Genomic DNA, 144,179 nt, shown 5'->3' on the forward strand with positions numbered 1-144,179 from the left:
AAGAGATTCAATTTAGTTTTCACAGAAACAGTTCTCTGCAGGGTACAAGCAAAGAGGACAACTTGCCACACTGAGCGCTCAGCGTGCAGTGCAGTGGCTACCAGCCAGAACACTCTGCACATGGAGGGGAGAGTGCAGGTTAACCCACTGATATGGCTACGTGAAGACCAGGGAAGAGCCCTTCTACATTATAACCTCTGAGACTTTGGTCAGGTCACCTCATTCTCAGGCCTCACCTACTTCACCTGTAAAATGAAAGTTACATTGACATCTACCTGAATGGGTTCTTCTGACAATTAAGTGAGTGATGCACAGACAATGCTTAAAAACATGTATGGCACATAATAAGCATTTGAAACTTAAAAGGAATAAAAGTAAAAACTAAAATGAAATAAAAATTAAATGCTATTAGTTACAAAAGTTTGAAATCATGTTATGTCACAATGTATCATTACTATTATTGCTGTCATTATGTGAGTATAGCTAACATTTATTGAACATTAATAAATGCCTCTCATATACTTCCATGAAAAATACTTTATTTGCATTATTTCAGTTCATAACTTGTCCAAGATCACCCAGCTATTAGGAAGTAGAGTCTAGAGAGAAATCCAATCATTTGATTCCATAATTTCTGCTACTTATTAGTTGGTTTGGTTATATGATTTCTTTCCAGAAAGGAATTTTTTTCCAAAAAGAACCTTAAATTTGACTTGCAAGGATACATTAAACACAGTTAGATTATATAAATTAGAAGCAAATTTGTACTACCAATAAGAACTGAGCCCTTTTTAATACCTCTAAATATGAAGTTTCCTGCTTAATGACAATTCCCAAGTCTCATGGCCACTAAAGTAAGTTTGTATTAAACATAATATTTTGCAAAACACAAAATTGTTTGAAATTCATAGGTGTCACATTTTTTTATCAGGCATCTAAACTTACTACTGACATATGCCATCACCTATGATAATAGCAAAAGATTCTATTAATATAAATATCTGTAAGAATGAGGTATAGACTAAGTAAAAAATCTAGTGTATCATTGTGCTTATTTTTTCTACCATAGAGATTGAGAGGAAGTTCTTTAGCTATGACTCATACATGGTCTATCTGATGCATCAATGACGCTTCTGTTTTATGCCTCTTGTAGATACTACCAGTCTGAGCACTAAATCAATATAGAAATTAAACTGGCAATCCAGAACACATTGATTTATGAGGTTGCATTTCTGTTTTAAATTTCATAATATTTTTGAGCATTCATAAATTAAACATAAAAATCAATTTAAATTAGAAGCTAAGGGGCAGTAGCCCTCAGGTAGATGTTCAATAGCTTATTAGTTTTATGAAATACACAAAAATACCAAACTTTATACTGGTGGTATTATTATTTAATATTTTTTACACACTTACAGGGTACCATTAATTTCTGTTTACTCAAGACCCAATTACCCTGTTTTTGAATTATGTAGGCTACCCAATTCTACAATTAAACCTTTGGCCATTTATTTCATTCTAAATTTTGGCTCTTCAAGAGAAAAAATGTTAGAAGAAAAATCATGTTGTTATGTTTTGGAAGCTCTATTAAAACTTAGAAACAACTCCCTCATTGGGAAATTATTCATTTGCAATTATTCAAGTTTTAGAAACAACACTGAATAAGAGAATGTGTACAAGACAATGTGAGAAAGACTGTATAATTATTTTATTTACCTTATATACTCACTCATTCATTCAATATATAGTCACTGTATTTCCAAAATGTACATAGCATTGAGAATAAAGTAGAGAAAAGGAAAAAGGAAAACAGACTTGGGTGAGCCTGCTTTCATGGAGCCTGTGTTTTAGTGAGACAAACAATAAACAGTGACTCATTTAACTGAAATTTAAAAAAAATACTTCATAGTGCATATTGTATGGTAGCCACTATTCTAAATGTTCTCTGCATATGAATTCATGTCATCTTCCTGCCAACTTTATAAAGTGAATACAGCTATTATCTGCATGTTGTGGAAACTGAGGCACAGGAAAGTTAAATAACTTGTCCAACACCAGGCTGTGATGATACCAAGACTTGCACCCAGAAAGCCAGGAGTCACAGTACAGTGCTGAGCCCTCAGTTATTCTGCCTCTCTGGTGGGATAAATGTTTGATAGCATGAACTTGCTGCTGTGACAGGATCCACATGGTTACAGGACATCAGTAAGGTTTTTCTCAAGGAAATTACAATGGAAGGCGATCTAAAGGCTGCGTGGGAATGAAGTAGGCATGGATGTGGGCAGGAGAGGGTGTGCTGACTCAGGTAGAAGGACCAGACTGTGTAAAGCTGCAGCAACGAGAAGGGCAAGGGGCATCTAAGGAACCGTTAGGAATCCAGAGTAGCTGAAGTGTCAGTGGTCGGGGGCGTGGGTCAGTATAGCTGGAGAAAAGCCTAGAAAAATCTCTCTGGTTCTGGCTGCCTCTGATTTCATTATCCACATATTTAGACTCTCTTTACATCAGTAGATCTCAACCTTGGCTGCAATTAGAATCACCAAGGGAGCTTTTACAATACCTCACCCCAGACCAATTGCATCAGAACCTCTCGGGAAGGAACTCAGGCATCAATAGCCACCCACGTCCCCTAGGTGTTTCCATTGTACGAGCAAGGTTGAGAACGACTTTGCTGCATGGTCATCAGACCACTGTCTAAATTAGCTGAAGCCTCTAGAACCAAAAATATAAACAATGTTGTTATGATGATCACAGCATGCCTGTTGTCAATCCCCAGACTAGAGGAGGGAAGACAAACCAGAGCCTTAGGAGGAAGCAAGACTTTGGTCCAGGTGCCTGCCCTCCCAACAGTGCCCACCACACTGTGGGTCTGAGGGGCATAGGTATGGGGGAAGGGGTGCAGTCAGGGCAAGGCCCCCAAGTGTAGCCTGCGGGTATGTTCCTTTGGCACCACCGAAAAGAAAACAATTGGTCAAACAACCTGCCTTGAGGGACAGTCCTGTGGCAGTGGCCGGCTCCCTTGAGGATGTGGGTCTTCATCCTGAATTTTCAGGAAGCCTTTGACATGGCACCAAATTAAGTTAGTGAGCATCTGTAAGAAATAAACAGGTTATGATGGTTTCCCAAAAAAAGAAAATAGTCATGTTCCAACATAGCACAAATAAAAGGGTATGCTGAAAGTATCTGACTGCAAGTATCTGGATGCTTATTAAAGCTGAATTCTCTCTCTTGTCTACTCCCCTCCCCCTCCTCTTCCTCCTCTTCCTTCTCCTTCTTCTTCTCTCTTTCTTTCTCTCTACTTGTTTTTTTAATAGAAGAATAGTCTTAAGCTAAGGGCAGGATTACATATATTTTGTGTGTTTCCTTGAAGAATGATTTAAAGAAGGACAGAAATGGGGGCTATTGAAAAGGCAGTATGGAGGCTATGTCTATAGACTAGACAAGAGATGACAGTGGCTTGGAGTAGAGTCTAGTGGCCACGAAAGAGGAAGCAGTGGAGAGAGAACGAAGTTTGGCAATAAGCATTAGAGATAGCTAAAGCAAAAGAGGCCAGGACAGATACATGGTAAACGAACATAGACACATGAGAAATATATCATCTTGCAACTACAATTATTATTTCTACTTTGCCTCCAAATTATTACCTTTTGCATCCTATTATTACCTGTATTTTATAGTGGGTGATTAGTAATGGAATGATGGAATGCACATACGATGTACTCCTAATTATGTGCAGAGAATAGACTGGACAAAATACTTCCAAATATTGATATTGATTAACTCTGAGTGGGTGATATTGCTCGGTGATTCTAAGAAGAAAACGGTGAGCACTTTTTGAGTTATTCTCCAGGCAAATCCTGGCCTCTTTGCTTATATTATCCACTTAATCCTCAGTTTTCAGAGTATGGAAATGTTTCTTGGAGCTGGTAAATTGAAAATAATATTGGCAATTTAAACAAATTTATAGAAAAATCCAAAAATTAATATATTATTGAGGTGAACAAAAATCACAAACCAGTTTAAAAATTCAGACATGAACAGTACAATAGTGACGATAATAGTTGCTAGACATATACTGTATGCCAAACACCATGCTAGGTATTTTACCAATATTAATGCATTCAATTCTTGCAACAGCTAATTAAGTGTGTAATTATTTCTATTGTACAAGAAAAAGTCTGTCTCAGTTTATTTCCCCATTCTGACTGCAAAGATTCTGAAATTCAGGAGTGTAATGCAGAATTTAGTGCTTGAGGGCTAAATAGAGCCCTCCTCCCCATCGTGGAGACATCCAAGGAGTCTGGATTTTTTCAAAAACGTAAGGATACATAGCACCACTATCTCTCAACAGTTAGTGTCTTATTTTTATAGAGGAGGTTGAAATCCAGTGTTATCCAGGAGTGGTGGTTAGGTCTGTATAACTAGATTCCAAACATTTTATCCACTGCAATCCAAGGAAAAGCCAATAAACACATTCGATTGTGGAGATGCCTGGAATAACTTCACTGACAGCAGAATGTAGCTGAGTTAAAGTAGTAATTTCCATTACCCACCCTCCAGTTCTCCCACAGTCTCCCATGCATACTAATCGAATCTCCAGAGGCTAAAGCTCAATTTCAAAGGGCAAATATTGAGAGGAGGAAAAGTGGGTTGTTTATAAAAGGGATGTTTACTCAACGATACCTAACCTTAAACACTCAGAGATTAAATTTAAGGAACTCAAATGTTCACCCAGATTTTCAATGTTTTGAGAGCCCAATGTATGCAATCGGTGATACATGATTAGTACCTAAGAGTCTTATCATGAATATAAACCCACCTCAAGTATATTTTCACTGCAGTTCGTTGCCAAAGCCTGAGTGATTTGACCACAGTGATTTTGTTCATTATTTCACCTACAAAAACAGAATTTATATTCCCATAACAGATGAAGAATATACGCTCTTACCTCTTGCTCCTGTATATCCAAAATATAGCTTTATTTTTGTGAGACATTAAGAGCTTCAAAGGGATGAAATTGCAATGATCTATTTTTAAATTAACACTATAATTTCAAGTCATTCATCAGCAAGCAAAGGAGCACTTTCCAAACTTTTTAGCACTTTCATTTTTTCTTGACTTAATCACAGGGCCTACAAAGAAGAAAAGGAATTATGTTTTATTCTTTCTTATTGTCTTTGCTTTTTAAAAGTAAACACGTGTAAACACCCAATTAGACTATTCAGGCACACACCCTCCCTACAATATGGGAAGATTGTGTTGAGCAATGCTGAAGCAATGATTACTGCTCCAAAGCAGAAAGAATGGGCCTGGGTGAAATTTGATTTAAGAATCCAAAAGAATGTATATGTGTGTCTCAGATTTTAAAGTGGGATTGTGTGGTATTTGAAGTTAGACTTATTCCTTAGAAAGCCTGATGTATTAAAATGTGACTGCTTTACTAGGGCGTAAGCTAGGGTAAAGAGGAAGTGTCCTTAGCAGAATATTTGAACAGATGGATTTCTTTGGGAAAGTTTAATACATTTTGAAATATATCAGAAAAACTCTGGGAAAAGAACTTCATCAAAAATCCACGGGTGCCACCTTGTTAGAGCTCTATGCTCCTGATAGATCAAGGTGGAAAATAAAGTGGTCAAGCAACATTTTCTTTACCACTAGCCAATACTGAACTTTCATCTCTGAACTAGCACATAATTCATTTCATAATTGCCCTCCTTATATAAGTTTTTATTTCCTCTCTAGGGCTATTAAAATTAGAGACTATGTATCATTCTCTTTTAGTGCACCTAGAAACCCTGGCAATAGGAGTTATCCTATCACCATTTAATTTAAGCAAAAACCAGTTAGCTAACCAAATTTAAAACCGTCCCATTGGGTATATAGCAATTAACTGGTGGTTGGTGTCTGTGAGTCATGTGTTTGTAATTAGTTGGCCCTAGAAATTTGGAGATAAGGGGAAAGGAGCTAGAGATTATCTAGTCCAACCTCCTCACTTTGTGTTAGGGAAGTGAGGCCAAAGGAAGCTAAGTGACTTGCTGTGGCAGGCAGAAAGCCAAGACATCTCAGCCGCCTGGTGTGCACATCCTGCCTAATTTCCAGGACTGTGGGTATGATGCAGCTTACTTTCATGAGCGGGCTATATCAGGCGGCTCCGTTGGCTTTAAAACAGATTATCTGGATGGATGTGACCTAATCGCATAAACCCTTTAAAAGCAGAGTCTTCTTTGACTGATTGCAAAAAGAGAAGTCAGGGATTTGAAGGAGAAGGAGCATTCAAGGAGCTGTTCCAAGCTTGAAAGGGGAAGGAGCCATGGGGTAAGGGATGGGGCCGCCTGTAGGAGCCTGGCATCTGCAAACAGACAGGAACCTCAATCTGACAGCTAAAAGGAAAGGGATTCTGCCTACACCCTGTGAGCTTGGAAGAGACCCCCAAGCCCCAGAGGAGAACTGTCATCCTGGCTGAAACCTTGATTTCAGCCCAGTGAGACCTTGAGTGGAGAATCCATTCCCACCATGCCCAGACTTCTGCCTTACAAAACTGGGAGCTAATAAAGAGGTGGTGTTTTCAACTGCTAGGCTTGTGATATTTTGTTACCCCGCAATAGAAAACCAACGCATTTGTCTAAGATCCTATTGTTAATGAGGGACAGCCCTGGGCCTCCTGAGGCTCAGGACAAAGTCTTTCAGCTCCTGCTAGACACAGAGATGATCACTAGAGACAGTGATTTAAAAATAAATTTGATCAAACAGTGCCAAGGTATATATAATCAAGGTATAACTGCCCCTTGGGTCAGAAATGACCAAATTACTGTCTCCTAATCACTAGAAGGATGTGAAATTGAGATCTGTAGTTGACCAAACATTAATTCTGAATAAAAGATAACTGCTTCGGAGGAAAAAGGGTGTCTCTTCCATCAATTACATGGCTAGATGGCAAAAAGAAAGCTAGTCCAACATTTCAGCCCTCTCAAATCTGGTGGTATTAGCTAGAAGGGAAGAAAGGGTGTCTAGTCATCAGCATACAAATTTTGAGCAGAATCTTTTAAAAGCATCATCACCCTATTAAGACTAAGGGAAGTGCAACATTTCCCATTCCATTGTATAAAATTACTCTGGATGAAAAAGTTTTGATATTTCAAATTCAAAAAAACCCAAGGCCATTAGCCCTTCAGTCACTTGCAGAAAGTCCTCTCACTTTCCCTTCTTCCTAAAACAAACTGGAAATTACTTGCTCAAAGGAAAAAGGACTCACCCAGTACTTGTATCTTCCTCAGTGTATATGAGGCCTGGAGTCATGTATGCATTGATTTCCAGTATTAATTAGTAACAATCTCCATACATCAGGCAGTGTGAAAAATCATGTAATTTCTAACCACACGCATTCTAACCACTGTGACTGCCGATGAGGGAAATAGTGGCTTTTTCTTTCCTGTGATGTGCCAGCTCTATTAGACTTTGTAAACTGCAGCAGTTGAAATCTTTAACCAGCCATTACTAATAAGCATATGTTAATTGTAGCAGAGATCATAAGCAGGTCAATTAGGAGGCAAAGACTGGAACCGAAGGAAACATTCAGCTGGAGGGAAAATCCAGGGCAGGTGTCGGCCAGCCTGGTCTGCCCTGGCGGGAGCTCTAAGCATCCTGGGTAGGAGCTCATTTAATGTTTTGATTTGCTGAATTTGCATTTCAAATTTTCATTCCTAACAGACAATATAGTCAGTCTTTGTTAATGAGGACTCTGATTACATGTGCCATTATAATTGGGAATTAGCAGACCAGCCTCGTTTTGGAGATTAAACCCAAAGCAAATTGGATTAAGTACAGTGTGACTGAAACCTCCTCTGTCTCTCTTTTTGTATTTTTGTCCTGAGTCAAAGGTGAGAAAAAAATCCATTTGTTCCAGGCATATGGCTCGTAACTTTATTATCATTTTTAGAGCCCTGATTATACTTTAAAAGAGAGCCTTTTTGGTGGGGCTAATCTATAGTTTTTAAAGCACGTGTTTATTAAATTTTCCTCCATAAACTGAACAGATTTGTGAGCAGATCATTAAATATTCAGAATTAATTATAGAATACATACACATAGAGTGCTAGATTTGTTATATTTTTATACATGTTATAACTAAAAAAGCAAGGGAGGAGCAATGCTTCAGAGTGAACTTCAGGTAAAATTACACTGTCTTCACAACAATATTATCTAAGATCATTGCATTGTAATCTAACAAGTCTGTGAAATTTGTTCCACTAGATTTTGGCATACTACCTTAAAAGCAAAAATAAAATAAGAAATTTTATATTAATGTTGTCAATTCACTACAATGCATTTTATTCTGACAATTACAAAGCAATTTTTATATTTTACACTGTAGGTATCATAACCCTTAAAAGATATATAGCCCAGGGATATGTGGTCGTTCTTTATTCTCTGGGGTCATTTAATATTGTAATCCAGTTACACTCCAACATTTTCATTATTAAGCTTAAGACCAATTCTTCAAAAACTACCACTAATCCCAAGTTATTGGAAAATCATGCTTATTAATTCCCATGAGATTCAGTTAGATGTTTGTTTGGCTATAGGCCACCTTAATTACACAACAAAAGAAGATCTTCACAAGATGAAGATGAACTCATATTTTTTTAGTGAATATTGGTCTTTGAAGCCACACAAATCAGGGCAGACCTGGACATGACCACCAGGTATGCTCTTTCTGCCATAAAAGGTTAACATGTGTGGAAATTGAAGAAAAGGAACCTTTTACACAGGGATATGGTGTTTCCTCCATCGTACTGTATTTACAGAAGGAAGTAATCTTGGTGGAAAGTAGCTAATGTTAAGGTGCCATTAACATGTTCTTACTCATCCAGAGATTTTTTACAATGGGAACAAGAGAATGTGGCAGTTTTCTAGGAATGTGAATTTGATGGAAGGGGAATTAGTTATGGCTTTTTCGGGAAGGCTTGATGATTCTTTGATCACTCAGTTTGATGCGTGCCACCTAGGCCAGTGTCTGATTTGATGAGATGGGGAAAGTAGCCGACGTTGCTGAGGTACAGGTGTGCCTTGAGTGTAGACGGGCTCCTTTGCTTGTGAACACAATATTCTGGGTGGAAAATGACTTGTGTCAGTTAAACTAATAGAGGACTGCAATTTGAAACCACATATGAGTTTCCTTTTTGTACAGAGACTATAATGTACTCAGTACTAGATTATGCCAAATATGATATTATAATTTGAATTTTTTAATTGAAGTATTATTGATATACAATCTTATATTGACTTCAAGTATACAACACAGTTGTTCAATAGCAATATTATTAAATCCTCACCCTGACTAGTGCGGTTACTCTCTGTCAACATAGGAAGACGTTACAGAATCATTGGCTATATTCTCCAAGCTGTACTACCATCCCTGTGACCAACATATTATGATTGAGAATTTTTGTGCCTCTTTATCCCCCTCACCCTCCCCACTCATCCGCCTCAACTCCTCCCCCATGGTAACCATCAGTCACTTCTCAGTGTCTATGTGGACTACATTCTTTTTTAACACCAATCCCTGACACTTGAATGAATGAAGACTCTTACAGTGTTTTGGAGTTATCATAATAGAAATAAATTATCACTGTCAGAGTTTATTGTTATTGATGAATACAGAGTTCCTTTTGTCAGGTAACAAAGATTTTGGTAATGTATTTATTTTAAAATTACCTGTTTTATATATATTCATTTAATCATATTCTGAAGTATTTTGGTTAGGTTTTAATTGTAGTTAACACTCGTAAGAATAGCAACTTATTAGAATCTAAGAGAGTCAATTTTTTTAAGGTTTGATGGTAACAAAACAGGACAATTTCCTTCTCACTTGTCCTCAATAAATTCTCTGAAGTAATGATATGAGATATTTGGATAATGATACTGATTTTAGATCTTGGTAATTCTGTCCGGTCAATCTAGTAAATGTAAGTTTAGCATGCATGAGGATTATTAGTTACCTTTTTATATTTGATATTCTGAGATTTATTTTATTTTTAAAAATATTTTTCTAGTGTTTATAAAGAAAAAAAATGCTCATGCCAAAAAGTAAATTCAAAACCTGAAAATATCAACTTTAATACTCAAAATTCCACATCCTTGAGTTACTTCCAAAGTAACTAAAGGTTATTTTCATAGTGTTGATTTACATTGGGGTTAACAAATTTTTAGGCACTCCTCTCTATACACATATACATGTAGATATATATTTATAATATTTTACATAGAGAGAATCATAATAGGATATATGTTTCTTTCTCACTTGCTTTTTTATCATAATATTTCACTTATGTCAAAAGTGAATGTCTATAATTTAAAAGTAGGTGGGCAATACTTCTCAAACTGAAGGCTATGACCTATTAGTGAATCATGAAATGCATTTGGTGAAATTCATCTAGCATTTTATGAATGACATAGAATAGACTGGGTTGGAATGGCATGGGAAATATGAGAGTCTGTTGCATAGGTAAGGGAAAGAGGTTTTTTTCCACGAGCTTTGCCTCAATTGGGTGCTCACTTAGTGCAAGTATGCACTATCACAAAGTCAAGTATTTTCTGAGTTCGGTGGGTCCTAGTAAGTCATTGAATTCCTGAGGGTGGTCTTGAGGACTACCAATAGAACAAAAAAGTGCTTAGTCTAACCATTTTTAATCACCACAAATTATCACATTGTATAAATGCACTGTAATTTACTTTACCAACCCATAATCGATAAGCATTTGCTTTCCAGGTTTTGTTTGGTATTATAAATAATCCTGTATGTGCAACATTTTCAATATATTGAAGTTACTATTCTTACCCTATCCTTGCACATGTGAAAGACAAAAACATATTTCATTTTTACTTGCTTTTCCTTGATTATAATGGAGCTGAACACTCAGTCATATTTAATAGATATTTGTTATTTCTTCATTTGAGAAGTGCCTGTTCTATGTGTGTTGCCCATTTTTCTATTAGAGTGCATAGCTTTTTTATACTGATTAGTACTGTGTATTTTGGATGACTTGAGCATATTGGTATATTCAAATATACAACACAGTAGCTCAACAGTTTCCCATATTATTAAATCCCAACCCCTACAAGTGCAGTTACTCTCTGTCAACATAGGAAAATGTTTTGAAATCATTGGCTATAGTCTCCATGTTGTACTACCCATCCCCATGACCAACTTATATTATGGTTGAGAATTTTTGTGCCCCTTAACCCCCTCATCCTCCCTACTTACCAAGTAAAAAATGTATTTACAAATTGGAATTATAAAACATACTAAAATAAATGGAATTATATTGCTCCTAGTGCTTAACAAAACTTGACCTAAATATTACAGAAGTGTTGTAAGTAGGGCACTTGCCAAGACTATCTTAGAAAATGGAAGATTCATACACTTATTTGTATGTAATTATTTGCTCTGGAAGTGACTAACACTGTGTCTAGTCATTTTGTTTAAACTATTTGGTTAACAAAATTTTTGTTCTTAATATAAGGTACTGCCAAAGAAAATTCATCCCAAATTTGGTTGTTGAAGTCTTAAGAATAATGGAGTTTAACCATACAGTGGTAAAGAAAAGGTTATACAATTATAGACTGTTATACAATTATTACATGCAACTTGATTAAAACAAAATAACCAGGTTGCATGTATCAACCCATTATGCTTAACAATGAAGCACAGTTCTTCATCCCCAATTAAAAAGCACTCTCTTAGTCAAACACATTATTTACCAGATGTGCCTAATATATTGTACAGTCAATTTAATTTTTTATGTATCCATAACGATTGGGTAGTCATCAGAAATAGCAGAGAGAGAGAGAGAAAAGAGAGAGAGAAGTCTGCTAGTAGTGAATTGGGTATGGGGGAGGCACAAAAATCTTAAAAGACCCTAGGTCACCATAATGCTAGAGAAACAGAGTAATAAATGAAGTGTTTTCCATCATTTTTTGAGAGATACTTCTTTTCTCCTTCAAAAAAGTGGTATGTTACTCTTCAGGGACTCAACTATGCCTCCTATTATTTCTCAAACTGGGAGATTATTTTATAGGGTATAACATACTGCTGCTAATATTAAGTATTGTTACTGTTACTACTATTTAGAATATTAGTAGGAGATTATTTTTACATTTGAAGTACTTTCATGTAAACTTTCTCATTGTTAAATGGTCAATGGCTTAAGCTTTTATGTCTCTTTGAAGCATTTAGAGGCACTTGGGAAAAGAACTTAATCAGTAAATACACTGGCATATTTTGTAGTAATTTACAGTTTATAAGGGGCCTTCACCCACTTGATTTTGTTTCTTTCTTTATAAGGCCTCTCTGTTAGGCTCTGTACACCTGTATTTTTATGGAGAAATAAATGATGGCTTAGAAAGATTAGTTTCCTGTACAGAGCTGCAACTGGTACAATAAGTGATAGATTTGGTGCTCTTGATTCATTCATTCATTCATTCAGGACTCTTGAGGGCCTCTGATAGGTCCGTGACTCTGCTAAGTGGTAAGGCCCATATTAAAACAGAAAAACGTGGTCAGTTGACTTTAAGGAATTCATAGTTTAGCAGAAGCATTCAGATGACATTGTACAACTGTAATGCATTTTCTTCTGTGGTAACACGGAGACGAAAATGCTATGGTAATGCAAAGAAAGGAATGATTGCATACTTGGGGTAGGACAGAGACAACCGGTAGGGTTATAATGCTCAGAGTCTCCCTGATGCCCCCAAGAAGGGCCACAGGCTGTCTTGGAACAAGTTTCAGGAAGAGAAAGCCTGCGACTGTTCTGATGAAGCAGGCTGAAAGCAGTTGGTATTATTCCACGTTCCCTATCACCATCTTGAAACATACAAAAAAGGATATTATCATTCTGAGGAAAGGTCATTACCTAAACACTGAACCTAAAATATATCCTCACACTATGTAAGATAAACTCGTTGAATTTTTTTAATTGATATTTTAAACAGATTTTTTTCTAATCACATAACAATTAAGACTCACTGGAAAAAGTTTAGAATTTAAAGAAATTTTAAAGAGACAATCAAAGCATACAATCCTGCCATCGATATGCTATTGCTTTCTTCCTATATGTATTCTTTCATAAATAAGGCTATTCTATACATATAATTTGTATCCTGATTTTTTTATAGTGACATTGTAAATTAGAGGCTTTCATACTATTTAATCTAATGTGTCATGATTTGACTACTGTTGAACACTTCTCTGGTTTGTAGATTTTCCTGGTTATAAATGATGCTGTTTCTAAGATACTCTTGCATTATTCTTTTCATTATTTTGTCTTATTTAATTAGAATGTTATTTTCCTAAAATAGATTTCCAGAAACAGAATGGTTAGGTCAAAAGTATAACCAATTAAAAAATATCTGATAGCATGTTATCAAATTTATCCTGTAGAAAGATTGCACCAGCTCATAGTTTCACCAGCAAAAGAGGTTCTCATTAAATAAATGCTAATAGGGTAGTTATAAATTGTATCTATGAGATATTTTATTTTCCCTTATACACTTTAAAATGTTGTTATTTATATTCTTACTTGTGAATTTTATCTTCATGGTTTTTTTTCCATTGACTTGTTGGAGTCTGAGCATTTTTTAGCTATCTTGTGTATCATCACATATTAAGAGTATTAATCCTTTGTAGTATTTGCTATTAATACTTTTCTCATTTTATTTTTACTTCAATAGTTTAATCTGTACATATTTTTCATTGTGATTTTTTTTCCATTTTCTCCAGTTATTTTAACCATTTTTTTCCAGTTTGTTTCTTTAATCAGAGCTCAGAAAGTCATGAAGGATCTCTAAGCCATAGACCCAAATACTCTAAATGTCTCCCGTGTCAATAGCATGGGCTACAGAGGGGGCTGCTATACATTATATTGTTTCTAAACAGGAGAATACACTGGTCAGCAGTCAAAATTATATGCTGTGGATTAGAGCACATATGTCTTCAAGGAGGGCAGGTATTTTAAATGATTTTCAGTAAATTAACATACCTGACTTTTCCCATTTCTTTTGTAAGGTACAGAAAATATTGTGCTTTTTTAAAAATCCCCCCAAATAAGATCAGAGTCTTTAAAAAACTCCTTATAATAGATACTACTTTTTGATTGACTAGAGTTATATAAATTAAAATCATTGAGCAGCATACACTGTGGGCTAGACAGACTCTTCTTTGGACTAATAACATAACAGCGTGTTCATCTGAAACAGTGTTGAAAGAACCTATCTTAATATCACTTATCTTCCCTGACTAGAAACACCAGGCATTGCCTGTATTATAAGTTGTCCACCCACTTTACCTCATCCCTTGGGTTTTTCAAAAGAAGTTGTAACAGAAAATACCTTGTTGGCTTGTCAATGTCTTTGTTTTCTCTGATTGCCTTTTAGAGTGACATGTTGGCAGTTTCTCAGTTTTCAGCCCCCAGTAAGCCAGAATAGAAATGAAGCCAAACTTTCAACAGACTTCGGTTGACCTCTGTGATACTAGCTGCCATGAGAGGTCCTTTTCTTGGCTAAACAAACATTGGACACTAATTCATAGAACCATGATAAGAAAGATCTAAGCTTTAGAATTTGACAACTTTGCTCTTGTACCCCAGTGAGCAAAGTGGAGCACAATGACTGAATGCATCAAGTACCTTATATGAATTGGGTTAGTAATTGTACAATGAAACGGTGTTCTGCTTAAATAATTGATATCAATCTAGAGGGCTCAATTTTTTCAACATTTTTCTTCTGTAACTTAGGTATAGAAGGCTCACTCAACAAATTTATAGATGTAACAATGTCTCATGCATCTGATGACAGCTTCAGAATGTAAAAAGATCTCAACAGACTGCAGCAGTGGTCTAAAATCTAACAACATAAAAATTTAAAGGAATGAATATAAGAATCTGGACTGAGGATCCATAACACCTCAACTATAGATGTGGGATACAGGAAACAGCATGGCAGCTAAAGAGCCAACCGTGGCTGACAGCCACTCTCCTTTGCCTTATGTAAGGACACCTTATTCTGAGATAACGTGTCATACAACTCACTTGGAATTTTATAAAGTTTGGTCTCCACTTACAGGAGTCAAGCATTAGAAATGAATAAGATGACAATTTCACTTTGGATTTTTAAGATAACAATTACACTAAGGCTTTCCCTCCTAGAGCTCTCCTTTAAGAGAGGTTGGACAGACTGGAGCTGGAAGAGAGGAAATAGGAAGTAAGAGGGCTTAAAGCGAAGTCAGTAAAGAAATGAGTAAGGAGGCTCGGCCATTGTCTTCTCCAATGTGGGGCAGTTTCTCAGTTGTGCTTTGTTTTACAAAGCTTTGAAACTTTTCAGGTACCTGTTGGCCATTTATATGTCTTTTTTGGAAAAAAATGTCTATATAGGTCCTTTGCCCATTCAATTGGGTCCTTTGTTTTTTGGCTACTGAGTTATATGAGTTCCTTGTATATTTTTGAATATTTACCTCCTTATCTGATATGTGGCTTACAAATATTTCCTTCCATTCTGTAAGTTGCCTTTCCATGTGGTTGATGTTTCCTTTGCTGTGCAAAAGTTCTTAGTTTGATGTAGTTTCCTTTGTTTATTTTTATTTTGTTCTTTTTGCTTTTGGTGTCAAATTTTTCTTAAAAAATCACTGCCAAGACCAGTGTTAAGGAGCTTGACCCTGATGTTTTCTTCTGGGAGTTTGATGGTTTCAGGTCTTTCATTCAAGTCTTTAGTCCATTTTCAGCTGATTTGTGTTTATGGTGTAAGATAGGGAGTTGATTTAAGTGTATGGTGTAAGGGTTTTATCATTCTTTTGCATGTGGTTATCCAGTTTTCCCAACCATTTTGTTAAAAAGACTATTCTTTCCTCCATTGTATAGTTTAGAGCAGAACTTAAATGTTCTCACTAAATAAATCAATAAATAAAAGTGAGATGATGGACATGTTAATTAAGTCGATGGGAGAATCCTTTTACAGGGTATATGTATATTAAATCATTATGTTGTACACTTGAAATATCTCATGATTTTGTCACTTACACCTCAATTAAGCTGGAAAAAAGTAGAAACTTCTGAAGAATACTGGCCAGATATTTTGTAGAATGTCCCTCAATTTAAGCTTATCTGAAGTTTTTCCCTGATTAAACCTAGGTTATGCATTTTTAGCAAGAATCCTACAGAAGTGGCCTTCTCAGTGCATCCTATTAGGAGGTGCATGATATTAATATGCCTTATTGCTGGTGAGGTTAAGTTCAATCACCTGTTAAAGGTGGTATCTGCCAAATCTGTCCACTGTAAAGTTACTACTTTTCCACTTGCAATTAAAAAGTATCTTGTGTAGAGATATATTGAGAGTATGTAATACAGCTTTTCATCATACTTTCGCCAAATAATCTTAGCATCTATTAGTGCTTCCTACTTGCAACAATTATTATATGTCTATTAAATTTCTATAATGATCTACTTGCATCATTCTTTTCACATTTATTTTTTCTATCTGCATAATTTCTTCCACATTTATTAATTAAAATCCTACTGTAAGGAAGAGCTTGGCTTCTCCCCTACTTAATTATTAGTTCAATTGTTTTTGTATCAGGAGAGAATTCATGGATTCTTATTTTATTCTGAGTTATAGTGATTTTTCCCTGGATTTGACCATAGGAATTACTTCAGATTGGTTCCAGTGTCATTTCAACATCTTCTCAAAATATGCTCAACATTTTTTGAACACTTGCTTAATTTCTGGCACCACGAAACATTCCTGTCTTATCGTGTATTTTTCTTGTCCTAGTCATAGAATCAGCCTTTTCAATAAGGAATCCCAGTTCCTCTCACTAGAGAATGACATTTAAAAACCAAGGTCTGAGTGCTAGATGTGTCTCCTGCTACAGAGACATTATTTATTCTAGACCCTCCTAACAGAAAGAGTTAGGAAGTGTAAATATGTATATCCCCCCCCACACACATATCAATTTCTGTACCTATCTGCAAAATTTTTTTAAAAGCCTAGTTCCTACTGATACTTCTGTCTCTAGTCCAATTCCACAGGGCTGACTTAACCTTGTCCCTTTCCTTATTTGTAACTCCATCTCTGACAATAAGAAACCTAGCTTTCTAGCCACAATATATGTAAACATTTATTTAATTCCAGATTACACATAGTTTCATAATCACTACTCATACTCATGTAAAAAAACAAATTTAATAAGTGGTATATAATATTTGCATGCAGTCCTGTTTACTTTTGCCTTAGAGTATATGTGATCAAAATACTGTTTTCTAAACTGACTTGGGTCATTTCTTTTCCCTACCCCCTTTAGTGTGATTTTTTTATTTGTTTGTAATTAATACAGTGAGGTTAGTTTGCTACTGTGTAGGTTACATTTTGGGTTCCTCCTTATGCACAGTTGATCTTAATTATTTATTCTTTCTATATTTTTGCATGTAAAACATTAACATGGTTCTAAAACTCAGAATTACACCCAGAGCTTATATACTAACAGCAGTGTCATTCTCCCCTCCTTCATCCTTTCTACCCCATTCCCATTCTTCCATTTTTCCTCCTTCTTACTGCTCCGGTAAGTAACCAAAACAATCTCATTAGCTTCTGGTTTATTGTTCCTTGTTTGTTTTTTGTTTTTTTTTTAACAAATGAGCAGATACATGTATATTATCTTATTTTCCCTTCATGCTTACCAAAAAAAACCAGCTACTGTAGACACTCTTTTGCACTTCTCATTTTTTACTTATCAGTATATCCTGGAAAGCATATCATACAAGTTCATAGAGCTCTTCTTCACTCTTTTCTACAGCAGACTAGTATTCCATTGTGCAGATATACCATAGTTTATTCAACCAGTCTCCACTGCATGCATATTTAGGACATTTTGCACATTTTATAATTACAATGACTATAATTACAATTAAAAACCTTATGCAAAGACTGTGTTGTTGGAGGAGTAACTACAAAGTAAATTTCTGTAAGTGCTCTTGCTGGGTCCAAAAGAAAGTACATATGTAGATTGTTAAATGTTGCAAATATTAATATTTATTTAATATTAAAATATTAAAATTTTTGTTAAAAATTCCTATTTCAAATAATTTGTATCAGTTTTCATTCCCACTAGCAAAGCAGGAGAAACTTGCTTTCCTACAGCCTTACCAACAGGGCATTGTCATATTTTTATTTTTTTTAATCTGACAGGTGAAAAATAATATTTCAGTTTTGTTTTAATTGCAGTTACCCAATTATGCAAGAGTTTGAAAATCATTCCATGTTTTAAAGGCCACTTTAGGACTTTTTTATGAATTGTCTGTTTATATCTTCTTTCCATATTTCTGTTGGGTATTCGATCCTTTGTCCCTTAATTTTTAAGAGTTCTTAATGTATCAGGATATCAGCCCTTCCCGATACATATCTTCCAGTGTGTGTTAGTTGTCTTCTGGTTTTGCTTATGGTGTTTTTACCATGAAAAAACAAATGAATAGCTAAACTTATCAATCTTTTCTTTTTTGGCTTCTAGATTTTGATTATCAATTCAAAAACATTTTTCTCTACCTAAGTTACAGAGCAATTCAACCATGAATTTGCCTAGTGTTTATTTATATGGTTTATCTTTCATATTTTGATAGATTTGTTATTTATTCTTACATATGGTATGAAGAATGGGGACCTAATTTTACTCAGTGTCATTGTTAAAAAATTTGTCCTCTCATAATTCACTTGAGCTACTTTATCATACACTGAATTCACTTACATACTTGAGTCTACTTCTGGGTGTTGTTTTCTGTTTCACTGGTCTATTTGTCTTCTCCTGTGCCAGTACAATAATGTTTAATTACAGAGGCTTTATAATGTTTTAATGGCAGTTTTTCTTAGTGTTTTTATGATTTTTAATCTATGTTTTATATTCCATATTAACTTTAGTATCAACTTGTCTACGTCCATTTTAGAAAGCTCCAACATAGAATTTTAACCTAAGGATGAAGGTGATTGGGAGTCAAGATTTAGCTTAAACTTTTTAACAGTCAGATCTGTCCAAAGACAGAATGTTTGACGTTCCTATTGGCAGCGATGTTTAAGTAATGACACACTGGACTAGTGCTTCTCAAACCTTAATGTGCATATGAACACCCTGGGGATCTTGTTTTATTTAATCACCTGAGGATATTGTTTAATTTAATCACCATGGCAGAGATGGAAGAATTCACCAGTCCCTGCAACTCATGGGCACAGTTCATCCAAAACCCCACAATCAATACTGGGAGCAAAGTCAATAAAGCAAGAATCTTAACAAATATAAATATGCATATTTTTAAACCTTATTTGTTGCAATTATTTTTTTATTCAAGTTGATAATAGGGTTACATGAATTTTCTTGTGAGTATCTCTCCCCTTTATTTGAAATCTATCAGATCTTTAATCCTACAGAAAAGCAGAGGACTTGAAGAACACCATTTGACCTAAAGTATGATAATAAAATACACGCACTTCAGTAGCAGGGCACTGGTTTTAAATCCAAGTTTGGCCATTTCCTGGGCAAATCTGGGCAATTTTCTTAACCTACCTAAACTCTAGTGGTCACCTACCAAATGAGGATAGTCACAGAATCTATGGTGGGGATTAAATAAAATACGTACGGAAAGCACTTAGCAGAGTACTCCGTAAGTGGTTGCTTGTATTTTCCTGAAAGTTCATGTTCATTTGGGGATAGACCAATTTCCCAGAGCTTTCCTCTGCAGATTGCTCCTCATGCCTGTTTGATAAGGTCCTATTATCTGTGAAGGATTAAGCTTTATTGCCCTCCCAGGAAGTCCTGATTGACCAGCCGTGGGCTCTTTCAAAAATCACAGGAGCTGGTGGTTTACAGTAAGGATCCCCAGACACAGATATCTGATACAGTAGACCTTTCATAGGCAAAAGCTTTGAGTTTAGTGCATTGCGATCTTTATCATTCTTAGTTTAACATATGGCATGTGGAATACATCTTTTTCTCCCTAGACTTTTATTAGGCAGATTATGAAGCAAGAAGAAAATTCTTATCTTTTTAGAATGTTTAGCCATTATACCAAAATATCCATGACATAGTTAAGAACATCAACTAGTAACCTCTTTTTAAAAAGAGTTTTGCATATTATAGCTTCATATTGTTTCATTAAATTATGCTCGTTTCCACTCTCTGTTCTATTAAGTCTAATAAATGATGCATTAAAGCCTCAAAGAAAGTATCTCACATATACCTCCTCAACAAAACATGTAGCTTCGTATGGAGGGCACACAGAGAATGACACGAACACACGAACACCCCAAAGAGGCACTTGAGTTCTCCAGGACATAATGTCTTAGGTTTATATGCAGAGCAGCAAGTAATCAGGATATAGTGAACTTTCAATGAAGATTTATTAAAATAAAAAATGGAAGAAATTTGTTAATTACTTTATTAGGTGGATATATAAATAAGAGAATTAAAAACTCACACATATGTGAGTACACAGCCATATGCTCCATATTTTCTAACCTGATCTCCTTAATTATCACAGCTACATATATTTTTAGATCATTCAGTAAAGTATGCCTGTTTTATAATATAAATACCATTGCTGTTTTGAGCAGATAGGGGCTAATAAATGATCCTACCAGATATTTCCTCTTCCTCAGGGTAGCAGATGTACACAGGAATCAGGTACTTAATTCCCCTAATCACCCATTTCTTCCCTCTCTCTTCATTCTGTGCTTGGAAACTTCAACATTCCCCAGTGTGCCACTAGCTGACCCTGGAAACGGGAAGAAACCAAAACCTTCTCTTTAAAGCAGCAGGCTCCATATGGTTGCTTCAAGCATGGAGGGCGACCCTGCCAAGTGCCCTGCAAAGGGATTTTACAGAGCAGAGAGATACACGTGTCCCTGAAATGTTAGCCATCCAACCAGAGAGAAGAAACCACCTTCCAGATGAAAGGTAGTTAAGGTACTTTCCAGCTTCTGAGCTGCAACCTCTAGGAAGTTTTGTACAATGGCGGCTCAATGCCAAGCCTTACACATAAGTGTAATCATCAGATGATTTGCTCTAAAATTCCTCCCACACAAAATGATAGAGCTGTCAGTTACAGTCAAGCATACATATGCATATTTGAAAACAGGGAGACCAGGAATAACTTTGAGAGGATGAAACTAGCATTATTGTACATGTGTGTGAGGGTAACGGAGGCTATGACATAGCATACAAAGTCAATGGTGGAGCTGTTATTATTTATACATGAGTGAAGATTACAAATGCAAGCCCCAGCTCAGATCTCTCACCCCCTGGATCTGGGAAACCTGTCACTCAGTCTCCCGCAGTGTGTCTTCCTGTCTCCGAGCCATTGGGCCACCTGCTGCCAAGACTCTCATCTACTGCGTTGCCCGAAGGCCTCGATGACAACAGCATTGATTCCAGTGTACATCTAATTACTTCTCATAATCTATTCATTTCACAATAGTGTAGTGAAACATCTGTCACATCATAAACTCTTTAGTAGCCTTATCAAACCACCAAAACGCACTCTGCTGCCAGTTGGCAGCTTCCTCGGTTTCCAGTTTATTAATATGATGCAAACATTTCTGGTCCTTTTTTGCAGCTTTAGATGAATTTCCCCAATGGCCAGTGAAGCAGAACTGGGCAAGTGGTAGTTTAAATGTCTGTGAATTACCTGTGGAGGGACAAATCTGGATGGCACACAGAGATCAGTTAAAGGAGCATTGCTTCTTTGCAGGGACCATCTCTCAGTAAGTTCTTTCATTCATGGCAGTCAGAGTCAGGGCTCCTTCCTTGGCTTCAATGTGTCTGATGAATTTGCTAAAATAATCACAGAGGCATTATTGCCTTTGACTAGGATATTGCACAGGAAAGCCATTTACCTTCATATGTTTAACTTTACCTTTGGGGAAATTGTGCTCTTTCTTTTTTCTCTTCTTTTTAATTTTCTTTCTTCACAATTTCTCTTTTCTCTACCGGTTCTCTTTTCTCTCTACCCTTCTGTAGAAAATCTATTAAAGAGACCTATCATGTCATAATTGATGAGCAAATACTGCTGCTACTTGGTGATAAGTCTGCACAGTGGTCCCAGCACAATATTGATACAACTTCTTCCACAAAAACATCCATCACCAGGTACTGATCATTGGTGAACTTTCTTCTGCTCCTCCTTCGAGACCCAGTTACAGGTTTAAGCAGCTCTCCCAGGGAGAATTACTCAATCCTCTCTTTATATGCTCATAACAGCTTGACATCTATACTCATGCACTTAACATAATGAATGAGAATCATTGGTGTGCATATTTGCCTTTTTCTAGATGATAAATCCCTTAAGGGTAAAGACTATGACTTTTCATGTTTGTATCCCTGGCAATTCACTGGGTGCCTGGCCCCACAAACAATGTCCAGTGTAGAAGATTTTCTAGTTTACATAGAGAATTGAAAACTGCAGATTTGAGAACTACTTTACATTTGCTGTGAACGATACCAGTATTGTTCTCTATGTCCCACTTTAACAATAGTTGTCAGTGCTTATATGTGCCAGGTGCTGTGCTAAGAACTTCACATGTATCAGCTCACTGAATTCCCACAACAGCTCTATGAGGTAGGTACTGTTATGAGCCAAGGAACTGAGATGCAGAGAAACTGTACCTTGCCTAAGGTGGCACAGTTGGTCAGCAATAGGGTTCAGCAGTCTGGCTCCAAAGTCCCTGCTCTTATGGCCACTTTTACACTATCCTGCCTCTTGAGTAGCTAAACTGTCCTCTTATAAGCTGTATATGGTTCTCACTTCATTTGACCAGTTACTCTTTATTGAACATTTCTAGAAGGTCTGTAGAGAGAGAAGGCCTATTTCCCAAGCTGTCCGTGTGGGTGTAGAGCAGGTGTATATGACCTTCTTTGTTAACGTGGTGTTCTATCTAGGAATTCAGGACGGCCTTGGATATTACAGTAAGAGGGGCCATTTCCCAGGTCTGCATAGACAGTTCTTTCATATTTTTTCAATATAGACTTGAGGAAATCATTTCTGATGTAACTACCAACTCTTATTAACATAATTTAAAACACTCCCTCTAAAAAGTCATTAATGTTAGAATGATCTGTAGACATATTCCCGGAATCTACCAGAAAATAAATCTATAAAACATTAGATAGCCACAGAATAAATTACTTGGGGTCTTTATTATCCTGGATTGGATTTAATACTAATGACCTGGAGATAAAAGAGTCTATATCACATGACAAATCCCTTAAAAGAACAAGGGTCACCAAGGGTCAAAGGAAAAAAGGAAATCAACTGTTTGTCTCTATTGTCTGTCCACATATTTTATAGTTTATAGCTGCATGTTCCAAAAAAAATCAAGCAATTTACAGGCCAGGTCTCCATTTTAGCATATTCCAACATAGTACACAGCCCTGTGAACTATAACCTGGCCTATTCTAAAAATCATGAATGCTGGAAAAGGACCAGGTTTGGGTGTGGCAGCAAAACTGAAAGAAAGCTTTCCATCCCAGTGTATCAGAGGGGTACAGATACATGGTAAATGCCACTGTCCTTGACTTAGCATCCATTTGTATGCATAAAGGGGAGCAACCTGGTATCGCAAGAGGAATATATGCAAGAATTCAGATAGTGACAGAAGCCAGTCTCTCAAGATCAACGATAAGACTTGGAATCTGACCTCAGATAGAACTGAGTTTGAAACTCAGTCCTTCCACTTAGTAATTGGATGGGTGACCTTTGGTATTCAGTCTCCCTGATTCCCAGTTTCTTTATATATCTAATGAGCAGGTAGTAGTAGCCACCCCAAAGAACTAATGGGAAGAAAACAGACGTAAACTGCTTATCACAGTAGTGCTGCTGTAGAAGAAGGCTATCTAGCTCTGCTATTATCACTATGGTACAGAGCCACAGTGTTCACTCACCTTCCCCATGTCAAAAAGAAGAGGCAAATGAGGTTAAAGAGTTCAAAGTCAGTACAATGACCTATCTCATTTCCTTACTTCTAAAACTAAGATCAAATCTTGAGATGCTTTTAATATTTTGCTGGAATCTTTAAAATATCTTTAATCAAAAAGCACTACTTTTAAAAATACTGGCAGGAAAAAGAAAAGGCACCTCTGTGAGATATCCACAATGTGACAGAATTTGATTCAATTGGTTACTTGTTAACTGATTTTCAACTGTAAATTCCTGAATGTGGAAGACATGAAATCATGAGTCACAGATGTTGCTCTAGCTGAGGAAAAGGAATTTTCCCTTCTGAAACATCTAGAAAGCAGCACACTGTGGCCACATAATGACATGTAGACAGGATGTCAAAGGTTACTCATGAGGGCAGTGCAGGCTCAGAGAAGGGAGAGAGCACATGAGCAGTGGTCTTGGTGAAGAGAAGGCCCCTCAGAGCAAGTGAGGAGGTTGGATCTGAAGGATGGACAAGATGTAGCTAAAGAGTTGGGTAGTGGGAAGTCTTTCCAAACCAAGAGAACAACATCTCACTCTTACAGTTTCCTGACCAGTGGAGCTGGCTTCTTCAGAGCAGAGTATATCAGGACACACGAGGCTGTCCATTCTTGCCAATTCTTCATGTACAAAGTCAAGGTGAATTTGCATGGAGGAGTAGGAAAGAGTTATTACATACAGAAGATCTCAATCAGAAGATCAGGATTACAGCTAGCCCTCCTCAACCTTCAGTTAACATGTGGCCTAGAGGATAAAATTTGCTCGCTTGAGCCTCCTGCAGTCGTCCAGAGAAGGACCTCCTCCTGACAGCTCAGCATGGGCATGATGTCTTCCTGATTGCGTAGAATTGGGGGAAAATGCTTTTCTCTTCACAAATAGCCCTTGACTTATAGGTGTTTGGAGAACTGACAGAATAATGCAGTTCTCCTATTTTTGCAAAATAAGTCTTAATTTGGAAGTACAGAATAATTTAGGGTAGAGGCTCTCTGCAAACATAGTTGTATAAATTGACATGATTCACCCCTTAAACAGCTCCCATTTCCAGACCTTTGTACAGTATGGTTTTCCAGGCACACACACATTACATGAAAACACAAAAACTAACCAGCTGAGTTAAAGAATGAAAAATTAGGGAGCTCTTTTTGATTGGATTTTTAAGCTGTTAACTGGACTGCTCCCATGTCTGCCAGCGGCAGAAGCATCCTTGTGTTACCTCCGTTTCTAGGAGGGTTATTGAGAGAAGTATCCCAGCTCTTCAATGTGGCGTCAACATTTTTTTGATACTGTGGGCTCTTGGTCAGTCATAACAAAGCGTCCTCCCCTCCATCCTTTGCTTCAGCAAGCATACCGCTTCCCGCTTCCTCTCCTGGGGCTGATTTCTCTTTTTCCGTCTCTGTGGTTGCCTCCTCACTGCTGTAGCTGGTTTCTGGCAGGCAGCCTCAGGTCGCTAGCCTGCTCTGTCCAGGACTGGGGACCAAACACTGGGCAGTCCATTCCTGCGGCCGTCTTCCTTAAGGTAGTGCTAGAAGGTGGGGTAAGGGAGCTCTTTTCGATTTGGAAGTACAGAATAATTTAGGGTAGAGGCTCTCTGCAAACACAGTTGCATAAATTGACATGATTCACCCCTTAAACAGCCCCTATTTCCAGACTTTTGTCAACAGGGGAGGTTTGTGGCTGTTGGTGTCTCTGGGATCTTAACTTGCCGCTAACGACACAAATCCGCTTCAGAGATAACTAAGTCGAGAAAACTTGAGAAATGCAGGTCCTGACAGAAAAACATCCGAAAAGGTGACCAAGTTCTGATGAAAAGAAGAATATGCAATCAAGAGCTTAAGGCAAGGGAGAATTGTGGGCACAGTGAGGGGGAAGGAACGCTGAGCCGGCCAGGCTGGGCGCATGCACTGGGAGCGCCCGCAGCACGCGCAGCGGGAGGGAGCACAGCGCCCGGGCCGCAGTGACAGGAGGGCCCGAGCAGGGGCTTCCCGGGTGGGCGACCAGATAGGGCGAGGAGGCAGCAGGGCAGTGGGGGACCTCAGTAGGGGTACACTCTCTAAAACAGGAGATCAGGATTACGGAAAATGAAGAACGGTAGCAAGAAGTTGGGGGCATATGGAAGGTGCATGCTGAAAAGGGGGAGTCTGGCTAAATATAATTTACTTCGACCCCTCAATGCTCGAAGTATTAGGGATGATGTGAAGTCAGTAAAATACTTCTCCTGTCTCCCAGGATTCACATCTAGGAGACAAAAATGGATGCGTGCCCCAGAAACTGTAATCTAGGGCAGAATGAAGCAGCACCATAAAAACAATATTCATAAGGAAGATTCACAGAACAGGAGAGAGATGAATTCTAAGTCTCCCTGGGTGCCATAATTTGGTGTGGACCATGAACAGACAGGGCTATAATAAATGAAAATGAAATTGGAAATAATCAGGGAAGACTTCCTAGGTGAGGAGGGAACGTATGAACAATGGTAAGGGGCTGGTGGGAGAGACAAGGTCAGGGAACTGGCCTGCACCACCCCATTTCTCCATTCATTCAGTCAACACGCACTGGATGCCAACTTTGTGTCCCAGCCTGCACTTGGCATTAGAAAAATAAAGTGAATGAACTTGGTCTCTGTGCCAAGTGTTTCTAACATGGCTAAAATCAGGGTGTGTGGAGGGAATTAGAACCAGATTCCAAAGGGCCATGAATGCCAAGCAAGAAACCTGAGGTCTGTTCTGTACTTCCTGTAACCATGTCCCATTCCCTGACGTGAGGAATGGCATTGCCAGACGTGTGCGTTGAGAAAGTAACTGGCAAAAATACAAAGAGAACAAGTTTTCAAAAACTTTGGTAAATGTGTGAGTTTAGGGTGCAGGAGAAAGCCTAGCCTTATTAAATTTACAGAATCCCCACAGCCGGTAGCTAGTAGAGAGAAATTGACCTTTATTGAATGCCAGGATAGTCAGCTCGAGTCTTCATCTTCTTCACACAGCAGATGACTGGTGCCTTCCCATCTCGCATCACCACACTGTGACCTCAGTTCCCAATGGTGAGCACCTGGGAGACAAGAAGCAATTTCAGGGTTAGTGCTCCTTCAATCCGTGCTGAGCCTGGACTTCATGATGGCTGGCTAGTTTCTCCAACAGCCGGTGACTCTGCTGGGTGTGAGCCGTGAGAAGGATGGATTGAGGGGGCTTTCAGGACACCTTGGGCCCGTGAGGCTGCAACATCATGTCAGCTTCCAAACCGGCCTTCCAGGCTTCCCAGGGATGCGTTCTCCTCTCTAGCACCCTGGCCAGAATTGCTGCTTATTTAAATACATGTAGCCTTTGACTCTAGCTCTTTCATTCTAATTCTGTACCCAGCAAAGATGGGAACATCTTTTGTTTCCCTTTATGATCTAGCATACTGTTATAATAATCACAGATCATCCTTTAATACCACCATTAAGTATTCACCTCAGCCTTCACTTCTCCAGAGATAATACTTCGAGATTTATTGTGCTCTTCATCAGCACTATTTAAAAATCTTACCACCAGCATTTTTATTTTCCTCCCCAAATGTTGACTTTTCCAGACTATTTATCCTCTCTTTGAAACATATATGTTACCCTTAGGTGGCCCAACTTGATTAGAGTCAGGAAATCATGACTTTAATCTTGAGTCTGCCATACATTAGTGGTGGGAGAAGGCGTTATTCAAACACACTGTGTTGTAACTTTTCTAGCAATAAAATAAGAAAAAGAAAAACTCCTGCCTCACAAGGAGGCTGTGAAAATTACACTTAATGTGTACACAAATACTTCCAAAGGTAGAATATGCTTAGCAAGTGCAGTGCATTCAAGGAAAAAATAATAATAATTATGCTCTAATGGTACAGGACATGGATTTCAGGCATTCTTTTGCACTTCCTTCCAGAAGCAATCACTCCTTCTCTCCACCAGCCAAATTCTGCCAAAAAGGGGAAGCTCTTCATCCTTTTATGCCTTCAACAAATTACTTTATTAGTACCCACTATGTGCCAAGCATTGTTCCACACACTGTAGATAATTTGGCTCAAACAGTTTTTGGAAAAAGGTTGAATAATGTTAGATTATACATTATAATCATGATTGTTGTTTTTATCATAAGATCAATTTTCTGTTACAAAGTAAAAAGATATTAGCTTTGAGTATGCGCAAATGTATTCTCTCTATTTGAAAATTACTGCAAAGGAAATCTCCATTTTGTACATATCAATATCAAAATAAATCACTTTTATTTTATCTGTAGAGTAAAATACGTCCATTTTGTTGAATGCTTATTTTTCCTATACTCCATTCAGGGTTGAAAGAGAAAGAATGAAGGAGGGAAGGGGAGAAAAAACAGTGAATATTTATCGAGTGCCAAAATTGTCCTAAGTGCTTTTACACCCAGTATCTCATCTATGCCCCTCACATCTTATCTTAGAATGCACTGGATCCTACAGCTATTTCCTCTGCCATTAAAGCCCATAGTGGATCAGTGACAGTACATAGTCCTTTCTGATTCTATGATGTAAAAAACAGTGACTTGAGTTTCCCATTGAATCCAGTGGATGGAGGACTCCAGTGTATAAAGCTGACACCAGACATGTATTCCCCATTGGAACCAAGGGCTGCAGTTTCCCAGAAAGGCTGGGTGGTAAGTACATTACAAGAACTACCATTTAACTCTTTCATCGCTGAGACGTCTTCCTGGGCTCCGTTCCCTGTTCCCTCTAGCTTCTTTTCAGCCCTGAGTTCAGCAGGTCCTCCACTCCACTCTACCAGAGCTTCATTCTATTAAGTTAATTCTAGAATAGAATGGATTCCAATTTTCAACTATCTTAAACAGTACCCAAGAGAATTTCATTTCTGAAGTGCCCGAACGACTTCACTAGAAGCTATTTTCACTCCTAACCCATGGGATCTAGTGGCATAGCTATGAGAAGCCCTGGAATAAAATTTTTTCTTGGATATAATTGTCATTTATTGAAGAGTGTGTAGATATTTAAAACAAATATTTAATGATCCTGTCTTGGGGGAAATACAGGAAGTAGATTTCAGACATTCTTTTGCCCTTCGTTCTAGGAGGAATCACCAACACCGCACTCTTTCCACTGGCCAGAGTCTGCAGAGAACCGTGAGGAAGTCCTTCATTCTTTTATGCCTTCCGAAATAGCTAATCAGCACTTATTACATACCAGACACTGTTTTAGACACTGGGGATGGTGTGATATATAGAACAAGTAGTGGTAGTCCAGGCAAGAAAAGGGGGCAACTTGGTCTAGGGAGGCAGCAGTAGAGATAGAATGTACTGATCTAATTCGGGGTATATTTTGCCAAGGAGACTAGTAAGACTCCGTGATAGGTTGGATGGTGGGAATGAGAGGAAGGAAGAAGTGGAGGAAGGCAATGGCCCCAGTGAGCCCAAGACAAGAAATCACTCTGAAGCTGGAAAAATACCTTAGGAAGGCACATTCCTGGGAGAAGGCCTCTCTCCACTGGGCTTGTCTAGCATGCAGTTAGCTTTTCCAAGAAGGCCCTTATCTTGTGGTGTGGTGGGAATACTTATCCCTCCCACTTGGGTGAGACCTCCTGGGAAATGAGGACCATGTCTCACTCATCGTCATATAATAATTGAGTTAATAAATCAATAAGCAAACAAATTAATGTGAAAGATTTGCCCCTATCTCCCAGATAGTGTGTGATCTTTCTTCTCTTTCAGCAATTACAAAGGCAAATGACATATAATCCAATTTTTCCATCCTGTGGGATACAAGGCATTACATTCATCTTGCTCACCTGGGAGGTCTCAGATATGGATCGCTCAAAAATATATAGGGGAAGAAATCGGGACATAGTAAGCTGTGCTTTCTCACCACCTCTTTCCTCACAGTTCCCCAAACAGGAATGCTCAGCTCCACTTGTATTTTCAATAGTGTTGGTATTTTGTTGGAAATGAAGGCAGCAGAGAGCTGATGGCAGTTGTTACCAGACAGAAATAATGTGTGCAGAGCATTTAGCACAGACCTGGCTCATAGTAGGTATATAATAAATGGGAGCTATTATTATTCAAAAGATGATCACCACTCTCTCCAACTGATGCTCAAAGCTGCTTCCTGATTTTAATATTTTAAAGGTATTGGTCTCTTTTTCAAGAAAATTCTATTGAGAAGAAACTTTTATTGTATGACTTCAATATGACTGAAAAGGTAGAGAATACAGCACCAAAGGGTTGGTCACAAAGCTAGCAAATGATTCACTGTGCTGTCCTTTCTTGAGCAAGCACCATGTGTTAACCACTCTGCTCTGTGCTGAAAACAGAAGATGAATGTGACACCCTCCTTGCCCTCAAAGAGTTTCCCAGTCTAGGATGAGAAAGAGAAGTAATTAAATGTGTAATCAAGTAAGTACAATCAAAAATGACACTCATTGCATGTCCCAGAGTGCAATCCAGAGAAGAGTGTAATTGATAATGTCTTACGGTGGGTGGTGGGAGGAGACAGGATCAGAGAAGGCTGAACGAAAAAGGTGAAACTTGAGATGAATTTTGAAATATGACCAAGGGGACAGTTAGGGTAGAGCAGTCTAGCCAGAGGGAAGCAGCATATGCCATCCATTCGTTTGAGAGACACTAAGGCCAATGTTCCCCCATGGCCTGATAATAATGTTGGTGCTTTATTACCCAAATGGCAGTTTTTAAATCTGTTGTTCATTATTATTTTCTTCTTTCCTTTTTTAAATTGAGATATAACAGTGTATTAGTTTTAAGTGTACAACATAATGATTTTTATACTATGTAGAGTGAAATGATTACCACATTAAGGTTAGTTAATATTCATCACCATCTACAGTTAACAATTTTTTTTCCTTGTCATGTGAATTTTTAAGATCTACTCTCTCAACAACTTTCAAACTAACTGTAGTCACCGTGCTATTCCTTACATCCTCAGGACTTACTTATCTTATAACTGGAAGTTTGTACCTTTGATCAGCTTGGAGTTTGCTGCACACAGCAGTGCACATAGGAGTAGTTAGTCCCTGTCAGACTTAGTTCCTGTCCTCACAAAGCTTATAGTCTAGTATGACAGCAGTCAATTACCCATGGAAAATGTTCATGGAAAGTCAAATAGCTATGTGAAACCAAAGCAGAGTTAAATTGGTGGCTGGTGAATACTGAAGGGCTATTACATCATCTCGTCTAGGAAGTGATGTACCTAATGAGTGGGCAGGATCCCAGACACATATGATTGTTAGCATCCATCCTCGGTTTCGGGACCATACCTGACTTAGTTAATCCATTATTCCTCAGCAAGCCTACATTTTCAGACCTTAATGGAGCTTGGATATTTCCCAAATTTCACGTTAATATAAATCTTTTAAGGCAAGATACATCTACAGATATCCATTCAACACTTCCTTGGGGATTTTTTACCACTTTAATTCTTAGAAAGTGACCATTTGCAATAGTCACAATTTATAGACATATTTTATTATAGCCACCTACATACTGTCTGTAATATTTATTTGCCAAAAAAGATAATTCATGTGTTAGATGGTGTTAGGAGCAAAGCAGTAAAAGTCAAATTTGGCCAGTGCTATTGAACAAACCATCCTACGGTCAATCAGGATTTTGTTTTTCTTTTTCTCCTGTTGGAACCAAGTGAGAATTCCGAGATCACTTAGCATTTAGCTCTTATGAAAAGAGAGAAAAAATTGAACCAAAATGGTTATTTTTACAATAACAAATATACTTTGATCACATCCTATCCTTCATAGTAACAAAGCCCACCTCTGTTTGGATCCATCCATGTGCTTTGTAACCCTCCTGCGCATGTTCAGCATTAACCCTCTAAAACAGGGTTAAAGCTGGTAAAAGAAAGACACGCCTTGGTTCCTCTGGGATTGAGAATTCCCTGAGATGCGGGCCTTTCAGTGCTAAACACGAGAAAGTCCCGGGCAGCCTGGGAGGTGCTGGTCATCCCAGTAAATAGGCACAAGTAAATACACTGAACACAATCCCAAGGACTTTCAAGGAATTCTCTCAAAGTGAACCTCCAACCCCCCATGCTCTCTTCCTCTTTTTCTCTTCAGTTCCTGACAGAACTCAACTGTAACTTGTCCTGTTGGCCTCTTCCCCCAGTCACAGACTGACTTGCCGGTCTGAGGCCTCACAGTGCTTCTCCCCGCCTCCCATGGTGAATGTTCATTATCTTCCTCCTTGGTTCCGCTTCACCAGGCAAGATGCTCAGTGAAACTGATACTTCACTCAGAGTGCTAATCTCAGTACCCACTCTGGTTTTGACACTGAGTAATAATCATTTGCCTGAATAAATGGATAAATAAGAAAAGCATTTTCCTAAGCCTCTAAGTTTACTAAAAATCATAAAAACTGAGCATTAAAGAAAATCCTACAGCCAAACTGGTCCAACTACCCATTGTGATTTGGAGTCAGTAGACCTGGAGTCCCAAGATTTTCCCTTTTATCTGTACCTGTATGAGTAAGTAACTTAGCCACTTTTAAGTCCATTTGCTCATCTGTGAAATGCAGATTATAATAATTTCTCCTTGAGGTGTTGGTGGACTAAATATGATACCTGTAAGAAGTCTTTAAAGTTGAGGACACCCAACAAATATCAGGTATTATTATTATTATTTCCATTATTCCTACTACTATTCTTATTCTGTGAAGAGGAAACGATGCTACTGTAAAGCCTCTACAAAATCTCTAAGTGCCTACACATCTTCTGCTAGAGCACACTTGCTCTGAATGAAGAATTTCTCCCATTTTCTCCACTGTTTCTCATGCAACAAAATTTCATATTTTATTATCACCCCTTTCACTCTTCTCCAAACAGCAGCTATTTTGTTTGGGTCTCGCAGGCCCAGAATTGAACACAATAGTCTAGATGTGGTCCAAGCAGCAATTTCCTCTCCTAGATTTTAGACTCCCTGCCTCGGTTCATTGACCCTAAGCACCCTGTCACTGTTGGAGCGGCATCATATACTGTCCCACACTGAGCCTCAGTCAAAGAAAATAGTATCACTTTTTCTATTTTTCCTGACTTTGTTTTTTGTTTTGTTGTTACTTTGATGCTAAAGGATGATGCCCGTGAGCTGCCTTTTCCCTTCATGAGCGATGCTGGAATGAATGAGAGGAAAAATGTACAAAAAATAAAACAGCAGTGATTTGCCTTTTCCCAGGCCAAGAATACACAGAATAAATATGTGTTCTCTGCATTTTCCACTTATGATTGGCAGCACTAAGATTCACCTCCTCACGTGACTGCTTTGAATGTACAAGTTGATTTGGCGTTAGGTTTGGAACACTCGCTAATGCTTTGATGCACTAAGACACAGTTCGCAATGGAAGGGCTTTTATTAAGTGGACTGCTAGGGTGTCACAAGCAAGATATTTGCACAGTACATTAATTTAGAGAGGAAAAGGTTTTTGTGTAACTTAACCAGGCTGAACAGCTATTTGCACCTCACCTGAATAAAGTATTTTCATGTTTTATCACACTAGCTCGCAACTGCAACAGCTTCACCCTGTTTTTAAGAGTAGCCATGAACTGTCAGGATACATTATTTGGAATGAGGCCTGACAGCTCAAGGCTTGAAAGTAAAATACGTTTTATTGTTTGAAAGCATTTCTCTGCCACCTCACTTCCAACACCCCCCCCCCCCACCCACCGAGCCCTGCCCATCCCTGAGCCCCACACAAGCACCCCTCTCCTGCCTTGGAATGAGATTCCCTACAAACATTCTGAAGTGATTTAATCCTCATTAAATAACCCTGCATGAAGGAAAATCCTAAAGGGGGGTTTCTTTTCTTATTTGAAGATGAATAATGGGAATGAGGAGAGAGTAGGTTGTGTGTGCTTGAGGAATAGATCGCACAGTAGATGGTGTACACGCTATAGTGCTGGAAGAAAAAAAAAAGCTTGTTCAGTTATTATTTTGAGCAGGATTTTATTATCCACAAAACTGCATGAACCCTTCATGTCTGGAGTTTCCTTAAAGCCTCTCACCTGATGGCACATCAGAAGAAAGGCAGCATAGTGAAATCATTCTTTACACCACTTACTCACAGGCCCCTCCCTCCTAGTCTTTGAGATAATCCATCTCAGTTCTAAAATTCTGTTGGTTTTGGCCTTTGAAAGAATTTTGTTTGCCAGATTAAAGTTTTTGCAGAATCTCTAGAGCACCTTAAAGTTCAGACACACCCATCAGTTATCCCTTATATATTCTGAAGACCGATATTCTAGAAAACACCAGAAAAGGAGCCTTATTTTGGCCAATGGGCACTCCTCTCCTGCAGGAATTCACAGCTACTTTCTTCTTACCATGGTGTCACCATGATTGAAGAGAGGCAGGCTCCTACTCAGAGCACACACTGCTGAAAAGAATGGACTGGGAAAAAATTAACTCACAAAAATGAAAATATTTTTTGTTAATGATATTCTATAATAGAAGCCTAATCTCCTATGTATATTATCATCTGGCAAACTAGTTACACATTTAATAAGATTTTGCTGTATAAATTATAAATGAAATAAACAATTCTGTCACCATGGTGTGCAATGAATACACCACATGTTATATGTAAATATATTAGTCATTTGCCTTTTGTCTGTCACTGAAATCCATTTTCTTTATGGTGTATTTTCTATTCCCTATGGGCTCCAACCAAAGTCGTTTCAACCATACACATACCGGCCTTTAAAGTGGAATTATGTGGTTATTGTCCTTTTCCTGCCCAGTTTTAATAACACCTGCTTTGGTGCCAGTTTCATTTACTGCTGCAGATTGTAATTCAATAGAGAACAACGACGACAAAACCAGCAAAAGACCCAACCACCCTAACAGCAAATGTGACTCCAGAAAGGAGCTGTGTGATATATTGACACAATACAGAAAACATATTGAAACAATTTTTATTCTCATTATTTTTTCCCCCAAATTAAATATGCCCCATAAAGCAAGTTTACATATTCTGCATGTCTCCCCCCACTCCTAACTAAACCCAAACACTTGGCTTTTAATGAGATAATTTTTTAAAAAACAGAATCAATGGTTCAGCCTTTCTTTCAAGTGGTGGCATTTTTATTTTAAGCAGAGAAGCATAAATGCATAAAGGATGCAAATGTGGGCTCTTTCAATGGCTCACCACAGCGTGACAGCTGTGGACAGGATCAAAACAAAAGCAGTGATTGCTCCAAGAAAATGATGGCTTAGGCATCTCCAGGCCAATCAATAATCTGGCATGTTGAGGTCAATCACTCTATGGCCATATTCAGTTCGAGCCAATCAAAGATTATTAGTTGGAGACCCAGCGGCTATTTCTTTCTGTTGTGGATGGCAGAGAGAAAGCCTGTGTGTGTCTCTTCTGAACCAAATGGAGAAAGTCTAACTATTTATAACAATGGAAGGACAGAAACAGGATTTTCAGAGAAATTCTGTATTTTGGGGAGTGATACCCTGTAATATTCTCCTTCAGAAAGTGTCACTTAGAGAATTTTGTGTTTCATCCATTCAAACCAAATAGAAAATGTCTTTAAGCCTCTGCTCTGTTCCAGGCCGTGTACTAGGACCTGAGTGGACAAGAGGAGTAACTGTCTTTCCTTATCCTCACTGAGGGGAGGATCTGGATGATTCTCCAAAGGTGTCCCCAGCCTTCACATTCTCATTCTTCTAAATCCCCTCTCCCCAAATTCCCCACACCTGGGCTAGACAGAGATGTACCAGGACAAAGAGAAGAGTCATAGCAAGATCGTCATTGTTTTAAGATTATTTATCACTAATCGTATCCTGATCTGGGCAAAGAGAATGTCTGCAAGTATCTTACTGCATTATAAACTCTCAAGAGGTCCATAGAATTAACCAAAGGGAAGCCATTTCTAACTGCCCTACTGAGTGCATCTCTGAAGTCCACTGCCCATCTATGGATCTCATGTACGCTCCCCAACAGGAAAGAGTTTGAGGAAAGGAGAGCTCTGCGGGACCACATAGAACAGAGCTCTTGCTGGCTGATATTTCACTGGTCATGTTTTACTGTTTTTCCTGAATGGCATGCCATATAGTGTAATAAATCTCAGTTTGTTTATATTCTGTGTCTGTATTTGCACTTTGGTGATTATATTTGAATTCAGTCAGGATCCTTTTTTTTTTTGAAGAACTCAAGCATAATCTTCTCATTAATCCTGTCCTGTTTGTCTGTTATTAATAGGCCACTGTACAATGTATTCTGCTGCAAAACTCCACCAGGCATGACTAATTCAGATAATTAATTTGCTAGAACATTAACACCATCAAATGAGCCTGCTAAACCGGTAAATTTAAAGTAAATTAAACTTAATTTGCAGGTTATTGCAATTAAGTCTGCCTTGTCTTTCTGAGGGATTTCAACATCCTCAGTATTTAAGAGGCAATCATAATGCATGCAAGTGGGCGGGCTTTTGGGCTAATTAACACAAGAGTCTAATCTGCTTTTCAATTAGGGTGGATGTTTATAATGTGCTGGTGACAGTGTTGCGATTCAGTGCAGCATAACAGGAGTGCATGGCATAATTATAGCTGAAAAGAAAAGCTCATGCCGGGCCTTTTTAGGGGTTAATGAGACATTGGCAGCTTCCAGCTGAGGAGATCGAGCCAGTTTAGTGTGGCTTCAAGAGGAAACCACCCATAGGGGTTTCCTTTGAAGTGTCAAAAGGTCCCCTTGTTCTGGGTGGCTTATGTTTCATTTGTCTGAGTGGCATATCAAAAATTGATGAGCTGCCAGCAGCAATCCTTATGACATTAATTCACCAATTGTGTTTCTAATAGTTTCATCCTTAAATAAATTTGGATGATGAGGATGGTAAGGAGAGCCAAGGTTCTGGAAACAATGAGGGCCAGGCCATTGCAAGGAGTTTATACAGCGCAAACGTAGCCACAGCAAATGTGAAAGGCACGCCTGACTGACCACCCAGGGGATCATTAGCTGGGGGAAGACAAGATGTATTGTGCCTGTGCCTTCTGCTGAATGACAGTCACTCAAAACAGTGATGAAGACGTGGCCTTCCATGGCACTGGGATGAAACTCTACTGGAGAGGAATTTTAAGACTGGAGACTCAGAAGGGGGAGATGTTCTGAAGGCAGAAAGCTGCTCGGAAACAATCTTACTCAAGCCACCAGAGCTCCAGGGCAGTGGCTGGGGAGAAACAGCCCAGGAGTGATGCAATGAGACAGTGCCTCTATCTGGGCAAGGAAATAAATATTGTCTCCTTCCTGTCTGCCAGTAAATGCAAAACCAGGGTGGCTTCGGTCTCAGTTTGAGAGTGAGTTGTTGCAGAATGTTCTTGGATAAGCCCTCTTCCAATACCTTGATAGGTCCCGAAAGTCATGCACAGTAACTGTACTTTGTGGTTTCAGGTGCTTTGTAGTTATACAATGAGGAAAAGAGAATTTGCAAGTAGCTAGCTGTCACTAGGATGAAGACTGTACATTAGGTGCCAAAAGTTATCTGGGGTGGAATGACCAATGTCACACTCTCAAGTGTTTAGGTGAGCAAAAGGGGAGTAAAGACATTAAAACCACACACAAATAAGGGTTCTGACTACATATAACCCTCAATAAGGGGCTACATATTTTGTTTTAAGGATACCAAATCATGTGTGATGATTACAAAGAACATTCCAAAGATGGTTCCTTCTTTTGGCCATCATATAACGTGCATGAAGGGAGTTCCAGCTGGGTAACACACCACTGTTTCATAGATGTGAATGAAGTAGTCAAATAAATTATTCCAGTTATTTAAGGAAAGATTAATATGATTATCCAAATAAATTGAAAAATATCTCCTTAACTAGGTGTTATGTAGATATAGCTAAAGAAAGTCATGACATATTAAAGCAGATGTTGCTGAATAAATTTATATATTTGGTCATTTGTTTATTTGAGCACATATGTGTCAAGTGCTATGCACTAAGGCTAAGGTAATGAACAAAATGGACAATGTGCCTCTATTCATGGAGATTGCACATAGTAGCCATTGAGCAGGTAGCCATCAGTTATTGGTAAAAAAAGATGATGACAATAAAACAGGATAATGTGACAGTTTAAAGTGCTACTTTAAACTATGTGTTAGGAAAAGCCTTTGCCAGGCAATGATATTTAAGCTGAGATGGAAATGATATTGAAAAGTTTTAAGGAGGAGATGAGACCTAATTTACATTTACCTAATTTAATTTACTTTGTCGCCAGTCTGGAACTTAGAAGTGAAAGAGTATGACGCCACGAGTGGAAGCAATGAGACCAGTTAGAAAACTATTAATGTCTTCCAGAAGCTACCACCCAATTCAAGCTTCTAGATTCAAACTATGACTTAGAGGTAGAGTCAACAAGTCCTGCCACATAGGATATTTAAATTTTGACTAAATTATTAAACATTTAATTAGCAATGTCAAGTTGGGAGTTAGATATATGAGTCTGGAAATCAAGGGAGATACCAGAGCTAAAGATATAAAATACAGAGGCATGAGTCTGCAGTTCATGTTCAAAAATATGGGGTCGCTGATAACCCTTGGTACAGAGCATGCTTAGAGGAGAGCGTCAAGTCCCAGGATCAAGTTACTCAGGGAGGAAGAAACCAGCAAAGGAAAGAGAAGCTGAGTGGGCACTAACATAGGAAGGAGACAGATAAGCGTGGGTATGAAGGATGGTGACACTGGAACCAAAAGACAGTGTTTCAAGAAAAAGGGAGCAGTTAGCTGTGTGGATTTCTAATGAAAAGTTGGACGATATAAAGAGACAAACATCCACTAGGTTTAGCATCATAGAGGTCAATGTTGACCTTACTGCAGCCTTTTCAATGATGTATGGAGGCAGAAGAAGGCCTGCTTGGGGGTGTATTGAGGAGAGAATGGGAGATAAGGGAGGCAAGACAGTGTCCACAAACCCATACTAGGAAGTTTGGCTTGAAGGTAAGAAAGAAATGGCATTGTGGATGAAGAGGGAATTGAGATCCAAGACCATTTTAAATACAGGAGACAGCATGTGTGCATGTTGATAGCAAAGATCCAGGAAAGAGACGAACATTCATTACAGAAGAGAAGTGAAAAGGGCAGGCGAGCCAGTGCACATGGGGAAGGCTCGGCCTTTGGGGGGATCAGCAGCTCTTCAGCCTTGACAACAGAAGGACAACCACACTGGCTTCTTTCACTTCCCGGCCTCAAGGCTCAGCCTTGAGTCATGTGTTACAGGATTTCCTTCTATTTTAAGGCTGAATAATATCCTGTCGTATGTGTATACCATACTATCCATTCACCTGTAGATTATTTAAACTGTTTCAACATCTGGCTATTGTGAATAGTGCTATAATGAACATCCGAGAGCTAATATCTCTTCAAGATCCTCATTTCAATTATTTTGGATAAATACCCAGAAGTAGAATTACTGGATCGTTTGGCGGTTCTATTTTCAATTTTTTGAGGAACTTCTATATTGTTTTCCGTACACTTACAAATTAGTTAAGAGGGTAATTCTCATGTTAAATGCTTGAATGGCAAATTATTTTAAAAAATATGACTGGAGAAATAAAATAAAATAAAGACTAGAAGAGAACCCAAATGTGGGGAGAGATGCAGGCACGGGAGTGAGTATAAAATAGTCATTTGAGGGCCAAAAACATACAGCAATAGATTAGGGCCAGTTCACTGTTTAATTGCAAATGTGTTCATTATGAGTAATACACACTTGAAATAAAATGGAAAATTCAGAAAAGTGAAAGAAAGAAAGCAATTGCCCACAACTCGCAGAATAATACCATGGGCTACAGGAAAGGGAACAGGAAACAGGCAGTGGGTTTATTTCCCTAAGGAAATCCCAAGATGAGACTTTGAAAGGAGGAATCTCTCTGGCCTGTAGGGACCTATGTCTGGGACGCATTCAGAGGAAGTTCATCTGCACTAAGTCTTTGAAGGAAACTCACCCGCAGGCTTGTGATTTGTGCTGGGCTCTGTCACCGCCGCATTTCTTAGCAGGTCCTGCCCTTGTGGTCTATCATGGAATATGTCATTTTCTTAACTGTCTTGACTTCCAGCCTCTTACACTTGTATAAATATTGTGTGACACAAGTAGTAGCTTTAAGCTTTCTTAAGAAAGAAATTGTTATGTATATAATAGGATACTTTACGGCATTTTTTTCTGTTACTTTTTGGCAAGGCTGCAAAGGGAGCAAAATGGCCAGACCTAAGGTAAGGCAAGACAGGTGCCTGGGGAGGGACCTTTCAGCAGGCACCCAGGCTCAGGTGTGACAGCAAGGGTGAGCACTCCCTTAAAGGCTGCTCCCTGGCCAGGAACCCATCTTGCCTCCCCATGGCCCTGGCTAGTGATCAGTCTGCTCATCCACAAGCTCTCTTGGAACTACTCTTGAGATATGATGGTCTGGGTACACCAGGAATGTGGGCTAGCACACTGTTTTTTTATGTCATTTTAAGGATATAGGAACTGTGGATAATTAGATTGATGGAGAAAGTAAAAAAAAAGAAGCACATTAGAATCAGCCCTTTTTACTTTCCTAAAGGAAAGGTCTATTTTCTTCTCCTATAAAGCTAAATGACAGAGAATCATTATAGGTCATTATTATACTGCAATAAAAGTAGGCAAAACAGGTAGCACAGGCCTGGCCCGTAGTAAGTGCTCAATAAGTAGTCTTTCTAAAAAATGATTTATCACTAGCCCTAATTTTTGCTCAATACTGGGTCATCCTCACTTTAGTATTTTTAAAAATACAAGTCTTAATTTTAAAAATACGTAACTTGCTTTTAGGCTGATATTTGCATTGATAGCTACTCTTTTGTCCTTTGTTCTGCTCTTACACTAATAACTACATCTGATATTGCACATTCAAATTTACAAACTGCTTTCAGCCATAGCAGCTCACTGGCTCTTCATAACCATATAAGCTACACAGTAATAACCACCCAGATGGTATATCAATAAATTGAGGTCAGGCAAGCTAAGTGATTTTCCTTAGTTCACAACTACTGAAAAGCAGAGCCAAGGTTGTAACTAAGGATTTCTAACTCCAGACCCCAGATCTTTCTACTCTGTGCCATCAAAAATTAGATGAAAAGTCTTCTAGACCTGGGTGAGTGTGAAACCAGCAATGTCTCAGCTGCTGCTTTTATAAATCTGACTCACAGGGTGCTCATTCATGATGGAGAGAGAGAAAGAACTCAGGATAAATTAGAATAAAGTGTAAAATTAAGAACAGCGTTCTTATGTATCCATGAGTCCAATAGCCTAGAATAGAGATTATACTGTAGTTAGTAACAGTCCTAATGTCTCAGTGGCTAAAACAACTAAGTTTAATTCTCACTCAGGTGACCTATGATTCAGGAAGTCACTCAGAGACCAAGTTCCATCTTAACACAGGTACCACCGAAGATGAACATAGATGGACCTCTGAGGCAGGACCTCTCTCCTCCCACAAAGAGCCCAAGGTCACCCCAGCCCTAAGCTGTCTCTGTTGGATCAATGACACCATCTCACCGTGGAGCACCAGAGCTCCAAATTTGAGGCTTGTTTTTAACTCTGTCCTTGCCTCATTCCCTCCAGCACATTGCTAACCAGTTACTGAATCCTATAGATGTTTCCTTTCTTCTATCTTTGATTGCAATGTCTTCATTTGAGGAATATCTTAAGGTTAATGTATATTGTATATGAAGACTTCTACTGCAAACATCATTCAAGAAAAATTTCTTGACTTCATGTAAGACATCATTTTGCCTCAGAAAGACACCAGAAAGAGCACAAACTGTGGAATCAGAAGGCTTTAAGTCTTTGCCCCATGGTGTTGCCTGTAATATTTTGCAGGTCACTTAATTGCTGTAAGTATGAATTTCTGAATCTGTAAAATGGGGATAATAGAGTCCTCATGCCACAAGATTGTAGGATTAAACATTGTTATAGATGTTCAAATATTCTCTGAATTATAAAATCCTGTATACATGGTAGGAATTATCAGTATTAATATGAATGTGAGCCAGGCAGTAATAACCTTGAAGCAATTAGCAGCTGCTAACATACTAAACCAGACTTACTTGTCCTAATAAACTACAGAAAGGCTTTATTTAAAGGGCAAAGGCAATCGTTCATTTATTCAACCCTCCATTAAGCACATACTGTATGGTGGTTGTTGTGCTAGGTGCAATAGGCTATGCGAGCCAAAAAAGATCGTTTTTACCCTCATGGACCCCAGCAGTAATAATCCAAGATGAGACTGTGTTATATGGCAAAAACAGAACAAATCAACGTACTGTGAGATACTTGAACATGAAAAAGCTATGAGCAACAGGAGACATCAAGAAAGATTTAATTGAGGTGGTGGAACCTGAACTGGACAATTAAGAAGGCGTAAGGTTTCAACAAACATAGGGTATAACTATATAAAAACATGACCAATATAATCTGAGTGAAGAGAACTGTCCCACCCCTTACTAGCTTTGTGACCCTGCACATTGACTTAACTTCTTTGAACTTGCGGGGCTGTGGTTAGGAATTAGAAGTGAAATGTGAAAGCAATGCTTCTTGGACTGCAACGTGCAAACACACAGGGAGAGCCACTTACAACAATCTGAAGTTGTAAGATTCTGAAGCTGCAGGCTTGGGGTGGGGCCAGAGAGTTTGCCTTTCTGAAGAGCTTCCGGGTGATGCTGAGGCAGTTGATCTGTGGATCACATTTGAAAAACAGGATGTAAATCCCTTTGTACAGTGCCAAGAACACAGTAGTGCCTGCTCCATAAATGTTCCTATTTGTACAATTATTAACAAATTGATGAATGGTACAAAGAAAAATCCAATATAGTAAAGCATAGGGCCTGTTCACCAAAGTTTGCCTGGATTTCCCACAGATTTCTCATGGCATGATATATTTCCTAAACATGAACGGTCATAATTCTTAATAACTGTCAATGATAAAGGAAATCAATCATTAATATGGAGTGTAGCTCTTTCTGTAGAAAGCAGTCAACACTATTACTTAAACTGCCTACTTAAACAAATGGTTGGCTATTTAATTAGTAGGATAATCATTTGAAGCTCTGGTTCATCAGAATTTTTAAACAATTTGAGAACAGAAGTGTCAACAATAGCAAAAGGTATTTGTCAGGCTCTAATTGACATCAGTTTTAATCAGGCCACAAAAATGAGGATACTTTTAGCTTTATATAACATTTCTTATTATAGCAATTCTCATATAACATTTACTATGCCTCATACATTAAAAGTATCTGTGCTGTTTCTGAACTTTGTACATAAGGCCATTGTTGCAGTTGTTATATAATATTATATTGATATACATTTCCCCACTAAGTTCTCAAAATTTTAGGTACATGGCAGGTAGAAAGAGATACCTAACTGATGAGATTTCACTTTGCTATCCAGTTGGCATCCTAGATAAAGCTGGAAAATTTGGTTGGCTTTATTTGCACTCTTCAAGTTGAGATATAATCACTTGCTTAAAAATACCAAGGTATACCCAATATGTTTTATATTTTAAGAATGAGAAAGCAATTTAGAAGAATAGAAGATGTGTAAAAGATGAGATTCTATGGCCAGGGCTTGAGCAGCAGAATGACTCTCCAAATTCCTGAGACAATAGTGCTTGATCAATTAGCATGATGGGAGTTTTTCCACAGCAGTGCCATCCATTGCAACCCCGAAATAGCAGCCATGGCCCTCAGAGTGTCTGCACGCAGACTTTGTTGATCAATTTAATCCAGTGTGGCCGCTGGTACACAGAATTATCCTGTGAAGACAGGCTAAGATCCACACAACTCAGTAGGCTAATCAAATGGTTACCCTTCTCAAGTTTTAATTTTCATATGCACACAGCATCAGTCCTGCCACAGGCCCTACATTGGTTTAAGAAGCCTTGATAATTATTTGCAGAGGACCCGCTGTGTACAAATGATCATGATTGGTGTAGGTGATGGTGGTAACACTAATAATGATGTGCTGTGAACCTGGAACCTAGAGAGGTATATAAGGTTTTGTCTCCAGTAGTTCATAAAATAAATGATAAAGAAGATAAATATAAAAGTCTACATGAAATGAATTCTTATGCCATTCATGGTAACAATAACAAATATTCTGTTTGGGGGTAATAAGAATATTTATATTCCAATGTCTACATCTTCCTTTGTTTTTACAAGATAAACCTTTTAAAACCAAAAGAGAAATAAGAAAAATTTAAAAAGAAAAAGAAATCTGCAATCTTTGGTTCATGCTCTAGTAGTTTTCTTTATTTTTTTTCTAAAAAGCATGGCACCAGAGTTCTTCTGGAATACAAATCACCATAAATCCTGGCCTACAAGCACGTGACTAATCTAATTGTAGGCAGAGAGGATGGTTGGCTAATGCTCTCACTAGAGCTCTGTACTAAACGATTTGCTCAGAGAGCAAGTGATGCCCCTGGAAAACTTTGAAAAATGTTCTAGTTAGAAACAACTTTGTCCATGTCATATATTTTCTGTTTTTATCTCCATCATTTTTATTCTTTAGGACATTTGGATGAAAATTTCATCTCTTTTGCTTGAGGGTTCATGTGCTCCTGCTTATTCCTCATCTGAAATCATGAGCTCATCACAACAGTACAAGCTACGAAATTGGGTGTCATGAAAATCACTGTGCAGAACCCAACCCCCAGCCATGACTCATACAAGGAAAAAGAAAGGCCAGTAATTTGTCTTCAGAACATGAAACCCATTACTTATAAATTATTGTTAATTATATATTGAGATAAATATAGAATCATCATTTCTACAAGCCTTGGAAATAGACGAGCTCTTAAAAATTTATTGGTGTCCTTAAGATTTGGATGATAGAAAACAATAAATCACTGTGCATGCAGGCAGCCTTTGGAGGTCCTCAAAAAAATTACCGAAGAATTGCAAATATTGAACATCTGGCCATGGATATAACAGCAGCTCTGTTGAACTGTCCCTTATTTATTCCGTTATTATAAATGGTACAGATGCTCTGTGGACCTGTCACAGGGCACTTCCCCATTGCTGCCTACCCCTGTCTCACCCACACTGCTCGCCAGACAACTCAGCCTACCCAGAAACCCCAAGTTTAGTCTCCAACACTGTTAGATCTCAGAACGTCATAACCCAAACCCAGGCTAGAAGAGACAAAAATAACAAGTGCAGTGGAAGTGGGGAGAAATTTATATAAGGATAAACTAGAGGGAATGTACAGGTCAGGAAGGTGTAAAATTTGGGTTGATTTCAAGAGTACATTCAAAATGCCTGAACATGAATGTCATGATGACTGTCATTGACCAGTACATAAGCATCATAAAATACTTTCAAGAAGAATTAAATAATAGAAATTTAATACATTCTGCAGCCTTATTTTAGTATTCCCTAATGGTTGGGTTTTCTTAGGATCTCATCATATCAGAACATTTAAGCTATTTCAGTTGTTGGGCAACATCAGTTTCTAGACCTTTTTATTTTAAACAAAGAATGACACAGTACCCATCACCTGGGTGAATATAATTGAGGCTAGCAGGAGTTTTGAAGGCCAAAGAGAATCTTTGTTACAATTCAGCCTTAAAGACTGCCAGTAGTCAAGCATCCTACAGGGTATGTATCAAAGGCTCTCTACATGAAGAGCGATACACACGCATGCACATATGAGGGGTGGGGCACAGGCCTGCGCGTGAAGGCTGACCATCTACTAGGATGGATGGTAGCAGTGCACTTTTAAACAGTTGGAAAGTAACTAATGATGACAGTTAAATACCATAAATATTGTGCATCGGACTGATGGATGGATGAGAATTACTGTCACTGCTAAGTATGTAATGTATGTTAAGAATATTGGGAGAACCAGGGGCTCTGGAGACTGACAGGCCTAGGCTGGAATACCAACTCAGTTCATCACGAGCTGTGTGATGTTGGATAATTGACCTGAACTCTCTGAGACTAGGTTTCCTCATCTCTAAAATGGAGTGAATAATATATAATGGAAAATACATATGGAAAATCCAGCATAGTGCCTGGCATACATAAAGTAAATATGAGCTTCCCTTCCCCTTAATTTTGGGGGATTCTGGAATGTCAAAGATACAGACCCTAAAGTCCACGAACTTACAGTCTAATTAGGAAGATGAGACAATGTCTGTAGAGATGAAAAATACATAAGATAATAATGAAAGGTGGCAACTAAGTATGCACTAGGGCCCATACAGCTAAGAAGAGGATTTTAACAAGGATGACCAGGGGAGATTTTCCAGGGGGATAGAACCTGAGTGGTTCTGGGTGAGTGGGTCTGGAATAGTCAGAGAGAAGGCAAGAGGACAGGGAGCCTGCAGTGAGTCTGGCATTTGGGGACTAGATGGGTTGACAGGAACAGCCATGAGGAACAGGGTGAAGACAACAAGGTGGGGAGCAAGCAAGCCAGATCAAAGGGTTCAGGGGTAAAATCACTGGGAGGTGCTAGAAATTTCTGAACTGGAGAATGACATATCAAAGAAGTGACTTAGAAAATAATCCAACAATACAGACCTCATGCCTATTTCTTTACTTCCAAGTTCAACTGTATGTTCCTAAATAAAGGAACAATGGCTCGGCCCTCTGAGCCAGCATAAGTGATATCCTAGTAAGCCGACAGCAAAAGTTTTTTGTTTTTCTTCTGGTCCTATTGTATGTTAGAAAAGGTTCCACTTGTTTGTCTTTGATTATTATAAGGTACTTTTCATTAACTACATTAACATTTATGCAATTGATGTAGTTCAGACTCAGGCAATATTTGGATACAAAAGACCTGGTTTGCCAATGAATGTTGTCAGAAACTGTATCATATGCATAAGTTTCAGTGGTCTTCAACTGCTGCCTAATATCCTATTTCTTGTCTTTGAAATTCTCGTCTGAGTGGTGAGGTCAAGAGGGTTTCTAGTGTACTCAAATACCCCAGAACAACGCACTTGACTTTTCTGAATGCTCTTAAAATGCACAGTTGTTCAAAGATTTACTATGCACCTAATAGTCTCCACAGATATCAGAAGGGCCTCATAGATATCTAGAGAAAACAAAAATTAATCTTAAAATAATTTTGAATGGGATTTTTCCAGGTTCTATATTATTATCATATATATATATATATATATATATATATATATATATACACATATATATATATATTCATAAGATATAAGGCTTTGGTAGTCAAGAAAGACCTTGGAAAATTCTCCAATACCACCTTGGGGACAAAATCAATTGCAACTTTCTCAGTACGTTCTGTAGGAGGCTACTTTCCTCACACGGTTCTCTCTTCGTGACTGTACATCAACCTGAGCTACTACAGTACTCTAAAATGGAACAGGGATACTGACTTCATAGAGTCATTGCCAAGATTAGACAAGGTAAAGCACATGAAGAATTTAGTACCGTGCCTAGCACATAATAACCATTCATTAAATGCCAATAACCATTATTACTATCAAAACAGATTAGTCTTTACTATCTTAGCTATTACAAGAAGGGAAAAAGTCATCTGCTCTTGCTGAGCTAGTCCCACAGTGGAAAATAAAGCCACATTTTTCTTGGATAGAAAATTATATGATAGTTCAAATTTAATTCAACAAAGCTTTTGAGTAGTTCTTTTGTTGCCACTCACCAGAGTAGGCACAGGGTGCCCAATAAGAAATAAGACCAATCTGTCATCCTCTGAGTCTCATAATCCACTGGGAGACATATACAGAGATATAATTGAAAATCCAAAAGATTAACACTGGTAGAGCATTATAGCCAAAGTGCCAGGAGAATACAGAGGAGACAGGAATTAACTCAGTGAGGGGAGGGGGATGTGGTTAGAAAAGGGGGAGAAGGTGATTATTTAACTGGCCCTTATTAAGGGAATGAAATCATGTCAAACAGTAGGAAAGGGCACTTTAGGCTGGGTAAGTATCATAGGCAGAGAATCAAGAGTGTGAAAACTGTACTCTGCTAGAGGACACCTATACATCTCTTGTGTTTTTTTGGTTGTTGTTTGTTGCTTTGTGTTTGTTTTTTTTAGACCCTGAGTTATGACATTAGAAATGGAAGTGAAAGTTGTTAAGGGAATGGATAGATTATGACATGGTTTAAATGAATGATGTGCAAAGGGAAATTTAATTCATCTTAAACTTAAAAATTTTCTATGTGAGAACTATAGGATCAAATCTGTGTTTTCAAAAGAAAAATGGTGGGCAGCATGGAGATTAGGTTGGAGATAGGCAAGAAAGAAAGCAGAGTGACCATTCTGGATGTTACTGTAATAGACCAATCACAAAAAGATGATAGCCTGAACTAAAACAGTGATGGTAGAAATTAAGAGCAAGTCGTATTGACTGATGAGGACTAAGAGATGAGAGAAATACATATCAGACAGGCATGGCCAACTAATGTCATAATCAACCTCAAAATTTCAATAGCTTATCAAATAGAACTATGTCTTACTTGTTTCAGACCAATGATAGTGAAGCTATGTCTCTGTTGCACACAGTCAGTGGGAGATTCAGGCTTCTTTCATCTATGGCCCAGTCTGCCCTTAGGGCCACACAGTTCTCTGCTGGATCTTTAACATCCAGCAGGCAGACAGGGAGGTAGAAAATGGAAGGTAAATGTAGTTTTTATGGGCCAGGCTTAGAAACATGCACATAATTTCCATCAATAGTCTATTAACCAACTTCATTATGTGGCTACATCCTAATTACAAAAAAGTCTGGGAAATGTGGTCTGGAGATATACCCAGGAGAATGAAAGAAATGAAATGGCTTGGGGAAAAACTAATTGGTCTCTGCCACAGGCCATTTAAGTGAAGGTATCCAGAAAGCCAGGTAGATCTCTGGGATTTAAGAGAAGTCCTAGTGGGAGATACAGATTCAGAAATCATAACTCTGCAGAAGGAGTAGATAGTGTGGTCAAGGGACATATGTACCAAAAGAAAAAAAGATATTACTATGAAAGTATTTACTATACATAGATAGGATATGAAAGTTAGTTACAATTATATGTCAATTCTCTATCCTTGTTTTCTGAATCATAGTCTTTTGGAGAGTAGAGCACTATGATTACATAAGGACACGAACATGTAAGTGTGTGTGTCCCTGATTGATTATCTATCTATCTATCTATCTATCTATCTATCTATCTATCTATCTATCTATCATCTATCTATCTATCTACCTATGTAGCTATCATCTCTACACTTATTTATTGAATGTCTGGTAAGGACAACACACCGTTCTAGGGACTTGGGATCTGGCTATGAACATAAGCCTTTGTGGAGCTTACATTCCTTCAAGGGAGACAACATTAAAAACAAATTATTTTATCATTTATATGATTTTAATAGGGTAAAAAGAACAAATCAGAAGCACAGGATGGGATGGGAGTAAAGAGGAGCTACTGACTGGTCTACACGGGCAAAGGAGATGTATGAAAGAGTTTCACGCGGACCACAAAAATGAATAAATTATGAGCTTCAACCCTTAAAAGAATAGCTGATGAGGGGAAAGTGTAGGACCCTCATACAAAAACAGAAAGCTAAAAATGCCTCTAAGAAAGATACACATAAAATATCTGTGAATGTCTAAGAGGGAAAAATGCCTCTTAGGGGGGTGAAAGATGTCCAAGTGTAAAACACTGGTCTTTACAACATGCCTCTAAAGACACAGAGTGGAAATGTGAAGGGGCTGATCTTCCAGGGAGGAGGGAGGGGTCAGGGTAATTACTGACACAGGAGGGGGGCAGCCTGGAACATGGGAAGGAAATCATTTCACTGGTACCTGCAGAGGGTGAGGGAGGTAGGCAAACAGTCACAGAGATCGTTTGGGAACAGAAACTGGAGGGCTGAATTGGACTGAAGAGACTATAGCCTTAAAAAAAAGCAATTGGGAGGCTATTTCAATTACCCCTAAAACAGGTGATGTGTGAATTGGATTTTTGGCAGGAAGGAAAGGAGTGAGACAGATTTGAGTCAGAGCAGTGAGAAGCAAGAGGAGGATTTCATGCTTTCAACAAATATTTAGTGAGCGCCTAGTAGGAACCAAATATCATTAGATACTGGGGCCAATCCTGTCTTCCTTTTCTCACTAATCTTCAGGGAACAAAAGATGTCCAGTTACGCAGAGTTCATCCTGTTTCTTCTTCCCTTCATGGTCTTTCAGAGATTTGTGATGGTTGTTGCTCAATTCCTCTTACCCACACATCTCAGAATTATTGTCCTTTTACCTCTCTGTCTGCAAATAACATTCTGCTTTAGTGAGAAGGGGAAGAGGGCCCAGCACTTAGATACCCTGAGGGCGACACGTACACAGCTAGGTACTGCCATGCCACACTGTATACATGTTATTTTGGCCTAACAGACTTTATATTTGCACAGACTGTGAACTGGCAGTTGGTATTTATACACAGCCTATCCCCCAGGGACGACCCATGGGCATGCAAGCCTTCCAGAGCTGGCAGCCCTCTATGAATGCTGATTGGGTAATGTGTTTTTATAGAAACAGATCCTGATGTGTGTTTCCAACTTCGAGCTATCTGTCTATGTACTCCTTCATTTAAAATAAAACACAAAGATGTTTAGCTGTGCAAATAGGAAAGGTGCTTCCAGATAGGTTTCAATTTGGACCACTCTCCATAAATCTCTTCAGATATCTTTGCTTTCCGTTTTCAAAAGAAAAAAGCTATTGGAGTGTTCACATATTAGAGTTTTTCTTGGTTATTCACAGTGAGAAATGAGCACTAAATAAAGCAACTGCCAAATAAATACATTTTGGTTACAAAGAGAACCCATTGTGTGACTAAAATCTTAAATCTAATTAAGGAATTCCAAATGCCATATCTTTGAAATCTTCCAGCAACAAAAATAATACCTTTCAGCTGAGACCTGGGAATTGCTAGCTTTGTACATAAAAGAAACAGCTTGTTCTAAAGCTGAACTTCAGCGATTACAGAGGCAGTGTCTTTCATAAGCCCATTAGGAGGGGCATTTCTCTGCTAAAACCTTTGGATAGTAGCGTCTGTGAGCACTTCTCACTGCCAGTGGTTCTTCCATAAGAGGTTAAATAAATCTCAGGCACATTCTGTCATTGTGATGCTTCCATTAATCAAAATCTGAAATTAAAATGGTTACAGAAAGTGGTTTGTACATGTACAATTCCAAAATAGAGGTTCGAAGAGTGTATTTAGTAATCAGTACTCTCCCATGGCCATGCAAATAGCTATTTGCTGGGTATACACATTTTCCAAGTTGAAGATGGAAATCAGGATGAAACTAGAACAACAAAGGAGGCTTCTCTGTGCTAGAGGAGTAAAGAAGAATCTTAATGTTTCTGCCCACCCAAAGAGTAGATGTTTCTTTTCTCATTCTTCCTTTATCTATTTAAAAGGCTGCTTTAAAGATAGTTTAAAAGAGAAGAGAAAAATTTGGAGAATTTCCTAATAGCACAAAATGTTCATGGCCTGAAAAAAATAAGGAAAATAAATCTATTTCTTGTCACACTCAGGCTAGGTATCTACGCACTTGGATGACAAACACTGAAATATCTGGATAGGAAAAAATATCCATCTAATTACCCAATACTTGATCTACAAATGATATTTGACATTCATAAAGCAAAATATACAAATATTACTGTTTCTCTTTTTTTTCTATTTTACCACTTAGTCATAACTTTTTTTAAATGTGATAATTAGAACTCAGTGAGTTAAGATTGACTTTTACGATACTTGGTATATTTTGTGGGGAAAATGGATTCAGGCCTCTTTGATGCAGCTGATAATTCTAGTCTGCATTTTACTTTGTGTGGATGTACATAAAATGAAGCCTCTCTGCTGTTCAAGTTCATTAAGAACTGTGCTCTGAAGACTTAAAATATTTGAGCATGATCTCTTTTCATATACACAACTTTAAATTTACTTAGAAATATCACTCCAAATTATTTTTAACCATGTATTGTTATATTTTGCATTTTCAAACTGCTATACATATGCTACTCTTGCCAAATGAAGAATTAGAACATCTTTGTTAATCTCATTTAATGGAGCGGTTTCCACGGGCATATACTTGTGTGTGTGTGTTTTATATGCACATTTATGTGTGCATGTGTATATGCCCACGTATTTATATAATTTACATGCCCATCCATACTCCTACCAAGCACACATAGTTTTACAGATAAACCCACATTCATATGAGTGCTTTTTTGAGTTCATATGATCAGCAACCAATATGCTAGCTTAGCCTTTTTCCTCCTTTTAAACAAAGAGCCAGATTTGCCTCTGGCCACACTGTGCACTATGTAGAACATACATCCAACTTCAAAAGGACCGTGTAAGCAATGAGCTTTTGAAGCCAGGCAGAAGGCATATGTCTACATGCCTTAAGGCACAAGAAGGTCAACCAATGCCCTTATGGTCACACAGAAGGTATGTCTCTGTGATCAAACTAGTGTTGGAAAGTCTCAAAATACTGGGTTCTATGTGACTTCTATCCATACACGAATGTTAATTTTTAATAAAAAGAAGTGCAAGGTCCCTACAGGGCATTACCTCTTTCAATAACAGTTCATGGGCTAAGAAAGTGGTTTATGGGGCTCATTTCTAATAACAGTTCACAGTAATTACCCTTTATTGGGTGTTTACAATATGACAGACCCTCCTGATCTGACATCTATTAGTCCTTACAATTCGATTACGTGATATGGACTATTATACCCATTTTTTGATTGGCTATCTATTTAACCCTGTCATATCTCTATGACATATGTACTAATATTATTCCCATATTATAGATCATGAAAAATCAATGCTTAGAGAAGTAACTCACCAGGATCACTCAACCAGTAAATGGCAAAGCTGGGCTTGGAGTGGAAGTTTTATGTCTCCCAAGCTTATGCCTACAATTTTTAAAAATTTAAATGGTTATAATTTACTGAACACTTAAAATATACCAAGCATTGTGCTTAGCACTTGGCATACATTATCTCTCTAGTACTCATAACCCATTACAGGCAGAGGTGTCCTGCATCCCCATTTCCCCCATGAAGAAACTGATAACTGACCCATGGGGTGCTTTTAAACCTCACATATCCTGCCTCTCCCATAGAATTTGTGCGTACCTCCCTCATCTGAGCTGGAGACAAGAGCAGAAATGCATATTACAGGGCCAAATTAGAACCCTATTCATAAATTTCAGTTGAATCACTATTCCTCCAGGTCACTTTATTTTCTATGAGAGCCACTGGCAATCCATATCTAAATAATCTTAAACAAGAGACAAGCCCCTCAACACGAATTGATGGTGAGATATGAGCTGCAGATCATTTTTCATAATCAACACATGAGTGCACTCTGCAGTATAAATCTGTGTAGGTCACACCACTGCTTACACAAAGCCCGGGCTTCATGCTGTAATGAAAGCTGTGGACAGCCTGATCTACAGCGTGACTGAAAGCTCGCAGGCTGCTAGGCTCTCCATCCCAAGGTGGCCCCTTAAGGCTCCCTCTGCTCCTGTACCCACAAGCACTTCCCACCGTGCATCAACAGTCCTTGGCTTCTCTCATTGTCTTCTGAAACAGAGCTTCCACCCTGAACATGATAAGCACACCTGGCTTGTTGAGTACTGTGCATATGAAGGAGGCAACTTCCATATCTGTGATTATGCTGTCATCCCTCCAAACCCCGTTCACTGGCGGTCCCCCTTGTCAGCCCATCCTCCGTACAGCTTATGGCGCCCACGGCCTTCTTGGCACATTCTGCTCGGTGGTGCTCCAGTCACCTGCTGGCTTTCTCCAGACCCTGGAGCTGCATCGTCAGGTCTGGGGAGGCTGCTGCCCACACTGCAGTGGGCTGGGCTCCCACCCTCAGCCAAGGCCGAGGCCTGGGGTGCTCCCAGAGCTGAGGCCTAGAGTCAACACCACCACACGCCTCCCCAGGGCTCCGTAGCTGCAGCTGGAGGCCAGCACTCACATGGCCTCACTCGAGAGAGAGGACAGTCATACTCTGAGCAAGAGAGGAGTCCGCGCCAGGACACACTGGCTTGGCATCACCCACTCAACCCTGAAATACAAGTCTGTCAGTTAGCCACATGATGTATTAAAGGTGGACACCTGAAAACCTGCCACCTTCAGCAACTTCACCTACTTAGAGAAAGTTCTTCAGTTCTCTGTTGTCTTGTCGGCCAGCTTCCAAATTTAGTCAGTGGTTATTGAGGGCCAGGTCACAAGGGCATGCCCTTTCCCTCTTGTTTTCACACTCCCATCACACAAAGCAAATTATGTTTGACTATTCCCTTCATACAATGGTGACATGTTCACTATCCCTGAGACTATTTGTCCACTGAAAGACAAAGGATTAGATTCCTTACTCAAAAGAGAAAGAATTACTGCTGTGCATGCACATAAACGTGCATATAAAATACACACACACAAGTATATGCCCATGGAAACCGCTCCATTAAATGCAATTAACAAAGATGTTCTAATTCTTCATTTGGCAAGAGTAGCATATGTATAGCAGTTTGAAAATGCAAAATATAACAATACATGGTTAAAAATAATTTGGAGTGATATTTCTAAGCGTGTGTGTGTGTGTGTTACACTTTCCCTATGTGTCTATTTACACACAGCCACAGTGTCTATAGTAACATGCTATGGTAGACTCTTACATCCCCCAGCCTGGCTTCACCCCACTGAAATTGCCAGGAGATGATATGAAAAGGTGGTATTTTCTCCCATTATGTCTCCTTCCCCAAACCTAGAAGATGAAGTCTCCAAAAAGCCCATTTTGTTTTTCCTTTACAAGTTTGTGCACATGAAAAATAAGAGAAGACAAACCTTACAGCCTCATTCTGGGATGCACACATCATGTTGTTTAATGAGCTTGCAGTATCTGTGAAAACTCACATGCCTTCCTTCTCATTTTGAGGCTCATCAGAGAGCAGCAAGAGTCCAAGAGACATATTATGAGGGTCCACTTGCTCTTTTGGTAAAATCCCCAAAACAAACAAACAAACAGAAAAGACCGCCACACAGTGAGCATCAAAAGCTTGTCATCTTGTTGCTCTTAAGCCCATGACCTTTTGGCTGCAGATCATCTGGGTAACTAAGTCCATTCATTGAACAAACGTTTATTCGAAACCAATCCTGCTCCTGACATGCTGCACACATGGGAAAAACAGAAGGCACACATGATGCTCCCTGAGTTTAAGGACCTCAAAATCTAAGAAGATGGGCAACATGGAAAAATGATAGCTTCCATTTACTGAGCTCTGACAGTGTAACAGACATTAAACCTAACATAGATTGTCCACCTGGGGCCATGCCTAGGTCTGTCCAGCTCCAGGCTCACACTTGTCCTGCTGCACCAGAAGGGCAATCATGAAGATGAATATGTATTTCCTTGGGAATGTAGCCTGATGGCTAGGATGGTATCTTCGTGGAATTGCTCTGCTCCTCTCCCCTCCCATGACTCCACAGGCTCTGAGTGGACTAAGGCGTCCCTTCAACCTTGCCCAAGGGAAAATTCAAGTGAAAGTCCTTTTTGATGAATAAACTCAATGAATGAGCAATAGCTTGGCCAGCTACTGATGGTGAAGAGTAGGTGAAGTCAGCGGATCACAAAGTTAAGGGAACGTCCACTTAGCACTGACCACATGGCACATAGGAGGTGAAGAATAAAGAGTTGTTGGTTCTGAGAACCAGCATGGTGGGCTGGGTGGGGTGGGCGTAGCAAAGACACATGGAAAATGAGAACTATCCTTTCATTTCTGCTTTAGGCAGGACAGAGCCCAGCTACCCAGTGCATCAAATGCCTCTGACCCCCAGAGCAACACCAGTAAATGAGATTAAAGGTGGAAAAAGAAAAAGAATCAGGGGATGGCATGGGCATCCGAGGGCTGGTCCTGCGCAGGCAGACACACACGGGCCAGCCTACCTACTTCAGAGAACAGCTCTCTCCTCTGGCTCTGACAACTGTCAGGACATCGTGGTTGCTTTTTATGTTTTGTGTATTCATAGAAAATACCTCAATTCTATCCTGCTCTGCTACACTTACTTCCTGTGTAAATCCTTAGGACCTGCATATTCAGTTAATAAAACACAGAAGTCAGAGGTTCAAAAAAAGCAGGCTTGTCATCAAATCCTCATTAGGACACCCAGCACATTTCCTTTGATAGGGCCCAAACCATGTTTATTTACATATGAACTGGCATCCAGACATAGAAAATGTTAGCCCCTCCTCTTTAACACACGATGACAAGGATACACAGAATCTCAGTAACTTGGTCTCAGATTTTCTGCCTGTGATATGCAGAAAAGTGCTTTTAGAGAAAACTAATACGATCATGTTTAAAAAAAGTATTTAAATAGTTACTTGAAAATCAAAGGATAACAATTAGATGGAGCAAAGTGTCCTACAGCAATCTGATTTAAATAAAATGAAGAATAATAATACAAAGTGGGTTTTGGGTTCAATCTATGGCCTGGAATTAAAAATGGATCATGATCAAACTATCACTAGGTACCATTCTGTCTTTCTTTTCAGATCATTTGAAATGTAAAAACTTCAGTGTAATGTCTGTTCACATGTCATCTTTTCAAGAATGATAATTTGGGAAGGAGAGTGACTCTGCTGGAAAAGCTTTTGTATCATCACTTAATCCAATTAAGTAACTAATTACTAATAGGTGATAGTAAAGACATTGCATATACCAAAAGCTATATAAAATCTTAGTAACATGAAACTCTGGGGCCCCAAAATGTATTCCTGAGAGCTGGCACTTTCTCCCTGTTACAGAAACGAAGTATATAGAAAAAGAAGACAATGAAGGGAATGTTCTCCATAGTTCTACCCAAGCCTGAATTTTACCTCCCCTAAAATGTAAAGTCAGAACATTAGCCCTCACTAGTGATCAGTGTTGGGCAAACTAAACTAAGCCATTTCCAAATCTCTTAGTTGCAGATATTTAATACATACCAGTGAAAGACTATGATTTTGTGTACAGATAAGCTAAAAACATAGATTTTTTTTTTTTTTTTGGCAAAGGACGTTGTCTAAGGGCCATTCCTATTGAGATTTATATGAACCTGTAGAGGTCAGAGGTCACAACTTCCAAAGGGACAACTTTCTATTTATACTAATAAGTCATACCCAAGTTGCTTGGTACCTAATGCTAAAGGGAGAGGCAGTTAAAAGCTATGTATTGGGGATGGTGGGATGTTCTTTCTTTTATTTGTATTTTGGGAAGTCAGGGTTAAAATCAGTTAACAAAATCATTCAGTTAAGACTGTTTAGCTTTACTCTGGTGAGTATAACTACAATTCATGTGGTTTATACAATGAGTATGTGTGATTTATATGGATTTTTTTTCAACAGCACCAAGAATAATGAACTCTTCCTAGTGTCATGTGGACTTTCTTTTTTCTATTTATTTTACATAGCCCTTCAAATGTTCTGCTGTGTCTGGCAATGTGTGTGGACGGGTTGATTGATTAATCTTATTTTCCTGTTCATAATGAGAGCTTTTAAATCAAGATACAGTTTTATGGGTCAGGAAACTCCAGCGGACAGAAATAGTGTTTCTCAAGATCCCTGCATGGAAAGCATCCTTATATCCTCTCTTACCTGGGCTAACACATCCTTTATCCCATACTTGAGGTGATCTGAATATCCCCAATTGGCATCCATGAAAAATAAAACTCTCTATAGACCTTCAATGAAAACACATCTGATAATTAGGGAGAATACTTGCTAACAGAAAACCTACTCACCATTTTGCTAGAAGAAATTTTTTTTTCTTAATTTTTTCCCATATAGTTTCTCCCAAATATTTTATTTTATGGTGGAATCCTGAGAAATCATTTATGGAAAACACAGAAAAGAATGTAAAAATAATTAATTAATTGATAAAACAAAAATTATTTCTACAAAACCGAGGTGGAAAACTCTGGTTCCCTTCTCGTGTCATTTTGGTGGTGCTCAGACAAAAGCACTGGGATGCTTTGGTATTTTCTTCCTTTTACTTCTTTGAATAGCTCATCACCAATATTCCTAAAGCCCCTTTCATGGCTGACCCATGTTTTTGGCCATTTTGTCTCACCAGCACTGCACCTTCCCTCTCTATTCACCTTCCCCCTTTCCCCGTATATATTTCTCCATAATACAAATCAGTTTTTTGGTAGTTCTGCACTCAGAGTTCTCCCAGGGTAGCAGTGGCCTCCGGATTCTCCCCTCACCCTTTTCCTTGTTATTTAAATTTCTTGGAGAGTTATTTTTCATACCCCAGAGGATGATACACCACTTGTATTACTTCTGACATATGAGGATTTTAAATCTTTCCTTATTGTTTGTCTTATTTTTACTTGTAGTTGGTCCCCACAGCCCTAAGCCGATCTCCTGTGTTTTCAGTTATGCAGATGTCTGTAATGAAAGCGAACACTTGGGAGCACCACAGAGAAAACACAGCTATTCTACCATAACCAGAGCTACAGTGTTAAATGATTTGGAGGAAAAAAATAAGTGCTAGAAAGCAAATTGAAAGAAGTCAACAGCCTTGGCTTGTAATTCAAAAGAATTAAACACATGAGACATTTATAAAGCCATATGCACACAAGCATAAACACTGCAATCATCCCCGTAACACTTAGTCTGCAGAGATCAGTACAAGGTTCCTGTTTGTGAGTATACTTCAGTACACAACTTCTTAATACAAAAAAGGGATGAGAGTTCTAATGACCTTTTATCTTCACATGTTGGTAAGTATTACATTAAGCAAGGAAAATATCACATTTTAGATGAATAGATGAGAATAATACTACGGTGAAAACTTACGCAAAGTATCTATAGCATTTCAAAGCTCAATCGAAAGGGATTAATGCATGGAGCTATTATTGCAAATTATTATCATAAAAATTATCACAAATGATTAAGAAATTCATCATCTTCTCTTCTTTTGTAGGTTAGACAAAATGGTGGCAATTTACTGAGTCATTGTCGAAACCAAGATACTGTCCTTTTTATTTTGCAGTGTCTCCAAGTAAACTGGCCACCCACATATTGTATCTAAAAATTTCTCACCTAACATATAATTTTCTTTTTATAGATACAATTTTCAAAGTATTAAAAAACATAAGTTCCATTTTTCAGAAGTCACACATTTGGACAATTTAGGTAAAGTTACTCTTCTACAGGATAACCTTTAAAATTACTCTTTAAGGTGGTCTACGATCACAAGAGTTAGTTTTCTTGAGCTTTTTGAGTTAAAAAACATATTTGTGTTTCTCTTTGGGTTCCTTTTATTCATTATCATGACAGCATTGCAAATTATTTGAGAATCAAATAGTGGTTAGATAGAATGGTGTGTCTGGATAAAACCGGCTATTGCTCCTAATCAGACGTACTGATCTGTCAAGTAACAATCACCTCATCACATCTATTAAAAGTAATGATAATGCTTAGACCATTAACAAAGTCTGCACTATTTATTTTGAAACCCACAAATAACCATCTAAAGGAAATCTGGGGAAAATTGGAATTTAAAAGGAATGCTTGAAAATCTAAAATTAAAATGAAATATGGCTCCATATATTCTGTAATGGCAATTGAAATTATTTTAACTAATTAATATTAATCATTTTATATTCAGAAATACTTAAGTGGTGATTTTTGCTAATAATACATTAACATTACTGCTGTGTATTAAACAGGTTTATCAAAATCATAAAAATCAGCACCAAAGTTGCTTTTGAGGGATATAAATATACTTCTAGGCTTGCTGATATACTATAGTCTCAGGAAGAACTTTCCTATTCAACTAAAAATCAATTAGGTCCCTAACCCTTAGAGAAAGTGCATAAATCCTGCCTACAAAAGGAAGAGTGTTTGCCAGTCCAGCTAGTGGAGAGGTCAGTGGGTAATTTGAGCTACATGGATGTGAGCCGTTAACAAATGATGCAACGCAAAAAAGGACTTTCTCCATTAATAGTTGGTTTATTATGTGAAGAGGCAAAAATAACTTTTGGTTAAAAAGATATGGAAAGTGAACTGTATGGAACTGGCCCCATACCCAAGCTTGAGTTTAAGGAACTTTGTAAGTGAATGCATATATTTCCATTTGCCAGTGGTGATTCTTCGAAGATTTATGAATAAATGCCTTTCTTTCACTAACAAATTTGAAGCAAGGGAGATAGAGGAAACATATTTGTCTCCACTAAGAAAACAACTTTCTAACTAGTATTTTTTTTAAATCCCATTTAAATGAGTAGTATTCTACTCATTTAGGTGGTTTATTCTTTCTTTCCCCCATCTTTATTGAGGTATTATTGACAAAAATTGAATATATCTGAGGTATACCTCAGTGTATATACTTAAGTGTAACTTGATGTTTTGATATCCATATATATTGTGAGATAATTGTGAGAAAATTGTCACAAACTAATTCACATTTCCATCACTTTACATGTTACCTTGTGACTGTGTGTGTGTCTGTAGTGAGATCATCCCAGGAAATTTCAAGTATATAATACAGTACTGTTAACTATAGTCACCATGCTGTACATTAGAGCCCAGAACATATTCATCTTGCATAACTGAAAATTTGTACCCCTTGACCAACATCTCATTTCTCTTTCTGTCCATCCCCTGGTAACCATCATTCTGCTTCTATGAGTTTGACTATTACAGAGAACTCCCAATTCTACATGCCCAATTTTGTAAGAAATATATAAGGTATTTTCTATGTATCTGGTACATAGTAGATATTTAATTAATACTGCTGAACTTGACAAAGGAAATAAATAATGTGGTTACATGGAGTAAAGTTTGGTTCATGTTCTGTAATTATAAACTAAAGAAAGTGAAAAACAAATAATGAAGCAAACTTTCTAGGTTAATGAAATCTGTTTCATCTTGAACAATGAACAGAAATACATAAAATATGGATAAAATATGTGCAGCAGGTGGACAGACCTTTAAGAAATTACAAAATGTGAATATTTAGATTTACAAAGCCAATTATTTATAGCATGAAAAAAATCTTGTGATGTGATTTGCTAAGCTTCAGGTTATGCATATTTTTTCAGAAGGTGTCATGATCTATCAGAAAGAGCCCTCTCCTATCACCAGAGGTTTGGTGATATTTTTTGCACCCACAAAAGTTCAGTAATTTTGGCATGATCTCTGCTAACCTCTCAGGCTTATAATTAGAGTCCAACCTTCTTGTAAAACAGAGCCTTTGTTTACTAGCTGTTAGACCCAGGAAGGTAAATTCATAAGCACCCTTTTCTCTGTAGGTACAGAGGTAGAATCTCAGCCTGTATTAGCTCTACTTTCATAACTCTGAAAATAGAGATTATTACCAGCATTTCACAAATTAAAACCTGAGCTTCAGAGAGGTCCAACAGCCATATACAGAGTGCAGAACTCAATCCCTGGCATATAGAAAGGTATTTTTAAAATATGTTAACCCTGTGATCCAATGGCTAGGAAGGCACTACAGAACAACGGTTAAGGGGGCTAGTTTAGTCTGAAATTCTCTAGGCTGGGATCATGTCTCATATCTGCCACATATTATTTGTGGCCTTGATACAGCCTCACTATGACGTGGTTTCCTCATTTGTAAGTGGGGGTTATAACTTGGGCTTGCTTCCTCATTAAGCTGTCTGCAGATTAAATAAAACAACAAATGAAGAGCACTTATTACCTGACACATAAGAAGTATTCATGGTGACGTGTGGAAGTAGTTTGTAAAGCATTTGAATAGTCTACATTGTTCGTCTTCATCTAAGTTTGTAATCACAGACATAGAGCTAAAGTAAGATTTTCTGAAAGCAGTCATTTTGTAATGATGTAATTCAGTGTAATAATAGCCCTTTTACAAAAAGAATAATACCACAGCTCAAAATAAGGAAAGTATGGAAGCGACATAACACCATTTTATAGTGGGCACACAAAAGGCTCACATTTTAATTCAAAAACTTCTTTGAACTTTTCTCGTATTAAAAAAATGTTTCAAAGACCACATATAAAAAGTTAATTTTTAAATGTGTGTTCTAGGAAATAACCAGGCAAGCTAAAATTGTTATGATGGATTGAAATAATTGATTACAGCCCGCCAACTTACCTTTCTTAATTATAAAATACAATTTCAGTTTTGTGCTTTCCAACCCAAGGTTTACAAAAGCCAAGAGAACTGTTCTGCTCAGCCTCTGATTATATCAGCAATGCCACTTTAACAGGTCCTATCAGATTGTGCTTGGATGATAATTACTTGGGAAGGGTTTGATCTCAATGATGAATACATGATTAGTTTTTCATGAAATCAGTCAACCACACCGCACAGCACTACTCATGTGAAACCTTGTTGATTTAGCTGTTAGAAAGCACACATCTCCCTCAGTTCAGATACGGGACATCAGTCTTTGGGGAAAAGAGGGTGGAAAAAGGGCAAGTTTATGGGTAATGATATTGCAGAGGCAGATATTTAAGGTCTGCTAATTTTCTTCTCAATTATTCTCATCTCTTACCTACTACATAACCACAGATTTCATCCCAGTTATGGGATATATTTTTCCCTTTTTCAAAAAAGAATAAATAAAGGTTTCACGACACCTTTGTTATTTCTCAACCCCTCAGAGGATTTTTCCCTGATGAATAATATTTTATATGTGAAATGTTTATGTGATTTTTCACGCAGCAATAACCTCACTACCATCTAACTTTGATGCATTGCGATCACTGGTTTTCTTCACTAAAGTGCTTTTACACACCCCTTCCATAAATATATGGCTACTTTTCCTAAAAGGCTTGGGTTGAGGGTGCTTTGTTTCTTTGTTGATTTGTATCTATGTTTTTCTATGATATAGGCTGTTTCTCTAAGAGTTGATGTAACTTGCATTTTCTTAAATTTCAAGTGATCTAATACTCACAGATCAGATAAAAGGATTCAGTTGTCAGTGTTCACACAGCATGCATTTGTTTAAGGAGGTAGAAACATTGCACTTTAAAAGAAAAAAGATATAAGTTCTGTTTATTTTCTGTATTTGCCTGACCTTACTGACTTAAGAAAAAGCCCTAAAATAAAGAATTCCCTCATTTATTTTTTAATGAAAAGAGCTTTATAAAAATAAGTTTGCAAATCTTCAGCTTCATTCTCATAATTAAAAAATCACTTTGCAGGAATAACATACATAGATTTCTGTTTCATTTGGAGTCTCCTCTTTGGAAAAAACATCCTCAACACATCAACAATATTTTGACCTGAATGCCTTAAAAATTATTTCTGGGTCTTCATGGGGAAAAAGGAAGTGTCTTTTGTTGTGTGGGGAAAAGGAGATTTAGTAAGTTTATGTGAATATTTCAAGCACTTCAAAATCTCCACCCTGGCTTAAAATGCAATAACTGAGACATTGGGACCTTTTAGATTAGGGTTTCTCAGCCTCAGCAATGTTGACACTTTGGACCAGATCTTGATATTCCTTTGTGGCAGAGGCTGTCCTGTGCATTGTGGGGTAGTGTGGGGGTAGTTAGCTACTTTCCTGCCCTTTACCTCTAGATACCAAGAGTGGCCCCCCTCACGCCACCCCCCGCCGACCCCAGTCTTGACAATCAATAATGTCTCCAGACATTGCCAAGTAATCTCTGGCAACAAAATTGCCCATAATGGAGCACCACTATTTTAGACAAGAACATACGGGAGAGAGATTATTCAGCTAGCCGAACAATTGTCTTTACTTTCTCTTGCCAACAAGAACCTATTTCTCCTATGGGGGGTGAAGAGGGCTACAGATTTTTATCATTTTTGTACCAGAAAAGAAATCAACTATTAATATCTGTTAATGAGATGTTTGTATGGTAGATAAAGAACAGACTCTGAATAATACACAAATACCAATGACTAGTTACCACCACAGTCTCTCTTCCGCTTCACAGTAAGACAGCTCTACAGCTGAAACTGAGCATTTTAAATAAAAAGGAGTAGAAAGAATACATTCAAAAAGTGTAAGAATTAAAAGGGCAGATAGTTTATTTTGATGATAAGTCTTGAATAAATTTAATAAATTCTAACCTTACAATGAGGTCATTTTATTGATAGGAGCTGTCTAAACATATCCTTATTAAACTAGGAAAAGATATGATGTCTTTACCATGTTGTGAATAACCAAATTGATAAGATGAGCAAAATCTATAGTGTAGATGCAGGAAGATGATCCCAGTGTTACAAAATCTCCACTGACTCCTCACTTAATTATTATCTCATTATTCTATTTTGAAGGAAGAACAGTCAGGCTGACAATAAAAAAAATTATTTTTAACTGTAATGTAATGCCAGTTCTGTCATTTGGAGCTAATGGATGCATTTCAGTATTGACTAGCAACCACACTAGTTACAACACAAACACCAGTGATTTGGAGTAATAAATCTTATGACATGGCAGGCTCATATTAGTATAATAAGCTCAAACATTCATTTCACATTAAGAAAACATATAGCCAGTACTAGGCCATCAGAGATGCCTGTTGTTTTTTTTTTTTCTCTTCCAACAGAGCCCCATGATTTTAAACCACAACACTCACTCTGTTCAACACTAAAATAAACCTGAAATGCTACCATGGCAAATGGTTCTTGTTATCACAGCCCAGAAAGTGTGTCTTGATGACCAGTGCAGTTTCTTATTGCTATTAAACAAGATGTTGTTACCAGTGGTTTATTTATCTTTTGCTATGGTCTGCTCAATTCTTCGAGATCTCCAAATCAGTCTGTTGACTGGTTTAAAGAATGGTTGCCTCGCAGCACATGTACTAAAATAGAACAATCAGAGGTCAGCATGGTCGCCATACAAAGATGACATGCAAACTGACAAAATGTTCTGTATTTAAGGAAAGAAAAAGGGTGCTTTAATGATAGCTAAAATAGCTAACATTCATTGAGTTTTTACAATGCGCCAAGTGGTACTATAAACTCCCTACATATATCATTTCATTTAATCTTCAAGGCAACTGATGAGGGAGGTGCCACCCTGGCTTGCCAATGAGGAGCCTTTGGGAAGGAGAGATTAAGCAATGTTTCCGTTGGACACCTAGCTACAAACCAGCTGGGATTTGAATGAAACAGTCTCTTTCTAGAATTCTCTGTAGAATCAACCACCAGCCTATGTATCTCCGAGTACGTTTATAATAGTGCATGAGTATTAGCTTATTTATTTTCTTTACACATCTGTAAAATAGAGGGTGCGCAATGGTTACTTAAGTCATGTCTTTGGCGCACCAAAGCCCAGAAAGACTGAATAATCAGCTTGAAATCAAATAACTGGAGCAAAGCCAGTCCATTTTGAATACAACTTAAAATCTTTAATCTGTAACTAGGATGCCACTTTCCCAGCTTTTGCACAAGCACATGCAGCTGTATCATTCTTCTGACTAGCTGTGATGATTTTACCCTGAGCCACACCTGGACACCTCTCTCCCTGTGCCCTGCCTGTGACAGCACACATTTGTGAGCTGGATCCTGTGAGGGGGCAAGTGTGCACATAAGGAAGTAACTAGAGGTGGATTTATTAATAGAAACTATAGGGAGGGCCCACCCATCCACAAGAGGTGAAGAGGAAGAAAAAAAATTATGTCAGCGATAATTTGGGGTCTCCAACTGAGCCCAGGGAAATGGAGCCTTGTCCTTAAATGAGTGAAAATCAGGCTTTCGGTGTCCATGAGGCCACCCAGAGTAAAGTCACATTTCTATAGGATTTTTAAATGTTTATAGCCCCAGGGAATAAACGCAGGCCTCCGAAACAAGGACAGGGATGGGATATAAGAATTGCTTATGTATCTGAAAAAATACAAGAAATTTACATTAAAAATCCCGAGCAAGGGTTGACTGAGCAAAGATGCTGCATCTGGCTTTAAGAAAGTAGCCTAAAATTATAGTCCATAAATGTTAAATTTTTACAAAATAAATAAAGACTAGAGAGGATAGGGATCTGTGCAAGCTGTGTGAGGATAGCTCAGAGAGAACCAGTAGAGCGATGGGAAAACAGAACCAGACAGAAAATCAGCTTTCCTAGGACTACGAAAGATAGCCAGGGACTAAGGACAGTATATGTTGCTACCTACGTGTTACCTACATAAGGTAAGGAGTATATACAAATGCTCCCTAATTTGAAGCCCAGGGAACCAAAACAACAGATTTTGAGTTAACTAAGTTTCAGATTATCCTTGTCTTTTTAAATTAAATAACAGAATAGAAAATAGCCTTATTTCTACAATTACATATTCATTTAAATAATCCAATGTTGAAGTAATGAGAGCTTTACATATGATTTTTACCAAGTAATCAAAGTTCTCCCAAAACAATTTATCCATTTATTGGTCCATTTGGGAGCTACCTACTATGTGCCCAGAACTTTGGTCGATGTCACTGCACCGGGTTACCGGCTGCCATGGGACCGCCTCACTCCCTGAGACACGCCTCCCTCTCGGGGGCTGCGGAAAAGAGAGTGGCTCAGCAGTGGACTGGAGGAAGCCGAGGAACATTTTCTTTCTTTTCCTGACTTGACTAGTCATTGACCACAGCCATAAGAAAACAGTTTATTCACAGGAATGAGGGACAAATTGCAGAAACGAGTTCTGTGCTTTAGAAAGAAATGTGGTCTATGTCATGAAACTGGTTATGTCCACTTCCCGTCCAAAGACTGCATGTGGTCTGCTGACCGATGGCAGAGTCTCGCCCAACATCCAGCTCTTGGGGAGGGATCTGAACAGCAGATTGGAAGGTGAACTGCCCCGAGGTAACGGTAGGGCCCCTAAGAGAACCACCACTAACAACTGCCAGGGCTGGTCCAGACGGGTTACACTGGGCGAAAAGATAGCCTAAAATGCCCAACAGACCATTACGTGCAACATCAGCATATATTGTAATCATCATTTAAGCTTAGTGTAAAACAGAAGCAAGGTTTTAAGTAGGCTAATTAGAAAATAATTTTTAAAAAGGCCTAGGTTATCTCCAAGACCTTCTCAGTCCAACATGACAGCCCATAGCACACTTATTAATTGACCACTAGAAATGTGATGACTTCAAAGTGATAAAATACACATCAACTTCAAAGACTTAGCATAAAAAACATGTAGTATCTCCATGATTTTCATTGTTGCATGTTGAAGTGATAACATTTTGGATATATTGGGCTAAATAAAATATTTTATTAAAATTAATTTCATCCATTACTTTTTACATTTTTTAATGTGGCTACTAGGAAATTTTAAATTACATATGTGGCTTGCATTTATAGTATGCATCCGATTCCCACATGTTACCATGAACAAATCTATAAAATATAGTACACTGCTTTTTTCTGTTTGAAAGGAATCATTATTTTATTATATTCAAACTACAGCCCAGTGGATTGGCCATTACCAGTCCTCATTGCATAGATGAGAAAACTTAGGGGTCGGGAGCATATCCGAAGTCATATAAGTAGTGATTGTTGAAACCAAGTCTGCCTCACAATACATGTTTTGTGTCAACCTTGTTTAGCCATCTCTCTTTAATATTCTGTTGAGTTGATCTTTTAACTTAGAAATGTGAAAGAAGTGTTTAGCATAACTGAATATTCTGTATGGAACAAAATATATACACTTAGTTAGACACAGTTAAATAACTACAATAGGTGTACAGCACATACATATAGCCAGAGTGGTATGCCAGTATTTTCTGCAAACTACTACTTACAAGTTCTGAGGATGGAATAGAAAGGATGGAAACATGACAGTTCATCTATGCATCGTGTCATTCTGGCATTTCCCCAGGTTATATCATTTATCCCTCAAAACAACTCTTAAACGTGGGATAACTAAGTCTCAGAACAGTGAAGTAATTTGTTTGGTATCTCAGGGCTAGCTGGTCAGTAACAGAGCCAAGACTGAACTCAAGTCTGGTTTCTTTCCCTGTACCATACCGCCTTTCATCCTCCTTTTGATCTATGCCCAACTTCTTAGTGCCTTGTATAGACTCTGTGTTACCATCTGCTCTGTTTCCATTGCCCATTCTAGCCCATGGGCCAGACTGACTGGGTCATTCCTCTCCGTTGTCAGGTAGAGCTTGGGGGAGAGTGCACAGAGCCCCAGCTTTCCTGGGTACAGAGCAAGATGAAAGAATCAGACTTTTCTTGCCAACACCTGTGATGTGTAGTGTTGGAAGAAAATAAAAAATTTAGTGCCTTGATGGAAATATAAAGCTTGGAGATAAGGTAAACAGCTCACAACTAACTTCAAATTCCAGGGACTAGATTAAAAGTGAGAGCAGAGATTTAGTGTCAAAATAGGCAGAAGAAACCTAAGGATCCAATAATATCTAGAAGTAATGGCTTGAATAATTTTGCAGGCAGTGGTCAGGAATCTGGGCCCATCTTTAATGAGGTTCCAGGCTGCCCTAATGGATATTCAGGCTATAACTGAAGGTCCAAAATGCAGTGGTTTGTGCTGATCCATACATTCATGGTGGGCTGATTAGTTTCTGTAGCAGAAGTGAAACACTGGTAAGAAAGAATTTTCTATGTATGTATGTAATTGTATAGTTCCATTTTTATTATTTAGCTTTTGCCGCTTCATATGGTCCCTGAACTCTGGCTGTTTTGTTTCCTATTAGCAACTTCACAGAGTTCAGAAAATGCTATGCTATGCCAATGGCTATTGTATTAGACTGAGAAGGTCCTGGAGGTACCTACACTTTTTACTGAGTATTTCCTAATGAACCTACTTGAAACTCTGCTTGTTGCCTCACTCTTAATTTCAGCCATGTGTCCTCACTGTCGCCCATGTTCAAGGTGCCAGAGGGGGAATGCTCCATGGTTGGTCTTTCCACCTTGGGTGGCAGTAATACCAGCGCAGCTACACCACAAGCCCTTAAGCTTTTGGCAACACAGTGTTCCCCAGTCTCAGCTCTTCCTCTGATAAACACAATCCTGTTATCCATGGGTTTCTTACTATATCACGGCTTCCTGTTACTCTGTCCAATGCTCCTTCAGTCTGCAGAAGCTATGCTTGCAACTGTCCTTTGCTCTCATTCTGACATTGTATTATTTGTTTATCACTTTCTAATATATCGGCCTTGGAATATATGTTTAAGGCCCTAAACAAGGCCTGGGAAGAAAACAAAGAAATACAATAAATGGTCTTTGCCCTCAAGGTTCTGATCATCTAACTGAAAATGCAGACTTTAAACTAGAGGATCTAGAGTTCAGGAATATTTTTCTAAGGTCAGCCTCAGAGGCATGACCTTGACTGTTTGTTCTCTAAGCCTTTGTCCTCATTAAAAGTTAGAAGGTTGTGCTGGATAAATGACTTTCAAGTTTTCACACAGTAATGGAATTCTTCTCTTCATGAATTCTGGCTTTGCATCCTACTACTTAGTTTTACAATATGGGTTTTAATTTTTAAATGGTAACAATAAGAGTAAGAATAAATAGAAATAGTTGAAAAGTTGCTGCTTTAAGTAGAAATTCAGGATTGGGGTCCAGAGCCCAAATGACCTGATACCCTCCAAACACCACTGCATTCCACCCTGTTCCACCATCATGTACCCCAGGGAAGGTCCAGAAGACACAGCTTAGGGTCCACTAGTCTGATCATCTATTTATTTCTTTCCAGCTTCCAACCATGACTTCTTTAAACAGCCAATCCCTTTCATAAAATAACTACATGGAAAGATAAACTAAAGAGAAGGCTATCAGAGAGGTAACAAGATAGTACATTTTGAAAGGAATGATTTAGAAAATGAGAACTGTGAGTTCAGGAAAAAACTGATCACCTTGCACCAGAGGAGGCTGTCAGGGCTTCACACAGGAGGAGGAGCTTTGAAGGATGGGTGGACAGGAAACCTTGATTTATCAGCAACATTTCAAGGAGGGCACCAAGACAACAAGACAGGAATTAAAAAGGCATGATTAAGGATGATAAAACTAGCATAATTACTTGATCACTTCTGATGGCCAGGAACCATGGGGCGTGGAGACATAACCACAGTCCCCACAGCAGCGCAGGGAGAGGCACTGCTAAGTGGGAGAATGGAGGTTCAGGAAGCTGGAGCCAGAGCTCTCCAGAACCACACAATTAGGGGCTTCTCACTCAGTTTTGCCTGACTTCAGAGTCCACACTTGATTGCTCTGCTCTCACACTGGGTGTGTATGTGGGAGTAACTGGAAATGAGGCTGTGAAGATAGCCTGGGGTCAGAGTGTTTCCAGGCTAAGTATATGTTTCCCAGGCTAAGGAGTTTGCCGATAGGCAATAAGGAGATGCTGGAGTTGTGTGAAGAGTGAAATGGCATGATCAAAGTGTGGTTTTTGAAGATTTCATTTCAGTTTTAAGTGATTTGTTTTATTAGGATGCATGCACTAAGCCAGGAGTGCTATGAATTATGGTGTGTTTCTTCGTTAAGGTTTAATTCACACTGAGGTTACCTATCATATTTTATCAAAGGAATGGTGACTGCATCTGAAGAACAAAATCAAAGAATTTCTATATTGTTAATTTTTACTCCTCTTTTAGGAGAAGTTCTGAGCAAATGAAAGCTCTAAAGTTAAGTTACAACTAGAAGATATTAAGCTAGAATTGTTTGTGTCCTGTATTTTCTTTCTTATTTCAAGGTTTTATTTTTTAGAGCAGTTTTAGGGTCACATCAAAATTGAGAAGGTGCAGAAATTTCCCTTGTACCACTTACCCCAACACATGCACAGCCTCCCACATTATCAACATCCCTCACCAGATTGGTACTTTTGTTACAACTGATGGACCTACATTGATGTGTCCTGTATTTTCTATCAATTGAAGATAGAATTTGCTATTTGCTTTCTCTAAGTCAAAAAGATAACTAGAATAAGCCAATTCTAATTTCTAAGACTTTAGCATATTCTATCTGTGTAAGTTTGTGCTTATTATTATTATGAGCTATAATTATAGGGAAGTAGCTAGAAACTGCACACCATGTTCAAAAAATGATACGTAGTAAGTGAAATAGAAAGTTCTAAGATTTCATGGCAGGCTTTTCCTTATAAAATTTCAAAGAAATGTCAAACACATTAAATCGGATAACCATTGTAATGTGTACCTGCAAATCTTCCAGACATCAATAATATAATGCTTTCCAGACAGGCTTTGTTGTGAGGTTGCTCTGAATCTTCTTGGCATTTATAACAAACACCAGTCTCAAAAAAATGTCAGTTTCATTATCATAAGAGCCAACATTGACTGAGCCTACACTATGATTCAGGCATTGTTCATTCATTCATTCATTCATTCATTTGACAAATATTTGCTGAGGACCTAACAGATGCTAGACCACTGTTAGGGGTACCCTAAATGCTGGGTATGTAGCACTGAATAACAAAAACAGCTTGACCTCATGGGACTTTCACCTTGTAGGGGAGACAGGGCTTTGTTGATATACGAGGTAGTATTACATGTTTTATGCTGATGAAAATGATAGAAGAAATGAAGATGGCAAGAGAGGGTGATTACAGATGTGGGTGTCTTAATTATGTGGGCACAGAAGGAATTAGAGCACACATACATTATCTGGCTCTAAAGCTCATGCCCTTTCCACTCCATCATATTTAATATATATGAAATATTATTATATATGTAATACATATAATATGAAGATATATATATATATCTTCATTCTCCTTGGTATTTTATTCAAATACTATGTATACATGAATACTTATTCATGTATACACATACGAGCTAAGTGCCAAGGAGGATGAACACAGAATTGTCTATCATCTTGTTCAGGAGGGGTGCAGGCAGCATGCATGGAAGAGGAGAGCCAGCACATACTAACGTTTGGGTCGTCCATGATGAGAGGCCACAGTGGAGTGGACGGCACAGTTAAAAGAGGGCAGAGAAATCACTGAAAGAAAAGGTGAGAGAAGCAGCAGGTGGCAAAACCCCCCTAATGCGGAGAAGTCACTGACCAGAGTGAGAGGCCCAAGGACCATAGTGATACGTCTTTTAATTTTTTTTAAACATCCGTGCAAAACATCTTGAGCTCTTACTATCTCAGAAAGACACAGGTTAGTAAATTAAGTATAAATGTTTTAAATGCAAGTAAAGTAATTTGAAGCACAGAATTATAGGATGGATTGATCATGATTTATGCAGTAGATATTATAAAGAACACTTACATTGTATATAACATATATTTCTTGAGTGTATAAATAATCATATGAATATATTTGCTTTTTTTAAGTCATCAACATTTTATAATATGTTTATACTACTTAAGAGATGAAGATTTAAGAAAATTCTGCATTTTCCAGTAATAAATGGCAGCACTGATCTGATCCCTTGATACCAGGGAAGCTTTTTTGCAAGATTAAATGGGATTATCATCAATAGGCCCACAGGATGTTTGGTTTTGAATTAAAATATAGAAACCTTATTAATAAAATTTACATTCCTGCCTTAACCTTAATCTAATTTTACTGGCATCATGGCCTCTAACAGACAGCAATTCGGCAGAAAGGCACATGCCTGTAACCCATCTTGTCATCCTAATCAGAAGCCCCTGATCACTCCAGAGGAAAAACAGATACATGAATTTTAAACTGCTCACCACATTCACATTTTTTAAAAAATGTATTACAAACTAATATTTATTCATGAAAACATTAAATGTTATGTTACTAGCAAAACATTTTGTGGTACTTGAAATTTATTCTAAAATGGAGAGTTTTCTTTGCCTGAATGCTGTTCTGTAGCTGACTGTGTTTGCTACATATTCCCCAAGACCAGTGACAGCAGCTCATTCTCTTAACAGGAACAATTTACCTGAACCCTCTGCAGACAAGGCCTTAACCCCAAGGCACTTCATTAATTGGCAACAGGCTTCGTGGGGAAGGCAGAGGGGCTTTGGAGTTTCAACCTCTCCCACAGGAATTATGTTCACTGTCATTTACAGGAGCCTGGTCAGAAAGGGTGGGGTTTCAAGAATATGAAAATAAATTATTTTGAGACATTCTCAATGATCCATGCTCAAATAATTCCTAAAAATTCTTCACTCATACTTAAATGACCAAGCGAAATAATTGGCACCAGGAAGGGAGGCTATATTATGGAGTCTAAGATGCTTATCCATATGTATTTAAAGTACTGCAGAGCATTACATTGACAGTTATGGCCTCAAAGTTAATGACAATGTATTCAATTTGCAACCAAACCAAACTAATAAAGATTACAATTCAGAAAACATTCTTATATGGGATATTTTTAAGTTTCACAAATTTACCCATCTGAAATTTTCTACAGTAGTGTCTTATCTTAGCTTTTAGAGCTAAGAAAAGATGGAAGACAGTGTCCTTGGCTTGTTTATTCTCTACAGTAGAGGATAGTTTTATGTACTTCATTCTTAATTTATGGTAGAAACAGACAATTCACCATATTTATTTTGTCCAAGTGTATGAAACTGAAGGTACATTTGTGCACTAAGAAGGAAGCAATTCTTCCTAAAGCATGAGTAGCACATGACCAAATCCTTTGGAAGTAATATTATATAATGCTTGGCTCTCAGTGGAAAGTTTGGAAGACAATAATTAAAGGGAAAAAGCCTAAAAATTGGGAGGTGAAGAGTTCTGTCAGATAGGCTTGTCTATAGCTAACAGGGTGAGTGTGAGGTCACAGGAAAATTTGCTCTGAAAGCTGTTAAGGTAATTTCAGCTCATTGTGACATTACAGAATAATACTGTCCAAGAGAAATATAATGCAGCTCAGAAAGTGTCAGTCACACATATGATTTTAAATGTCCAACTAGCCACTTTTTAAAAGATTATTATCTAGAATATTATCATTTTAACATGTAATCAAAATAAAAATTATTGAGATGGTTGCATTATTTTTTTCATACTAAGTCCTCAAAATATGTTGTGTTTTACACTTTTTTGTTGTGTTTTAAATTTACACTTACACACATCTCAGTTTGGAGTAACCACCTTTCAGCTCTCAAGGGCACTTGAAAGGGTGGCTCATGGCTATCCTGTGGACAGCACAGCTTTAAAGTATAAAGACACACAGAGACTGTCTCATTCTGTTCTTCGTTCCCTTCCTCCCTCACTTCCTTCTTCCCTCCCTTTCCTGTTTCCCTTCCCCTCTGTCTCTCTTCCTTTCTTCTCTCCTTCTCCTTCTGTGTCTCTGCATGCTGTGTGCCCAGGAGACCACAGTGAGCAATGTAGGTCTGAACCCTAAATCATGAAAACATTGCCTTTTTCAAAAGATCAACAAAACTATTTAAAGATACATAAGATAATATACACAAGTTAAAATCCAGCCACAAACATGGCTACAAGCTTTCTGGAAGCCAAGAGAAAGTGAAAAGCATGATAAATTACACAATTCACTGTATAGACTGCCCAGAATCACTAAGATAAACTCAAACCAGCTACTTCAGAGAACTATCTTCCTCTGACTTTATAAATCTAAACTTCTGTGGACAAGCCAAAACGTGTGTACACAATGCTGGCCTGTTCTATAAAGGCAGTATGTGGTGCCTTTTCAGAATATCTTGAAGAATTAAGACTTTGTAGATCTTCTGCTCTATAACACGCTAGAAACCAGAAGTCCATCTCTCACTGGAACTCCCTGAAGACCTCACACAATTCCCATGATAAAAACTGGTCTTTGTAAAATGACTTAGATTCTGAAAATATTTAAGAAAAATTAAACTGTTAGAATTGTTTTACTATTCCACACACTTCACCCACTTCAAATTCTTGAGCAATTGGTTAGCTTTCTTTGTTGTAGATACAAAAACAATGTGCTTCCAATCCTCTAACTCTGAAAGGTTAACAGCAATATGTGGAACTAAGACTAGGACTTAGGAGCATAAAAATCATGAAAATTCATTAAAAACTGAGTACAAAAGAAACATGTTGTATTTTAATAACCAATAAATAAATACCTTAGACCAAATTTCATTTAAGCATCACCAAGCCCACAAAATATGAAGAATTCAACAGAAACATCATAAGTACCTTGGATATTTTTGAACTGAACTTGAAGTTCCTTAAGAACTAGGATTCATTTTTTTTATGTGACACAAAGGGGAAGATTCATATGGGCTTAACTATAAAAAGTAATGAAAATATTTTTGCCATATCATTTATTTATGCTAGAGGAACATCACTTTCAAACAAACTATTAAAATTTATATCTCTAATCAACTAACCGAGGCTAAATATGCAACTGCTTCAAAATACAGAGCTATCTTAGAAAAGGACTGTACTTTGTATGGAAGGGCCTCAAATAAATGTTCTTCTCAATCTCCCAAGATGGACAATTTTAGGATTTTAATAGATCCTAAAGTCCACAAAGTGTGGTTAGTCATGTCAGTGTCCCCTGCCTCTCTCCCTCCCCCCAAAACACACACGATAGATAATGGTTTACCCTCTATATTGACTCTAGTTTCACCCAAAGGTGACAGGGACAAGAAAAAAGAATTAGGTGCCCTACATTTTTTTTTAAAGGGACATTGATATCACACCACCACTGTTTTCACTAGAAGACACAACTAAAATATCAAGAGTCCCTCAAGGCTAAATGAAATGGCTAAAGATGTATTTATTGATTTCTAAAGAACTATTACTAAGACACTGGAATGATAACTCACCACCCTTGGAATTGAAAGAGTCTTGGCTTTTTCTAAAGCAGAGACAGATCTCCAGAATATATAATGATGTTAAAACTATTTTATGTTGTGTTGTGAGACATATCTGAATTGGGAAAGGAGGAGAAAGATCACTCAGCATTTACCCTAAACTGAATCTATTCTTTATCTGTTCTCTTATTGTTGTTTCTTATTTATTTCTTTCAAAACACTGAAAGTTGTAATTAACTGTTTTGAAATCCAGTGTGGAGCTATAATCATAATTTCCCTACTTAGGTTAACATACAATACATTTATACACTGAAGGTTTTCTAAAAATACTGCAGAATGGGTATATGAAAACTTATATACTTAAGGAAAATCAACACTCAGTCTTTGGGAGATGAGGTTCCTTTTCCCTCAAAGAAGAGGAATATGTGAAATGACAACTTCTGTTTTTTCTTTTTGGTTGATGATCATCTCCCTTTTCTGTAGACCCTAATGGTGAAATAATGGATCTTGCCAACCATTATGAGCTTCGACCCATCTGGGGACCCATAACTTTTATTGTGGTCCATTATCTGGCCATTAGAGGCCACAAGTGTCTTCAACACAATTGTGTAACATTTTGCTGAGAAAAAGGTGTGGAAACTGTAGAGGCAGCAGGTTTTTCTAGTAACTGAAGCCATGGAAACTCCAAAACCTTCTATATTGAGACCATTCATTTTCCTTATGCTAAAAATTTTACAGTATATGCCTCTTGGATAAAGTTTCCTTATCCAGTCCTGCCAGAAAACCAAATATATCTACCCAGTACTGGCACAAAACATTCTTGTTTTCTTTTTCTAGGAGCAGTCCCAGTGCTAAGGGTTTGCTGTATCTATTTCACTTAGGAAAAACTATGCTTTGATTGCAGTGAACATTTACTCTACTAATCTTGCTATATGTGGAGAAGTTAGAAAGAGGATGACTTGGGGTTCTCAAGAACAGCACTAAATGCACACGGCCTGCTCTAAAATTTTATGACTGCTGCAAAGGGAAATGCAAATGACAGTAAGTGAAGCCTTATATCTGTGTGGGTTTCCTTATTGAAAGAAAACAAGTACTTCCCTTTAGCTACTGTTCCTCTCATTAGCTCTAGGCAAGTTCTTTGGTGTACCCACCAATCACCATCCCCATAATTATTTTCTGTTTGTATTAACCCTTTGACCATTACCACACTCTGATCAACTTGAAAAGGACCACAGTTCAAGATGCAGCACATGTTTACTGCCAAGTGTGGCCTTTGTTCCATCCAGAGGGTAGGGAAGGCAGATGCTGTATTTCTTGAGTATGATGTATTATATGGAGCTTGGAAAAGGCCAAGTGCTTCATAAGTGATATAATAAATGCTTCCCACTTCTCTTATCATCCATCTCCCAACACTCTAATAATTTCAAAAAGCTTTATGGCTGGTTATCCCTACCTTAATTCTTGCACCAAACCCTACATCTTTCATTAGCAGGAGCATAGGTGGAAACTCTTTAGGTTAAGCCCAGTCTCCATAGCACCCTGACCTGAGGGCAAAGAGACCATTACTGAGACCACACTAATGGTTTTCTCCCGCTTTCTGTGAGTCTAAAAGACTGGAACCTTAATTATGAAATGTCACCATATCACTCCATAGTATTCCCCAAAGTGGATAATTTATGTGTTTACTGCCAAAACTATACATCAATGGTCAATCAACTGTATTTAATTATCAATGTTTATTAAGCCCCTACTATGTGCAATACCCTATCCTACGTGTCAGGGATAGTATGTTAAATAAGACAGATGAAAATTCCTACTCTCAAGGTGTTCTCTTCTAGTAAAGAAAAGCAGAAAAATAAAAAATAAAATATCAGACGACTGCTATGAAGAGAATACAAGTAGTCTGTTGGTGCACGGTCCCTTTATTAGGTGGTTAGGAAAGGCCAGTCTCTAAGATGTTGACATGTATTCTAAAAAACAAACTGGCATGAGAGATCTGGAAGTGAATACTTGATGCAGAAGGAAGTTGGAGCAAAGGTTCCAGGTCTTCACGAGGTCAATGTCCTGGAGGAATGGAGAGAAGGGCAGTATGCTTGGAAAGGAGAGAGCGGACATGAAGGCTGAAAGGCAGCAGTTAGTGAAGTGGAAAGACAATGAGGTAGAGCGGTGCCAGGTGAGGTTAACCAGAAGGACAGGAGCCAAAAATGGGCTGGATTTTATTACAACTAAGTGTAACTGAAAGCCTTAAGTTTTCAAGTGGGGTTGAGATCTTTTTACGATTATTTTCTAAAAAGAGTCTTCAGGATACCTTATAGGGGATCATTTATATGGAAGGGCTGGAAATAATAGTGGCATAAGGTTAGAAGAACAGTTAGAAGAACACTGCGCATCCAGACACTGCTAAACTCATGCAGCTTGAACTAGGGTAGAAGTGGTGAAAAATGAGAGAAGTGTAAATGTCCAGGATATGTTTCAGCTGTAAAATTGAAAGGATTTGTGAAGTTTTAGATGCGGATATGGTAAAAGAAACAATAAATCAATTACGGTTTGTCTTTAACAACTTCACACCCAGTGCATGGAGATGAGGGGAGGAGGAGCTTGAGGGTGCGGGTCATGCACTGTTCAGGGTCAAGCTGGAGCTCTCTTAGCGTCATGATGATGTCGAGTAATAATTTCGATATATGATGCTAGAGTTCAAGAGAGAAGAGGGCCGAAAATACAGATTTGGGTTTTAAAAATCTAGAAGAAAAGGGTCTTAAGACCAAACCCTTGATCTTTCCAACTTTCAGAATCAAGCAGAACAGGAGGAATCAGACATGGAGATTGAGAAGGAGCAGCTGGTGAAGTAGGAAGAAAACTAGAGAGGTACGTGGCCTCGTGATAGGAGATGAACAGTCGTTCCCATGTGTTTCAAGCACAGATGCCTGCAGCTAAAGATTACTTGCCCCACTGACCTACCCGCAGAAGTCTATGGTTTATATATTATTCCTATATGAAGTAGTAAGCAAATTATAAATCTATTAATTTTCAGTATAAAACACCTGACCTGGCTACTTTTTCTTCTTGATATTAATGTCATGTTAAATGTCACATTTAAAGGATTTTTGAGTAAGAATTTTCCGAAATGGCATATTTCCTAAAAACAAACTATTGAAGTTTCGGGCTGTAACATCTGCGACAGCTGTCAGCCCCTTTCTTATTCTGATCCAATTCTCTTGACCCTGCACACTACAAGCCATGTTTATAAATCTGTTATATAAATGCAAGTGCTGACTAATAAAACAGTAACAACAGTGTAGCAGGTAAGTTTGGTCAGAGTATTATTAAGAAATGCCTCGATTCCTTTTGTTCTGTGAAACTATGTATATATGTATCTGTGTGGTTCTACTTACACGTTTTCTGAACCCTTTCTGTGGTTCTGCACAATATGTATATTCTTTATGCATAGTTATCACAGCCTAGTGCTAAGATGTGCACTAGAGAATAATTCCTGCCTTTCTTCAAGAACGTCCACTGGACCATCAGTTTCTGTCATGTCATAGTGTCATGACTAGTAAACTGGATTATTCACAACCACCAGACTGACTTTTCCAAAACAGTCATGTTCTTGTGATTAAAGCTCTTCACTCTCTTCTCAATGCATATGGGACACAGTCCCAACCCTCCTGTGTATGATATAAAGTCCTGCATGATTTGGCCTCTGGCTACTTTCACAGTCTCTTCGATGATCAGACCACCTAAAGTTCTAGGTGTGGACACCCTGTGCTGCCTACTTTGTATCTACTTAAAGATGCAGACGCTTCATTCTGGTTTATACCATAACCCCTTCACTCAACACTATGCCTTCTGCTTTGAATGCCTTTTCTGTACCTCAGGGTCCCCCACCCCCAGATGATCCCCAGTTTTATATTTTTTACTCTGTCATCTAATACTCATACCTTATTTATTTCTACCTTCTCAGAACACAGTTCCTGGCCAATAATATGTATTTTAGTATATATCCATAACACCAAAATGAACTGAAACTCAATATCACATCTTCCATGAAGACTTTGCTGAACCTCGTCCCTCCTGAAATGAATCAATCCTTCCATCCCTGTGTCCCCACTGTCCCCGATACATAAGCCAGCTGAATATCTCTATTAATCATAATGCTGTCTTTTCTATTAGTGTGTAAGTTCTTTTGAGGGTTCTATTTTATGCAGTATCTCCTGTGCCTAGAATAGTATCTGGAATTAAGTATTGGGGACAGCACAAAATAAGGAAATGATTACACAAGGTTATAATTTAGCAAGGCCATGTGAATTAGAAATGAGGCATTGTGAAGGACATTTTTTAGCTACCTCTAACAATGTGACTTAAAACATGTCATTAGGGACCTCTGTGATATTATCTTTTCTATTTGGCAAAACAATATAAACAAAGAGGCTATAACAACACTAAATTCATTAAGCCAAGCTTATTGATCACTTTTTATGTATAAGATGTGATCTCTGAATCCAAAAAGATTACAATTCAAAGAGCAGAATAGGTACACAAATTGTCACTATAAGAAGGTCATGCTATGAACACTCTTTGAGGACTAGAAAAGTTCAGAAGAAGTAAACCAAAAGAGGGTTGCACCCTGGTTGGACCATAGAATGCTCAGAATAGAAGTGGCCTCTGAGCATGATTTTTTTAAGGAAAATGAGAGTTTTAAAGACAATAACAAAATGTGGAAAGTAGTTCGGGAAGGAAAAACAACATCACTAGCAATAACATAGGAGAAAGAAGTTGGAACTTGAAAAGAGAAAATTGTTACCAATAGCATTTACATGGTTCTAAACCAGAGATCGAAATCATTTCTGTATAAACACATACTTGAATTCTACATACGGAGATTTTAGGTCAGTAAGTCTGGATAGAGCTAATGACATATCTCTTGAAAAAGATGCATATGGTGGTTCTGAGGCCAGTCACTGACAGAGGGCATGAATGGAGGCTATAGTTTGGAGAGGGAATGAATGGCCAGGATGGACAAGAGTCAACTCTTAAACTAGAAATTTGGGATTTAAAATTGGGAAGCATCATTCATCCAGAAACTTAAAATCTGATTAGAAAGATTGTACACTACAAGATGAACATTACCACACTTTGGAGTAAGTACCAATGAGAGATATGGACAAAGTATGCTAGGGAAAGCCAGAGAAGAGCTGATTTAGCTAGGGAAGACTTCATGGTTAGGTTATGACTGAGCTGAAGCATTGTCTGGAATGGCAGGTGCTTGACCGTGATGGACAGCTCTTCCCAGCCCACACCAGACATAGTCAGAGACGGAGATGTCAGTCTTTCTCATGGAACCTCAAAATCCTTTTCAGCACAACACTAACTGAATCCAATTGGTCACAGTAGGTCTGCAGGACAAATTCCTTTGCCAATCCTGATATAAATATGCAGAAAAGAAGGTCATATGCATTTCAAGCATAAGTAGGAAATATAAGTAAGCCAGAGTGGAGGCAATCAACTTCACAGCATGTTTTCAGGCTAGAAAATAGAAATCACACAGGACAGAAATAGGAGAAAGTTTAGAATGGTAGATACAAGTCACATATATATATATATATATATATATATATATATATATATATATACACACACACACACACACACACATACATATTTTTTATCTAAGTATAGTTGATATGCAATATTATGTTGGTTTCAAGTATACAACATAGTGATTTAACAATTATATACATTAATAAATCTGCACCCCAACTATGTAGTTACTGTCAACATAGAAAGATGTTACACAATTATTTACTATATTCTCTATGCTGTACTTTCATACGCATGACTAATTTATATTATGATTTAGATTTTGTGCCTTTTTATCCCTTCACCTATTGCACCCACCCACCCCAACCCCTCCCCCATAGTAATCACCAGTCACTTCTCAGTGTCTGTGATTCTGCTGCTGTTTTGTTCGTTTTGTTTTGTTTTGTTTTTAGACACATAAGTGAAGTCATATGGTATCGGTCTTTCTCCACCTGGCTTGTTTCACTTAGCATAATAGACACAGATCTGAATCTTAAAAGTCTCAAACATTTTTATGCCAACTTCTGATAACTAGAGTGTAATTATCCAATTGCACATTTGTATAATATTCTAATACATATTCCTCTATTCTTTATTTCCTAGACTATAGTTGAAGCTGCTTATAAAGAAAAATACACTGTCTCCTTTAGCATTCAGCCTCTTTTTTCTGCATTCTTTCTCTTCCTGCCATGATGGCAGTCCCCTATGCTGTGTCTCTAGACATCTCCACTCCTACACAATCAGAAACTTCCCTGGCCAAAGATAAGGGTAAATTCACACTAAAATGTAAATGGCTGATATGACTTAAAGCATTACCATTCTATGTTTCAAGGCCACTGGCCTTTTTAAAAAAAAAGAGTCATAGATTTTAAACTAAGCAGAGTTTCTCAACCATGCATTATTGCATTTTGATCCATCTAAGCCTTTGTTGTGGGGCACTGTCCCATACATTGTAGGCTGTTTATCAGCATCTTGGCCCTCTACCCATCAGATGCCAATAGCAAAACTCAGTCATGACAATCAAAAATGTCTCTGGACATTGCCGGATATCCCTTGGGGGTGGAAATCACCCTTAGTTGAAAACCACTGTACTAAATAAATAATCTCACAACATGAATTTCTTATATTTGGATACTCCTGAAATCTCTTCAGAAGGCAGTTAATGAAGGTGACCCTGACTATGTAGGTTAGCAAGTCTTACTGACTGTCAAACTAGCAACAGTCATGAAAGCTTAAAAACTCAATGGTTTCCATTTACAAGGGCTCCTTGGTATCAATTCAAATAGAAACAAACATAAACTGACATTTGTACTGACATTCCATGTGTTATCATTGGGTTAAAGTCTGGGAAGATAAGTTTTGCAAAAACACTGTGGTAAAAGATGTTTGGTGTAAATAAAGACAAATAGAGGTTTTCAGGTAAAACATGAGGACTTCATCAATATTTTCCATGAGCCATAAGTGGTCTGACATTCTGGTTTGACACAGGTGAACTTAATATCCAATATATTTCAACATGTGTTTGGGAAGTGTTTTCTATGCTGTTGACCTTCAGATAACATATGGGTTTTCAAGAAGTGCTAATATACATACTAAAAAACTCTTTCTTGCTTCCTACTACTCCCTTTCCATATTTTTAAGAGTATGACACACATTCCCAATTGTTAACTAGTTAATTAGGATGAGAGATATGTTAGAAGGAAATAATTTCATTTTGATAGTAGAATTTTACATTTGCAAATAGAAAAATTTCTTCACATCAGCAATCTCTAAGTAGCAACCCCAATATGTCCTAGATAGTTTTCACCTCTTAACTATGCTTAACAGTATCTTGATTCTACCTCATATTCTCTGAGTATTACAATAAAAATATTCAACAGCCTTAAATGAACATGTACAAGTCATTTTTACATTGGTCTATATTATCAGTATATAATAGATGTGTTGGCTAGTGAACATAATGTACCCTAAACTAAGGGTTTTCTAAAAATACCAAACCAGTAAGAGAAAATTATAGCAGATTTCAACTCTAAAAATTTGGGATTTAAAATTGGCAGCCATCCTTCCTACAGAAGCTTAAAATCTAGTTAGAGAGATTAGATACTACAAGAAAAACATTACCACACTTTGGGGTGAGTACCAAATGACAGACGTACACTATGTATACTAAGGAAATTCTAATTATTCCTTAGAATGGGCTAAATATTATGGACTAAGGTGTTATGGATTAAGCATTCTTTAATCTATAATAAGTAAGTAAGATTATAGGCTAAAGAAAAAGTTGACTATGATCCAAACTTCAGCAAGAGACAGTATTCCATGGTGGTTAAAAGCACTGGCTCTAAGGCCAGAGAGATGAGTTTGCCCTTACCAGCTGAGTGACTTGAGGCATGTTGCTTAAGCTCTCTGAGCCTCCACTTCCTTATCAGCACAGTGAGTATTTTAATAGAACTTCCTGCCAAAGGTTGATGTGAGGATATATGAGGATTAAATAAACTGATCCATGGCATGTGCTTAGAACAGTGGCTGGCACATAAATACTGCCTAAGTATTTGTTACTATTTAGTAAAAATAAAAGCACAATGTGCCTGAGAGGCAGACTAGAAGAGCAGTTGAGAATGCTTACCATGGAATCTGATTTTGGTCAGAAAACTTACTGGCTGTTGGGGCAAGTTTTAAGAGCTCTCTGAGCCCCAGTTTCCTCATCTATATAATGGGGATAATAACTGTACGTACTGTTTAGGATTATTGAGAAACAAAAGTAATAATGCACATCAAGTGCATGACAACCTGCCTGTCACAGGCCTCAATAAATGTTCTTTACTAATGTTTACATGTATATTAGAAACAGAAGGGAAAAAAATTGTAGAAGGAAGTTGTCTTCCATAGTCATTTCAATAAGCACTTACTTAGTGCCTCCTTTGTGTCAGGCAATTGGGGGTACAAAAGTGAACAAGACATGGTTACTGTCCCAGGGGAGCTGAGGCTCTGGTGAGAATTCCTAAAGGTCTATTAAAGTTCCTTAAAATTTAACAGACAGTAAGTCTCACAAGCATATTCTGTTGATTTACAGAGTGGCTTGTAATATCTAATCTAACAATAACATCTGATCTGTTTGTGGTTCTCCTTTGGGCTTCTAGTGCTTCTGTTCACTCATCTGTTAATTTATTCCTACAACTGATATTTGCTGAACACCTGCTCTGGGTCAGTCATGGTGCTGGATGAGGGCCAGTCATACAGCAGTGACTGGGACAAACAGAAACTTGAAATACAAGGAAATTAAGATCCAGGGGAATATGGGATTGAATGAATGCTTAAAGACATACTAAGAGACTGTTGGGAGAAAAGGAGAACGTTTGCAGAAGGAATATGAGTTTGGTTAGTCACCAATTAATTAATTGTAACGTACTAAGTGAAGAGAGAATGCAGGAAACACTGTTTCTATCATCCATGACTTTAGAAACAATACAGTAATTATTCGAATGGGTCATTAAAGTATGGCGATTCTCGAATGAAGCTACTTATACGGCATTCAGTCATGACTCTACAAACACATCATTTGTGAGTCAGAATGGTTTAATTCTGGTTCTGTGATAAGAAAACCAGACTAGGAGTCAGGATGTTTGAGTTCTAATCCTGACACTACTATTGATTATCTGTGTGACTTTGGACAAACGCATGGCCTCTGTATACGTCTTTGTTTCTGCCTTCTTCACACAGGGATAATGACACTTAGACTTCCTACTTCGTAGGACTGTGTTAAAGGAGTAAGGTAGGCGACATACAGAACTGTCTTAAAAACAGTGCAAATGAAAGGCACCAGGACATTTCAACTACAAAGGTCATAATAAGGGATCCACTAAGAAAAGGTGGAGGTATTACTTTAAAGACAATTTTTAAAAATTCAATTAAAAGCAGTTTATTGGCCATTCATGATCTCGTTCGTGAGTGTTCTGTGTTCTGTGTACTGTGGTGAGACCAGCATTGTGGAAAGGGAGACTTTCCACGTCACAGAGGGTTTGTGTTTTCTTCAGTGCAGAAGGAGGCAGCAGGAGCTTCCTAGGGCAAGCGCGAGGCTGGCTTCTGAGGCACCTAGCATTATCAGCAGTCTCTCCTCTCTTCTCTGAACGCTGAGTGATCTGGGCTGACAAACTAACAAGCGCCTGTCAAACCTGAAGCCCCGGCTTTTCTGACAGAAGGTCCACTGGACTTGCTCATCCAGAGAGCCTTTGTCAGGAAACTTGGAACGAACTCCCTCAGAAAGGCAACAGCGCTCATCAGAGTCTCTGGACCCTTGACTTAGAGGTCATGCTGTTTCTGATGAAGGTCTTTTGATCATGGGGCTTTTTTATTCAGATTTGACTTTGCATTATGGCTAATCAATACCTGGAAACTGCCGAATTCCCCAGCTAGAGACACGTCTCTCCATCAGGCAGGGAGGCCTCCTAATTGAGGAAAAGTCAGAGACCTAGGCACCAAGCCCTCAGGCCATAGTCCCGCACCCACTCTTTTGTTTCAGAGCATTCTAGAGATGGTGGAAATAAAATTTAGAGACATGACAGGCACAGCCAAGGAGGATCAATTCCTGTCACTTGCCACCAGTGTTTACTGCTTTCCCTGGTCTTCAGAGGGTGTTTTTCTTTCATAGCTTAAGGGAACTTAACCTTTTAAAAATGGGAAGATGGTTTCTTCGTGCATTTTAAATTATTTTTAGCTCCTATGTCTAGTATTGTTCATTAGATTAAAATGATTATTTGCTTTCTCCTCCCAAATACCAAATTTTGATGAGTCATAGCTGGGGGAAATGTAAAGCATAGCACTGGCCTTTGTAACTACAGATTGAAGGGGGCATATTAGTAACGGCTTGTGTACTAATGCATCGGAGAAAATGAGCACCTTCTCATGACCCCAGTGCTGTAGAAGTAGAGACAAATTTCTATTCTCTGATTTACCGTTGATATTAGTCAAGCTATTTACTTATCTAGAGTTGATTAAATGAGGTAAAATATCTTGGTGAAAATTATAAATACCTGTAATTATTTTTAGTTGCTTCTTCATGTTCAAATACCATACACATAAAATATCTGCAGAAGTAAAGTTTTTTTCTCATCAGCTGTTCGAGTATCGTTCAAATATGGCTAATTTCTCTAGGATTAAGCCAAAAGAAGAATAAAATTTTTAGAGTATTATGCCACGTTTAAATATAAATTCCTGGATCATCAATAAGAGTCTATGATTTTATTCAGTTTCTTTTCATGACCAGCAAACAAATATTTTTTAATGCTAATATGCTTCTTGGTTTGTCACAGCCCTACAAATACATAAAGATTTTCTTCTCTTCAACCACAAACTGCTACCAAAGAGTAAAAAATTTAGCCATTCAGCCAATCAATATGTGGTATAGATCCAAGTGAATTGGTTTAGCTATTTCCCATTCCATCTGCTATATGCTTATGTACACATAAAGTTGACTAAATTGTTTGGGTATTGGATAAGTACAGGACCCATTTAATATTATCCTGAAAAGAAATTTTTACTCACACTAAGCAATTTCCCTTTTAAAAGACAGAATTTAGGGGTGAATGAAATTAACCAGAACATTCCAGGAATTAAATATCTAGATTTGGAGGTTCAGTGACTAAACAAAGTTATTTTTAGTTACGAAATCTTTCTAAACCTTACCACACATGCTTGCCTTAGTTACAACAGTGTGTTGAATGGACTGTATTTTCTTTGATGAATCATGAAAGACTTCAAAGTCCTTTGGGCCTAGGGATCGTTATTTTTAATACCAGTTCTCCTTGAACAAAAATGTGAGTATAAAGTTCTGGAAAATTTAGTAGCATGGATATAAATCTCAGGACATATCTCAGAAGGTTTTTTATTTTTTTGTTCTTTTGTTAAATCCTTGTTGTCCACTTAATTTCTTTCCATTTTCTTCTTTCTCCTAGGTCATATCCCCCCAATAAAAAAAGTTAGTTGAGTGAAGCATCTGATTAACTAGGTACTCATCAGCCTAGAGCTTTCCTAAGCTATGTGTGTTTTAACCAACATTTGTACACATTGAGCAATTTTTATAAGTTGAAGAAGTATATAGAACCAAAGTAACTTCAAAGAAACCTGACTGTATGTTGAGCAAAACACCTTCTGGGGAATGGAGTGCTCACTCCCGTAAGATAGCTGACCTTTGTGCCCTGTTCTGGTGATTCATGGAAGATATTCATACTTACTAGAAACTTTTCTTCTTGAAGTCCTGGAATAGGTCATCTGACTCCTCTGGGTTTAGAAAAGATCTGTATAGTCTAACTCAGTTACCTATCATTGCCCTCATACAAAAACTTCTACATGTTCTTTAATTTTTGAAATCGTTGTATTGCTGAAAAGAGTTTAAAGCATTTGGTAATGAAATGTTATCTCAATATGGTATCACTCACCCCCTCCCTGTCATGTGATTTTGATATTTGGTCTCCTACTTAGCTCTAAAATTTGGAAGATTGCATTGTATTGGGGGGGCTCTAACGCCTGTCTATCTTTTCAATAAGATTCCATTAATTACATTCCATTCTTTCCACTTTGATATCTCATTAAAATCTTATAAATGATCATGCAGTGACCTTGAAGGCTATGCATAATACATGAAAGAAAACCTGCAGTAAAATGTATTCTTTCACTCCTGACTGGCTACATCCCATGGTTCTTTTCTTCTCCCAAGTGATTCCAGTTGGGAGAGCTTTGCTAGCTGAGCCAGGGTATGCAGAGATGCACACAAATCCGGCTCCAGTGGCTTTCTTAGTCATGACAGCTGCAATATGTTAATGGCTTCTGTTTGGATGTGATGGCCTGGTTACTACTTAGGGCACTGTGCTAATTAACATAGGATGGTAACAACAGGTGCAAATGTCATTTTACATCAGCATAATACACACACAAAGAGAGTGAGCAACCCAGAGACAAGCCAAGAAAATATTAGCCTGAGTCAGCAGTCTGGCAGTCTCTGAACAGATCTTTAACGCCCTTGACTAAACGATTCACAGGCTACTGTTGCTTTTTTTTTTCCTGCAAGAATGGTATTTCTGAATCTATACGGATGCCTTCATAAGCTTTTAAAAAGTTATGTTCCAACAAATGCACTCTCAATGGCAGATCAACTAAAATGCACAAAGTCTATATTTATGAAGGTTTCCTTATTGAATAAAAGTTCTGCTGAACCACATTTTATTGCACTGAACACCTTCTGAAATGGTCATGGTTTTGCACAGAGTGAAATCACATCAGTTGGCATGGGGTGATTTTCCCAGTGGACTGATTGCATTTTATTTTATTTTATTTATTTGTATGTTTATCTGGTCCTTTTGAGGCATATTTTTCTTACATTTTAATGTAATGAAATAGAATAAAAGTAGAAACATAGAAGTTCTTCGTTAAAGCACTGCAATCTAACAATGATGAGGGATCTCTTCACCGCTCGAAAGGGACACTCATGTCCTGACATCTTAAATAAGTAACAAATAATCATGCATTCTCTAACACAATTTGTCATAATTTATCCCAAATCATTTAACTCACTTTTAATAAGGGTAACTAAGGATCACTAACTAACTGTACAAATAATCCCCAGAAAGGAGGTTTGCTACTTTAATTTTCTTTAACAATTTGAATTCTATGAGATTTACATTTATTATACAATCTCAGAATATTGGAAAGAAAAAAGAAAAAAGATGCAGGAATTCTGAACACCCTGTGGATTGACTTGGCAGCCTTGGCCCACCCCTTGATAGCTGGGGACCCTGGGCACCTCATGTTCTGCCTGAGCCTCAGTTTCTTTTCCTATAAAATAAGGATGCTGAAAACACTTCAGGTGCTGTGGAATGGTGATTAAGATTCTGAACTGAATTCAATTCAGAACGATTTGCATTTTATTTGTAACCCAGCCATAGCAGTACAAAGTATCCTGTAATTATGTTTACATGTCAGTGGCACGTAAACTTTGGAGCCACTCCAAGGCTGGGTTTGTCGGATTTATCTTTTTATTTCAATACCTTGCACAGTGTCTAAGCGTAACAGATTTCAAAAAATATATGGTGAGTAGGTTTGTAAGTAACTGTCAGTGGTTCTCAAACCTTTTCACCCTAGGACCCAAAGGGCTCTGTTTATATTGATATTTACAAAACTGGCAATTAAAACACAAAGTGTTTAAATTTTAACTTATTAAGAATAAACACATTATATGGTAACATAAGTAACACATTTTTTACTTTAAAAACTGTATTTTCTGAAGCAAAAATATTATGAAAAGAGTGGCATTTAAAATTTTTTTCCAGTGTCTTTAATATTGGTCTTAATGGAGAGAGCTAGCTTTTTATTTTATTTTATTTTATTAAGGTATCATTGATATACACTCTCTCACGCTGCAACCTTTATTCCTGTGCCTTGAGAGCTAGCTTTTTATGTCTGCTTCCATAGTCGTAGTGTTTCGGGACTTCAGAAATGTTTTGGGACATTCATAAGGTAGAATCCAGAAAATTAAGTGATGTGCTGGCAACTTGTATACATGTGTCCCACCGCAAACAAAGGAAAAAAGTTTGGTCAAACAGGAAAGTAAAGGAGAAGAAAGTAAAGGGAGTAAAACACTTCACGCTGCCCAGCTGCTCAAGAAGAAACCCAGTCCTAGTGTCACATGGTGCCCCTGCCAAAGCCCCCCTGCCCCCATCCCTGGCACTCCCTGGAGAGATCCAGAGAGACTCCGCTCCTCCGAGCTTGCTCCCTCATCTGTGAAGCACAGAGGTTACCATCTGAGTCCTAGGGTCATTATGAGAACTCCATTAGATAACACGGGTAAAGTGCTTAAAACGGTGGCTGGCACATGGTACACACTCAGCAAAAGTTAGCTGTAATTACAAACAGTAATCGTTGTTATATCCATTCATATGCAGTTGCAGTATGTAATCAGTTTCCCTTAGAAAGCAGACAAACTCCTGGAGGATGAGCCCAAGGAGCTGTGAAGGGAACCTAGCAGATTAGAGGACACCTTTAATTTAGTCACACAACTGAATATTAATTGAGCTTCTAGTAGTGCAAGCCCCTGACCAGGCTGTAAGCTTGGTGATCACCAAGAACCAGCTGGGGCCAGGCAAAACCCATTTGCCTCTTACAAAAAGGACATTCCTATGACTACAGGGAGCAAAAGTGGGCTGCTTGCTGGCTCCCTGCAGCCGTGCTTGCTACCTACTTCCAGTCTGAGCTACGGAAATCGCCTGAAGATCCACCTTACCTTGCAAGCCCCTTCCCAGCACCTCCTACCCACTGATTCTTTGCAAGAGCAAAGTAGAAAGCAGTGTTCTTTCTAAGAAAGTTCTGCTGCTGTAGAGGTATAGTCATAAAAAATAGGCTAGGCATTGCAGGGTATGGAAGAAAGAAATAAGATGAATTTTAAGCTTTTTTAAAAAATTGGAGTTCTAATGGGAACAGCGGTGTGGACAGGATATGCCTGTCCTAGCTCTGCGCTTTCTGCAGTTCCCCTCTAGCTCGCTTACCTGTCTGAATCCCAGGAGATTTTTCCTGTTCTCTGGAATGGAAAATTTAGCACTGCACACATAGTCCTTGACGTTTTGTCTTTTGTTCCCTACCCTTTGATTGCAGAATGCCTACTTGTCTGAATGGGATTAAGGATAGGACTAATTTTCAGGGGAAAACATTTAGGAACACAGCAAACTATAATCAGCCCCTCTGCTGGTTATCAAACTAAAAATATATGTTAGGATTTTGTTTCTGCGTCGTGATGGTGAGATGTTAATCACAGGGGCAATGCCAGAGCCCAGATGATTTAGGTTTATGCACTCCTTCCACTGCAGATGCTGCCTCTTAAACAAGAGAAACTGTTGAAACTTGGGACCAGACATTCAGGGACACACGCATAAGGATATGTAATTAAATCCACCAAGTCAGGGCTGTTTTTGCAAATCGCCATGTGGCAATCAGAATGGAAGCGATGCCTCAGATGCAGAAAGGAAGATGTGATGCTAGCAAACAGGTGTCTGTGCTCCTGCGGTCTTTCTGCAGTGTGATCTCCCCCTCACCGGCTCTACTTCCCTCCCCAAAGAATGAAAAAACAATTGGAGCTGACACAGTAAGAGAGAGTAATTCCCTATACATTATAAATACATCACTGCCCTTTTATTTGTTGTCATTGCAAAAGTAACCCTAGAAATCTCTGGGCAAATTCATTTTATAACCTTCTGGTAGATTATGAACTATCCAGAAAGGGACCCATTTTGGACCAAATTGTTTAGCAACCAAGAACCAACATATCTTGGTACTGTCATACATGGTGTCCACTCTCTCCTACAGTTCTCCCCAGAGAAATTCAACATGTAATATAAAAAAACAGGTAATGCTAAAATGGCACAGAATCTACCTCAGATCAGCTATAATATTTCACTACAAAAGGACCAGCCACATGGGTCTGGAACCTACGCTAACTGTCCTTTGTTCAGCCTTGAGATGAAAAAGGCCCACCTCTACCTGTGGACATTGGGAGCTGCCAGGAATGGAGGATTACTGGTTACTACTGCTGACAAATGGCTCCTGGATGCAGTTTATTTCTTGGTCTTACATGTCTGTTTTCCACTCCAAATGATTTATTCCTCCTTGAATTTATTTTTTCCCCCACTATATATGTGTACAATATACTGGAAAATTATTCCTACATTTTTCCATTGGGTTTCTGTAGCCATGAATCTGTCCTTCATCGTTACCATCAGTCACTGTCATTTCCAAAGTCATTTGTAAAGAGAGTTTATTGGCTACTTCTCGCTTTGACTTGAAGTGCAAAATAGAAAGTTCATTACACATATAAATAACCTTTCCCATGATCAGATAAATGTATGATAAGGGGCTACGTCACACCACCTAAGTGCGACAGCCCACCTTGTAAGGGGTTACTGAGTAGGGTGAAGAGAAAGAAAGGAAAGAGAAAGGAAAAGAGTGGAAACAGAAGGGGCGCAGCACCACACTTCCGCGCATGTACTGATCTGATGGACTCACAACAGGAGCCTTCCAAAATAGAATGTTACTCATGCTTTTTCTAGATACAACTTATTTTTTAAATTGAGACTATTGACCTTAAAATATTAACCAGTGACTTTCTCTTTGAAAAAAAATATTCAGTATTACTGGATTTTAGACATATAACCCACATCTTATCCCAAATGGATATTGCAGTATCTCAAATACCTTGTTGACAATTCTGGTTACTATGGCTGTGTAATGAATCCATCCTCAAAATTTATGACTTCAAACTCACATTTTAATATGCTAGTGGTTCTATGGAGCACTAATTCAGACAAGGCACTGTGGGGGCAGCTTTTCTCTTCTATTTGAAGTCTAGGTAAAGGCTGGGGGTGTTGCCGGGAAACATCTCCATTCCTTACTTGGTGACTGTCAGCTGGGACTGTGGGTAGGGGCACGTGTGTCTGGCCTCTCCCTGTGGCCTGGGCTTCCTCCTAGAATGGGTCCCCAGAGTGCTCAATGTGACATGGAGGGCCAGGGCTCCAAAAGTGAGTGCCCCAGCATGAAGGCAGAGTTCATGTCTCTTATGACTGAGTCTCAGAAACCACATAGTGTCTCATCATAAGTAAATCATAAGCTTGCCCAGATCCAAGAAAAGGAGAATTTGTTCCCACTTCTTGAGGAGATAGTAGCAAGGTTCTAGAAGAGCATGCAGGTCAGGAAGTCACATTGCACTTGAGCAGGTGCACACCCCCAGCCCAAGCCCAGCCATGGTGCACACACCCAAGAGGGGGCTGTGCCACACTGGAGTGCACACCCGAGCCGGGGCCCCACAGTGGCTTGTGCACCAACTCTTTGGAAAATGCAGGGTGCCCCATGGATTTAAAAATCAAATGACAATAAACGATGGAGAAAAAGTCATTTGAACCATTGTACATCATGATATATAACAATCCCAGTTGATTGATGTAGTTTTTCACTTTTGGAATCCTGAAAATCTACTTTAAGTGATTCTAGGAGAATGAGGGGCACCCAAAGCCATTCTTCAGCAGTGGCTGGAAAACTTCAGACTAGAAGAAACTACTAGATTTCTCAAGGCATAGATATGAGTTTAAATATAGCTATAGGACATATGCATTAGCATAGTGTGCTAGTAAAATGGTAAGTAGATACCCTAAAATATTAAAATATTTTATGTCCTCTGAGAGGAAGCTTGGCTCTGTGTGATTACAAATCTTTACTAATTTTTGTGATCCTCTGCTTTTTAGAGGCACTATGCACCCACTTTGTGTTTAATGATTGTATAACCCCTAATGAAAAGAAAATTGAAAGGCTTATTCTACACTTCAAATTGTAGCATATTATAAATACTTAAGAGGCAAAATTTAGCTTATACCATATTCATGTAAAATGTTGTTTAAAATGTTCTATAGCTCCAAATCCTAAATATATATGTATATACTTACATATTAATATATATTATTATATATCCAAACCCTAAATATATATATTTGCAAATTAATATATAATAAAGGTATATACACATATACATATGTACATATATATTCTCCACAAAGGGATAGTCGACTAATAGAATTATAACTCCTTGCCTAAGCTCATCAGTTGTGCTTGCTAAGTGAAGCTTTCTCAGAAATCCGTGAAGCATTTATAGGGCTTTTAACTCCAAAAAGCCAAGCCTGGCTGGGCCCTCTAATATCGAGCACATATTATTCTCATGCACTTCCATTTGCGTGTGCAAATACCCATATTTGCTCATGGAAATTGCACGGGCAAACAGATGATAATTTAGAAAAAGGACAACCTTATTCAGCATGCGCCAAGACATGAAGAAATACATGCTTTCAGCGCATAAAGATTGTCCAATCTGTGGGCAGTTCACGAAGAAAAAAATTAATGTTCTTGCATGCATGGCAAGTGAATTGACAAATAATGGGGATGCTCTTAAAGGAGACTGCTGGAAGTTATCATTGTTTCACAGTAATTTTACTCTCGCTTTGCTTCTATAATCCTCTATCATTTTCCAGCTTGGAAAAAAATTTGGCTGAGTACAAGAATTAACTACTCTATTTCCTCCTCTTTAATTTCCAGTGTCAGTTTTCATGGTTATTTTTACTCTCTGTTTCTGCCTCCTGTGCACACATGTATGTGAACTGCTCTCTTTTTTTGCTCAATTGAAATATATCTAGTAATGCAAAAATCAGCTTCTCTCATTTTACTACCTTAATTACCTTTGTTAATTCTCCTGGCTTTTTTTCCCTCATGCTTCATAATCCATCCTCTTCCTTATCAACATTATTATTCCATCTTCTTCAAGAGTAGACTGAATAGAAATAGGTTTAGGGACTGAAATACTGAGGCAGGGCAATGTTACTGTCTGCTGCTTTTGTGAGCATGAGTTTCTCCAGGAGTCCTGTTCATAGCAGACAGAGTCACTTTGGAGTAATAACACAAGTATCACTGCTTTTTCCCTCCAATAGCTCAGACCTCTGCAAAGTCCCTCACCTCCACGTATTTCAGGGCATGTCCAGTGGGCTCCCACATAAGCATGGTTACCACCACGCAGGGCCTGCTGGCTACCCACGCCGCTGTGCTGCCCAGACAACATGTACATCGCCATCCGCCAGGCATTCCGGGCCCGCTGGACCCTGCCACTCTCTCTGGGCACTGCTGTCCCTCCACACACATAGCCTCCTACCACCATTAACACACCTGATGCCATGAGGATCCAGTGTAGTTGGTGGTTGGCTTTTGAAGTGAATAAGACAATCTCCCTCTCCTTGTATATGACATTATGTCAGACAGCTGCAGCCAAGAGTGTGCTTTATGCCCCTGGAGTTTTAACTTTGCCAAGCAGGTCTTTCCATTTTACCTTACAGATCCTGCTCATAGGTCACTATAAGCCTCAGACGGGAGTCCAGTTGGGGAAGGGGGAAGAATTTGCTGGGCTGATAGATGCTGCCACCTGAGAAATGCCAAAATCTTCCTTCCCCTCAAAAGTTTGAGGTGTTGCTATTGAGTCGAGCATCTCATACCTGGCTCCCTCTACACCTTGGATGAGCTATCTGTCTACTACTGAGACCCCCAGTCCCTCCCACACAGAGACCCCTGGTGGGCCACCCTGCCAGTCCAGCTGACAGGCTCACACATCTTTGGGCCTCAGCAATGTACACAGCTTGGGCTATAGCTGAGACCCCTGCCACACTTTGCATTCTTTTCTGTCTGTGCTTCTGTCTAAAATGATTATTTAGTTCCTTGGTTCTCAAAAGGGTGGGGACAATATAACATCAAAATGATTTTGTCATTTAAAAGTCATTAAGAATTATTATTTTAGTCCAAAGGAAAAGAATAATGAAAAAGAGAGAAAAATAGGGAGAGCCAGAGAGAGAAAAACCTAGAGACCAAAATGAGTGACTACAACTGACCCGTAGAGCTGGTATCAGGAGCCACTTCAGAGGAAGGGGCAGGAAGACCACCCACCTAAACATCAGACTCCGGGTACACAGGACTTTTGATTACCCAGCAGTTAAAAGGTCATTTCACACACTGGGTAATTTTTAAAAATCTGATTAAATAAGGCTAAGGAGACATCACTTATTTAAAAGACAATGGACATGAGAGGGAAGAACACATTTAAAAAGTTGGAGAAAGGGAGAAAGAAAGGAAGGGAAGGAGATTAAGCTTTTTAAATAAGACATTTACCCAAATAAGTCTGTGTAGGTACATCAAAGAATACTAGTAAAAAATAATGTCAGAATTTTGATTTGTTATCAAGGTACAAAAACTGTACAATGAATCAGGTTACGGTGAGGCTGGCTGGATTTCCTTAGATTATAAGGGAGAGTGGAAAGAAAAGATGAAATTAAATGACTTATTTCTGAAAACCAGCCTGCACTGCATCATGCAGATGTTTAACTTCTTTGTGCAGGTAGCCCATTTGCACAACAAAAATTAAGAACTTTTATTATGAGAACAATTACCAATCCTAACTTACTATGTTAATGAGCCATTTCTAATTGGTGACAAGAGCTCTTTATCCAGCACTAAGGCATTACTGAAGCTTCTCAAAACTTACACAGTCCTGGGAGAGGAAGGGTTGGAGAGCGATGGGGGTGGGAGGGCAGTGCCCAAGGAGCCGCTGGGGGGCACGGGAGGGGTGGGGTGCAGGAGCAGCAGTGGTAGGGGGAAGAGGCAGAAACCGAGCGAACTGGGTTTTCTCAGTTTTCCGCAACAAGGCATGTTAATGTACATTTGATTAATGAAAATAAAAGGGTTCTTATGAGAACATCTCTCATTAGCAAAATTGTATCAGTCAACACATCTGCACTGTTTGGGTCTGGGATCAGCAAGGAACCACTGGATGACAGAGGTCAGGATCCTGAGGGAAAGGGAGTAAAGACAGACAAAAAGGGACTGAGCATTCCCGAAGGACACGGCACCAAGGGGAAGACCTATTGTGAAGGGTCTTGGGCCACAGAGCCATTGTGGGGTGACCAGCAGCCCGGTGGGAAGAAGGGAGAAGAGGGAACAGAGGTCACCAAGACAAAGGAGAGTCCTAGAAGGGTTATTTTTCTGGTAGCGTTTTTTTTTTTGTTTGCTTGCTTGTTTTATGGAGTAGTATTTGACATATGACATGTGTAAGTGTAAGGTGTAAGACATAGTGATTTCATGCATTTATATTGCAATATGATTGCCACAGTAGTGTTAGCTAACACTTCTGTCACATCACAGAATTATTATTTCTTCTAGTATTTGGAACACTTAAAATCTAGTCTCTGAGCAAGTGCAATGTTCATAAGTTTTGTGGAAGAGTTTTGCAAGTTCTCAGTGCCTTTTGCCGTGGCTAGCCACCGGTATCACCCAGGCTGAGCAACACGAAAAGGAGCAAGGCTTACTTTTCTTCATCCTTACATGGGAGTTCAGCTGACCTGTGAGTAGCTTTACCTGAGATTAGATCTCTCATTGATGTTGTTCTACAATCACTAAATAAATTGAATACTTTTTTTCTTTTTCACCTGATATTTTCTAAGAGTAAAAAGCTAAGCTACAGACTTGGCTTTTGACCTGAGAAAATGCAAAGAACTCCTTTTCTTTAAAAGTTATCTTGCTTGGCAGACACGTATATCTAAGCTCCAGCAAATCTACTTAAACCTGCTATTTGGAGATTCATAAAACTTGAATAAGTCAAATTTGCTCTGTGGGTGTTTTATCCCTCAATCAACCTTCAAGGTTGTTTTATTTCTTCTCCTCTTTTAATCTGTTTAAGGGGTAGGGAAGAAATAAGATCCCATAAGTGTACTATTTAGGTTCTTCCCTTCTCTTTTCTAAGAAGCTCATAAATCCAAATAGAAACAAACATTTTCTGGATTTTTCCACACTCATCCCCTCTGGTGCCAAATGCTAAATTTCACACTCATCCCACATTTATTGAGTACTCAGACTGTGTACATACCTCACTCTTCCAGATACAATAAGAAAAACAGTAGAATTATACTCTCACACAGTGCCTCCAAAGATAGAAACAAAACACCTGATTCACAGTTGTGTGCGAAGGTAGCCTCTAAAATGCTATCAAATGAATCGAACCCTGTGTGTGGGCTCATATCTCACATAGACTCAGATTGTGGAGATTCCCTACCCAAGGACAAGTAGGAAACTAAGACAAAATCAAGATTTTGAATGTCCTTTATGATCTGGTTTCTGAAAAGATTCTCATACAGAAAATGAACAGAGAACAAAAAACAAAATGCAACAAAAACAACAACAACAACAAAATCCAGAGTATATCTGGTGCCAAATGCTAAATTCTATGAATTGTGATATAAAACTGACATGAGGTTGTCTGGGCTGGAAGCGTTCTTTTCCTTATTTCATTGAGATCTAGCATGCATATAGTAAAATGCATGGCTCCACTAAGCATATAGCTCAATAGAGTTTTGCATATGTATAAACCCATGCAACCCACACCCAGATCAAGGATTAGAACACTCCAGAACCCCCAAAGCCTCCCTCTTGCTTCTTTCCAGTCAGTGCTTATCTCCATGCCCAAAGTTGATCAGACAAGGGAGACTGGTGAAGAAAAAATCAATGTGCCAGAAAGAATGAGCAGACTTAATTTCAGAAAAGTCTGAAGATGGGAATAGGAGATTGTAAATAAGAGGACTGCTCTAGAGCAATCTGCACATTCTCCCCCCAAGCCTGGACACCACACCCTCCACTAACAACCCCGGCTAATTCCTGCTCCTCCAAAGTCAGCTCAGGATGGCAGTGGGTCACTAGAAGGGGAAGTCACAATTTTCCAGAACATTTTCCCAAAAGTTCTGAGGAAATCAGAGACCTTAAACAAGGATTTTGCTATTGCTTTGTTTGGTTTATATCATTAGCTGTGACTAAAAGTGCTTCTCTTCTGTATACTCATCCCCTCTTCTTAAAAACAAATAGTTCAGTAATTTTGTTATAGGAGAACTCGGGAGGCCTAGGCCTCCATCACAGTGGAGGGTTCTTGGCTATGTGCAGGAAAGATGTCAATGGTGTGCCAAGTACAGCGTGAGGCAGATTTGTTAAGGGGTAGAAAGTAAAGAACATGCAATACTGTAAAGCACTACTCCATAGGCAGAGCAGTCCCCTTCAGGTGACCTATTAGCTCTTTTTGGGGAAGTACAAAGAGTATGTAAAGTAGGGGGTAGAATGGAGAGGGGAAAATGGAAGTTCCATGGCCAAGATTCTCACCCAATCCTAATCTCGCCCATTGTGTACGTGCAATGATGTAATACTTAGCCTACTGTGCAGGTGCATGCTTGCACACCTGTTGGCAATAAGCCATTACTGCTGGTATTACTATAAAAAGAGGTTCCCTCATGCTAAGAGCAGAGCCCAGAGAAGAAAGTAAGAGGGGAGCAGGAGAGAGAGGAGCAGAAGCTGGAGGAGAGGGCAGAGCCTGGGGCAGAGGCTGAGCCAAGGCAGAGGCTGGGCTGAAGGCAAAGACCGAAACAGATGGGATTCTAGCACTTGACCCACTTCTGGGAGAATAAAGCTTGGTATGAGACCTTTTTTTACCCCAACATTCCATTGTCGTTATTCGGTGTCACCACATCCAGAGTAAACTTGCCCAGGGCTGAAACCGTCAGGTGAGGAAAGTAGTCATAATTTCTCTGGAAGATTCTTAGAGGAGGGGTCTTTTCCTTATTAGGTCACTTCTGAGGTCTGTCATGACAATCGTAGACTGCCATGGCATTGATGGGTGTGTTACTATGTAAATGAGATTTGAATGAAGTTAGGTCTCTTCCAGGTCAAACTGGCCTCCTCAGGGTTTGGCCTACTTCTAGCCAGTGTCTTTCACAACCCGTCTGTCAGTTTCAAGCCCCTCTGACCAGCTCTGCTCACTGTTCCAGAGGCAGGCTAGTTAAGCTAGCTCACACTTTCTGTCCACTTTGCCCTGCCATTCCCTTCCCTCTCTCACTTTCAGAATGCCACACTAGTCCATCTCAGTCCAAAGAAAGCTAATCTCTCTTTAGTCTTTTCATCAAATAAAAATTCAAAAAACTTATTTATAAAGCTGATCACTGCAATGCCAGGCACTTACTAGTCACTCAGAGAAAATCGGTTGAATTTGAATCTGTATCCTCATAGAGAAACAAAATTTAGCTCAGTAAAATAACTGAAGTGTTCAGAGAATGAAGTAATTAATTGAGTTTGGAGAGGTCAGGGAAGTCTTCACCAAGGTTTCATTTGAACTCAGTTGTATTAGACATGCATCAAATAGGCAGAGTGTAGGAGTTAGCAGGGGTGGAGGACATTACTGGCAGAAGAAACAGCACGGGCATAGGCACATGGATGAAGGAGCATGGAAGGTTCTAGAATGGAAAGTGCTGTGTTTTGCTGTGAGGAAGCCATGAGAGATAAAGTTGGAGAGGTAAGCAGGACACTCTCTAGTCCAAAGGAATGTTGATGAAGAATAAGAACAACTGCGGGGGCCTCCACATACGAGTGAAGATTCTGTGGTAGACTCCCCCAGGGAACGAGCCAGTGATCAAGGGGCCTGCCCTTGTTGGGGGCCCCAGCCAGAGAAACAGAGACTGGGTCAGCAGCGGGGGGCTGTACATCCTCCTGTAGCATCCACACCAGTGGCACCGCTCTGAGAAGGATGACGTTCCCTGAATCACGTGAAAGGAAGCCCTGCAATGTGAAGAGGGAAGCCAGTCAGTGTTCACCTGGCCCGAAAATATGAGACATAGCATTCCTTAAGAAGCCATTCAGGTGAAGGTTGTCAGGTTCCCCGCCCTCTCCACTCTGTGCCAGGTTTGGGAGTGAATTGCAGTAAATTTGACCCTTCTTTCCCTGAACGATAAAAGTAGGGAGGAGGATGAAAGAAACGAAAACCTTCCTTTGTTGTCTTCACTTGCCCACTGGGTTCTTGATTCTTTAGCAATCGGTTCCACTCGCTGGAGCTTCCCTGAAGGGCTACCGTGCCTCGCTGCTAGCCTCCATTGTAGCACAAGCAGCCTGCAGCCCTGCTCTGCACTCGGCTTTTATAGGAAGGCCTTCCTGCCTCCGGAAAACTCACACCACTGCCTGGTCCAAATGAAAGGCACTGCCTTTTAAATAACGCAAAGATGTTCAGACTATAATCACTCTAGCACTTGAAAACACAATCCTTTGTTTCGTTGTGATCTTTTCATTGGTTCCTAGATCTCAAACTCCACAGGGACTGTCACAAATTCACATGTTATCTCTGAAAAATAGATACAGAACTTGCAGCTCTCATTTACCCAAAAAGGAGTGAGTATAAGGGGGGGAAAAAAAGAAAACATATTCATGTAGCCAGACAGCTCCCTGTCAGTGACACATATGAAAAAGCTTAAGCACATATGAAAAAGCTTAAGCTGTAAGTTATTCTAGAAAAATGGTGAACATGTTATATTAACAACCTGCCTCCCAGATCTCTCTTTTTTCTTTTGGCAGGGAGCTTTAGAATAACTTTTAACCTATTTCCTTTTTTACCATAGAACTTGTCAACAGGCAAAGTAGCATGAAAGTAGTGGATACAATAAGGCACCCTAGGCAGTGTGGTGCAATGGGAGGAATCAGAGGACCAGGGTCGCAGACAGAGATGGGTTTGAAATTAGCAGGGTGACCTGAGTGACTTTATAAAATCCCTGAGGCTCAATTTCTTATAATCACAAATAGCTCAGAAAATGGGGAATAATGAATTAGACAATGTGCTGATGTAGATTCTGCAAGAATCAGAAATCAGGAAAGTTCATCAGGGAAAATATCCATGAGAGAAAATCAGGAGGGAGCAGGTGGAGGAGGTAGGGAGAGGATCAGGCGGAAGGCAGCGCTGCCCCTATGGAGAGAGGCAGAGAAGCAAGGTTCAGTGCAAGGGTCTTGATTAGTTCTTAGAAAGCTCAGCAAGGCCATGGGGGAGCATTCCAGCTTCAGTATCCCTCAGAGAATCCTTCATCTCCCGGAAATTGCTTCTGTGGTAATCCCACCATGCTCAGTCGTCGGCTGGGAACAGACCAGGGGAAGTGTGGCCTTGTGATAGTGTAACGTGCAAAAAGAAATATATATATATATGATCTTCCTCTTGTTTCTGGCAGAGAACACTCCTGAAACCCTCAGAATTTCCTAAGTGAGATTTTCCCAACCAACCATATTAGAGGGTTGGAACTGTCAATCCCACCCCCAGGGAGGAAAGGGGCTGGAGATTTGAGATCAATTGCCAATGGCAACTGTTAATCACACTGTAAGGAATCCTCCATTAAAACCCAAAAGGACAGGGTTCAGAGAGAGCTCCTGAGTGGGTGAACACATGGAGATACAGGGAGAGTGGTGCACTGGGAGCAGGCGTCAAAGCTCAAAAACCTTTCCTCAATCCTTGCCCTATGCATCTGGCTGTTCCTGTTATTTCCTTTTAGAATAAACTGATGATCCAATAAAAAAAATATTTCTTGGAGTTGTGTGAGCCACTCTAGCAAATTAATTGAATCCAAGGAAAGAGTCATTGAAAACTCTGATTTATAACCAGTCAGTCAGAAGTACAGGTAACAACCCAGGCTTGTGACTGCTGTTTTAATTTGGGGTTGGGGGCAGGGGGTAAAAATCTTGAAGGATTGAGCCCTTAACCTGTGGGATCTGACACTATCTCCAAGAATAGTGTCAGAATTTAGTTGAATTATAGGACACTCAGTGGGTGTCTGAGAATTGCTTAGTGGTATGGCATAGTAATTGGCATTTAGATGTCAGTCAATAAATGTATTCCTCCCCACCAATATGCCAGATATTTTGTCCACAGGCTGAATGAAGAGTTATCGTCTTCACAGTTAAAATCAATTTTGAGATGTAAGTTGACCCTCAGTTGAAGAGATGCAGTATACAAATTGCTAACATCTCACTCAAATTTGGAAAAAGGATGTTTTCATCATAAACATTAAGAAGGGGAGAGGATGAAAGATTAACACTCTTCCAGCAAACCCAGGTTCTCCACGCCACTCAAGAGCAAAGTTCCCAAGACAGCAACGTCAAATCCAGATTTACAAGTCAGGAAAAAGGTTTCCAGCCAGTTTACACAGCCTACCTCATGACCAACATGCTTTCAAACAATGAATTCCTACTCTTCCAGGTTCCACATGTTGCTAAAAATTTTCATTCCCCTACATCCAGTGAAATTACCTGCTGCTTCTGGTCTTCATTCTCTCAGCTGCTGTAGCTTCAACACAGACCTCGAACTTCAGCCTACCTTTTACTAACCACGGTTTTCTTGTGAAAGTGGGAGTCTGCACTTTGCATCTGTATGGTTTTCTACTACTAATGAGACACCTTATTGTAGGAATGCACATGTAATACTTGTCTGTACACGAACTCAGTTTCAGGTATCCCCAAGTCCCACACTAGTCTCTTATTAACTTTTTGAACTTGGAAATATTACTTAACTTCTGTGGGTCTTAATTTCTTCATATAGAAACTGGAAATAATCACATTTTTCCTTGAAAAGCTGTTATGAGGTTTAGAGACAATATATGCAAATCAGTGGTATACTGCTTCAAGCAATAAGTTGCAATAAATTATAACTAATAGTATTTTTCCTAACCTCTTAACCATAGGGAAATATACAGGAAAAGTGTTCTTGTGTGCACTGTGTAATGCCATATAACTTATCCAAAAAACCTACAATAATATTTTGCTATAATAATTATACCATTACAGCTGCTTAGTAATTATGTGATTATGGGTTGATAAATGGACTAAAAGAGTGGACATAAAATTTTTTAATAATGATAAATAAACCTCATATAGCTGGAATTAGGGTTGCTCTCTTAGATTCAGCCCTTTGACACAAACTTATTGATTTGTACATATAAAATCAGAAATTAAATGTTACCAAATATTTGCTGCCAGTTATTTTATAACATCTTCCATATCAGAGCACTGCTAATCTTTACAAACCAGAAGCAGTGCATCAGCAGTAGATATTTTTCCTGCATCTTCTTTAATATTTTCTTTATTTCATATTTCAATTTTGCATACCTGATTCCAAAGTATACACTCCTTTCCAACCAAACTGACTTGCTGTTTTCTCTAGGAAACAGGGCCTTCTCTGAAATGTATGGCTCCTCTCCTGCCAAGAAGAGAAAGTCTTCCTGTCTTAATCAGGTCAAAGCCCCTCCTTGCTAGGCTCAGAGGTTACTCAGCAGTAGCTGGTGCAGAGAAGGATTCCCGCTCCGCAATGGTCTGTTACCATGGAGACATGCTAATTAGTGGGTGATGAGAAAGCAGAGGAGTTCAGGGTCTAGAAAACCATGAGAAGGAAAGGGAAATGAATGGAAAAATATGGACGAAGAGAAATCAGGGCATCTTATGGGACAAACCGTAGGTAAAGAAGTCCTGAAATGACAGGGTCACAATGAAGAAGGAAGAGAGTTACGAGAAGAGAATATCAATGACAAAGATTCATAGGTTGTAAGTTTGAAGAAATGAAGGGCAAAGACTAGCTTAAAAGAAGAAATGGAAAACTCCAATTGTGCCAAGTACAAAGTCACAAGATCACAGAATGTTAAAGACCTGAATTTTACAGGTGTTGAATGACAGGATTGTTTTTATCTACAGGGAAGGAAATGTGACATTCAAGGCCACCAAAAGAGATTGCAAATCTCTGCAGACATTTCTCTGTTATAACTTGAATTCACATTTGCCAACTCATCATATTTTGCTGGCTGGAGTGTCAGTGTGCCAATGAGTGGGGTTTCTGTCCAATTCTCTGAGCCAAATGTGCCCTTGAATTTCTATATCTAGACCTCCAAGGAATAACAGCATAGAAAAGAAATGTGGCTGAGAATTTCAGAAGCTGTAGATATATAAAGATAATATAGAGATAGATAAAACTACTATACTTAAGGGTATATGAGTACTTAAGCTCCTTGGGCATTTTGTAAACATGACTAGGTGATAACATACATCTGCTGAAGAAAGAATTTCATATTATTTAAATACATAAATATAAATATTTTCCATTCTGTTTATTTTATTGCACATTGTTTATTACACACTATTGCCATACTACAGTTGATCTTTTAACACATTTTGAGAGAGATATTTTATGAAAATGTAAAGGTATTGTTGATATTCTAATAAACAAAGTAAGCAAGCTACCTGTAAAGGCCACAGTATTATGACCAGAATTGGCCCAGATATGAAGGCAAGGAACTGGCCCATTGTGCTAATTGGGAGAATTATATAGTCAGTGAGTCCTGTGTGCAAAGTTTATCTCATCTGCTCTTGTGCATGAATGAATTCTCAGCATTCCGGACCTTGGGAATTCCCCCTGTGATATTGTGATTTTATAATAAGAAGTATATATTTGGTCTTCATTCCCCTTTCTGGCACAAAACTCCTAAAACCTTAAAGTAACAATAGTGTCCTCTGTTACGTTAATGAGGTGACGTTTAGAAAGCACCTGAGGATGGGACTGGTTGCCCGAGAACAACCCTGTGGTTAGAGGTTTGGAACTTTCAGTCTACTCCACTGATTCCCTGGGAGAGGAAAGGGGCTGCAGATTGAATCAATTACTAGTGGCCACTGATCTCACCAATCACGCCTACAGGAGAAGTCTCCATAAAATCCCCAAAGGGCAGGGTTTGGATAACTTCCAGGGTGGTGAACATGTGGAGGTGCTGGTAGAGTGGTGCCCTCCGAGAGACCAGGGGAGCTCCACACCCCTTCTCCAGACCGTGCCCTATGCATCTCTTCCATCTAACTGTTCCTGAGTTACATCCTTTTACAATAAACTTGTAATCTAGTGAGTAAATGGGATTCCTGAGTTCTGTGAGCCACTCTAGCAAATGAATTGAACCCAAGAAGAGGGTAGTGGAAACCTTCAATCTGTAGCTGGTCAGTTGGTGAAAAGCACAGGCGACAACCTAGCCTTGTGACTGGTGTCTGAAGTGGTCGTGGGGGAAGGGACAGCCTTATAGGACCAAGCCCTTAGCCTGTGGGATCTGACTCTATCTCTAGACAGGTAGTTTCAGAGATGAATTGAATTGTAGGAAACCCAGCTGGTGTCTGCAAATCGCTTGTTGTTGGAATGCGGTAACACCACTACATCACACCACACACACACACACACACACACACACACACACACACACACACACACACACACACACACATCAGATTTAGTGACCAGAACCTATTACCTCCAATGTCAGATTTTCTTGCCCCCAACTTTCTGTTACATACCATCTACCTAGATCCAACTCAGATATTCCCTCTCATCCTTCAAATCCTCATTAGAGGCCCTCCTAGAGCTCCACAGGTAGTTTCCACTAAGTGCCCTTCTTAATAGGACTGAAGCACTTCCACTTGCCCCTCTTATGGAGTTAAATTCCTGACATTTTGGCTATTTGTTTAAATAACTGTCTACCCCAAATTGTAAATTCCTCAAGGATAGAGACTATATTTCATGCAATTTTATTTTCTCCAGTATTCCCAGCACCAAGTACAGTGCTCAGAATGTAGCAGATACTTGTTAAGTATTTATTGAATAAGTTTTTATGGTAAATTATAACCAATAACTAATTTGTAGAGTGATTTAAATTTTATGAATGGCTTTTGTGACTAAGGAGTGTAAGCTCCTTAAATGCCTGTGCCTCTTTCCTCACCTCCATCTTTAGGACAACAGCTCAACAGGTGTCAATTAAAATTTGTTAAATAACTACCCAGATCCAGAACTTTCCAGAGACCTGTCTTCCTTTCAAAATTAATTGTTCCTAAGCAACATGATAATGTCTAAAAACATCTTCCTTCTGTCAATAGAGATCACATTTGGCCAATACATGTGTATTAAAAGTTAACTTTTCCTAGCCAGTGAATTTTCCCCCAGAGCTGACAAATGCCAGAAGTGAACATTCCAGAAGCTCTAGGGGGAGCCTGCCTTGGGGCGATATCAGGTATGAGGAACCCACCTGACTGTAGAGGCACACAGGCCCTCTACAGTCTGCTGATTTCATTCTCTGTCATTCTGCTTTCTCTAAAGTCTTTTAATCATGGTATTAAAACTCATCATGTCAATAAATATTACATTGAAATGTTTTTGAAAAGCACCATTTGAGGGAGGGGATACCATTGTCTCCTCATGAAATCAACTACCCTTCCTCCTTTACTCCCAGCCATATTTCTGAGTTAGCCAGATGTATTAAGGAAGTATTTGGATTTATAGGGATGACATACATAAATCAAATAACTCTCTTACCCCAAAATATCTCCCCTATCAACCCTGCAAGAATATCTAACCCCCGCCCCCAATACTAACCATTCTAGGTGAAGAATTTGAAGGCTCACATTTTTTAAAAATCATTATTAGCTCTCCCATATAAGAACACTGAGAATGGGATGCATGGCAGAGCCACTGGGGTGGGGCAGAGGGAAAGAGGTGGCCTATGGGCCCCTGGGAAAGAGGGCCAGCCGAGTCACCGTGTTTTAGTGGAAGATTCTAAGCAACCAGGAAACAGCTTGAGAATGCTAAGTAACTGAGCACCAGAAGGTTGAGTGGATGAAAGGAAGGGAGTCAGGAAAGGAAAATGGAAAGAGCTAAATACAAATTCACTAATCATAGTTTTGACTCAGGGCAACCATGGTGAAAATAAAAACTAAGTCATCTTGCTCTGGGACATTACACACAAAAACGTGGTATGGCCCTTTAAGTATGTGTATTAGTGCCAAACCTCTCCTGTTACCAAAATATACAGCAATTATATATTTGTGTGCGTGTATGTGTATTTTTTTTTTAATGTGCACAATCAGGTTCTAAACCCAGGAGTCCTCATAAAGGAGATGCAAATCAGAAAGTGTTCTTGTAGATTTTTAAATGATAAAGATTCTATAAACTTTGAAATGAACATCTAAATTTCATTCCCATCCATTTAGTTTGTATCACACTTACAACTGCTCCACTGATTTTGGCTAGACATTTTAGAAGTTTATTTGGTCACAAATACACTCTCCCAAATAAGAGAACATAAGAAAATCAAGCTAAATTCATTACCTCAAAGCATAAAACCCTGGATTACCATTATCACACTAGTATCATCTCCGCATATGTCAGGCAGCACTCTTCATATCTGGTTATAAAGAGACCACTTTATGAAAACACCTAGGTAAGCCATTATTACCACTTTAACTTCACACAAACTATTTCTGTGAATTTTGAAAAGCTTCCACTTCCCAAACCTACAGTATATTTATACTTGTAAGGTAGCATATATATTTTTCCCAATACATTAAGTAAATATCATTAATATCACTTAGTCTTACTACTGCAAGTAGATTTACTTGATGAATATATTCTACACAGACCTATGTTTGGGCCTTAAATTATAGCTTTGTAATCACAGAAATTAGAATTTAGAAAGTATCCAAGAGTATAAAGAAGCAATTGATCCAGTGGACCACCCACTTAGTTTATCAGCCTTAAATCTCTACCATAAACATTCAGAATCCAAAATTCCTCCATTACAACCAACCCCCCCCCCACCCCTTATACTCATGCTTGGAGACTGTGGACAGTCCAGACTTTGGACATGAGGTCGCTGACTGCAGCCCTGGTTCCTTCTCACCACTCTTAACACCTCTCAGTGGCTTCTGGAACTCTGCCACCCTTTATAGTTTCTGGATTCCCATATTGTGTTTTTGAATAACAGATAACACAGCAAAAAATGAAAATTCTGTAATCCACAAAGTCCTTCTGTCTTTGTCCATTTGGACTGCTATAACAAAATACCACAGGCGGGGCAGCTTATAAACAACAAAGTTTATTTCTCACAGTTCTGGAGGCTGGAAGTCCAAGACCAGGGTGCCAGTATATGGTCACATGAAGGCTCTTTTCCAAGTGGCAGACATTTTTTTCTGTGCCCTCCCATGACAGAAGGGGCCAGGGAAATCTATCAAGGGCCTCTTTTACCAGGACACTAATCCCGTTCCCGAGGTCACCACCCTCAGGGCCTAATCAGGCCCCACCTCCCAACACCATCACACTGGGGATTAGGATTACAACATGTGGATTTGGGGGGGACAAAAACATTCAAATTATAGCACCTTCCATCAGACCAAAGAATACTATCCCACTTCTGAGTAACCCAGGTGGGTGAAGAAGAGGAGAGAAACTTAATAAGGAGTTTCAACATGCAAAAATATAAGCTGGAAAAGAAATGTCTAAGTACAAGCAGGGAAGAAAAGATTAGAGGCTCATAATGAATCATAAACTCACAGTAAGTTAATAACACAATACTGTAATGTTTACAAAACAATTCAAATATCAGGAAGCACGAAAGCAATCACTTTCTCCATATGAATCAGTTCCAGTCAGATCTTTATCAAGATGCACTTCCCTACATTAGGTCTGAAATGGACAATTCAGGGCAGATTCAGAACACTGCCATCAAGATTAAAGTTCTGCGGAAAGCTCAGGGGAGGCCTAATTATTATCTCCAGGTATGTGAGGGGCTCCCACACAGAGTACGGGGGCCACAGAAGACGGGATCTGAAGCCATGTATAAGGCATATGGCATCGTGGTCATAAAGCATAGGTATAAGGCATCGATTCATAAGCTATAGCATAAGGCACCGGATACAGACACTTTCTGGCTTTGAGTGTCAGTGTATAATTGATTCAAATAATGAACTGGGTTAAGAACTCACTTTCTAAGATCTTTTAAAATAATACAATTTTTCACCCCTCTCTCTAAGACAAGAATAAGTGAGATGGTTTCTCTAGTTCTCTATTCTTGTTCTATTCTGGTTCAGTCGATTCTTAGCTATCTGTGATTCTCTACTGATTTATGAATTATTCAAACAATTTAGAGAAAAGCAATTTTTCTCCAGCAAAGCTGATATTTAAATATCAGATACCCAATACTACCTCTTAGCTCTGGGAGCTCTTCAATTGAGAGGTATCATAATATTGAAATTTTATTATCACTAACTCCAAAATGAATTCATTCTGTTAGGCCCAAAGTTTGTCCTGAGTTAGGAAAATACACACTTGTTTAAAGAAAATCAGTTGGATTTTCTGTGTCCTGATTCCAATGACATGATTCTGTCTCCCAACCCTGCTGAGTCAGTTTAAGCCAGTGAAAATGTTGTAGTAATTTCATAAGGACACAAACAAGGCATCCTGAAAACCACAAAATGTGAAGTAACTGACATTTCCCAATACATCTGGAGCTTTTCCAATATAATTTTTTAAATCTATTTTTCCCATTGTCAAGGGCAAAGACCTCAAGAAGATGAACTCTTGCTACCTTGTTATTCCCTCCCCAACATCTAACAAGCATTTCTATTGTGGCATTTTTTTTTCCCTCAAATAAAATAAAAACAAAATATATGTAATATATCAGGATATCTCTAAAAGAGAGCATATCTTTTTGGTTTTCAATGTGACAATTTTTGATGCTTCCAAAATTCTTAATATTTATACTTTTAAACAAAATTACAACGTAAAAATAGTTTTAAAGAGAAAAGACAAGAAAATCTGATTCTACAAAGGTTTTGTTCCTGGAAGACAGAAAGCAGATTTAGGACCTTGGAGAAATATTATCAATGAAAGACCAAATGAATACAAGACAAATAGTACAAAAGTACTTAGAAATAGTATAAAATGACAGAGAAAAAGTGACTTTTAAACATTGTTGCAAATAGTGGGCTTGATAATTTTTCCCATTTGCTTAACTAATCAATAATAAGGAAGTACATGAAATATTTTACATGGAAATCTGAGGGCTTTGAATGTAAATCTTGAAAGCTTTGTAGTAATTCCCTATAAACGTTACTTCTAAAAACATTTTTTTTTAAATCTGGCTGTTAAGCATTCTCTAGAGTGAAATGCCTTATATTCCCCTAATACTTTAAACTTATTCCACCAGTGTCAAATAAAAGTTTACTTTTCCCAGTGCTAACATATTAAACATACCAAGTAACTGGTAACATTTTCTGTTTATACATTGCAATGTATAAAGGTTACAAATGATAAAATTCAAATATACGTATAATATTGTATCAAAGGAAAACCCCACTTTCATGGTTATACATATGTTCTTAGATATTTTTCCTAGCCAAATAATATCTTTCCTAGATAAAAATATCTACAGCTGTGTATATGAAGACATAGTGTGGGATAGCAGTTAACTAAATTATATAAGCTACTGAATTACTATTGCTACTATTTTTTTTCTTAAGCTGCTGTTTATATGTTTTTTATATAGATCTAGCCTAGAGCCTTATATGTAGTTAGTGCTCAAGAAATATCAGCCATTTATTTGGGGAGGAAGTGTCCTAACTAGCACAATCTCTCCATTTTGCTTTGCTTGCTAAATTCACACAGGCTCAAGAAATTAAAAACTTTCACTCTTTGAAAGACACTGTTTATAAAATGATGACATAAACCTCCGACGGGGAAAAAGTATTTGCAAAGTATATATCTGATGAAGAACTTGTATCTAAAACAAATAACTCACAACTTAATATGGAAAAGACATACAGCACAACTTTTTTTAAATGGAAAAAGGTTTGAACCAACAAGCTACCAGAGAAGATTTATAGATGGTAAATAAACACATGAAAAGATGTTCAGTGTTATAAATCATTAGAGAAATGCAAATTAAAATGGCAATTAGATATCACTACAAACCAACCAGAATGGCAAAAGCTTTTAAACTGACTATTCCAAGTGTTGATGAGGACGCAGAGCAACTGGAACTCTCATTTACTGTTGCTGGAATGTAAAATGTTCCACCCCCTTTGGAAAAGAGTTTGACAGTCATAAAGTTAAACATACATTTACTATTTGGCCTACCAATCCCATTTTTATTTATTTACCCAGAAGAAATGAAAACATAAGTCCACTCAAAGACCTGTAGACTAATTTGTATAGCAGCCTTATTCATAATTGTTAAAACCTGTAAACAACCTGAATGTCCACAAACTGATGAATACATAGTGATACAACCAAACAATTGAATATTGCTCAGAAAATTAAAAAGAACAAACTATTGACATATGCAACAACATGGATGAATTTTAAAAGCAATATGTTAAGTGAAAGAAGTCAGATGCAAAAAAGCCGATTGAATACAATTAAATTTGTATACCCTTCTGAAAAAGGCAAAATTATCCCTGCAGAAAGTAGATCTGGTGGTTACTAGAGGCTGGGAGTATGAAAGTGGATAACTTACACAGGCAACATGTAAGAGGTGATTCTGTATTTAAATGGTGATGGATGTCATGTGACTTCTTTTTATTTCCCCAAACTTAATAAATTATAATCTGAAAGGATAATTTTTACTTTATGTTAATTGTACCTCAATTGACCTGACTTTCACTGATAAGATATATGTATGTGAAGGTGTTCATCTTTGTGCACACACACATACACACACACACAAAATGATGGCCAAGCACCCTGCCCGCCAGTGAAGGGAACCGGTGGAAGGACCAGGTTACGTGCCATGTTTGCGCTCCATTGCACTATCTGGCTCTGTGCATGAACGCATTTTAAAAAGAAATCACCACCACCCACAGCAGCCACGAATCAACACTGTCCCACCTCCAGCCTGTCGAGTAACCAAACTTTTCACGTTGTATTTGGTTTGGCTTTTTGCCTTCTTTCCCTTTAAGTAGCAAATTGTCAAGTTGGTGGCCCAACCGCCCCTACCTGTCCTAACATGTTTCACATGCCTTTTTACAAGATCTTAAACTTAACCAGAGTCATTTTCTAAAGGGCGATAATGGAAACGTTATGGGCAGATTGCAATGCACAAGAGCACAGTAAAGCTTCAACTTAAATGGAACTTAGCCACAGAAGTAGGAACCCCATCAGCACCCCGGCAGGGCCACGGTGGTGAGGGCTGTGGAAAAATTATCATCAGGGCGATTCATTTCCACCTTACTGGAGACCTTTTGCTGTAATTCCTTATATAAAAATGTCTTTTTTTATCCCTTGACCATTAATACTGATAATTATATCTGTATTTCTTAAGAATATTATGAGTTGCCATTTCTGCATAGTAGCAGATTGAATTTATTCACCTTACGGATATATTATTATCACAGATAATAACTGCAGCATGATAATTATCATTAATTATTCATTTGGATTAAGAGGCAAATAGGTTTGTATTCAAGGGTCTTTCAGAGCACCGCTCATTGTTCCCGAGCCCCGTGTGCCAGTGTGACTAATTCATACTCTTTTCTGAGCCACTGTTGACATCTGACAGGTCCCATATGTATTTATTTGAAAATATAATAAAAGGAGTAATCACACCATTTCAGGATGGAGTCACTAAAATAGACATATGGTTTCTTCTTTGCCCTTTAAGTGAGGGTATGCAATTGTCTGTTAAAGCCAGGCCGCCGTGAGCATTGCTTCCATAGATGTGTATGTATTTCCTTTCTTCGTATCCTTGCCTCAGACTATTTAAGCTCACATAAGCTTGTATATTTACATAATAGCTTTTTGCAAAAATAATCGTGTGGTAAGTCATATACTTTATCTTTCATTGAACAGAATGTTTTTGCAGGGCTGTTTGTGCTTGCATTTGAAGCTGCCTTAAGTTGAACAGGCAAAAAGAGCCTCCGCAAAGTTTAGAAAATCTGTAAAGAAATCAAGATTGGGGAGAAGGCATAAGGAAAGACGATGATCCATCTTAACAACATGAATGCTTTTTGGTGATTTTTTAGCTGACATACACCAAAATCGAGACACATATAAGATGCACAGTCTCTTCTGTTTCTTCTCTTGGTCTTTCTGTGTATTTTTCTGTATCTGTCATTCATATTTATACTTTAAAAGTAGATCTCAAATGCTAGTTTGAGGACTATGCCAGGAGAGCTAATATGTCACATAGGATGCAGTTTGGGCTTGTCCTTGACGTAGTTAGGGCTGCCTTCTGAAATGGCAGCAGTTTTTAATCTCTTTGTCTTCACTGGTGATGCAAGAGAGGTGCTAATCCACTGTACTAAACACTGCTTTTTAAAGATTCTTTATATCCCCTTAAGCTGGGGATATAAACAACAGAAATTTATTGCTCATCCTGGTGCTTGTATTCGTCAGTATTTCCTGCTGCCATTCACTTTCCCCCCCATGACCTTCCTCTGAGGTACTGGAGGGCAGCTAGCATTCTTCCCATTTCCAGATGAGGAAGTTGAGGTACCAGGAGATGAAGTGGTGCTGAACTGGGAGCACACAGGGGCAGGACTAAATCAGGCACCCGTGTGTCCTGACTCTCACTCCCCTCTCTGCGCCTCTCTGGGCACAGCTGCGAATTGTATGATGTCAATAATGAAGAAACAGGGAAGAACTTTGACAATTCTGCCAGGTGGAACTGCTGTGCATTTCAGAGCAGGAAGGAGCCTCAGGGTGGTGACTACGAGGCTCTGCTGGTGTTAACACAGCGCAGCTTCTCACAGCGCTGGCAACAGGGCCGACTATTCCTCTCGCTCCTGTTTCTCATACTCATCAGTAAGTTCAAGCGTGCTCATTCAAGCACGACAGAGCAGCGACGGTCAGAGACACCTTTGTAGGCAGTATGCTTGCACTGTTATAATGCAGGCTGGCTACCTGAGTAGAAATTGGATTTTTAATCTATCATACTCATAATAGTAATAATAATTAGTACCTAGTAAACACTTCCTATATGCCAGTAACTGCTCTAAGCGACTGTCATACACTACCTGCAGATAAAATATGAGCCAACGCAGCTTTCCCTTACTAAGGAGTTGTTTAGGACAAAGTCTCAATCCATGAAAAGTTGGTTTTTTTGTCAACCAAGTAGAGAGAACACCTTTAAAACATTTCTTCTTGGGGATTTGGACTTTATATTGGCTATCCATTTACTTATCCTGCAAGTATTTACTGAATACCCACTATGGCATCAGGCTCTATTCTAGGTACGAGGGGTATAACTGAGTAACACCAAGGTCCGACGTCTTAGTCTATTTGGGCTGCTGTCACAGAAGACCTTAAGCTGGGGATATAAACAACAGAAATTTATTGCTCATAATTCTGGGATAGAAAATCCTAGTTCAAGACACTGGCTAATTTGGGGTCTGATGAAAACCCACTTCCTGGGACCTCAACAGCCGGCTTCGCACTATGTCCTCACATGGTGAAAGGGATAAGGGAGCTCTCTGAGGTCCCTTTTAAAAGGGCACTGGTCCCATTCACGAAGTCTCCACCCTCACAATCAAATCACCTCTCAAAGGCTCTGACACCAAATACCATCACACTGTGGTTTAGGTTTCAACATCTGAATTTTAAGAGGACATAAACATTCAATCTATACCTTCACCTTGGGTGATGCACATTTCAGGGGGGAGACAGATGATATGCAAATACTTCATATTTCACAGCAGTGAAAAGTGTTAAGCAAGAAAATAAGTAAATAATGGGGAGTAAGGCCGTAAGGATGGGCAGGTGTAGTTGGGGGCAGCTCCTTGAGATGGGGCAGTGAGGGAAGGGAACAGCTAGGTGGTGTGAAATGAACAAAGATGCTATTGTGGACAGACTCTGGGGTCATCCCAGCAGAAGGCCAGCAAATGCAAAGGGATTCATATGAACCAGGGTTTTTAAAAGAAGAATCAGAACCCAGAAAGTATCTTGCACCAGATAAAAATGTTCTTGCCAACGATATTTAATTTGCTGTCAGCCTCTTTAATTTTCCTCCAAACATTTTTCTCTCTTGCTTGGAATGTGATTCTCTTCTGGCTGACTCTCTTTGATCTGACTGTTCTGTTTATGTATTTCTTTTTGGCCAAGTTATGCTGACATTTCTGTCAGCCCCCTAACATCAGATTCTAAAAATGGAATATTCTTCTAATAGTCATGATCACTTGAATATAAAATAACCTGGAATAGGAAAAAACAGAGCAGTGAATTACAGTCACTTTACAATTGAATTACAATAAATTCTGATGGATTGGGAGAAGAGGCCAAATTACATGAATTTTCTCTCCTGATGCTTTCCCTTTTTCTGAAAGGATACTGACTTTAAATCAATCACACCTATAAAAAACAAATAGTTTGGAGCTGACAGTTCTTGAAAGCCCCCACTGGGCGAGAGGCTTCCCCGAGCGCTCTCAGGTTACTCTAACCCGTCCAGTAATCCCGGGCTGTACAGGCCGTTGCCTCCATTCTCGGGGGAGGAAGCTGACACTCTGGCGGAATAACCAGCCCAAGGATGTCCAGCCAAGTTTCCCTTGTCCCACAGCTGTGCCCTTACCCAGCATCTCCTATCTGCAGTTGGGAGATGGCAAGGGCTTTTAAGCATGGGGGTGACAAAGTCAGATTTCTGTTTTAAAAGGAGAATTCTGGCAGCAGTGTGAAGGGGGGTTGGATAGGGATGAGCCTGGAGTTAAGAGAAGTGAGAGATAGTTTAAGTTCAGGGGAGAGAGACTGACACTAGCAGCACTGCCAATAGTGACTACAGGAGCAATCAGGATGCTTATGGCATCTCCTCTCCAAAAGCAGGTAAATACAGGGAGAAATGCCTATTCAAATAAGCCACAGAATAAGAACTTGACCATGTTTTATGTAACCTTCCAATGGCAGAAGAACACTGCCCTCTATTGCTTTTTATCTCTTGGTTCTCAGTGGTCCAAATGATACCAGAAAAGGAGGTACACACAGTCAGTGAGCACAGCTCCTGAACAGCTTGAAATGTGCCACTGGGTGACCAATAAAAGGGTCCCAACCAAACCATCAGCTTACCCCAGGCACTCAGGAATCTCAACCAGTTCTCTTAAAACAGCCACAGGCTTTAGCTCCCTGTCCTGATGGAAGTGGTAAAGAGGCTCCGATATTTTCATACAATTGCACAATTTTCAAACTTTATTGAACATGTTAGTAACTGCAATTCAGTTCCCTAATCTAAATTGCTGTACAGAACGCATTGAATACACTTGTTTCCTTGCTGTTGAAGAGATGGAATAATTATGAATATAAATGGCTTCTGCTCCCTTCATGTAAAAAGACATTATAAAGATGTAAGTCAAATAGAGTATAAGAGAGAAATAGATGCAGTGCAATAATGATAAGAAACTGTAATATCTGCATGGAGGTGGATGCAAAATTGCCACTCATTACTCGAATGGGGAGAAAGTTAGTAGGCAATTAGCAGCAGCAAATGCCAAGTAGAAGGATAATTTGTAAGACAACAATAAACATAGTCTATGCCAATGAGACAGAAAGAAAGAAGAAGCGGATTTGCCAATAAAATAAGCAGAGCAGCCACGGGGAGGACCCTGCTAACACAACGAGAAAATAAAACGAATCCTCTCCCATTCCTCATCGTCACATCCAGGAGTTTCAGTCTTCGGCTTGTTCTGGGCTAGCAATGGCAATAGCCAAGTCCAAGTCTAGAAAATTATGGTAATAATAAGCCACATTATGTAGAAAAGCTTGCTTTCAGTCAAGCAAACATTACCAGGGCGAATTCACAGAGCAAGGCAAGCTCTTCTAAGAAAGGGAATGACAAAAATAGAAAGCAGTGATTCAGCCCTTGAACATCAAAAAACAAATAATTATATAATCAGTGAAGAAAGACCTGAGGGGTATGAATCAGTCAGATCGACTACATCCACACACGAGAAATAATTACAGCAAAGAACTTTAAAAATTAAGAAACCCAATGATTGGAAGGGTAGTCTCAGAATATCTAACATATCAACTGATTGTCAGTATTTACCTGATCTAAAGCACTCCAGACCAATTAAAATATGCCTTAGCTCCCATGATCTTTAGAAAGGCTATAATTTTCCTCCACAATCTATTCAATACATGGAGAAGTTTTGTATATGCTAGATGTAACTATTTATATGTGTCATATATATACTAAATGAAGTTGGCAAATAATAATACATACAGACGTGTCTTAAATAATTTAAGAAATGTTTAGGCATGTACTTTGCTACACATTTCACATACCTTATTTCATTCCATCCTCAGAGCCCTATAAGGTGCATACTATTATTTCTATATATGAGGAAATTGAATCTTAAAATGTTTATTTCTTGCTCAAAGTGAAACTGAATTTGAACTCAGATCTGTCAGATGTCTAAGCCTGAGCTCATAACCATAGAGAGGACAATATAAACTAGAGTTGAGAAGAGCATTCTGAAACCCACGGTCAGGCCGACCAAGCAAGCATCCTGCCTCTGTCCATGCCACTCTTCTCTGTAAAATGCCTCAACAGCTTAGTTTGCTGAATCCCCATAATAGCCCTATTAGGGAAGGAGGAGGAGGAGGAGAAGGAGGAAAATGAAGGCAATGGGTAGTGGTGATGATGATGATGATGATGAGAAAGAGGATGGAGATGGTGATGATAATGATAACGTCCATTTTACCGACTAGGAAAAGCGAGAGGTGCTCAGAGTCACCTGGCTAAATGAGAAGGCACGTTCATCTTGACTAGAAAGCCTGTGACTTTAGCCACTCTACTAAAAGACTGAAACATTCTTTCCCCATCTAGACGTCATCAGTTACATGTCAGCTGTATTAGCTTTCTACTGATGAATAACAAATTGCTACCAATTGAGCTGCCTAAAACATACATTAATCATCCCTCTTGCTGAGTCCTCTGTTCAGCAGGTCACTGGGCTGCAATTGAGGTGTCAGCTGAGCTACATTCCTTTCTAGGCCTCAGGGTCGCCTTCCAAGCTCATATCATTGTTGGCAGAATTAAATTCCTTGTGGTTGTGGGACTGAGTTTCCTGCTTTCCTGATAGTTGTCAATCAGGGGTCTCTCTCAGCTTCCAGAGTTGCCCACAATTTTTTGCCCACTCACGGACCCTCTCACAACATGGCAGCTCACTTCTTCAAAGCCAAAAGGAAAATCTCTCTGACTTCTGTCTCTTTTAATGAGCCTTCCTTATTAGGTCAGCCCAAGATAACCTCCTGTTTGGTTAATTTAAAGTTAACTGATTAGAAGCCTTAACTACATAAGCAAAATCCCTCCACCTTTGCCATATACTGTAATATAATCATGGGATTATATTCTACCACCTTTGCCATATTCTACAAATAGAAGTAAATTATAGGTTTTGTCCTCCCTTAAGGGGAGGGAACTATACAAAGCTATGATTCACTGCGAACATACCATATCAGCTTTGACATTACTTTCTTTAGAAGGTCTTTGCTGTTCCCTACAACTGAATCACTCTCCAACTCCCATGTGCCTCCCTGTACTTTCTTATCATAGAATTTGTCCCACAGTGTTGTGATGGCTTATTCCTCCCTAGATATCAAGTCCTACAAGCCAGAGATTTTATCTTGTTGCCAGCATCCTTGTCAATGCCTGGCATTTTGTCAGCGTGTGATAAACAGTTGCAATTATTATTCAAATAGCATTGCTTCAGAAATATTAGTGCCTGCCAATAAATAAGGCTTAAATGTCATATTATCTTATCAGACTTTTATCCAGTTCTCACATTCAACCAAGATTTTCATAGACATTCATAGTAACTCAAAGGTCTATATTATTCTAACAACAACTAAACAAATGTGATATTCTTCACATCATCACCAAGAGAGACTTCTGATTCATTTATTTTCTCACTGTTTTCTAATAGAAATATTTTCACACTTGATGTGAATTATATCTTCCAGTTTCACAATGCACTATTAGGAAAGAAAAGTTTCAAGTTAAATCCATTGGCATTATGTAAATGAACAAATAAATATATTTAATTAACAACTGGAAAAATATCCCTAAAATCCAGAGTTAAAATGAAAAAAAGTACAAACCATGGAGAGATTATCATATTATTATAAAATATCTATAGGCAAGGAAGTCCATGATGAAAAAAAAATCAAATATTTTTGTAACAAAGTAAAGAGCAAAGTTGAGGCAATAGAAAATAGATCCATAGGGGGAAAAAAATGTTTTAAAGTCCCAAGCCGAAATTCTGCCATGGCTTCCTCTAGATACGCAATTCAACACAACAGTGGGCACTGTCAACTAACATCCTTCATTCACTTAAAAACCCACAGCACTATATCTCTGCATTCATCAGTGAAGTTAGGTCCTTCACTAACAGAGAATCCTGAAGTCATGTCAGCGAAAGGTATACTTTTGTTTAATGGAACAATGAACTGGTTATGGAGTCACCTTAGAACTTTTTAAAAAGACTGCTGCAGGCAATAGCTTGAATGTCTTCCAAATTCTGGGCATGTCTTTTTCAGTCTTAAATAATTAGAGATCTGGTACATTTTTGTGGTTGTCCTAGTGATAGACTCACCCAGAAGCAGAAAATTCCATATTCTTGCCCTTGATAAACATGGCTGAAAAGGTTATAGCTGAAACTCCCTAAAGTTTGAACTATTTTACTTAGACCCTTATGCATGTAAAGAACCACAGTGTGGACAATATTTTAGGAGTCATTTTCTCTGCTTCTGGGTGAGTCTATCACTAGGACAACCACAAAAATGTACCAGATCTCTAATTATTTAAGACTGAAAAAGACATGCCCAGAATTTGGAAGACATTCAAGCTATTGCCTGCAGCAGTCTTTTTAAAAAGTTCTAAGGTGACTCCATAACCAGTTCATTGTTCTATTAAACAAAAGTATATCTTTCGCTGACATGACTTCAGGATTCTCTGTTAGTGAACGACCTAACTTCAAAATTCCCAGACAGAAAGCTTATAAATCATGCGTGAAAATAAATATAAGTCCAAATGCTCTGCTCTGGGCTGCTTGGAGGGGAGAGAAGAGCAAAGGCTGGAAAGGAGATCTGTTTGGTCTTTCCAAAAGCCAGACAATAAATAAATGTAAATAAAAAGCTGGGCCTATAATACCAGAGTTTATTTCTTATTTTGTGCCCTATCTGTGTTTGCAGACAGCCCCAGAGTGTGCCTGTACCCAGCCCCTGGTGTTTGGTTTCCCTAGTAAGAAGAGCAAGAGAAAGGAAGTAGCTCAAGGGCCAACAAAGCTTTTGCGGGCACAAGAGGAATTGGCAGTAAAATGATATCTCAGATCTATAGCTGTCAGCCTCTTACAGTAAACTCTGCTTTCTACAGTCTATTAATAGTTGGCACTTCTGCAAATCTGTAGTTCAAAGATAGCCGACGTCCACAATGATGATCTGAAGGCTGCCGGAGTCCAGGGCTTCCTGCCCCATCAGAAGAGGTCGCAGGCCCTTTGTGCCCTGACCTCCACCCATCCCAGTGGGTTTGTGCTCTTCTGCAACACATCCTAGGAGGAAGGTCTATGCCTTTCTTACTGTCTGTTCTAGTGGCTCAGAATTCTTTCTCTCGCTAGCATGGCACTGGGCCCAGAGAAGGGGGCTCATTAAAACTTGTTGATTTAATGAATGGAAGTCAAAACTATAGGATTTTCTTCCATTTAAGTTTATTTTAGCTCCTTAGGCCACAGTGGAAAGCACTTTTCTCTCATGAGTATTGGAGCTTTTCCTCTGAATGCTCCAGGACTTCAGCCTCCTCTGCCTACCCCTATTAATATGTCACTGTGCTCTGTCTGAACGCTCTCCTAATTTTTTCCAGACATCCTTTCCTTTATACTCTTTGTCTCCAGCAGCATCTGGCATGTAGGAGGTACTTGATAAACAGATGCTAAACAAATGAATGAATGAAATAAATTCCCTCCACTACAATGGTAGCCTGGGTTACTGTGAGAGATCTTCCACTGGATCCACTACTTAGATTCATATACACTATTCTAGGTCGTATTTGTCATTACTTCCCAGACATGCCTAGAATTTTCCCTATTGTTTTATCCTTCTTGAATGTCCCCCTGTTTAAGTCCATCGGGAGACATTCTTTTTATTCTCTAAGGCCTAGTTCAAATTGCCTTTCCTCCAGGAAGCCTTCCTTGATACCCTTGGCAGCAGTCTCTCCATTCCAAACTCTGATCAGCTAAGGCTGATCCTCTACTCCCCTCTATTCCATTAATTCTCCTCACAAAGAAATCTTAAAATTAGTAAAATGTTATTTTAGGAATTCCACTATTTTATATTTAAAATGAAAAGGACTTTGAATTAATCATAGAAATTTGGGGTATTAGGATAAGTCTGCTTATTCACTAGTAAAAGCAGAAGAAAGAGAATGTATTAACTTTACCCAAGAGTTTAATGTTTAATCTCAACATTATCTAATGCCTAAAAAATCAATTTAATTTGTTTTTTTCTTTAAAAAGAAAGAAAACATAGTGCCACTTATAAAAATTTTGAGGCAATTTGTTTATTGACTGACTTTTACTTTTTAAAATAGTTTTCCCAAATGGTAAACAAGGGCCTGAGGTTTGGATTTCTGAACAAATAGCCCAGTACCCCATGTTTTTAAAATCGCCCAATCAATCAGATTAGTGAATGTTTCTTCAAGGTTTGTAAATGTCATATGCAAGAAGAGTTGGGGTTTTTTCCCCCAAGATAACCCAGTTAGGCTTGACAGCTTGTTTATAATAGCACCCTGAAGACACATTCCACGGTGCTCAACTATATAAATATACATTTGAGACACACACTCTGGCTCATAACATTTGTTAAACATCTGAAATGTGAAGCCAATCCAGTTAGTGTATTCTTTGTATCTCTTTAAATATTATGAAAGGAATGGGTCTCTAGACCTTACAAGTGCACTCCTACTTCAACTGACACGTGCCATTGTGGAAGTCAGAAAATAACTCAGAACCCCCAATAAAGAGAGAGAGATATGAGGAATCCAAAGAGACATTATAAAAATACAGGCATGAGAAATATGACAGGCAAAGGGAAATGGTCTTCTGCTAGGGCTTACCCTTTGACCTTTAAAGTCTAAGATTTTACCATTAAGAATCAAAACATCCCATAGAAATACTGTGTTAAATTGTGAACGTTACCTGGAACACTAACACAGATCACCTATCAGCATCATAGGCTCATGACAAGGGTCAAGAATATCTCTGAAAAACCAAGAAGAATGGACACGATGAAGATTTAGAACCACAGCGAAAAATCACAGTGTTCATGGCTCTGGTGGCACCACTTTCTCCAGGACCCCAACTCTCTTCAAATACACTTAAAATAGGCCTGGGGATTCTCAAAGGGGGCTTTCATCAGCACTCCAGGAAGCCCTCCTGGTTACCAGGGCACACCTACCACTGAGGTCACCTTGTGGCTGCAGGTAACAAAGGGGCAATTATGTTCTGAGGCTGCTATGGGCTCTAGGATGCAGATCTCTGCCACCTAAAGATGACAGTTTTATGGGCCTAGAGGGCATGGTACTAAATGAAAAAAGTTAACAGAGAAAGAGAAATACCCTGTGATTTCACTTACATGTAGAATCTAAAAAAGAAATAAAACAAACGAGACAGAAAAAGACATAAATACAGTGAAAAAAACCGGTGATTGTCATGAAGGGACAAGTGGAGGGATGGGTTAAGTAAATGAAGGGAATAAAGAGGTACACATTCCCAATATAAAATAAATAAGTCCAAGGATGGAATGAACAACATTGAGTATATAGTCAATAATATTGTAATGACTCTGTATGGCGATGGATGGCGACTACACTTACCGTGATGAGAATTTCGAAGTGTGTATAATTGTTGAATCACTGTGCTTTACACCTGAAACCAATGTAATATTTTATATCAACTGTACTTTGATAAAACAAAAAACAAAGATATCAATGCTGCTGCCAGTACCCTTGATGTGGCTGCTGAGGCCTGATGATGGGGGAGTCATGTGCTCCCTATAAAGCCACCTTTCCTCTCAGCCAAAGCTCTAGCCAACCAATGTTTCCTATGTTTTGAGCCCAATGTATCAGCATTTTGCCAGTACAACACAGTGGTTCAGTAGTTACCCATATTATTAAATCCTCTCCCCCTCTAGTGCGGTTACTATCAACTTAGAAAGATGTTACAGAATCATTGACTATATTCTCGAGGCTGTATTTCTGTCCCATGACCAACTTATATTGTGATTGTGAATTATTGTTCCCCTTTATCCCCCTCACGGTTTCCCTCAACCTACCCCAACCCCTCCCCCTTGGTAACTGCTAGTTACTTCTCAGTGCCTATGAGTCTACTCTTGTTTTGTTCCCTCTGTTTTGCTTTGTTTTTATACTCCACCAATAAGTGAAATCACATGGTACTTGTCTTTCTCCACTGGCTTATTTCACTGAGCATAATGGCCTTTAGATCCATCAATGTTGTTGCAAATGGCATATTTCTTTTCCTTTTATGGCTGAATAATATTCTACTCTGTATATGAACCACATCTTCTTTATCCATTCATCTATTGATGGACACTTAGGTTGCTTCCATATTTTGGCTGTTGCAAATAGTGCAGGAATAAACAAACGGTAGAAGAGGAGGGAATATTTCCAAACTCATTCTATGAGGCCAGCATCACTCTAATGCCAAAATCAGACAAAGACACACACACACACAAGAAAAGAAAATTACAGACCAAAATCCCTGGTGAACATAGGTATAAAAATCCTCAACAGAATACTAGCAAACTGAATTCAAAAATACATCAAGAATCATAAAACACTTAGAAAAAAAATAGGCAAAAATCTCTTGGACATAAACATGAGCAACTTCTTCATGAACATACCTCCCCAGGCAAGGGAAACAAAAGCAAAAATGAACAAGTAGGACTATATCAAACTAAAAAGCTTCTGTACAGCAAAGGATACCATCAGTAGAACAAAAAGACATCCTACAGTATGGGAGAATATATTCGTAAATGACAGATCCGATAAAGGGTTGACATCCAAAATATATAAAGAGCTCACATACCTCAACAAACAAGAAGCAAATAATCCAATTAAAAAAATGGTCACAGGATCTGAACAGACAGTTCTCCAAAGAAGAAATTCAGATGGCCAACAGACACATGAAAAGATGCTCCACATCGCTAATCATCAGGGAAATGCAAATTAAAACCACAATGAGATATCACCTCACACCAGTAAGGATCACCAACATCCAAAAGACAAACAACAACAAATGTTGGCAAGGATGTGAAGAAAGAGGAACCCTCCTACACTGCTGGTGGGAATGTAAACTAGTTCAACCATTGTGGAAAGCAGTATGGAGGTTCATTAAAAAACTCAAAATACAAATACCATTTGACCCAGGAGTTCCCCTCTTAGGAATTTACCCTAAGAATGCAGCAGCCCAGCTTGATAAAGACATATGCACCCCTATGTTTATTGTAGCAGTATTTACAATAGCCAAGAAATGGAAGCAACCTAAGTGTCCATCAGTAGATGAATGGATAAAGAAGAGGTGGTACATATACACAATGGAATATTATTCAGCCATAAGAAGAAAACAAATCCTATCATTTGCAACAACATGGATGGAGCTAGAGGGTATTATGCTCAGTGAACTAAGCCAGGAGGAGAAAGACAGGTATCAAATGATTTCACTCATCTGTGGAGTATAAGAACAAAGAAAAACTGAAGGAACAAAACAGCAGCAGACTCACAGAACCCAAGAAAGGACTAACAGTTACCAAAGGGAAAGGGACTGGGGAGGATGGGTGGGAAGGGAGGGATAAGGGGGAAAACAGGGCATTACAATTAGCACACATAATGTAGGGGTTGGGGACATGGGGAAGGCAGTATATACAGAGAAGACAAGTAGTGATTCTATAGCATCTTACTATGCTGATGGACAGTGACTGTAATGGGGTATGTGGGGGGACTTGATAACAGGGGGAGTCTAGGAACCATAATGCTGTTCAAGTAACTGTACATTAATGATATAAAAAAAATACATCAAGAAGATCATTCATCATGACCAAGTGGGATTTATTCCAGGGATGCAAGGATGGTATAATATTTGTAAATCAATCAATACCATACACCACATTAACTAAAAGAAGGATAAAAACTACATGATCATTTCAATAGATGCTGAAAAAACATTTGACAAAATTCAACATCCATTCATGATAAAAATACTCAACAAAATGGGTATAGAGGGTACATACCTCAACATAATAAAGGCCATAAGTGACAAACCCATAGCCAACATGGCACTGAATGGCAAAAAGCAGAAAGTTTCTCCTGTAAGATCGAGAACAATGTAATGATGCCTGCTCTCACCACTTTTATTCAACATAGTACTGGAGGTCCTTGCCACAGCAATCAGACAGCACAAAGAGAAAAAAGGCATCCAAATTGGTAAGGAAGAAGATAAACTCTCACTATTTGCAGATGACATGATATTCTACATAGAAACCCTGAAGACTCCACCAAAAAGCTATTAGAACTATAACTGAATTCAGCAAAGTTGCAGGATACAAAATTAATACCCAGAAATCTTTCTAGCCATTTTTGACCATCCTGAACACTTATAAAACTTTATCTTGTATTGATCCACAACCACTCTGACTCAAATCTTACAGGTTTGTGTTTACCTTCTGTACTTTTCCTTGATCATGAGTGCTTTCTGGCTTATCTGGTATATTAAAAAATCTGAGCTCATGAGGAAATTAAATTTTTAGCTATTTTGGGTATTCTGACCTTCAATCTCATTTCCTTCTCACTTAAGTTAGTCTCACTTGCATAGCAGGAATAATACATATTTTTTAACCTCTCATTCCCTGTAAAATCATAATCTTTTAAAGCGTCTGTTTGTGAGGTTTCTGTAGTTCGGGGGATCTGTGTTATGGATCAGGATGGTGTAAGGGGAAGAACACACTCTGTACCGGACAAGGCTAAGCCACGGGATAAATGGTAATTTCCTTTCCTTTCGTTTCCTGCACATTTTTAATTGTTTCTGGCAAATAGCACGATCTTATCTGTTTGCTTCCTTAGGTTTCTTTGTTCTTGTCACAGCGTCATTTCAAACTTCACACGTACAAAATGAACGCGCTTGGCCCTTCCCCCTGCCAAACTGATTTCTCCCCTAGTCCTCCCATCTCCATGAATAGCCCTTCCTCCAATGGCTAACGGCACCCCTACTCCTCCTTTGCCTTCACCCCTCATGCTTACTGTTAAAGCAGGACACATCCAGAATCTACCTTGAGTCGGTCCTCGCACCTAGCCAAGTCCTTCCTTCCCTCACGGGCAGTCGGCCAGCATTCCTGAACTGCCGCTCCCTCCCGCGCCCCTCCCTCAGCAACCCGATCATCCTACAGCAGAAGGTCCTTCAAAGATGCAAACTAGACCATGTTGCTCCACTACATGAACTCTTCAGGGGCTTCCTGCTGTATTTCATGTAAACACCATATTCGGTTCACTCTGCTACAGTCTCATCGGCCTTCGGTCAGTTCCGGGAACAGCTGCTGGGCCTTAGCTGCTTCCTCTGCTTGGATTGTTCTCCCGAGATCTCTTCCTCACTACTCCTTCTCATCCTGCAGTTTCTCCTCGAGGCCCTGCCTGCTCTACATAAAGCAGGTCCCACCTAGAATTCTCTGATTTCCTTATTTCCTTCATAGCACATGTCGAGACTGTAATTCTTTTATTTTGTTCCTCACCATATAAACTCCATAAGAACAAGGGCCTTGTACATTTTGATTTTCATTGTACTCCCAGCACCAATGTAATGCATGATATTTGAAAGGCATTCATTAACATCCAATGTCTAAATGTTGGGATGTAAGGGAGGAATAAATGTTGTATGTTTTTATTTTAGAAAAACAAACCACAAGCTTCTTGTGGTTTCCATGCAGATGTGACGGATGTGGTAGTACAATTAATCAGATTCTCAACCAGGGTAAAGAGGAAGTTAGAAGAATGGATTGATGAGCATGAGGTCAATAACTTTCTGTGTGACTTGCACAGAGAGTAGACAACATGCTCTTCAAGTCTACATGTGGCGTAGCACCAGATGGAGTCGTTGGAGTTCTGGAAAACAAAGGGAACTTGGGGTAATCTCAGGTGGCTGGAGTGTCATCAGGGCTGGAGCTGAAAGAAGCTGTTTGAACTGATAAAGGCAGACAGAACATCTTGTAGCGTCCAGGGAATCATCGAACTGAAAACAGAAAATGGAAATGCTGACTGACCAGTGGTTTGGGAAGTGTGGTCATTGTTGTTAGGAAGAACTCATACAACTTTATTCATTTACCACTCTGCCTACTAGAACCAAGGCCAGTTCCTGCCTAGGAGGAATTTACAGTCTTAGTTTGAGCTACAACATTTAGGATGCAGGCTCCAGACACAGGCAATGGTATGGTACAGGGTAAGTCTCTCTGGATCCCATGGACCTTCTATGGCTTGGAAGCCCATTTCCGGAGTCATAGTTTGGGATGTGTGTTGTCAGGCTGTAGGATTTTTGGAGGTGAGACAACATGGGTGCTGAGAATTCCAAAAGTTAGAACACATGAAGACAAATTATTTGAGGGAGCCAAGAGGCTCTTCAAATATTTTGAAAGTGCTATGTGATGACTATGATAATCCCTTCAAGACTGCTCTGAACTGCAGGACTGGGATGCAGAAGTGGAAATGGGGTGGAGATTCCACCGTAACAAAGATCTACTACTTCCCTAGAGTCTAATAACAGAATGAGCACCCTAGCAAAGGGGTGAACCACTATTCCTAGGGTGTGCAAGCACATCCAGGATGACTTTCTGTAGCGCACATCAAGGTCACACATGCAATGGGAGGTTAGTGCCTCTAAGATGCCTTCCGACTCTAAACTCAGTGATGCTCAGTGATAGAAAGCCCACAGAGGCCCAGCTGGTAGAAGCCTATACATGAAGAGTGTTAGAGAGAGCGTAAGGTAAGCCACTTTCCTGTTTGTACTAAGATTTACTTTCATGCACTTACTCTCTGTGGAAACAGTGGAGTTGGTGCGTGCAAGGCTCCTCATAAAGCTTTCCTGTTAGCATTGATCCAGCTACCTGGCTGGTGATCATAAATGAATAGGCAGATATAAATCCCCAAATAAGCAGACACTCAACTCTGTTTTTATGTACACTAAATGCTATTTTTCTCTGCTACATCCTGTGATAGCAGAGGAAGTTTTAGATTATTAGATAACACAAACAACTAAATTGGGAACTTTTTTCCCAATAAAAGGAAATCATGAATATGTGCTTTTCTGACAGCCTTTAACACTTCTCAATACCAACCTCCTCTCCTCTCCACTCTACACACACACAGCATATGGCTTCTCTTGTAGGACACAGTTGAATGTGGCTGAAGTGCATTAATTGATATCATCAAGGCAGCACTCTCACTAAGCTTGCCCTGATAAAAATACTTTTATTAATAACCTAAAACTTTAATGAGTGCCCTATTTAAAAAAAAATCCACTGCTCTTCTTACACTAAATTTATAATGAGTCTTGGGGAAATTTCTGAAGTTCTTACACACATATTAATTCCCATTAATTAACTTAAAAGCCAAAATGCAAATAAAAGTAGTTGCTGTCTTTAAAAAGGGCAGGGCTCAGAGTAGAAGAATCCCTGACTCACGGTATTCTCCATCCTAGGAGTGAGCTGCTGTCTTCTTGTGGATCCTAGCTCCCCGCTAAGACCAACAGCCAGACTTAGTGGAAGCTGCCCAAGCAGTTGGGACTGTCTCTCCACAGCAACATGTCAGGGGCTGGAGGAGGTGATGGAAAGACCATACACAGGCCAAGTTCAAACCCCTGCTGTGGCTCCCCTGACCTCACACAAGTTATTTACTTCAGTGTGAAAGAAACGAGCTGCGCCACAAAAGCAACATAAAGCCACAGTTAATGGTGGTTGTGAACTTATTTTCCTGATTCCATATCCTGCTAACATTAGAAATATCTAAGGGATCCCTGCAGCCCTATTTAGGAATTGGCAAAAGTGACATTATCCCCATTTTCAACTGAACAAAGATACAGGAGAAAAAGTTAAAAGATTTCTCCCAAAATGTGAAGTTCTGAGATGCATGGAATATGATCTCAGGGGGAAAAAAAAGGGAAAGGAAAAAACACCAGCTGTTATGTCCATGATACAAAGATAATATAACTGTTTCCCTAGCCCTGGATAATGTGAAGCAGAGCTGCAGCAATGTTCTTACTTAGCAACACATCCCTCCCTCCCCAAGCGCACAGCCACAGAAGCAGTTCTCCAACATTCTGTGAGGACAAATGGCCAAGTCACAATTTGAACCTGGCATTTGAAAGCTGATGCTTGGACCCTCAACCCTTTCTGCAGCATAATAGCCTCATGGAAGGAGGATGCTGGCAGGCATGCTTCATCAGCTGGCCACTGAATGCTGCGGCCCTCTGAGTGTCCTACAGGAAGCTCTGCCACACGAGGGGAAGTGATTATGCACCCAAGGCAGGCAGAGAATGTACTCAGCGCGCGTACAGCATGCGAAAGGATTACAAGGAATAGTGCTGTGTTAGAACAAGTCCCTGGCAATCCGCTGTCACAGAGGAAGGGCCCCGACACAGCCCGGCAGGTTGCAGCCAAGAGGCAAAAGGCTTCACTGCTTCCCATTAGCGCCCAGGGAAAAGCAGATGGGAGAGAGTGAAGAGAAAGAAGAAGAAACTGAGTATTTGTTTTTTAAAATGAAAAGCAGCTCTGAGTTAAAAGGTTGACTTGGGAACACCGGGGAAAAGGGAAACATATATGAGTCTAATTAATAGAACTGAGATGAAAGAAGGGTAAAGCAATTAAATATTCATTGTAGATTCCATAAAACTATGATAGAAAACAAACCCAATTGGAAGATGCATTGGAGAAACAAAAACTGTAAAAATTAAGAATTTGGAGGAAAGAAGAAAAAGCAGGCAAGTTGTTCAAATTGAAATGTCAGTGTGAGTAGATGACAAGGGTTCCTGGGGCTTTCCAGGTACTGGAATGATTTGTGAGTGGCAGAGCAGAAATTTGTCAAGTAGACTGTATGAGTAATGGCAGATGTTTCAGATAAAAACTGGACAAGAGGATGTTTCTGTGTTCAATTCTATTAATTTACTCCTTGATGAACTGAATGCAGAAAATTCTAGAAATGAGAAGAAAGTAAAACAGAGCAAAGGAATAAAAATAATGATGATAATAATAATTATAAAAATAACTAATATTTTGTACAATGTTTTCATGTGACTGACAGCATGCCAGGCATTTTACACTTATCTTACTTATTCCTCATGACAACACTAAGAAATAGGTTCCATTATCATCCCTTTTATGGCTGAGGATAAGAAGATTCAGAGAAATAGGCTTGTTCAAGGTCACAAAATTATAAGTGGCAGAGACACTATTTAAATCCCATATTGCCTGACTTCAGATATTTGAGCTGATAAAATTTATATAAAATTTCCATAACTGTGTTACCCTGTGTATCTTAAGTTTCCCCTCAAAAGCTCTCTAGCATCCACATATTTAAAAAGTTTCTTTTTTTCTTTCCAAAAGCCATCCTCTGACAGGAATAGGTCACTTAAAACTGTAAACTTACTGTTATGCTTTGGGGTGAAGTGGGAGTAGGGGAACCTAAAAGATGGACCGAGAAACTGAGTTATAAATTTACATTTTAAAAGACTGAGGAAGTTTTTCTTTGATTAGTATTTTTATCAGAGCTAATTGCTGCTTTGGAAAACTCAGAGTATTTCAAAGAGCCGGTCTTTTTAGGTCCTCTCATGTTTCTTCCCAGATGGCCCAACCACATCTCTCCAGCCCTCTCAAGACATTAATACGTAATCTCCACTGAGCAAAGGATCAGGTCGTGGTGTGAGTCACAGCACCCAGTAACACAAGGTCTTACTGGGTGAAAAAGATTGATCACTGCCTCCCACTTTCCCATAGCTGCTCTTGGGCACTTGCTTGCTCTTTCAACAAACCAAAGTATTTCCTCTCACATGGTGTCCTCTGTGCATCCCATTCAGACAAGAAACACTCTCCCCTCCCATGATAGTCATCAATAATTTCAAACCACAGAAAGCAGAATCCAGAGCAGACGGACACGCACAAAAAGAAGAATGCTCCAGGCCCAGGTTAGGCCACTGTGGCCAAGAGGCTTGATGGGGAGCTAGTTACCTCTTCAGTGTGGCATAGATAGGTTCCAGCTAGGCCTCTCCTTTGGCATGGGGAGAGGGGAGGAGAGTGGTCACAGGGCCCAGCAACCCCATCCTGTCCAGGAGAGACCTGAAAGCCTTAACACTGTCACCAACCACGGGGGGCTTATGAGATTTAAAATGGGCAGGAGTGTGATATCCAGTTTGTAGACTCAAAAATTTGAGTAGCATTTTAATCACATCCCATCCCATGTTATAACTTCTGTGTTAAGTGTACACGTACTCCTCTCCCAGCCTCTCAAACAGAGGTCTTAAACCATCAGCCCTTCATGGATCCAACCAAAGAATCCTTGCTTTGAGCAAAATCTTCCAAGGACAAAGGGATTAATTACTCCCAGGAATTATTATTTCCACACACTTGAAAGAATTAAGCTTGTTAATAGGTGAGGACAGTGTGTTCATCAGCTTCAGTGGAATAAGGAAATCCAGTCTTTATTCCATGCATTTGGCCTCAAAAGCACTGTGTGTAAATTTCCCAGGAATCCATTGCCTCCTACTTCCCTTGGGAGCCCCTCTTCCCCTGGAACACCAGCCACCTTGCCTCCCTGTGTCCTGCCTTAAGAAGTGGTGCATTCCCATAATGGCTGCAGAGAAAGGAACTGTGCAGTGTAACCATCAGTTGCTTCACAGAAGATTCTGCTTTTACCTGTCTACACTTTATCCAGTGGCCACAAATAAATGAGGACATTAACCTGGTTTATTAAATTAAGCAATGAAATATAGTCAAGCCTTCTTCCTTCTGGCTCAGATTGTTTTCCCTTATGTCTTTGTTTATCATTTGCTTAAACATCTCAAGAAGCACACATAAAACAGATTCCAACAAAATGAAATAGCTGTGATAGGGGAATTTTTTTTCGTGAGATTTCAGAGATTCTAAGTTTGACCTCATTGATGTTCCACCCACCATACTGAGTAGTTCATCACAACCTCTTTTTTTTTCCTTATTATATATAGTTTTAATACCTTAAGAAATAAAAGTGCTGAACTCCATCTGATATTTTACTGAACTCCTGAACTGTTCTGAGTTAAGTATGACAGATGCCCTAATGTCTGAGCTAGGGAAGTTGTTCTTTTAGTTCACGCATGGAACATTTCCATTAAAACCAGAGACCTCAGTTCTAACCTTGGCAATGCTTTCACCACATGATTAATGATTTTGGGGTGCACCGTAGTCCATTAGGGAAGTGTCAGTGTGCTTCAGGACTCAGATGCCTTTACGTGGATTATTCTGCCCACTTTGTCCTCCCCTCTGTCTTCATCCAGCAAAATAAATAATCACACTTCCTATACTTTTATTTCAGATATTTTTTAAGTTATTAAAAGTTTTACATTTTAAATTATGATTCTATTCCATACATCTTCTTGAAGGATCTCTATTAGTGTCATTGAACTTGCTTAAAAATAGAAAATTAAAGTAGAAAAAATGTGATAGTAAAAGCTGGGACAATCATTTAGAAATCATTTAGAAAGGAAGTATGTCACATAGAGTGACTTTTGCCATTTGAGCATCACTGTGACCTTTCTATTTATATAGAAATAAACGTTTCTATTTATATAGATAGCATGATGTGCTTTACATAAGCCCATAGGTCATTAAATTATACTCTTTAGAATTTCTGCCTATTCAGTTCCAAAGCTCTTATTGTCACCTCAGGAGTATATTGTTGTGTCATGGTGGTGACCTGTTTATGTGAAATGGTGGTCGATTATGGTATGAAAATAAAATTACGACTGATGATCTTTTACTATGTGTAAGTAAAATATTCTCTGTATGCTTGGTAGGATATTTACAAAAAGGTGAGCATTTTAAGGGGGATGATATTAATAGTCTTATAACTAAGTTAATGAACAAATTCACTGCACTTTCTAAGCTAGTTCTCATTTTGAAAGGCAAAAACTGTATCTCTTCCTGACAAGCAAATATAAAACATATTTTCCCTTTTTTTTCACTTTTATCTTGCTCCTTGGAATTCCATTATGGTGGTGACTCTAGCTCAATACCTTGATTTTTCAGCCACAACTGTATACAAGGTATAAAATCTGCAGCCATTTGGACCCTCCTCTTTTTATTTTAGTCAATAACTCTAATTTCTTCTACAGGTACTTAGTATACTTAGGTTTTTTTTAAATTAAAGTCTTTGAAATTATTAGATCAATGACCACTTGCTCATGATTTTCTTGATGAAGAAAGAAGAAAAGGAGAAAGAAAAAAGAGGAAGAAAAACAATACATCCTTCTTATTACTTATTAAGGAGCAATTTTGTATTGGGCACTGTGCTAGGCACTTTACATAAATTATTGCTGAGGTTCCCATCATCCCTTGTCACTTGTCTCATTTGGCATTTAAGGAAATAGTGACTCGGGAGAGGTAATCAACATGTCAGTAGCCACACAGCTGCGCAGTGGCAGAACTGAATGATCTTTCTCCACTTCCTGGTTCAACCCACAGGGTCCTACCAGAGGGTACTCGTGGCTCCCACCACCAGCTGTCAGAGGGCCGCTCTGAACTTCAGAGTGGCCAGTCAATCCCACACTCAAAAGGATCATCAGCCACTCATTCTGTAAAAGGTTGATACTGGAGCTTAATTACTCTGGCTTAAGGTTTTGAAAGGGCTCAAATTTCAAATGCTCTCAGGAGAGAACTAAGGGTGGGACCAACTCTGAGGGAAGGCCATCCTGTGCCAGGTGCAGGACACCCATTCGTACTGAATTCTCACTGAGTTCTCACCCCATCTCAGCAGGTGCATCTGAGCCTCCTGCCATCATGGCACTCTCATGGTCTGAATGAGCATTCAGAGACAGCTTTTAGTGAAAGGATGGTGGGCAAGATTAAGAATAATAACAAAAATTAATACTTGTACAACTCTTGATAATAATTTGCATGGATCATTTGGAGGAAAGAGTAAAAGGTTTAATAAGAAACTTCCACAAGCCAAACATTACCCAACTTTAAATGGGCCTTTAAACTCTTCATTTTCTGTATTTTCTCTCAAATTCTGTGTCTATGAGCATACATATCAACATAGACATATTAAACATTGAAAAAAATATAATACAAATGTAAATGCCTTATCCATAAGCCAGCAACTACCCCCTCCCCCAGAATAAATATTTTTATTACATTTCCATTTGTTTCAAACAACTGTATGTTCCACAAGGCTAAGTTCTGCATTAAAAGTTTTACAGAATATGCTAAGACATGTAAGACACAGTGGAAATGTAATAAAAATGCAAGTTATACTCAGCTTGTATTACACAAGGTGATGAAGAATAAGTTGGAAAATATTAAAACAAGTCCAAAATAAGAAATCTAGCTTCCACTTGTTTGGCTAAAATGTTTATAAATTCCTCCTACAACATAATGCAGAAGTTCCCATAACTTGATCTTTCAGATCCCCACCACCTCTATCAAAAACCAGACTGAAGCTTCTAAAAAAATAAGATGAATTTTTATCTGGAATTTAGAACAAATGAGAGAAGTGAAAGGAGATGCTTCAAGCACATAATATAAGGCATTCTATACCTCAACTCGACCCTCAAAACATTCCCACATTGATCACTGCTACCCACAGTCCAAATGAAAAAACTAAGATTTCAAAAACAACTTACCCAGAGCCATAAGCAAGGGACAGAGGAAGCCAGACATCTGACTTGGACCGTCTGATTCAAAATCTCATAGACAGAACACCAAGCCTTCATAAAATATTGCTCTGCTTTTTTAAGGACATCAAAAGGAAAAGAAATTCATTTGGAGAATATTTTATATTTGGAATTGCTGACTGGTTCTATCACCTTATTATACTTAAGCCATATGCTGAGAATTATAATGCAGCTTAAGTAATCAAAAACCATAAAGTACTTGTATTTCACATTTTAGCCTTTTATTTCAAAGGATCCAAAACTTAAACTATTTATCACTGATGAATATAATCTTTACCAAAGTAAAGTGCCCCTAGATCCATTTGATTCTGACAGGGTGGGGATGATATCAGAGGATTTTTAAGCAAGAATATTTCATGATTCCTGAAAGTGAAGGAGGGTGTTAGGACAAGAAGAACAGTTCAAATTGATGGGGGCTCGGGGTGTGTATCCAGGATGACTATTAAAGAAGCTGGAGAGGTAGGTCATAATGCTATTGTGAAAGCCTTATTTGCAATTCTAAAGAGTTCAGACTTTATCCTAGAGGCCATTGCTAGCAATCCCCACACTGTAAAAGGGGGATTTTAGATTTAAATAAAAGAGTGGCATGCTCAGGTTTAATTTTTGAAAGGGAAGCTCTGGTAGTATAGAGGATGGATTGGTGGCGACAGGCTTTGGCAGCAGAGAAACCACCTGGAAAACTGAGGCAACATCCTTGCTAAGGTGTTTCAATTGGGAGATATGGCCTCCAGGGAGGAAAGGAGAGAACAGCATGGGAGGATATTTAGGAGAAGAATTTGGGAAGCTGAGACGGCAGAAAGAGTAGAGAATAACCTTTGTGTTCCGGAGAGGAAGAGGACCAAGCTTTTGGTGAAATCAGTGTATGGCACCCGGGCAGCTTGCAGAATGCTCAGCCTTACAGGAGGGCGTCTCAGAGGCCGCTGAAGTAAGCAAGCTCCAGAGCGCAGGCGGAGTGTGTGCTGAGGGACTGGCCTGGTGCGCTTCTCTCCAAAAACATCCTAGATGTTCATAGGCCTTTAAAAACAAAGAGCTGATTCTTTGACTCATTCTTTGCCTGTGTTCAAGTCATATTCTCTTCCAAAGGGTTTCTCACTCTGTATATTAGAGGAGAATTGATGGTACTATAACCCCTTCATGAACACTACACACCAGCAGTAGCCTGAATACTATAAACATCTTGGTGATTTAAATACCCTCTCTGGGAAAACAATGGCTATATTTCAATACTTTATGTGTAAATAATTCAGTTTATTCAAAAGATATGTTTCTGAGGGCTTATTGTGTGCCAGGCACTGTGTTAGGTACTAAGAATAGAATAGGAAGCAAAAATAAATATAAATTCAACTCAAAGAACTTTCCAGTTAGTGAGAAGAGACAGACCTCATTCAAATAATCACATAGATGAGACCAGGTGCACTGAGAAATACAGTTCACAGTTCTCTGAGTGTCTGGAACAAAAGACGTTGTCCCAGAGACACTTTTCCCAACAGAGTGATATCTGAACCAAATTCTGAAGGATGAGCAAGGGATCGCTCCTCTGTGAGGAGAGGGAATGCACCTGACGCACTGGAGGACGTGAAACAAGGCCAGTGTCTGTGCACCAGGAAGCAGGAGAGGGGAATGCTGTCAGGTGATGCTGAAGATGTGGGCAGGGCTTCTAAGCCTTGGAAAAAGTTTCGTCTTTAAGCCAAGAATAATGGGAAGCCACTCGGTCTTGAGCAGTGAGATGACATGATCTGATTTTCATTTTGGGAACCCCATTTTGTCTACAACGTGAAGGACAGATCGGCACCCTTCTTGCCGCGGTTACATGTCAGCCTAAGATGCTCTTGCCCAAACTGATTCTGTCTTCTCTTCATCTTTGCAGAATGCTTATCCCCAGGGGTGAAGCTAGGGAGACTTGGCGATAACTCTTGTATGTCTGTATAACATGCAGGCTGTCATCTCCCTGGTACTGGGGACAAGTTGGTGAGACTTTTATAAGTGGCAATGATGGGAGGGTTCGCCGCCGACAAACCCATGCCCAGTGGTAAATATGCAATGAGAAAAGAGAGTTCACTCAGGTTCTAGTTCCCCAGCTGCCACTTTCTAGCTATAAAACCATAGGGAAAATCATTTAAAAATCTTCCCACTCCAGATAGTTCATCTTTAGAATGCAGAACAATGAGCAGGCTCCATTCTGCCCTCCCAATTCTATTTAACAAATACTGAAGAAAGGGCAATTCATAGACCAAACTGCTATATTGTTTCATACGTAAAGAAAAATCGGTTGATACAATGAAATTCACATGTCTTTGGATTCTGCACTTAAGTTTACAGACATATATTCTAAAATTTAATCCATGTGCCCTCTGTTTGGGTTCTACCATTTAAAACAGAACTCCTTATATGAGTAACTAAACACATACCTATATTTACTTTTTCTATTTATTAACTAGCAAAAATACCTTGAAATTTGTCCTTGGGCTCTTAAAAATCCAGAAATAGGTGCACAGTTTCCTTCCCATGTAGGCCAGTTTTGCAATGATTAACAGACAGAATCATTGATACTTTTTCTTTTTTTTACAATCGCAAATCCGTAAGGAATACGTAGCTAATTTAAGCTTGGTTGTATTAAGTTGTAGAATACACCATAAAATACTGATACTACAACTAGCATCAAACAAGTAAACATTTGTTATGGGGACAGTAAAATTTGCTTTTCACAAAAGGAGTCTACAGTAATAATGCATTCAATTCTATTTCCCAGAATGCTTCTTAAGTATGTTAATAAAGTCTTTATTGTGTCTGCTTATAAAAGTCGCCACCATTTCCCATTAGAAAGTCTCTGTTTATTCATCAAACATTTACTGACAGTGACTGCTGGGAGCAGCCTCAGATTTCCACTCCATTACACGTTTGTGGCATAAAGCACATTAATTATAGATATATTACAATATTCAACTCATTGAGGAAAAATTAGATGATCAAGGCTCATTTTCCTTGACAATAAGCAAGTTAATGAAAATACTAATTACCTGATGATGAAGTGGAGCCTTCAGGATTGAATGCTTAGCATCTGTAAAGAGTTCTGTGAATCTAGCACAGAATATTAAAGCCAGAAGCATTCGATGTCTGTGAGGTGGTCCTTGCAATCGTCCGGTGCCCTTTAATCAGAGAATAAAGGATAGTCAGAAATGAGCAGAGTTTTGAAAACATTTGGTGGAAGTCATTACAAAGTCATAACTCTTTTTCTAAAAAATTCTTAATAATATTATCTGGAACTCAATTCAACTTCCTTTTAAATAATAATGCAAGGCATAGGTCCATTGTCAACAAGGACATTGGCATCTCCCAGTTATTCATTTTGTGATGTCACAAGTATTCTCAGCCATTTTGAAATTGTAAGGGAGAAGACTTCCATTTTAAAATTCCCTTCCTCCAACGTCTAGACGTTTAGGCTAGTAATAAACTCCTAACACAGGAAAGCCAGTGCACATCAGGCAAGGAGTCTGGGGGTCCTTAAAAGGAGGTCCTTTCCTAATAAGCATGTGAAAAGATGCTCAATATGATTTGTCTTCAATTTGTCATCAGAAAATGCAAATTCACACAACAATGAGATACCATTGCACACCTTTTAGGATGGCTAACATCAAAAAACTGACATCAATTGCTGGTGAAAATGCTGTATAATGGGAACTCTCATTCATCACTGGTGGGAATGCAAAATGGTGCAGCCGCTTTGGAAGACAGTCTGGCAGTTTCTTACAAAGCTAAGCATTGTCTTAACCTATGATCCAGCAATCACACTCCTAGGTACTTACTGAACTGATCTGAAAACTAAGTCCACATAAAAAACCTGCACACAAATGTTTACATCAGCTTTGGTCATAATCACCTAAAAGTGGAAGAAACCACTATGTCTTTCAATAGATAAATAGATAAACAAATTATGTTACATCCAACAATGGAGTACTATTCACATTAAGAAAAACAATGAGCTGTCCAGCCACATAAAGACATGGATGAATGTTAAATGCATATCATGAAATAAAATAGTCTCTCAGGCTACACCCTGTGGATTCCAATTATATGACAGGCTAGAAAAGGCACAACTATAGAGATGGTAAATAGATGAATGGTTACCAGGAGTTGGTGCGTGGAGAAAGGTCGGTTTGAATTGGTGAAGTTATACAGCTATTAGGATAGTGAAACTATTCTGTTTGATGTTATAATAATGAATTCACGACACTATCCATTTGTCAAAACCCATAGAACTTTACAGCACTAAGAATGCACTTTAATTATACAACTTTTAAAAAACTCATTTAGGAGATAGGAATATGCCAGGATGAGATAAAAGGTGATGAAGGAGACTAAGTGTATTACCAACATATGAACTAATTTCATTAATGGTGATGGGGAAAAAGCTGCTAAGCTAAGTAACTTTCAAAATGAGTAGAGGCCTAAGACTAAATGCAAAAAGCACTATACATAAGCCCTGTACTCTAGTTGATAAAGTTACCCAGAAGGGTATAAGTAGCAATTCTAGAACCCCTACGCATGTATAGTGAAATTGAAAGGTTAGATAAATGATGGATAGTAACAGCCAAATTCTCACTATTGGAATGAAGGTTACAGATTAGCAAGGAGGGAACTCTCGAATGATCCATGTGGTAGTGGATTACAGTTAGATATATCAGCATAACAAACATTTAGCTTAAAGGTAGATAGACAGTTCCATGTATATATATATATTTATATATGTGCACCACAGTAGCAATGAGCACACTTAAAACACAGATCTTAGTCCCTAAAACCATTTCCAATAAAAGGCACCAGGAATTAGACAGGAAATACACAAGATGAGCCTAAAGCATCTTGTAGTGCCAAAAAGAAAGGAAATAAAAAGTAAAAATTTTATATATATCCTAAAACCACACTTATGGGGAGGGAAAAGTATGTCAAAGGCACACAGGAGCCAACTGAAAGAACTCTCAATGACCAAGACTGAAAATTTTGAGCAAAAAATATAAAGTAGTATTGGATTATAATCCAGAGTATAAAATAAGTAGCTATGAATCCATACTGAATGACTAAACAAACAAATAAGGGAGAAAGAAAAATTTCCCTTGCAGAGGAATTCCAAATAATTTATGTAGAGACTCCATCCTCAAGGAGGTGTAGTATAACTTCCCATTCTTTAAATAAAGGCTGCACACAAAGACTTCCTTCCAAAGGGTACAATATGGAAAAGGGGAAAAAGTCACTTTATAGATGAGAAATCAAACATTCCCTCACCGAGGTGACCAAGGTTAACATCAGCATTAAGAGGTCATTTTGATCATATGTACCCTTGATATATGATGGGAATGAGAATTTTACCCCCATGGTTTTCCCCCCTAAAGTGCATTACCCCAGTCTGAGCATGAAAAATCCCAATTGAGGGACATTCTACAAAACACATAACCAGTACTCCTCAAAACTGTAAACATCACCAAAAACAAGGAAAATCTGAGAAACTGTCAAGGCCAAGAGGAGCCTAAGGAGACAGGATAACTAAATGTAACACGGGGTCCTTGATGGGATCCTGGAAAAGAAAAAGGACATTTGGTAAAAACTCAGGCAATCTGAATAAAATATGGACTATAGGAAATAATAGTGTATCAGTATTGCTCCTTGGCTGTGCCCGATGTGCCGCACTGATGTAGGGTGTTGATAAGGGAGGAGATTAGTAAGGGATATAAGGAAACTCTCTCTGTAGTATCTTTGCAACTTTTCTGTAGCTTTAAAAGTATTCTGAAATAAAAAGCTTATTGTAAAAAATAGGCCCTTTCCACACAATTCAGAATTATTTCTTCCATTTCTCAAACTGGCAGTCTAAATCAGAATGAGCAAACTGCTGAGTGTATCTTCTGATTTCATTCCAGCATCAATTTGTGTTTTCCAGGTGCTTTCGTATTCAACTAATAGCTCTGCACAGCCTCTCCTTGTTCCTGTGCATTATCCATTGAGCAAGTTCCAAATCACTCTGCTGTGGAGTGGCCAGAGATCCCATTTGATGGATGGTCATTTCACACACCTGTTTTTGGGTATTTGATTGATGGGCTGGCATACATCTAATGTAACTTCTCCTAATAAGGAAGTGAGGAAAACATACATTTGTGCAAGCACAGACCAGTTTGCTGCTCATCTAAAAGGCTTAATTTAGAAATAGTTACTTAATAATTCAACATGGACAATTCCTTGATTCCCATTGACTTCAATTCAATCAGCAAAGCTGCCTCTTGGATTTTCCATTATTATGAAGACTGATGTATTTTATAAGAGCAAACAGCTGCTCTGGCAGAATAATGTTCCTTCTTGTCACCCCACAGTGAAAGCATACTTGGGATTCTTCTCTTATAAAAAGAAGTTTGCATGCAAAAAATTTAACCAGCTGACCACCAATGACTTTAGTGTACTCCTCTGCCCTGGGTCTGTTCTTATAACCTTTGCCTACCAAAGTTCAGCAAGATCTTTAATAGATGTCTTCTCCTGAATTTAATGTAGTGAGGTGCCCAAGCACTTGAAGTTGAGAGAATGGGGCTCTCATTTCAGACTTCTCATTTACTCTGGACAAGTATTTAACTTCAAAATGTCTTATTCTCACATTAAATGGAAACAATCATACTTGTCTGACCTGTGTCATAGAGATATGGAAAAATCATGCAACAAATATTTCCTGAGGACCTACTATGTTACAAGCACTGTGTATATAAAAGTCAAACAAAACATCAACCAAAATGCTGCTCTTATGGAACTTGCATTCTAATATAAAAGGACAGAGAATAATAAAATATGTAGTCTTTTGATGGTTATACATGCAATTTTAAAAAATAGACAAGAAGGAAAACAAGGACTCTTGGGTGGGAGATGTCAGTTTAAATGTGGTGATCAAAATAGGCCTCACTGAGAAGTGACAGTTGAGTGAACAGGAGGGAGGCAATGTGAAAATACCAGCAGAGCATTTCAGGAAAAGGAAACAGCATGTGTAAAGGCCCAGAGGCATGAGCAGGTTAGAATGTTCAAAGTGTAGCCAAAAGGCCAATAGGCTGGAACAAGAGAGCCACGTAGAAACGTGTAAGAGAGGAGGTCAGGCAGGTGACGGAGAGGCTGATGGAGTCATGCCATGCCTCATATACCGCCGTCAGGATGGGGGGCCATTTTCAACAGGTAACTTACATGATCTATTTTACACTTTAATAAGATACCTATAGGTAAAGAACAGAAGGAAAGAGACCAAATAACCTAATGTTCATGGTGCCTTGGGCCAGAATCTTGGCAGAGGAGATATTTAAAAGTAACTGGATTGAAGGTATGGCCAACAGAATTGCCTGAGACATCATATTTGCAGTGCATTCAAGAGTAAATGGGAGTTCCTGGTTTTGATAATTCTATGATGGGTATGTAATATGTAACATTAAAGGAAGCTATGTGGAGAGTGCATGGGAATTTTTTGTACTATTTTTGCAGATTTCCTGTACATCCAAACTTGTTGCAGAATGAAAAGTTGGAAAAAGTACATGTGAGGAAGCAAGCCCGGGACCTGGAAGTTTAGGGGTGAACTGAGTGATGGTCTACTCTTGTCTCTTCTGATCACCATCAATACTGACAGGCAGGCCAACCCGAGGAAAGTTCCCAAGGCAATGGCAAAGCCCACCTCTGTAGCTTTAGTGTTGCCATAAAACATCGCCAAAATCTTCACACACCTAACGTTGAACAGTTTCCTTCAGAACTGTCTCAGCGGCTATGAATGTAGAAGACACATTATGCTTCTGGTTCCTCTGATGGAGCTGACCATGTTACATTTAGACATATGCACTTAATGATATACTTAAATATATACATATAACTTTTCAACACAGTGACTTTACTTAAGAATAGCAAAGCCAATAAAAGGGCTGAAAAAAAATTGAAAAAGATCTATCTTGAGTCATCCAAGCGCCACCCTGTGATATGAAGTGTCCCTGCTAATTGCACAGGAATGCTCTGATTCCCCAACTAGCCGGCCTCACTTCAGAAGTAAGGTTGGCAGAGAGAAGCATCCCAGGAGAATTGTCTCTCCACTCAGCAGTCCAGAGGAAGACTCTAATTGAGTGACATTTCAACCAAGAGTCAAGAGAGATCGTTACTGCCTACCTAATAAAGCTCCTTGTACTTCAAGCCAGTTCCTGGCCCTCAGACAGGGAAGGGGAACTTCCTGGGCAGGTGGCTAAATCTGTCTCCTGCAGAGAACAGATTAAAACCTCACAGACAGGATGAGATAGAGAAGCTAAACAATTATTTTTGAAAAATTGGACTAAACACACCTGTTAATGAGGGAAAAAGGGGGAAAGGGGATGTGAAGTTCTATAGCGCTTGCTAAGGGAATCAGATTTCCTGGTAATGGCAAGATACCACCTCAAAGCCACTGAAATAGATCTGAATAGATTCCTCTGTCCTCAGAAATCCAGATAAAATTGGGCCAGGTCTCTACCCTGCATATTACATACCCTTCCCCCACCCCACCCCCAGCAGCCTCTGGGAGCCTGGTTCTTTCTAAGATGCAAAGTAGGTGTGTATTCCTCACAGCTGTGATCATGAAAAAGGCACTTTTTTTTTCTCACTTGTTTCATTTCCAACTCCTATCATATTCTACTGGGACTTAGTGCCAATAGATGTTTATTAGTATCCTAGTTTTGACCTGAGCTTTTTTCCATAATTTTTTCCCTCCAGCATGCCATATTGCAGTTTAGTTAA

The sequence above is a fragment of the Manis pentadactyla genome, chromosome 17 (assembly GCF_030020395.1).
Source record: "Manis pentadactyla isolate mManPen7 chromosome 17, mManPen7.hap1, whole genome shotgun sequence".
Lineage (NCBI taxonomy): Eukaryota > Metazoa > Chordata > Mammalia > Pholidota > Manidae > Manis > Manis pentadactyla.